The sequence below is a fragment of the Leptodactylus fuscus genome, chromosome 4, assembly GCF_031893055.1.
Source record: "Leptodactylus fuscus isolate aLepFus1 chromosome 4, aLepFus1.hap2, whole genome shotgun sequence".
NCBI lineage: Eukaryota > Metazoa > Chordata > Amphibia > Anura > Leptodactylidae > Leptodactylus > Leptodactylus fuscus.
This window is the reverse complement of record NC_134268.1, coordinates 63,663,737-63,779,426: the sequence shown is the minus strand read 5'-3', so window position 1 is coordinate 63,779,426 and position 115,690 is coordinate 63,663,737. Positions and strand designations below refer to the sequence as shown.

The following is a 115,690-nucleotide window of genomic DNA, read 5'->3' as shown; positions in this document are numbered from 1 at the left end:
GGGTCTAGCAGCTGCTCAATAGCGGAGTGACTGCCATAGCCACTGTATTTCCAATGTATTATACTATGGTCACTGCAGTGCTGCACCTCCCATGAGGCGACCTCTTCAGGCGGCACTATGCCAGGGCCCTGGGAGGGCGGCATTTTTGCTTACCTAAGCCAGTCCAGGACAAGCTGTCCTGGACTGGCTTAGCGTCACTGTCTTGGCAGCCCAGCACGGGAAGCGAGCGGTGGATTGGGGAGACCCTGTGGACGCAGCGCTGCTCCACCGGCCTCCCCAGATGCTCAGGCAGAGAGCAGGTTCTCTCCCTGCCTTCTAACGCCGCTCCGCCACTTTCTAGAAGTGTTATCCCACATTTTCTTTTCTCCTCTTCTGACATATCTGTTGTAGAAATACTTGTACTCCCCATGAAATAAGAATTGTGGAGCATCTTTTCTTACAACTTTATGTTGTACTGTTCCTCTGTTATTTCTACTAGACGTTAATAAATTGCTGGTGTTACCAATTTGGGGGTGGGGGGGGGTTGTTCATGTACCAAAACTGTTAGAGAGACATCCTTTCACCAAGTGGAATGGAATCATCCAGTTGTCAATGGAGTCATATTTTTCTAGTAGGAATAAGAGTGGAATGGTACAACAGTTATTAGAGAAGGGGCCCCAAAAATGTATTACTGTGAGAAATGCAAGTATTTAAAGAGGACCTTTCACCAACTCTACAAGTACACTCTTTGCATCATGTAACACCTGCTACTCCATCTCTAATCTTATGCCATCTCAACCATTACCATCGGCTACCACATCATCCACCTCATCATTCAGCCAGTCTGCAAAAACTACTAACCCTGTTTGCCTCAGTAGATTTGGAATAAGTCAGTTTTTTTTATTCATATGCTAATGAGCTTAGACCGTGCATCGGAAGTGTCTTTGTGCACTGTCTGCTCTATGTGTATGCACAGCAGAGACGAGTCATCAGCACAGCAACCTCTGCTATACATACACAGAGCAGACAGTGCACACAGATACTTCCGGTGCACGGTCAAATACATTAGCATATGAGTAAAGACGGACTTATTCAAAATCTACTGAGACAATTTACATACTAAAGGTAGGTGTGGAATAGCCTTTCTAAAGGCTATGCAAGGATGTGCTTATCTAAAAATGACATTTCCCAATGATAGAGCCCCTTTAAAGAGAACCTGTCATCAGGTCTAGAATGTCCAATGTCATACCTCATCTGATTGAATTTGAATCTGGTGTTTGGTTTATTTGAACCTGTTCAGCTATTTTAAAGATATAAGCCCTTTTAGGTTGTTGATGCAAAGTAAGGTTTACTAGTTAAGTGGACTGTACTACTGGTCTCTGTGTGCTGTATGCCATGCAGTGTTATCTCCAACATAGCTAGTGTACTCTAATGTGCATCAACACTAACAGGGCTTATGTCTTATGAGTATCATATTGGGCTTTTCAGACCAGGTGACATGTCCTCTTTAAGGTTAATTCTAATTTGAGAATGAATACACGTGAATAGTATATATAGTATTTTGTTTCTTTACAGGTGCCAAGAGGGATATACAGGTGACACATGTGAGATTAACAGCAATGGAAACCATGTACTTCCATCCTTCATTACACTTATGGCTATTGTTATACTTTTGAGCGCTCGGCTGTAATAATGGAACCACATTATTCTATAGTTTATCATTTTGTGTAGATATAACCTACTTTACATTGTTTTTTCATGGCTCTCGAGATTGATGGGTTTTTAGGAGAGAGAATACGTTTTTGCTGTCAAGATTAGTGGATTCACCATCAATTAGACTGTATCAATATGTTAGAAATCTCAATAAATAATATCTATATGGGAAAAACCATGCAAAGGAGTTTTTCCATCTGCCTCTCTCTCCAGTTTTATTGCTAGCTCTTCTTCTAACTTCTTGTATTCTTCAACAAGATTGTGCAGGCTCTGACTGTTTGATGGACCAAACGCTATGAAGTACCTCAGTAGATATAGACCTTGCCTTTGCTATTAGATTATTTATTATGATTGCTAGATATCTAATGTAAATACACATCAATTATTATGCACAGTAAATGTATATTACATTACACCAGTTGGAGAGAAAAACTTACACAACCTGCCAGGACTGACAACAGACACAGTAAATTCAGTGTTATCTTTGTGCTTATATAGAGAGATCTGAGCCTTTATCAGAAATCTGCAATTAGCTAACCTGATTTTCCAGACCACTGGAAATATTTTTGTCGTACAGTCATTTTGCACCAAAAAAGCATGTTATCAGTAAAAACAATCATCTGGTCCCACATAAAAAAACACACCATACCCAGTTCCATGGAAATATGAAAAAGTTAAGTGTCATAATATGGCGACACAATATTTTTATTTTTTTATTTTGCAAAGTTCTTCATTTTTTTTAAAGGTATCAAAACATTACAAATAATATATAAAGTTAGTATTGCCGTGTTAGTATTGACCTACAGAATACAGGTAACACGCCGTAAAAATTAAACCCATATGAAATAGGCGCAAATGCATTTTTTTTCCAATTGCACCTCATTCTGAATTTTTTCCAGCTTCTCAGCACCTTGCGCAGCATAATTAACAATGTAATTACAACGTACAATTTGTTTTGCAAATAAAGAGTCATCATATGAGTCTGTGAACTGAAAAAATAAAAAGTTATGGCTCTTGGAATGTGGGGAGAGAAAAACAACAATGCAAAAATAAAGAATGACCTGGTTCTTGTTAGGATCACAACCTCCATCTTGTATTCTGTCAGCCATCATGTCTGTTTAGAGTCTAAGAGACCCCTTTAGGGGATAAGGCGTGTGGAATGTTGATGGTTGGGTTATAACTCCTTATCTGTTTGTGGTAAGGGTCTCATAACAGGTTCTATAACCAGTTCCAGTTGATCCTTAGCCACAGACCGGACTGGTCAGACAGCATGTGATCATTATCTCTCTTGCTGTGATATATACATCTAGAATTAGTGTAAGATGTTGGTTTACACATAAATATTGTAGATTCTTCTTTATGTCATGAGAAAGGTCATCCCAGGTTGGAGTGTAATAATGAGATGCAGACCATATCCAATAGTCATGTGCCACAGCTTATGTTATAACCAATCATGTCAAGTCCAACCTGCTTTTGTCTGTATAAATACTTACTCTCTGTAACAATAAATCAGAATCCATTTTGATACACCACCATCTGTGTCTGTGTGATTCTCCAGGTCAAAGATGGCTGTAGCCGATCTTGGCCTGTTATTTAATTTGAAACTACAACAACATAAGCTCTGGGGCTATTATGACCCCAACATTCTTAAGGGGTTAAATAGTTTTTTCAGGCTACAGTAATTCATGTTTAATTGAATGCAATATAAAATAAACATTGTTTAATCGTTATACTGCTGTGTCTCTGTGCACTTCATCCTGACATGTAGAAATATTCACAAAAGCTTTTTCAGCTGCTCATTATTGTCAGGGACCTAACTTGCTAATACACATTAACTAGGTAAATGTTCGCTGAGCAGCCTGCCATCTAATGTGGATGACGGCTTCCTGACTCTTCCTCAAAACACTTGTCTAGGAAGATAAGTATTGGGCAATTGAATTCTCAGAGATAAGTGACTGTCAGTATGGCACATATCAGACTTCTTTTATGTATAATGCACTCACATCCCTGCAATATACATGCACATGCAGTATAATTATTATTCTCTGTATATACTTCTAAATGTATAGCTAGGGAGGTTGTATGAAGGAACTGCCTGCCCTTCAGTAGTTAGTGACAGCAGTTTCTGTCTCCCCCTTGTATAGAACCTGTGTGGTATAGACCAATTCTGCAAATATTCACAAACTGACTTTTTAACGCCTGTACATTTTATCAGGTCACAGTGAGAGTCACATGGCCTTACTAAAGAGAAGGACTCGGATAAGAATTCAATGAGTTAATACTGGCTGAATTATAGATATGGGGGATAGGTATATTATGAATGAAAAAATAAATCACTGAAGTGTTCTTTTTTTGCATAGACACATGGACAAAATTGTTGGTACCCCTCGGTTAATGAATGAAAAACCCTCAATGGTCACAGAAATAACTTCAATCTGACAAAAGTGATAATAACCAAACTACATGTTGACAAGCCACAAAACTTCTGGGAGAATGTCCTATGGACAGATGAGACAAAAATCGAACTTTTTAGCAAGGCACATCAGCTCTATGTTCACAGATGAAAAAAAATGAAGCATATCTTGAAAAGTACATTGTCCCTACTGTGAAACATGGAGGAGGCTCTGTTATGTTCTGGGGCTGCTTTGCTGCATCTGGCACAGGGTGTCTTGAATCTGTGCAGGGTACAATGAAATCTCAAGACTATCAAGGGATTCTAGAGAGAAATGTGCTGCCCAGTGTCAGAAAGCTTGGTCTCAGTTGCAGGTCGTGCATCTTGCAATGAGATAATGACCCAAAACACAGCTAAGAACACCCAAGAATGGCTAAGAGGAAAACATTGGACTATTCTGAAGTGGCCTTCTATGAGCCCTGACCTAAATCCTATTGAGCATCTTTGGAAGGAGCTGAAACCTGCCATCTGGAAAAGGTGCCCTTCAAACCCAAGAGAACTGGAGCAGTCTGCTCATGAGGAGTGGCCCAAAATACCTACTAAAAGGTGCAGAAGTCTCATTGACAGTTACAAGAATCGTTTGCAGTGATTGCCGCAAAAGGTTTTACAACAAAATATTAAGTTACGGGAACCATCATTTCTGTCCAGGCCTGTTTTATGAGATTTATTTTATTTATTTTTTTTTATGTCAGACTTTCATTTGTTCATTTTCATAGAATTTTCAGTCATTATTACTTTTGTCAGATTCAAGTTATTTCTGTGACCATTGTGGGTTTTTCTTTCATTAAATGAGGGGTACCAACAATTTTGTCCAGGTGTGTAGATAGCATGTATACTCTGTGTGAACTTACCCTCAACCAGGTCATGTGATAAGCCGGCCTAACCAGATGTGATTTTAGGGTATTTTGGACGCTGGCATTGTTGAGTATTAATCTGATTGCCCGGGGTAAACACACATTTTTGAAAACTCAGCTTTTCCACAGTTATTTTGTTTCGCAATGTGTGGATGAGAATAATGAAATCTTATTCACTTTGCTGGTAAAGTAAAATGCAGCTTTTTTTCTGCTTTTCTGCAGCAGCCAAAACCACTGCATTTCTACACCTAAACTAAGCCCCACGTTGCAGAAACACATTTTTTGATGCAGATTTTTTTTTTTTGAGCCAAAGTCAGAAGTGGATATAACGCAAGGGAATTGTCTAAATACTTTATTTATATTTTGCATTCCTTTCAAGCCACTCCAGATTTTGGGTCAGTTCACACGTGAAAACCGCCTAGCTTATTTGTGCGAGGTAAAAAACCTCGAGGAGTTTTTTTGACGCTGTTTTTTGCATTCCACGCGGTTTTTGACGAGGTTTTTGATGCGGTTTTCGCTAGCGGTTTTCGTTAGGGTTTTTTTTTCCTATATGTGCTATAGAAACTGCAGGCGAAAACCGCGCGGTTTTTTGCAAAAAAACGCGCGTTTTTGTGTGCAAAAAACCGCGCGTTTTTTTACCGCGCGGTTTTCGCCTCCCATTCACTTCTATGCAATTCTTCAGGCGTTTTCCGCCTGAAGAAAGGTCATGTCGCTTCTTCAGGCGGAAAACGCTAGGAGGAAAAAAAAAGCTAGTGGTCTACATAGACCACCATGTTAAAGGAGAGGTTTTTGAAGCGAATTCCGCTGTCAAAAACCTCCCCTTTGCCCACGTGTGAACTAGCCCTTTGGCTTAAAAACAACTCAGTAAATACTGCAACGTAGGGCCTTAGCCTAACTCAGGTTTTTCCCATTACTTTCAATGGCTTTTATTGTATGTTATCATGGTGCAGTTAGATATCAGATTCAAGTTGAAGATGGCTATATTTGTGGCTGTATGACACCTAAAACATCTTTCACATCATTTCACCACGTCTCTATAATAGGCCTATAATACCAAGTTTGTCATTCTTCTAGTTACAATATATTTTTATGGTTTTTATGCAAACAATGACGATCACAAAGGGCAAAGTCCAATAGAAAGCTATATAATGTAGGCTCCACTTTCTAATTCCCTTCCAAGTACAATGGCTTTCTATCTGATACTGCTTCTTGTCTTCTCAAACGTGTATTCTTTGGTAAGTGCTTCAGAAAACTTATAACATTCAGAATTGTATTTTCTCTTTCTTGCTGTTCTTTGCTTTTTTAAAGTACATTCTTCAGACAATTTATTACTTATATCAGACCATGAATAGCTGTCTATAGATACCAATGAGAATGAGATAACCTATATTGGAACAGAACAAGAGCACAAGTACTTAAGTGCACATAATGCATAGACAATACAAAGTGTGTAGGGTGGGGTGGGGGGATTATCCTCATTTACTTTCTTATTTTCTGTGAATACTTAAGAAGATTATAACTACCGTATATACTCGAGTATAAGCCGAATTTTTCAGCACAGTTTTTGTGCTGAAAAAGCCCCCCTCGGCTTATATTCGAGTCAAGCAAAAAAAAAACATTTTTATTTTTTTTTGCGAGGGGGTGTCTATGACCAGCCGCAATAGTAATGTATAGAATCTCCCATAAAATAGTGAAAAAAAAGAAGCTTTAAAAAAATATATAATAAAAAAATAAAGTAAATAAAAGTTCTAAATCCCTCCTTTCCCTAGAATACATCTAAAAGTAGAAAATGACTATGAAACGTATACACATTAGGTATCCCTGTGTCTGACAGTGCCTGGTCTACTGAATATAGGGTATCTGTTCCGTGGGGAAGGGGTTAATAGGAGCACTGCAGATACCCTATATTCAGCCAGGCTGAATTCCAAGTGGGGGAAGAAAAAACAATCCTCAAGCTCAGGGAAGGGGCAGACAGACAACCAAAACACCCCCTCCCCTTCCCCAGCACCCAGCAACTACTGCACCCAAAAACTCTGACCATTTTCATTTTTGAAATTTTCCAGTAGCTTCTGCATTTCCCCCCTAGGCTTATACTCGAGTCAATAAGTTTTCTCAGTTTTTTGTGGTAAAATTAGGGGTCTCGGCTTATATTCGGGTTGGCTTATACTCGAATATATACGGTATATACTCAACTTTCTTGAACAGCGAAATGTGAAATGTCAAATATATCATAAATTGTTAAAAGTCAATTCAACTGTGATTTTCATAAGATTTTAACATAGAAGAAGGTAAAGGAGGAATTTTTATCTGCATAGAAATGAAGTTACACGCAGCATTGTGCGGCACCTGTATCCAAGGTGTACACTGTTAGCAATACCTGCATATATTACTAGACTGCCAAATATACTGTAAAAAACATCTTCAGAGCGATTCTCCTATAATCAAACTACTTAAATTTTAATTTACCATATTAAGAAGTTTAATAAAACCTGAGCTATGTCAAACAGGTGACTAGTGTAGTCAATGATACCAGTAAATAGTATGTAATAGAATAAGATGAAAAGTCATGGAAATGACACGGGATTCCCGATGTATGCAATTGTTTTCCATGTAATTCTATGACTATTACATTGAGTCTAATTGTAAAGAAATTAAATATATCTTGGTTGTATATACTATTGAAACGTCTGGTGGAAAATACAGCAAGAAACATGTTATGCCAATGCACACTTAGAAATACGTCATAAGGGATCTCTATTGAGTTACAAGAAGCATATTATAGAATTTGGATGTATTGCCAAACTAGTAGTCTGAACAGTGCCATAGCAGTATGTGGGGACAAATTATGGAAATACAAAATCACTGAACACTGGATCACTGGACAAAATCACTGATCAGTGGATGAATTCATCACCCAACAAGAGTCTATAGAGCCTATACTGTAGAGCCTATAGGTCTATAAACTATAAAGTTTTGTGCCTGTGGGCATCTGCCCTTAGTTATAGTGAGGAGGTAATGGATTCCTTGGCAAGAGCATAAGGATACGCAGATAGAGGGTTCTTTTAGTATTTTCTCATACCATCAACTTTCATTGTCAAAAGAAGGAAAAATATCAGCTTTGTTTGACAGTTCCCATAAACCATGGCACTAACCCCACAAAGTCCCACCTCTCTCTTGAAACTGCCCAAAAGCAACAAAAAACACAAAGTCCATTGAGTCTGCGCACATTAACTGTTCAACAAAAATATCTTACATTGCAAATCTTTTGATGGACTAAAGTCTGCCATTGGCCATTGCAATGATTGCCGTCAAAATCGGCCCATTTCTGCTGACGAAAAGCTAATGTACTGTATATGGCTAGTTTAATAAACCCTTGACAGCATATAAGTGGTCAAAAGGAGAGTAGAGATGAGCGAACAGTGTTCTATCGAACTCATGTTCGATCGGATATTAGGCTGTTCGGCATGTTCGAATCGAATCGAACACCGCGTGGTAAAGTGCGCCATTACTCGATTCCCCTCCCACCTTCCCTGGCGCCTTTTTTGCTCCAATAACAGCGCAGGGTAGGTGGGACAGGAACTACGACACCGGTGACGTTGAGAAAAGTAGGCAAAACCCATTGGCTGCCGAAAACATGTGACCTCTAATTTAAAAGAACAGCGCCGCCCAGGTTCGCGTCATTCTGAGCTTGCAATTCACCGAGGACGGAGGTTTCCGTCCAGCTAGCTAGGGCTTAGATTCTGGGTAGGCAGGGACAGGCTAGGATAGGAAGGAGAAGACAACCACAACAGCTCTTGTAAGAGCTAAATTCCAGGGAGAAGCTTGTCAGTGTAACGTGGCACTGACGGGCTCAATCGCCGCAACCCAGCTTTCCCAGGATCCTGAATGGAATACACTGTCAGTGTATTCCCGTATACCCGATATATACCCCCGATACCCGTTCCAACGGTGTGCCCCCCCACCTTCACCCCAGAAATACCCTGCAAGTCCCCTAGCAATAGAATTGGTTTCTGACTGGTAATTCAAAGAATATATTGGGGTTACGTGCACCCACAATTTTTACTACTGGTATACAGTGCCATTGTCTGACTGGGAATTCAAAGAATATATTGGGGTTATAAATACCCTCATTTCTTGCTACTGCCATATAGTGCCAGTTTCTGACTGGGAATTCAAAGAATATATTGGGGTTACGTGCACCCACAATTTTTACTACTGGTATACAGTGCCATTGTCTGACTGGGAATTCAAAGAATATATTGGGGTTATAAATACCCTCATTTCTTGCTACTGGTATATAGTGCCATTGTCTGACTGGGAATTTAAAGAATATATTGGGGTTACGTGCACCCACAATTTTTACTACTGGTATACAGTGCCAGTTTCTGACTGGGAATTCAAAGAATATATTGGGGTTACAAATACCCTCATTTCTTGCTACTGCCATATAGTGCCAGTTTCTGACTGGTAATTCAAAGAATATATTGGGGTTACGTGCACCCACAATTTTTACTACTGGTATACAGTGCCAGTTTCTGACTGGGAATTCAAAGAATATATTGGGGTTACAAATACCCTCATTTCTTGCTACTGCCATATAGTGCCAGTTTCTGACTGGTAATTCAAAGAATATATTGGGGTTATAAATACCCTCATTTCTTGCTACTGGTATATAGTGCCATTGTCTGACTGGGAATTCAAAGAATATATTGGGGTTACGTGCACCCACAATTTTTACTACTGGTATACAGTGCCAGTTTCTGACTGGGAATTCAAAGAATATATTGGGGTTACAAATACCCTCATTTCTTGCTACTGCCATATAGTGCCAGTTTCTGACTGGTAATTCAAAGAATATATTGGGGTTACGTGCACCCACAATTTTTACTACTGGTATACAGTGCCATTGTCTGACTGGGAATTCAAAGAATATATTGGGGTTATAAACACCCTCATTTCTTGCTACTGCCATATAGTGCCAGTTTCTGACTGGGAATTCAAAGAATATATTGGGGTTATACATACCCTCATTTCTTGCTACTGGTATATAGTGCCATTGTCTGACTGGGAATTCAAAGAATATATTGGGGTTACGTGCACCCACAATTTTTACTACTGGTATACAGTGCCAGTTTCTGACTGGGAATTCAAAGAATATATTGGGGTTACAAATACCCTCATTTCTTGCTACTGCCATATAGTGCCAGTTTCTGACTGGTAATTCAAAGAATATATTGGGGTTACGTGCACCCACAATTTTTACTACTGGTATACAGTGCCATTGTCTGACTGGGAATTCAAAGAATATATTGGGGTTATAAATACCCTCATTTCTTGCTACTGCCATATAGTGCCAGTTTCTGACTGGGAATTCAAAGAATATATTGGGGTTATAAATACCCTTATTTCTTGCTACTGGTATATAGTGCCATTGTCTGACTGGGAATTCAAAGAATATATTGGGGTTACGTGCACCCACAATTTTTACTACTGGTATACAGTGCCAGTTTCTGACTGGGAATTCAAAGAATATATTGGGGTTACAAATACCCTCATTTCTTGCTACTGCCATATAGTGCCAGTTTCTGACTGGTAATTCAAAGAATATATTGGGGTTACGTGCACCCACAATTTTTACTACTGGTATACAGTGCCATTGTCTGACTGGGAATTCAAAGAATATATTGGGGTTATAAATACCCTCATTTCTTGCTACTGCCATATAGTGCCAGTTTCTGACTGGGAATTCAAAGAATATATTGGGGTTACGTGCACCCACAATTTTTACTACTGGTATACAGTGCCATTGTCTGACTGGGAATTCAAAGAATATATTGGGGTTATAAATACCCTCATTTCTTGCTACTGGTATATAGTGCCATTGTCTGACTGGGAATTCAAAGACTATATTGGGGTTACGTGCACCCACAATTTTTACTACTGGTATACAGTGCCAGTTTCTGATTGGGAATTCAAAGAATATATTGGGGTTACAAATACCCTCATTTCTTGCTACTGCCATATAGTGCCAGTTTCTGACTGGTAATTCAAAGAATATATTGGGGTTACGTGCACCCACAATTTTTACTACTGGTATACAGTGCCAGTTTCTGACTGGGAATTCAAAGAATATATTGGGGTTACAAATACCCTCATTTCTTGCTACTGCCATATAGTGCCAGTTTCTGACTGGTAATTCAAAGAATATATTGGGGTTATAAATACCCTCATTTCTTGCTACTGGTATATAGTGCCATTGTCTGACTGGGAATTCAAAGAATATATTGGGGTTATGTGCACCCACAATTTTTACTACTGGTATACAGTGCCAGTTTCTGACTGGGAATTCAAAGAATATATTGGGGTTACAAATACCCTCATTTCTTGCTACTGCCATATAGTGCCAGTTTCTGACTGGTAATTCAAAGAATATATTGGGGTTACAAATACCCTCATTTCTCGCTACTGCCATATAGTGCCAGTTTCTGACTGGTAATTCAAAGAATATATTGGGGTTACGTGCACCCACAATTTTTACTACTGGTATACAGTGCCATTGTCTGACTGGGAATTCAAAGAATATATTGGGGTTATAAATACCCTCATTTCTTGCTACTGCCATATAGTGCCAGTTTCTGACTGGGAATTCAAAGAATATATTGGGGTTATAAATACCCTCATTTCTTGCTACTGGTATATAGTGCCATTGTCTGACTGGGAATTCAAAGAATATATTGGGGTTACGTGCACCCACAATTTTTACTACTGGTATACAGTGCCAGTTTCCGACTGGGAATTCAAAGAATATATTGGGGTTACAAATACCCTCATTTCTTGCTACTGCCATATAGTGCCAGTTTCTGACTGGTAATTCAAAGAATATATTGGGGTTACGTGCACCCACAATTTTTACTACTGGTATACAGTGCCATTGTCTGACTGGGAATTCAAAGAATATATTGGGGTTATAAATACCCTCATTTCTTGCTACTGCCATATAGTGCCAGTTTCTGACTGGTAATTCAAAGAATATATTGGGGTTATAAATACCCTCATTTCTTGCTACTGGTATATAGTGCCATTGTCTGACTGGGAATTCAAAGAATATATTGGGGTTACGTGCACCCACAATTTTTGCTACTGGTATATAGTGCCAATTTCTAACTGGGAATTCAAAATGCGCAAGGCTCCCGGAAAGGGACGTGGACGAGGCCGTGGGCGAGGTCGGGGGAATGGTTCTGGGGAGCAAGGTAGCAGTGAAGCCACAGGGCGTCCCGTGCCTACTCCTGTGGGGCAGCAAGCATTGCGCCACTCCACAGTGCCAGGGTTGCTTGCCACATTAACTAAACTGCAGGGTACAAACCTTAGTAGGCCCGAGAACCAGGAACAGGTCTTGCAATGGCTGTCAGAGAACGCTTACAGCACATTGTCCAGCAGCCAGTCAGACTCTGCCTCCTCTCCTCCTATTACCCAACAGTCTTGTCCTCCTTCCTCCCAAAATTCCCAAGCTTCACAGAACAATAACCCCAACTGTCCCTGCTCCCCAGAGCTGTTCTCCGCTCCTTTCATTGTCCCTCAACCTGCCTCTCCACGTCACGATTCCACGAACCTAACAGAGGAGCATCTGTGTCCAGATGCTCAAACACTAGAGTCTCCTCCATCTCCGTTCGATTTGGTGGTGGATGACCAGCAACCCACCCTCATCGACGATGATGTGACGCAGTTGCCGTCAGGGCATCCAGTTGACCGGCGCATTGTGCGGGAGGAGGAGATGAGACAGGAGTTGGAAGAGGAAGTGGTGGATGATGAGGACACTGACCCGACCTGGACAGGGGGGATGTCAAGCGGGGAAAGTAGTGTGGATGTTGAGGCAAGTGCAGCACCAAAAAGGGTAGCTAGAGGCAGAGGCAGAGGTCAGCAGCTTAGGCGAAGCCAGGCCACACCCGGAATCTCCCAAGATGTTCCAGTTCGTACCCAGCCCCGAAAAACTCCCACCTCGAGGGCACGTTTCTCGAAGGTGTGGAGTTTTTTCAAGGAATGCGCCGAGGACAGATATAGTGTTGTCTGCACAATTTGCCTCTCGAAATTGATTAGGGGCTCTGAGAAGAGCAACCTGTCCACCACTTCAATGCGCCGTCATTTGGAATCCAAGCACTGGAATCAGTGGCAGGCAGCAACGGCAGGACAAAGGCCGCCTGCCGTTCACGCCACTGCCACTGCCTCTGCCACTGCCTCTGCCTCTGCCACTGCCACTGCTGACTGTGCTGGCGATGCACTCCAGAGGACGAGCCAGGACACCACTTCATCTGCCTCCGCCACTTTGTTGACTTCTCCCTCATCCTCCCCTGTTCCTGTCTTATCTCCTTCTCCTGCACCATCAAAGGCACCATCAGGCGCTTCTTTACAACAACCCACCATCTCTCAGACATTGGAGCGGCGGCAGAAATACACTGCTAACCACCCACACGCGCAAGCCTTGAACGCCAACATCGCTAAACTGCTGGCCCAGGAGATGTTGGCGTTCCGGCTTGTTGAAACTCCCGCCTTCCTGGACCTGATGGCAACTGCGGCACCTCGCTATGCCGTCCCTAGCCGTCACTACTTCTCCCGGTGTGCCGTCCCCGCCTTGCACCAGCACGTGTCACTCAACATCAGGCGGGCCCTTAGTTCCGCGCTTTGCACAAAGGTCCACTTGACCACCGACGCATGGACAAGTGCATGCGGACAGGGACGCTACATTTCACTGACGGCACACTGGGTGAATGTAGTTGAGGCTGGGACTGCTTCCCAAACTGGCCCGGTGTACCTCGTCTCCCCGCCTAACATTCCTGGCAGGGACACGAGAAGAACACCCCCCTCCTCCTCCTCCTCTACCGCCTCCTCCTCCGCCACCGCCTCCTCCTCCGCCACCGCCTCCTCCTCCGCTGTTAGATTGACCCCAGCTACGAGTTGGAAACGTTGCAGCACTGGCGTTGGTAGACGTCAGCAGGCTGTGCTGAAGCTGATCAGCTTGGGGGACAGACAGCACACTGCCTCCGAGGTGAGGGATGCCCTCCTCGATGAGACGGCAATATGGTTTGAGCCGCTGCACCTGGGCCCAGGCATGGTCGTTTGTGATAACGGCCGGAACCTGGTAGCAGCTCTGGAGCTTGCCGGACTCCAACATATTCCATGCCTGGCCCACGTCTTCAACCTAGTGGTGCAACGTTTCCTAAAGAGCTACCCCAATGTTCCAGAGCTACTGGTGAAAGTGCGGCGCATGTGCGCCCACTTTCGCAAGTCGACAGTAGCCGCTGCTAGCTTAAAATCTCTCCAGCAACGCCTGCATGTGCCACAACACCGGCTTTTGTGCGACGTCCCCACACGCTGGAACTCAACGTTTCAGATGTTGAATAGAGTGGTTGAGCAGCAGAGACCTTTGATGGAATACCAGCTACAAAACCCTAGGGTGCCACAAAGTCAGCTGCCTCAGTTTCTCATCCATGAGTGGCCATGGATGAGAGACCTTTGTGACATCCTACGGGTGTTTGAGGAGTCCACAAGGAGGGTGAGCTCTGAGGATGCGATGGTGAGCCTTACAATCCCGCTCTTGTGTGTTCTGAGAGAATCCCTGATTGACATCAGGGATAACTCAGATCACACAGAGGAGTCAGGGATAGCATCCGATCCGTCACAGCTGGAGAGTAGGTCCACACATCTGTCCGCTTCATCGCGTTTAATGGAGGAGGAGGAGGAGGAGGAGGAGGAGGAAGAAGAGTTGTCCGATGATGTGATGGTGATACAGGAGGCTTCCGGGCAACTTCGAATCGTCCCATTGTTGCAGCGCGGATGGGTAGACATGGAGGATGAGGAGGAAATGGAGATTGAACTTTCCGGTGGGGCCAGAGGAGTCATGCCAACTAACACTGTGGCAGACATGGCTGAGTTCATGTTGGGGTGCTTTACAACCGACAAGCGTATTGTCAAAATCATGGAGGACAACCAGTACTGGATCTTTGCTATCCTTGACCCCCGGTATAAAAACAACATCTCGTCTTTTATTCCGGTAGAGGGGAGGGCCAATCGCATCAATGCTTGCCACAGGCAATTGGTGCAGAATATGATGGAGATGTTTCCAGCATGTGACGTTGGCGGCAGGGAGGACAGTTCCTCCAGTAGGCGACCAAGTTCTCACCGGTCCACACAAACGAGGGGCACACTGTCTAAGGTCTGGGACACCTTGATGGCACCCCCTCGCCAAAGTGCCGCCACAGAGGGTCCTAGTGTCACCAGGCGTGAGAAGTATAGGCGCATGTTGCGGGAATACCTTTCCGACCACAGCCCTGTCCTCTCCGACCCCTCTGCGCCCTACACGTATTGGGTGTCGAAGTTGGACCTGTGGCTTGAACTTGCCCTATATGCCTTGGAGGTGCTGTCCTGTCCTGCCGCCAGCGTCCTATCTGAGAGGGTGTTCAGTGCAGCCGGTGGCATCATCACTGACAAGCGCACCCGTCTGTCAGCTGAGAGTGCCGACCGGCTCACTTTGATAAAAATGAACCACCACTGGATAGAGCCTTCATTTTTGTGCCCACCTGTGTAAAGCACCCCAACATGAAACTCCATGTCTGTACTCAACCTCTCCAATTCCTCCGCATCCTCATACTCATCCACCATAAGCGTTGCACAATTCTGCTAATACTAGGCTCCCTCCAACATGATTTCCCCCAACTCTGCTGGTTAGAGGCTCCCTCCACCCTGATTTCCACCAACTCTGCTGGTTAGAGGCTCCCTCCACCCTGCTTTCCCACAACTCTGCTGGTTAGAGGCTCCCTCCACCATGAATTTGCCCAAACTGGGCTGGTTAGAGGCTCCCTCCACCATGAATTGGTCCAAACTGGGGGTTTTAGAGGCTCCCTCCACCATGAATTTGCCAAAACTGGGCTGTTTAGAGGCTCCCTCCACCATGAATTGGTCCAAATTGGGGTTTTTAGAGGCTCCCTCCACCATGAATTTGCCCAAACTGGGCTGGTTAGAGGCTCCCTCCACCATGAATTGGTCCAAACTGGGCTGGTTAGAGGCTCCCTCCACCATGAATTGGTCCAAATTGGGGTTTTTAGAGGCTCCCTCCACCATGAATTGGTCCAAACTGGGCTGTTTAGAGGCTCCCTCCACCATGAATTGGTCCAAACTGGGGTTTTTAGAGGCTCCCTCCACCATGAATTGGTCCAAACTGGGCTGGTTAGAGGCTCCCTCCACCATGAATTGGTCCAAACTGGGTTTTTTAGAGGCTCCCTCCACCATGAATTGGTCCAAACTGGGGTTTTTAGAGGCTCCCTCCACCATGAATTGGTCCAAACTGGGGTTTTTAGAGGCTCCCTCCACCATGAATTGGTCCAAACTGGGGTTTTTAGAGGCTCCCTCCACCATGAATTTGCCCAAACTGGGCTGTTTAGAGGCTCCCTCCACCATGAATTGGTCCAAACTGGGTTTTTTAGAGGCTCCCTCCACCATGAATTGGTCCAAACTGGGGTTTTTAGAGGCTCCCTCCACCATGAATTGGTCCAAACTGGGGTTTTTAGAGGCTCCCTCCACCATGAATTTGCCCAAACTGGGCTGTTTAGAGGCTCCCTCCACCATGAATTGGTCCAAATTGGGGTTTTTAGAGGCTCCCTCCACCATGAATTGGTCCAAACTGGGGTTTTTAGAGGCTCCCTCCACCATGAATTTGCCCAAACTGGGCTGTTTAGAGGCTCCCTCCAGCATGAATTGGTCCAAACTGGGGTTTTTAGAGGCTCCCTCCACCATGAATTGGTCCAAACTGGGGTTTTTAGAGGCTCCCTCCACCATGAATTGGTCCAAACTGGGGTTTTTAGAGGCTCCCTCCACCATGAATTGGTCCAAACTGGGCTGGTTAGAGGCTCCCTCCACCATGAATTTGCCCAAACTGGGCTGTTTAGAGGCTCCCTCCACCATGAATTGGTCCAAACTGGGCTGGTTAGAGGCTCCCTCCACCATGAATTGGTCCAAACTGGGTTTTTTAGAGGCTCCCTCCACCATGAATTGGTCCAAACTGGGGTTTTTAGAGGCTCCCTCCACCATGAATTGGTCCAAACTGGGGTTTTTAGAGGCTCCCTCCACCATGAATTGGTCCAAACTGGGGTTTTTAGAGGCTCCCTCCACCATGAATTTGCCCAAACTGGGCTGTTTAGAGGCTCCCTCCACCATGAATTGGTCCAAACTGGGTTTTTTAGAGGCTCCCTCCACCATGAATTGGTCCAAACTGGGGTTTTTAGAGGCTCCCTCCACCATGAATTGGTCCAAACTGGGGTTTTTAGAGGCTCCCTCCACCATGAATTTGCCCAAACTGGGCTGTTTAGAGGCTCCCTCCACCATGAATTGGTCCAAATTGGGGTTTTTAGAGGCTCCCTTCACCATGAATTGGTCCAAACTGGGGTTTTTAGAGGCTCCCTCCACCATGAATTTGCCAAAACTGGGCTGTTTAGAGGCTCCCTCCACCATGAATTGGTCCAAATTGGGGTTTTTAGAGGCTCCCTCCACCATGAATTTGCCCAAACTGGGCTGGTTAGAGGCTCCCTCCACCATGAATTGGTCCAAACTGGGCTGGTTAGAGGCTCCCTCCACCATGAATTGGTCCAAATTGGGGTTTTTAGAGGCTCCCTCCACCATGAATTGGTCCAAACTGGGCTGTTTAGAGGCTCCCTCCACCATGAATTGGTCCAAACTGGGGTTTTTAGAGGCTCCCTCCACCATGAATTGGTCCAAACTGGGGTTTTTAGAGGCTCCCTCCACCATGAATTGGTCCAAACTGGGGTTTTTAGAGGCTCCCTCCACCATGAATTGGTCCAAACTGGGGTTTTTAGAGGCTCCCTCCACCATGAATTTGCCCAAACTGGGCTGTTTAGAGGCTCCCTCCACCATGAATTGGTCCAAACTGGGTTTTTTAGAGGCTCCCTCCACCATGAATTGGTCCAAACTGGGGTTTTTAGAGGCTCCCTCCACCATGAATTGGTCCAAACTGGGGTTTTTAGAGGCTCCCTCCACCATGAATTTGCCCAAACTGGGCTGTTTAGAGGCTCCCTCCACCATGAATTGGTCCAAATTGGGGTTTTTAGAGGCTCCCTTCACCATGAATTGGTCCAAACTGGGGTTTTTAGAGGCTCCCTCCACCATGAATTTGCCAAAACTGGGCTGTTTAGAGGCTCCCTCCACCATGAATTGGTCCAAATTGGGGTTTTTAGAGGCTCCCTCCACCATGAATTTGCCCAAACTGGGCTGGTTAGAGGCTCCCTCCACCATGAATTGGTCCAAACTGGGCTGGTTAGAGGCTCCCTCCACCATGAATTGGTCCAAATTGGGGTTTTTAGAGGCTCCCTCCACCATGAATTGGTCCAAACTGGGCTGTTTAGAGGCTCCCTCCACCATGAATTGGTCCAAACTGGGGTTTTTAGAGGCTCCCTCCACCATGAATTGGTCCAAACTGGGCTGGTTAGAGGCTCCCTCCACCATGAATTGGTCCAAACTGGGTTTTTTCGAGGCTCCCTCCACCATGAATTGGTCCAAACTGGGGTTTTTAGAGGCTCCCTCCACCATGAATTGGTCCAAACTGGGGTTTTTAGAGGCTCCCTCCACCATGAATTGGTCCAAACTGGGGTTTTTAGAGGCTCCCTCCACCATGAATTTGCCCAAACTGGGCTGTTTAGAGGCTCCCTCCACCATGAATTGGTCCAAACTGGGTTTTTTAGAGGCTCCCTCCACCATGAATTGGTCCAAACTGGGGTTTTTAGAGGCTCCCTCCACCATGAATTGGTCCAAACTGGGGTTTTTAGAGGCTCCCTCCACCATGAATTTGCCCAAACTGGGCTGTTTAGAGGCTCCCTCCACCATGAATTGGTCCAAATTGGGGTTTTTAGAGGCTCCCTCCACCATGAATTGGTCCAAACTGGGGTTTTTAGAGGCTCCCTCCACCATGAATTTGCCCAAACTGGGCTGTTTAGAGGCTCCCTCCAGCATGAATTGGTCCAAACTGGGGTTTTTAGAGGCTCCCTCCACCATGAATTGGTCCAAACTGGGGTTTTTAGAGGCTCCCTCCACCATGAATTGGTCCAAACTGGGGTTTTTAGAGGCTCCCTCCACCATGAATTGGTCCAAACTGGGCTGGTTAGAGGCTCCCTCCACCATGAATTTGCCCAAACTGGGCTGTTTAGAGGCTCCCTCCACCATGAATTGGTCCAAACTGGGCTGGTTAGAGGCTCCCTCCACCATGAATTGGTCCAAACTGGGTTTTTTAGAGGCTCCCTCCACCATGAATTGGTCCAAACTGGGGTTTTTAGAGGCTCCCTCCACCATGAATTGGTCCAAACTGGGGTTTTTAGAGGCTCCCTCCACCATGAATTGGTCCAAACTGGGGTTTTTAGAGGCTCCCTCCACCATGAATTTGCCCAAACTGGGCTGTTTAGAGGCTCCCTCCACCATGAATTGGTCCAAACTGGGTTTTTTAGAGGCTCCCTCCACCATGAATTGGTCCAAACTGGGGTTTTTAGAGGCTCCCTCCACCATGAATTGGTCCAAACTGGGGTTTTTAGAGGCTCCCTCCACCATGAATTTGCCCAAACTGGGCTGTTTAGAGGCTCCCTCCACCATGAATTGGTCCAAATTGGGGTTTTTAGAGGCTCCCTCCACCATGAATTGGTCCAAACTGGGGTTTTTAGAGGCTCCCTCCACCATGAATTGGTCCAAACTGGGGTTTTTAGAGGCTCCCTCCACCATGAATTTGCCCAAACTGGGCTGTTTAGAGGCTCCCTCCACCATGAATTGGTCCAAACTGGGTTTTTTAGAGGCTCCCTCCACCATGAATTGGTCCAAACTGGGGTTTTTAGAGGCTCCCTCCACCATGAATTGGTCCAAACTGGGGTTTTTAGAGGCTCCCTCCACCATGAATTTGCCCAAACTCTGCTGGTTAGAGGCTCAATCCACCCTGATTTTCAAAACAAATGTTGGTGCCAACCTCAACTTACTACAAGGGCCAAATTCACTGCTGGTGACAAGCTCTCCTCACTCCAAGTGCCAAATACACGTTTCAAGGTGTTTTCCTACTGTCAGAGAGGTGGTATTGAGTGTGTAAAGTGTGTAGTTGTTAGGCTGTGATGTTGGGGTAATAGAGGGTCTTTGGTGTGTTAGATGCCCCCAGACATGCTTCCCCTGCTGTCCCAGTGTCATTCCAGAGGTGTTGGCATCATTTCCTGTGGTGTCATAGTGGACTTGGTGACCCTCCAGACACGGATTTGGGTTTCCCCCTTAACGAGTATATGTTCCCCATAGACTATAATGGGGTTCGAAACCCGTTCGAACACACGAACAGTGAGCGGCTGTTCGATTCGAATTTCGAACCTCGAACATTTTAGTGTTCGCTCATCTCTAAAGGAGAGTAAAAAAAAACTTTAAAAAGTGATATTATTGAGAATTGTAAAAGTCTTTAGTGTGTTTGTATAGGATGTCTCTAGAATAATTATGTTTTCCTATTTTTCAGCCTGTTGAAAATGAAATAGGTAAGTCTATAGCTTTGGGGTAAGCGATAAGAACATTGCATGTCTTTTACTTGTGCTCAGCTCTTGATAATCTTGTAAATCAATTAGACTTCATCAATGTGCTGTATGGTATTCATATATGTTGAATTCAGTCCACTGTTGGTTTTCTTGGTATATGCCCTGATGAGATATCAGGTCCATTAATTATTATTATTTTTTTTTAATGTAGAGTGTGTGCCACACATAGAGCTAACAATGTACATTTTTTCCCTATCAGTATGTCTTTTTTGGAATATGGGATGGAAATCCATGCCAACACGGGGAGAACATACAAACTCCTTGCAGAAGTTTTTTTTGCCCATTGCAGCATTTGAACACCAGGACTCCAGCGCTGCAAGGCTGCAGTGCTAACCACAGAGCCATCATGTGGCCATGGTCCATTAGTTTTGGCACCGATAACTCCCCACTGTCAGAAGGGCTGGCCTTACAGCCTAGTTTCCATAGGTATACTTAACATGCTGTGATTTCCAAAAACACAACAGCATTAAAAATAGCAGCATTTTCAGTGCACAGATTTCTCTGCAATGTATGGATGGGATTGGCCATAATAGTATGGCGGTTGTCAGGTATTTACATATGGTAGCTGTTCAGTAGAGACCCAGCAGAAATGCCCGCTATCAGTGGCCAAAGTGCCATTTCCCTTGTGGTGTCCATTGGTGTATCGCCAACCCCTGGAACAAGATCCAGGAGCGGCGATCTAGTCACATGACTGCTGGGGACCTATTTAAGGCTCCCAGGCTTGTCTTCCTTTGACTTCTATTATAATTAACAATACATTAGTATTGTAATACATTGCATTAGTGATCAGACCCCCTGGGGTTCAAAACTCCCAGGTGGTGTAAAAATGACAGTTAAATTTTTTTTAATTTTTTTTAAAGTATTCAAATCACCTCCTTTTTCCTAGAACACATATAAAAGTACTTAAATAAAGCGAAACGCATGCACATTAGGTATTCCTGTGTCCAAAAATGCCCAATAAAAAAAAAACTAAAATAATTTTTCCATACAGTGAACGCTATAGCGGAAAAAAAGCAAAAGATCTGCACCGCTAATTTTTTGCTGTTTCTCCTCCCATTTGTTAAATTGTCCAGTAAACACTAAGTCCTCCTATGGCTTTGTAGATAGAAAAATAAAAAAAGTTATGGGATTGGGAAGGTGAGGATTTAATCAAAAAATGCCCCTTTAAACTAAAAAGAGTGAATTAACATCTCAGTATGTTTGGGGGTTATAAGAAATTGAAATATCTGGTGAAAACATACAATTTTATTACTGGTAAAAGAAGAAAAAGTAGAAAAAATTGATGACATATAACAGACATGCACACTCCTACATACAGCACGTATGACAGCTTATGTGGTTGGAATGGCAGTATAATTTTATGGAGGAAACCCTTCCGTTAAAATACTGTATGTAAGAAATGTGAAGATAAGGGAAGATGTGAAGGCTTGTGAGGTCATCTGATTTGTTGTGCAAGTCTTTGTCATTACAGTAAATGCCTTCTTGTTTCTCTTTATAATCTCAATAGGTCTGAAACTTAGTGCTTAATCATTTTATAATAGTGACCCCTTTACAATATAACGCCAGTAGTAAGCTGCTAATATTGGCCAGCAGAGTTTTATCATTTCGCTCTGTGGCTGCATGACTGAAGCAGGGAAGTCCAAAATCAGAAAGGCTAAGCTTCAACTCTGACTAAGGTTTATTATTAAAGAGATTCTATCACTCAGACACAAAACCCGGATTGTAGGCGAACGGCGGTGCGGAGAAGACGATGAAAGGTAGGAGAACAGTAGCCTTTCTTAAGGCTATTCTGATGTGGTACCTAGAAAAAATTGTGTGTGAGTGATAGGATCCCTTTAAATTTATAAAATTTACAGGTTTTCTTCTGATTTTAATTTTCATAGTCAACTGCGTATACAAACCCCAGAAAACTTAAAGCGGTTACAGACAAGGCAATTAAAAAAAGGCACAGGCAGGTGACACTGGACAGGTGCACATTGGCATTGAGGAGGGGGTGTCTACTAGGTAGGGGGGAAGCTGAGGAGCTCACTAGACATGGCTAGGTGTAAATGGATGAATTTCAATCAAATAAAAATCTGAAAAGTGTGACATGCAAAAGTCTTCACCCCCCTCTATTTCAATACTTTGTAGAGTCACCTTTTACTGCAATTACAGCTGCAAGTCTTTTGGGGTCTGTCTCTTCCAGCTTTATGCTTCTAGAGACTGAGATTTGTTCCCATTCTACTTTGCAAAATAGCTCAAGCTCAGCCAGATTGGATGGAGAGTGTCTGTGAACAGCAATTTTCATGTCTTGCCACAGATGGTTCAAAGGATTTAGGTCTGGACTTTGATGGGACTACATGAATATTCTTTGAACTAAACCATTCCTCTGTAGCTCTGGCTTTATGTTTAGGGTCATGATCTTGCTTAAAGTTGTATCTCCTTCCCAGTCTCAAGTCTTTTGCAGCCTCCAACAGGTTTTCTTCCAGGATTGCCCTGTATTTAGCTCCATCCGACTTCTCATCAACACTGACCAGCTTTCATGTCCCTGTTGAATAAAAGCATCCCCACAGCATGATACAGCCATCGCCATGTGTCACAGTGATGTGTTCTGGAGGATGAGCTGTGTTACTTTTCCCCCATACACAGCACTTTGCATTTAGGCCAAAAAGTTCAACTTTGGTCTCATCTGACCAGAACACCTTCTTCCAAATGTTTCCTGAGTCCCCTATATGGCTTGTGGAAAACTGCACCTCATATGTCTTTCTTTCAACAATGGATCTCTTATTGCCACTCTTCCATAAAGGCCAGATTTGTGGAGTGCACCACTTATATCTGTCCTTATAGTTGGAAACATTCTCCCACCTGAGCTGTGGGTTTCTGCACAGAGTCTCCAGAGTGACCATGGGCCTCTTGGATGCTTCTCTGACCAGAGCTTTCCTTACTCAATCTGTTAGTTTAGGTGGCTGGTCATGTCTTGGTAGGTTTGCAGTTGTACGATATTTTTTGCATGTCACACTTTTCTGTTTTTTTTTTATTTGATTAAAATTTGGAAAACCATGTATCATTTTCCTTCCACTTCAGAATGATCTGCTACTCTGTGTTGGTCTATCGCTGAAAATCTCAATAAAATACATTATGGGTGTGGTTGTAAGGTGACAAAATGTGAAAAAGTTCAAGGGGTATGAATACATTTGCAAACCACTGTAAACATTAAACATTAACTTTTTCATTACTCATAGTGATGTCAATGGACTTGTGAGGGTTGAACTGACTTGTAGGTGAAATTGCCTTTGCTTCCATGACAATCTTTCCACTTTCTGTGCCAAACTGCAAAACTTGTTACAGAATGGTTTGAGAAACATGACAAATTCCTTCTACAGGCAGAGTGAAATCCAACATGCCAAATCCTTTAATTTTGTGATATGTTTGACAGCAGTCTTGTGGCCATAGACAGCAATAGACTGGAGCTGACCAAGATCTATGAGAGAATCTACTAGATATTCTAGATAAGAAAAAATATCCTTGTACCGTGTTAGCCAGTGGATATGAAATGAAAAAGGAAAAAAAAAAATTAAGAGAAGTCCTCAGTAGTTGCTACCTTTTTTCAATGGCTAACTTAAAAAAAATTTTGATGACATATCGAGCTTTCAGGACTACTAGGTCCCTTCATCAGGATGGTATAACACAATTTCTGAAGGTAGGCATATATATACAGGAATGGAGTGTTAGATGCAAAATAGATGGAAAACAGAACATGTAAATAAACAGTTTAAAAAACATATATATCAGTTCACATTGATCAAAAGAAGCCATAAACTCGGAGAACTTTTCCTGTGAACTGATATACAGTCCTATGAAAAAGTTTGGGCACCCCTATTAATCTTAATCATTTTTACTTCTAAATATTTTGGTGTTTGCAACAGCCATTTCAGTTTGATATATCTAATAACTGATGGACACAGTAATATTTCAGGATTGAAATGAGGTTTATTGTACTAACAGAAAATGCGCAATATGCATTAAACCAAAATTTGACCGGTGCAAAAATATGGGCACCTCAACAGAAAAGTGACATTAATATTTAGTACATCCTCCTTTTGCAAAGATAACAGCCTCTAGTTGCTTCCTGTAGCTTTTAATCAGTTCCTGGATCCTGGATGAAGGTATTTTGGACCATTTCTTTCTACAAAACAATTCAAGTTCAGTTAAGTTAGATGGTCGCCGAACATGGACAGCCCGCTCTCAAATGATCTGAAAACAAAGATTGTTCAACATAGTTGTTCAGGGGAAGGATACAAAACGTTGTCTCAGAGATTTAACCTGTCAGTTTCCACTGTGAGGAACATAGTAAGGAAATGGAAGACCACAGGGACAGTTCTTGTTAAGCCCAGAAGTGGCAGGCCAAGAAAAATATCAGAAAGGCAGAGAAGAAGAATGGTGAGAACAGTCAAGGACAATCCACAGACCACCTCCAAAGAGCTGCAGCATCATCTTGCTGCAGATGGTGTCACTGTGCATCAGTCAACTATACAGCGCACTTTGCACAAATAGAAGCTGTATGGGAGAGTGATGAGAAAGAAGCCGTTTCTGCACGTACGCCACAAATAGAGTTGCCTGAGGTATGCAAAAGCACATTTGGAGAAGCCAACTTCATTTTGGAAACAAAGATTGAGTTGTTTGGTTATAAAAAAAGGCGTTATGCATGGCGTCCAAAAAGAAACAGCATTCCAAGAAAAACACTTGCTACCCACTGTAAAATTTGGTGGAGGTTCCATCATGCTTTGGGGCTGTGTGGCCAATGCCGGCACCGGGAATCTTGTTAAAGTTGAGGGTCGCATGGATTCCACTCAGTATCAGCAGATTCTTGAGAATAATGTTCAAGAATCAGTGACGAAGTTGAAGTTACGCCGGGGATGGATATTTCAGCAAGACAATGATCCAAAACACTGCTCCAAATCAACTCAGGCATTCATGCAGAGGAACAATTACAATGTTCTGGAATGGCCATCCCAGTCCCCAGACCTGAATATCATTGAACATCTGTGGGATGATTTGAAGCGGGCTGTCCATGCTCGGCGACCATCTAACTTAACTGAACTTGAATTGTTTGTCCAAAATACCTTCATCCAGGATCCAGGAACTGATTAAAAGCTACAGGAAGTGACTAGAGGCTGTTATCTTTGCAAAAGGAGGATCTACTAAATATTAATGTCACTTTTCTGTTGAGGTGCCCATACTTTTGCACCGGTCAAATTTTGGTTTAATGCATATTGCACATTTTCTGTTAGTACAATAAATATTACTGTGTCCATCAGTTATTAGATATATCAAACTGAAATGGCTGTTATAAACACCAAAATATTTAGAACTAAAAATGATTAAGATTAATAGGGGTGCCCAAACTTTTTCATAGGACTGTATATGTTTTTTAAACATATATATATATATATATATATATATATATATATATATATATAATTAAAATTATAGATAATTAAAAGTTAAACATTTTTGCAAATACAAGTAATTAAAAATTCTGCAGAGTTTTAAAGATTGTCTCTAACTGTCTTAATGATGACAGTCTGTTGTCTTGATAGGTTGCCATGGATAATAATTATGTAGATGGGAATACCCCTTTAAGTCCCCCACTTCACTAGAAGTCTTGCGTTCCCATTTAACTGATTATTTCCGTGACAACCTAGGCTCAGTGGACTCTCCCGGTGTGCTCTGGGAAGCCTATAAGGCTGTGATGAGGGGCCATTGCATTGCGCTAGCATCTAAACTTAAGAAAGATAGTCAGGCCCAGGAGCGCCTTCTCCGTGCTCGGATCTCTTCCTTGGAGGCTTCCCTAGCAACCTGTCCATCACTGGGGGTCCTTCGCCGGCTGGTTCTTGCCAGGGCAGACCTCCGCTCTCTGGAGAACCACTATGTGCAATACCTTCTTCTTTATTCGTGCCAGCGCTACTTCGAACGGGGTAATAAGCCCCATACACTTTTGTCCAAGACCCTCAGAGATCAGCGGTCCTCTTCCACCCCACACTCGGTGTGTGATTCCGCATCTGTCCTTCAACAACACCTGGACACCGTTGCTCTGGCTTTGCAGTCCTACTATTATAAGCTGTATAACCTGCCTCCTCCAAAGACCCTAGCTTTGGCGGACGGCCACTCTAGATTATCTGACTATCTTGCGGATTGCATCCTCCGTCGCCTCTCCTCCTCCGCTTTAGCTTCCCTGAATTCTTCTATTACAGAGAATTCCGTAATAGGAGGACTCTAAAGGACCTCCCCAAAGGTAAATTCCCAGGTCTGGAAGGATTTACTTACTACTACAGTACTATAAAGCCTTTCAAAACTAGCTCTCTAGTCATCTCCTGACTCTCTTCAATTCCTTTCTTTCGGGCTCTCCGATCCCTCCCTTAATGTCTGACTCCCTCCTCACGCTGATCCCTAAACCAGGTAAAGACCCCCAACATTGTGCTAACTATCGCCCAATATTATTATTAATAATATTAAATACTGACTTAAAGCTCTTCACCAAGTTTTTGGCGAACAGACTTAATGTTTGGCTTCCTCGCCTTGTCCACAAAGACTAGGTTGGCTTCGTACTCTGTCATCAAGGCTGCAACAATACTAGGAGAGCTGTGGACTTGGTGGCGGTAGCCAACCATCACTCTACCCCGGGACTCTTCTTGAGCTTGGACTCCGAAAAGGCCTTTGACCGCCTTAATTGGTCATTTATGCAGGAAAACCTGAAGGCCTTCGGGTTCTCAGGGCCTTTTTTAGCAGCCATCCGGGCCCTCTATTCCCATCCCTCCGCAGCAATCAGCCTTCCCCATGCCTCTTTCCTCTCTTTTTCTATCCAGAACGGCACTCGCCAGGGGTGTCCCCTTTCCCCTTTGATCTTCGCCCTATGCATAGAGCCCAAGATGGCCAAGATCCGCTGCGATCTTGATGTCAAAGGAATACAGGTTTGGGACAGAGAATTTAAAGTTTCTCTTTTCACCAACGATGTTCTCCTTACTCCCTCCTCACCTCACACTACTCTTCCCAATCTTTTGCGTCTTCTGACGACGTATGGCGACCTCTCGGGATGTAAGGTGAACCCTTTGAAAACCGAGGCGCTCACCCTCAACATCCTGCATGCTAACCTCATGCTTCTTCGTTCCAATTTTGACTTTCAGTGGCGAACGTCTTCCACCCGTTACCTTGGGATTCAGATTTCTCCCTCCTATCATACGCTTTACTCGGCAAATTTCCCATGGCTCTTTCGTGACTTATGGGCTCTCCTAGACAAATGGCAGCCCCTGCCGATCTCCCTACTGGGAAGGATCGCCGCGGTTAAAATGACCCTTCTCCCAAAACTATTATACTTCTTAAAGACGCTCCCCATTGCAATCCTGCGAAATGACCTTCGAGTTTTACAGAAAGCTATCTTTAGATTCATATGGCAGGCCAAACGTCACCGTATCCCTTGGTCGGTTATGTTGTCCAGGAGGGGGTCTGGGGGTTTGGCTGCTCCAAACCTTCTACACTATTACTGGGCAACCCATCTACGCTGTATCCCATTTTGGGCCTCTGCCCAGGCATACACTAGGTGGGGGGAGATAGAAAAGCTTTGGCTGGCTCCCATTCACCCTAACGCTTTTCTGTGGGTTGGATCTCCCCCACTCCTCCCTCCCCCTACTTACTTGGCCCCATCCGCTTTACCCGTTCTATATGGTCATGCTAAATTTTCTCTGGCGGTCGAGGTGAAGGTCCTAACAGACGCTCTTTTTGTGCAGGGGGTCCCTCTAGATCCTCTCTTGTACTTATTGAACCTCCCTCCCAGGCACCTAGGTAGCAAGACTTCCAGACTCTTCCTGTACCTCTGTACGGCTGCAAAAACCCTCATTGCCAAGCACTGGAGGAGTGGGAACCTCCCCCTCAGGCACTGAACTCCTGGCATGTATCAAAGATGTGCTGAGTCTCAACTTCCTCACTGCTAGCCTTAATAACACCCTGGACAATTTCCAATTTATCTGGTCTCCCTGGGATGCTCACTGAGCGTTGCGAGGCCTCTGATCTTGGACCTTCTTCCCCTATTCCCCCGCTCCTTTTGTTTCTGTCTGTCTGTGGTCCCCCCTTTTCTATTATTTTGATGCTGATTTATATGCCATTATTGGTTTTATTTTCCTTGGGGTTCTTGACCTTTATTTGCTTTGATCTTTGTTTGTATTGTTATACATGTTTAAAAACTTGTTTAAAAACTTAATAAAAATTGAGTTGATCTGCAACCACAATAGTAAATCTGCCTCCTTATGTCTGAGCTACATATAATGCATGGAATTCTAGTATTTCACATTTAACTACACATTTATTTTTTCTTCCAGGATTTGGCAAACATCTTCCCCTCGCTCGTGACATTACTGACATAAATGAAGGTATGAATTCTAAAATGTTCATTACAATAATAATATCTAAATATTACATTCTAGTATCTTAACTATTGGGGGCTACAGTTTGGCTCTACTAGTGAAAAAGTAACTATATATATATATATATATATATATATATATATATATATATATATATACACAGTTAGGGCCAGAAATATTTGGACAGTGACACAAGTTTTGTTATTTTAGCTGTTTACTAAAACATGTTCAGAAATACAATTATATATTTAATATGGGCTGAAAGTGCACACTCCCAGCTGCAATATGAGAGTTTCCACATCCAAATCGGAGAAAGGGTTTAGGAATCATAGCTCTGTAATGCATAGCCTCCTCTTTTTCAAGGGACCAAAAGTAATTGGACAATGGACTCTAAGGGCTGCAATTAACTCTGAAGGCGTCTCCCTCATAAACCTGTAATCAATGAAGTAGTTAAAAGGTCTGGGGTTGATTCTAGGTGTGTGGTTTTGCATTTGGAAGCTGTTGCTGTGACCAGACAACATGCGGTCAAAGGAACTGTCAATTGAGGTGAAGCAGAACATCCTGAGGCTGAAAAAAAAGAAAAAATCCATCAGAGAGATAGCAGACATGCTTGGAGTAGCAAAATCAACAGTCGGGTACATTCTAAGAAAAAAGGAATTGACTGGTGAGCTTGGGAACTCAAAAAGGCCTGGGCGTCCACGGATGACAACAGTGGTGGATGATCGCCGCATACTTTCTTTGGTCAAGAAGAACCCGTTCACAACATCAACTGAAGTCCAGAACACTCTCAGTGAAGTAGGTGTATCTGTCTCTAAGCCAACAGTAAAGAGAAGACTCCATGAAAGTAAATACAAAGGGTTCACATCTAGATGCAAACCATTCATCAATTCCAAAAATAGACAGGCCAAAGTTAAATTTGCTGAAAAACACCTCAAGAAGCCAGCTCAGTTCTGGAAAAGTATTCTATGGACAGATGAGACAAAGATCAACCTGTACCAGAATGATGGGAAGAAAAAAGTTTGGAGAAGAAAGGGAACGGCACATCATCCAAGGAACACCACATCCTCTGTAAAACATGGTGGAGGCAACGTGATGGCATGGGCATGCATGGCTTTCAATGGCACTGGGTCACTTGTGTTTATTGATGACATAACAGCAGACAAGAGTAGCCGGATTAATTCTGAAGTGTACCGGGATATACTTTCAGCCCAGATTCAGCCAAATGCTGCCAAGTTTATCGGACGGCGCTTCATAGTACAGATGGACAATGACCCCAAGCATACAGCCAAAGCTACCCAGGAGTTCATGAGTGCAAAAAAGTGGAACATTCTGCAATGGCCAAGTCAATCACCAGATCTTAACCCAATTGAGCATGCATTTCACTTGCTCAAATCCAGACTTAAGACGGAAAGACCCACAAACAAGCAAGACCTGAAGGCTGCGGCTGTAAAGGCCTGGCAAAGCATTAAGAAGGAGGAAACCCAGTGTTTGGTGATGTCCATGGGTTCCAGACTTAAGGCAGTGATTGGCTCCAAAGGATTCGCAACAAAATATTGAAAATAAAAATATTTTGTTTGGGTTATGTTTATTTGTCCAATTACTTTTGAGCTCCTAAAATGTGGAGTGTTTGTAAAGAAATGTGTACAATTCCTACATTTTCTATCAGATATTTTTGTTCAACCCTTCAAATTAAACGTTACAATCTGCACTTGAATTCTGTTGTAGAGGTTTCATTTCAAAACCAATGTGGTGGCATGCAGAGCCCAACTCGCAAAAATTGTGTCACTGTCCAAATATTTCTGGCCCTAACTGTATATATATATATATATATATATATATATATATATATATATATATATATATGATCTGTATTCAGCCAATGTGTAAGGATAAAAATATCACTGAAAACAATAAACATACTGCGGTAATGTATGTCATATTCCATGACTGCTAATAGCCTGTTACACCGGTAATTGCTATTGTTTCGAATGCAGGTGGTAGCTTCATATGGTAAGGCCTCACTATGTGCATCCTTATACCTGATACTGTACAACTCTGGATATAAGAACCGCTAATAGGTGTTTCTTATAATTTTTTAGCTCTCACATGTGCCAAACATACAATTCTCAGCTGTGCATGGCATCTACATGTGAAACAAGTGTTTTAATGCGTTTGACCTGTAAAAGATGCCGAGCCAAAAACCTTATAGGAAAACTGCAACAATTTATGATAAAACGCAAGCAGATTTGCTATAGAACAAAACCAAATCCATTCAGTACATGTTGGGGGAATTTATTAAAACTGGTGACCCTTATGCCAGTCTTCATTCATTCTGTGCCTAGTGCCGACTCACTAAAATTACTAAGAGGCTCTTATTGAGAAGAGAGCACCTTCACAGGCGTACGGAGTCTTTCTAAGCCATTTTTGCTCCACTGGGGGATTGTGGGAAAAATATGTAAATCTGTTTTCTAAGATGTAAAGAAAACAGTGCCTCTGTTTGCTGCCCTCCAGGGGTAGCCCTCTTAAACATCATGCATGGCTTTTTCAAGTCTATTGCTATGATGCGAGGATATGCCAAACCAATTTATTCTATTCCAAAAGGAACAGAATCACAGCTGTGGACAGGGCTTTTTCGATCTGGTTGGATCTCTTCAGCACAGCGATCCAATAGCAATAGACTTGAAAAAGCCATGCATGATGTTTAAGAGAGCTACCCCTAGAGGGCAGCAAACAGAGGCACTGTTTTCCTATTTACATCTTAGAAAACAGATTTACATATTTTTCCCTAAGAGACTCTTAGCAATTCTAGCGCCTGTTTGCAGATCTTCATCAGTGACGGGCATTGATTTGTTATAGCTCATGCCAGCTCTCTGAGCCCCAATCCACCCAGGTTCATGCCCTGCTACACCCACTGTCTAAAGTGGGGCGCAGATGCTGAGATGTGCCAGAATGTGCCAAAAATGTGAAAAATTGAGGCCATTTTGCCCACTTTTGAGCTGCGTCCACCTTTGTAAATGTAAACCTGTGACTGGGAGAATTATTCTCACTTTCCTAAGAAAAGCTTTTTCCTATGTTGTGATTACGGGGATTCTTCCACACATATTTAAAATCCCCCCCTCCCCCCCCAAAAAAAAGAACATCTCTCCATAGGATTTAGACCCAGGTTTTGAGTTTGTCATGGTGTAAGTGTCAATATTCTGATAGATGGTGTCACATTATCCTCAATAATTCCCTGGTGCTGAAGAATTCATCGTGGATTCCATATTGCTGAGCTTCCCATGCAGGATACAGTACATTAAATCTAAAAACTCTTCTACATGTTTCTTTATTGTATACATTTCAGTTTCTGGTTTGGATTTATTTGAAGGAGATATTAAAGTAGAAGAGGTAAGTGACTGTTTTTGTATATTTCTGACAGTGAGATCAGATTCACTATATTTCTTTAGGCTAAGCGTACACGTTGTGGAGCCGCAGCACTTTTAGCAGTTGTGGAAATGTAAAAGCCCAATGAATGTGAATGAGATTTAATTTAATCCCAACCACACATTGGAGAAAAAACAGTGGGTGCATTTATTAAGCTACATGCACCTTTTTTTGGTTTAAACTGCACTTTTTGTGGTCTTTTTCTGTTCTGCACTTTAGTTATGACACATTTGTCTCTTTTTTTTTTTTTTGCAAATGTTTACAATTTCCTATTGAATAACCTATAAGATCTCGGCACTGAATTTACAAATGTCAAAAAAAAACCTTAAGTGTAAAATCAAATGTATAGTAAAAACCAGACAGGATGGGAGAGGATTTCCATGACACTACCTCATTCTTGTCTTAACTGAAACCATCAGTGTTCTACAGAAATGTAGATACGGTCATTATGTGCACTAAATGTCTCATATTTACCATTATTATCAATAAATGTATAACAAATAGCTAGCTATGTTGTTTATTCCACAGGGCAGGGCAAGGAACACATTAATTGGCAGCCAATACAGGTGGCCTCTTACTGTCCCATATTACTTAGAAGATAGTCTTGGTATGTAATACATTGTTAATATTTCTTTACTCTCTATTTTCAGAATTCAATAAACATAAAAAAAATTCAAAAATATTCATCAATCTAATTTCCAGCTCTATCTATCTATCTCCTATCTATCTATCTATCTATCTATCTATCTATCTATCTATCTATCTATCATCTCCTATCTATCTCCTATCTATCTATCTGTCTGTCTGTCTGTCTGTCTGTCAATCAATCGTACTGTCTATCTATACAAAAAATTCAGACAGCGCCTCCCAATGTGAACAGGTGTAAGCTACTGTTGCAATATTATAAATACAAAAAATGCAGCAACAATCTGACATAACAATCGAAACTGCATTACTTCTAGTAATAGACGATATGGTTTATAGACTAAGTTATAAATTTGAGGTTCTTCATTATACATATTTGATCAAACAGTAGGAAGCCCACCTACCCCAACAAGGCCACCTTATTTAGGTGGGACCCTACGCTAAAAAAATCAAGCCTCTCTTGAACCCAAAAGAGAGCCTGCAGAGGGAAAACTTGCTAGAGAATGCAGGATCCAAGTCATACAATGGTCATCATTAGTGTATTCCTCCTGTGCACACATAGTGCTATAGATTTATGTATAGTTTGGTGAAAGGGTGGGGTTGAGTAAATGACGTGATATATTAGTTAGGCTCGGTATAACCAAGATCCACACACATATGTGAGGGGGGTCCCCAAGCGGACTTCCTGAACGGAAACCCAAACTCAGATGAGAACTGGGCCTTACACAGTAGAGTATACACATTTTTGTGATATATTTGGATATATATGTCCAAAGATTTACAAGGTAAAATTACACATTTAAAATAAAGTTACAAGATATAGGGTAATACCACATATGTGTGTGGATCTTGGTTATACCACATATTCATACAGGAAAAGATAAACATAGGACTAAAGATGAATTTGAGCCCTTGTGGTATTTTATTTTTGGTAATGCTCTCAAAGAGGTTGTACTAACCAGACTGTCCTTTCTATAAATTAAGTCATCCTAGGACTGAGCTAATATTATTGCGCCTGGCTACTCTTACCCCATCCGTAATCTATTTTACTTTGAGAAGCTGCCTGCGGCCATGCTCATTGCAGTAAGTCTCAACCCTGGTTCATAAGGGAGATTCCTGACTAAATGACTTTATATGTGAAGAGTATATTTTCAGTAGAACATATGGAAATGGCCAAAAAGGACACACTTTTAATACCCTTTTGCAATGTAGTAACTATGTCTGTATTTTTCTAGCATTGGTATTGTCATGAATGTGTCATGTTTTATTACTTTTTCTATCAAGATATAAATGCCAAAGGTGTTATTCTGAAAGCGTTCGAACGTTACCGACTCAAAACATGTATCAACTTTAAGCCGTGGAGTGGTGAAAAAAATTACATTTCAGTGTTTAAAGATAAGGGGTAAGTACAGATGGAACAGAGCTAAAGAACATCCTATAAAATACTGTGTGTAATAAGCAATGACTCACTATGCCACCGAACTGGCTTGACTTTGGGCCACTCTGAAGGGCGTTGTCTAAGCTATACCCTGGTTTTAATCTTTAAACCTTGTACAGGGATCTGCACTTTTCTGCAGGGCACCACCAGGTTGTTACCTCTAGGGATGGTTGTAGTATGGGTGACAGCGAACACAAGACACAGATGCAAAGCATCAAAGAGTAATGAAGGAAAGTGGTCAAGTGCAGGATTAAGTCTAGACTTGCACGGTTTGAGAAGCAGGCAACAGAACAGGTCATGCAGCAGACAGTACGACCTGAAACAATATGCAGAGACAAAGTCAGGTAACAAGCCAGGGTCAAGAACAATTAGTCAAACAGACAGCAAAGAAGCACACCCTTACAGGAACTAGCAAGCTAAGAACCTATACTGCTCAGTCAGGTGTGCTTGCTGCATTTGTCTAATATGCCTCATGATTGACAGAGGTTGACTGGGGAAGGTTTTAGGTGCATGGGCTGACTCTTTAAGATGCAGTAAGGGCATACACAAATAGAAAAAATGGACTGGTTGAGCTATTAACTTGTAAAAATGGAATACTTTTATATAGTCTTGTACTAGATTTCCTTGGGAAATATGCAAATCTGTTTTCTAAGATGCAATTAGGAAAAAAATGCCTCTGCTTGCTTCCCTCTAGGGGCAGCTCCCTTAAATGTAAAGCATGACTTTTTCAACAAGCCTAATGCTATGATGCAAGGTTTAGCCAAACCAGTAAATCTATTCCAAAAGGAACAGATTTACTGGTTTGGCTAAACCTCGCATCATAGCATTAGGCTTGTTGAAAAAGTCATGCATTATGTCCCCTAGAGGGCAGCAAGCAGAGGCATTGCTTTAATAATTACATCCATAGAAAACAGATTTGCATATTTCCCATAATCCTCCAGTGGAGCGAAAATGGCTTTGTAAGGGCTCGTTCACATCTGCCCATACTCTGTCCTGCAGGTTTCCGTTTCCTGCTTAAAACAGGGGCAGGAGACGGAAACCTGCTGGAATGTTTCAAGCCCATTCATTTGAATGGGATTGAAAAGTGTCCGGCTGTGTGCGCTGGAGAGCATTTTATGTGCTCCGCGGCGAAACCGTATTTTTAAAAGCGGACACAGAGTCGGACATGCAGTACTCTGTGTCCGGTTTTAAAAAAACCTGTTTCGCCGCGGAGAGCATAAAACGCTCACCGGCGCTCACAGCCAGACTTGGCATGACGGAAATCTGATAACGGACTGCCGAACGCTGGTGTGAACTCAGCGTAAGTCTCCACACGCCTGCAAAGGTGCTCTCTCTTCAAGGAGTAATATTATCCCCAGAACCTAGATTCCCTTGAACATTGAAAGTTCACGGTATAGACTATACAGCACTGCATAGATAATACAGTAGTAATACCCTTTACCAGTAACAGTATTGTGATGATACATTTGGTAGATATTCTTCAGATTCTCTATCTTCGCTTTAGGATTGAATGTACATTAAATATTATTGTTATGAACATTTTAGATGTTACTCATATGTTGGAAATCGACAGAGTGGAAAACAGCAACTTTCTATTGGCACTAGCTGTGACACAGTAGAAATTGTTCAACATGAATTCCTCCATGCTCTGGGATTTTATCACGAGCAGTCACGATCTGACCGAGATGACTATTTGACTATTATAAGGGAGAATATTGAGCCTGGTAAGTGTTTATTATATAGTATCCATCACATTGTAATATTATAGGCGATACTCAACAGATCTATGCATGTTTACTGTTTTAATCGTATTATTGCTATAACTAGCTTGTATTACTCATGCAGGGCCGCCGATAGGGCAGTACTACTGGTACTGGCGTCAGGGGCCCGGCCAAATTGAAAAATGGGGGGGGGCCCGGTTTTGGCCCGCCACCGTGTGCTGGCGCCCGTAGCAGTCATTGTGTATGTCCTATTTCAACTCAGATCTGCATCCAGAGGACGCAGATCTGAGTTGAAGACATACGCGGATGAAGCAAGGAGCTGACACAGGTCAGCTTCTCGCTTTGCCGCTGCGCGCCTCTCTCCCTGACACATATGCAGCTGAAGCGAGGAGCTGACATGATCACATCGCGTTTAAAAGCCAGTAGCCGGCGGCAGCAGCGAAGTGAGGAGCTGACACAGGTCAGCTCCTTGCTTCGCTGCTGCGCGCCTCTCTCGCTGTCACATATGCGGCTGAAGCGAGGAGCTGACCTGTGTCAGCTCCTCGCTTCGCCGCCTCCGCTACTGGCTTGTAGACGTGATGTGATGACGTCACATCGCGTCTATAACTGTGCGCCAGTGAGAGAGAGGCGCGCAGAGAGCTGCGAGGGAACGAAGGAGAAGGTAAGTCAGTCAGTGTAATGTGGAACGTGAAACTGGGGGCAGAGAGAGGACGGCATGACACTGGGGGCAGAGATGGAGAGGACGGCATGACAATGGGGGCAGAGATGGAGGGGACATGAATATGGGGGCAGAGATGGAGAGGACGACATGACAATGGGGGCAGAGATGGAGGGACATGAATATGGGGCAGAGATGGAGGGGACATGAATATGGGGCAGAGATGGAGAGGACGGCATGACAATGGGGGCAGAGATGGAGGGACATGAATATGGGGCAGAGATGGAGGGACATGAATATGGGGGCAGAGATGGAGGGGACATGAATATGGGGGCAGAGATGGAGGGGACATGAATATGGGGGCAGAGATGGAGAGGACGGCATGACAATGGGGGCAGAGATGGAGGGACATGAATATGGGGGCAGAGATGGAGGGACATGAATATGGGGGCAGAGATGGAGGGACATGAATATGGGGGCAGAGATGGAGGGGACATGAATATGGGGGCAGAGATGAAGGGGACATGAATATGGGGGCAGAGATGGAGGGGACATGAATATGGGGGCAGAGATGAAGGGGACATGAATATGGGGGCAGAGATGGAGGGGACATGAAACTGGGGGCAGAGATGGAGGGGGGGAACATGAAACTGGAGGCAGAAATGGATGGGCGGACATGAATCTGGGGGGCAGAGATTGGGTGGGAGACATGAAACTGGGTGCAGATGAAGGGTGTATATGAAGCTGGGGGAGAGATAGAGGGGGGACATATAATGTACGGGTAACTGTAGGAGGATTATATTGTGTGCGGGCGGGAATGGGTGGAGTCAACATAACGGTGGGTGGGGCTAAATTTGCAGCAGCACGCAAAGCGCGCCGCAAATTTTGTCCCTCTTTTGGTTCTTCAAAAGTTGGGAGGTATGGGTACAGGGGGCAGTGGAAAGATGTTAGAAGGTGGACGGGGGGGAAGGGAGATTGTTGGGGCACTGCGGAGAGGGAACTGGGGCAATAATATATAATATATAAGTTTTTAGCTGGAGAACTACAAAGCACACAAGACCTCCAAAGGTCTGTGTGCTTTGTATTAATAATGATGTAGGGGCTGCTACTAGCATAGCAGCCTGTTTGGGGGTGGGACTTTCACTTTAAAGGAGTATTCACATTGCGGTTTTGGCCTCCCTTGCCGGGATACGTTGGTAACCAGTCACAATCAGCTCCCCACTTATCCCTGCACGGAGAACTGCAGGCCCCCCTTTTTTTTTAATGGCCAGTTCTTCGTGCAGGGATAAGTTGACAGCTGATTCTGACTGGTTACCAACGTATCCCGGCAAGGGAGGCCAAAAACGCAATGTGAATAAGCCCTGAAGATTTATTAGGAGGGCTCTTATAAATGGTGTTCGCTCTCTATAGGCGCTGTCACACGGAGCAGATTGTACCTGCATATAGAATCTGATTAAGCCTTGTAATGCTGCTAAATAAAGGGAAATGTAATACAGAATTGGTATGTCGCAAAATAAAGTAGTTTTAAAATGGCGGCAGCGGGGGGGGGGGGGGGGCAGACACTTAGGCTGTATGGGGCCCCAAAATTCCTGATGGCGGCCCTGTACTCATGTATAGGGAGAACTACAGTCACAAACATTTAGCAAAACTGTAGGAAACGATAAGATTTTATTGAAATTAAAGAGATTATCAGATGTTTGGTTTACAATACATATTAGGTTGCTGACAGATTCAACTCTGGATCTGTATATAGACAGCTTTAGCATGTCACTTACTTTTTAGAAATAATATAAATAAATATATTCATGATATCATGTATTTTACATATAACATATAGGATATACAGGTCAGTGATAAAGTAATTATGTTTTTATATTTATAGGAAAAGAACACAATTTCAATTCTTATAGTGATACCGTGTCAAGTTTTCTCAATGTACCGTATGATTATACATCTATTATGCACTACAGCAAGACAGCATTCCAGCAAGGCTCAGAACCAACAATAATACCTAAGAATCCTTATTTCACTAATCTAATTGGGAAACAAATGGATTTTAGTGACAGCGATGTCTTAAAACTAAACCGACTCTACCAATGCAGTAAGTTTGTGGTTTAAATATGACTTTGTTATATTTTTGTACGTTGCAAATTACAACCTCTTGCAAATATTCCTACTGTCACACATTTGGCCCACCACGGCTGCACCTAGACATTCTGCTGCCTGAGGCAAAAAGGGAAATGGCCTCTTCCACATATATACGTATAGAATAGGAGTGGATACACATATATACAGCACATATACAGCTGATCACACACATACACACTTACAGCATACACATGTACAGCACACTTATACAGCTCACAAACTCACTTTGTACACAAAAACTTACCCTACTCTTCTCTTCCTGTCTGGAGTCTTCTTAGTTTCTTTGACTCAAGGATCTTTTGGTCATGTGATGTCACCATGTAATATGCTCTTCAAAGGTCCTGTAGTCAAAGGAGAGACCCCTTCAACCACAGTGAGGATTGCTATACATCACATACAGTTTTCCTAATATACACTGATGTGAGCAGGACAGCAGGTTGAATTGCTGCCCCCTACAGTCTTCTGCAGAAGTGCTGCCTTAGGCTCAAGAGTCACCTGCCTCTTGGATGGTGTGGCCCTGTTGTCTACCTTGACACCCTTTCTGTTACTTTCATTCAACTAGTGTAAATCCATTTTTTTGATAAGCAATCCACAATTGACTGATTTATCCTTCTTTAGTATAATAATTTGAAGATTGTGTTTCACTTTGTACAAATCAAAATGAAAAACTCATCATGTAGATCTGTCTATTAGCTAGTAAGACAGAGGACTTGGACAACTAAGAAGATGAATTTGCTAACCCGCGTTATCCCCTAAACCTTTGGACTGGGTAGCCTTGTAGTCATTTCATAGGGCCAAAGCATGCAAACAGTCTACCAGTTGAGGCTGTAGGTATTGCATGAGAAAGATTTATTCAATTTTGGAATTTAGTTCACTTAAAGAGGACCTTTCATCAGATTGGGCACAGGCAGTTCTATATACTGCTGGAAAGCCGACAGTGCGCTGAATTCAGTGCACTATCGGCTTTCTTGATCTGTGCCCCGGGTAAAGCGCTATCGTCCCAGTATTATAGCGCTTTACAGTCAGAAGGGCATTTCTGACAGTCTGTCAGGAACGTCCTTCTTCACTGCAGCGCCTATCGCACTGTAAAGTGTGAGCGGGGAGGAAAGCCCTCTCCCTCTGCTCACAATGCTCATCCATAGACATAGTATTATCAGGAGGGGAGGGGGCGTTCCTCCCCGCTCACACTTTACAGTGTAATAGGCGCTGCAGTGGAGAAGGACGTTCATGACAGACTGTCAGAAACGCCCTTCTGACTGTAAAGCGCTATGGTACCTGGACGATAGCGCTTTACCCAGGGCACAGATCGGGCACAGATCGGCCGTGCTACAGCCTTGTACATGAGCACGTATGAAAACTAAAGCAGAGAGGTGGAGAATTTGCTTATTATTTGTAGTTGCCATATCTGTCTATTTTGTTTTATTTTTGACATATAAACCATTTATATATTGCATTTAGAACCCCCCCCCACACACACACACACACACACACAAATAAGTGGTCTGTAATTTTTGCTTTAAACTTGGTTTACTCAGAAAGTAGATTTAGAAAACATACAGTACATAGAAAGCGGAAGTGATTCAAAGGATGTATATATTGTTGTGAGGACTATAATTTAGATTTACCATCCTGCTATTGGTATAACATGGTTCTTTATTACACAGCCTCTTCTTTGACATTTCTGGACTCATGCAGCTTTGAGACTGATGACAACTGTGGCATGTTACAGAGTTCAAGTGACGCTGCTGAGTGGCAGCGATTGACTCAGATTTCGGAGGGCCCAAGTTCAGACCATACACTCCTAGGAAAGGAAAAAGGTAACTTTTGGATATGACTCTTTATAATCATATGATTCCTGGAATATTTTTAGTCTTTGAAAAGAGGACATGTAAGCTCTTTGGATAGACTCCAAGCAGAGAAGGGAAAATCCATAAGATAAGCACCTCACCACTCCATGCTGTACTCTTTCTTATCAGGGACAGAGATGAGAATGATCATTCAGCACAGACAAGCATGAAGTAGTGAGGAGTCTGTCAGGATGATTACCTTTTACTATTACAAATGCTTCTGCCAATGCCAGGCTTTCTCTCTGAAAAGCAGAGGGATAGCCTAAGTCCAGCCTAAATAATGTTGGGGAAGAGTATGTTGCAGGGCTCCAAATTAAATAATTAATTAACAGGCCTAGATGGACTGCAGCCATCTTTGACCTGGAGAACTGATTAAGACACAAGATGGTAGTGTATCAAAAGAGTTCTGATTTATTGTTACAGGGAGTCAATATTTATACAGACAAAAGCAGGTTGGACTTGACATGATTGGTTATAACATAAGCTGTGGCACATGACTATTGGATAAGGTCTGCATCTCATTATTACACTTCAACCTGGGATGACCTTTAAAGAAGAATCTAAGATATTTATGTGTAAACCAACATTTTACACTAATTCTAGATGTATATCACAGCAAGAGAGATAATGATCACATACTGGTCCACTCTGGCCTTGGGGCTAACGATCAACAGGTTATTTGAACCGGTTTCTACACCCTCAAAGATGACCACAAATAGATAAGGAGTTATAACCCAACCATCAACATTCCACACGCCTTATCCCCTAAAGGGGTCTCTTAGACTCTATACAAACATCCTTATGAAGCTTATATATGAAAAAGGTTACAAAATGGCTGACAGAATACAAGATGGAAGATGTGATCCTAACAATAATATGCCTGCTTCTTCACTGAGCATCTGTCAGAAGCTGTACTGTATTCTACTGAGCATGCATGACTAACAGAGTCTCATTAGAATAATATGCATAAACCTATACATTTTGAAAATCGATAATTGCAATTGATTTGTAAAGTGATGCCGAATATGTTGGGGCCATATAAATAAAATTATTTTATTGTTATATTCATAGATTGTAAGCCCTCGTGGGCAGGGCCCTCTACCCCACTGTGCCAGTCAGCCATTGTTTCTACCATATCTGTTTGTACACTTTGTGTACTGTATATGAACCCTCAAATGTAAAGCACCATGGAATTAATGGTGCTATATAAATAAACAATAATAATAAAAATTTCTCCAAAGAACTTTTTAAAATAACAATATTCTACAAAGTTGCTATAAATGCAGTGTTCAGAGCTGACATTTTGTCATTTCCTTTCACCACTGGAACAGATTCTTGTCTCCCAGTTATGCAATGGCCCCAAAGGTGTTCATAGCCTTTAAAGGGGCTCTATCACTGGATTTTCGCTATTTTAGATAAACATATGCGTGAATAGTCTTTAAAAAGGCTATTCAGGTCCTGCTAATCATTTGTTAAAAGACCCCCGTTTTAATGAATTACCTTTTAAACGTATATGTAAATGAGCCCTCCGTGCACCTTGGGCGTTCCCGTGCACCCCTCACGTCATACTCTGTTCACGCCCTCCTCTCTTGGTTCTTCTGTGTAAGTCCCTCCTCCTGTATTCGATTCACAGCCTCTAACTGGTCTTTGATGGGACGTTTGTTCGTTATACAGATAGCTCATGTATATTTTTTTCTTTAGATGTTGGTTATTTCATGTACTTCAACACCAGCACAGGCGAGCCAGGAGATGAAGCAATCCTTGAAAGCAGACTCTTCTACCCAACGAGAGGATTTCAGTGCCTGGAATTCTTTTACTATCATAGTGGTCATGAGAATGACCAGCTTAACATTTGGATAAAGGAATACACCACTGTATCTCCCAATGGTACCTTGAAATTTATGGACTCAGTAAAGGGTAAGCAACCCAGTTATTACTAGAAAAAAATGTATGCTATTGTCTAGTGTTATGAGATATCCATTGCTATAGTGCTTCTTCATTGTTACACAGTTTACTATACAGAAAACATGTATATAGTGTCAAGTATAACATAGCCATAACCTTGTTAGCCAAATGTAACATCTGTAGTGTGGATTATCTGATCACAATTATTGAGGTCTTTCTTGTTTTGTATCTTACCAGGTAAACCAGCCGATTACTGGCAGCTCCATTATTCTCCATTAAACAGCACAAATAAATTTAGATTTGTATTTCAAGGTGTAAAAGGACTTGGCAACTCCTCTGGAGGTTTTTCAATTGATGACATTAATTTATCTGAAACTGTATGTCCTGACAATGTTTGGCATATCAGAAATTTTTCACTTGACGATGTTAAAAAATATATATTTAGTCCTCCCTACTACTCTAAAGATGGCTATGCATACCAGATTGAATTGTCTGAATTGCCTGAATTGTCTGCACTTCAGTCACCAGTGAAAATTGCAGCTTATCTGTATCTGATATCTGGAGCTAATGACTACGCCCTACAATGGCCATGTCCATGGAGACAAGTTACTGTGGAGTTCTTGGATCAAAACCCAAATATCCAACAGAGGACGTCAACTATGAAGAGTATTACAACTGATCCCAATATCCATTTCACAGGTTATGTGTCAAAAATTCATTGGTATTAGAACATTTTTTTTTTTTTTTAACAAGTTTACATAAAATTGCATAAGGTACATAGTGGTATACAAAAAAAAAAACCAAACAAAAATTCCATTGTTGGAAGACATTTATCCATCTAGTATATTATCTAAAATGTTTTTGGAAAATATGATATGTAATAATATTAACCATGCACCAAAAACACATTTCTCCATATTTGTTTAGTCCCATTAGCCTATTAGCCAATTCATCTAGAGACAGAAAGTGGTTTCCCACCACCGCCAAATTCTATATACATATATGGATATACATTGATTTTATGCAACTCCCATGCTGTGTCACCTGAAGTATTATAAGTCATTGCAGAGTTAGGGTCAATGCATACAGAGTTTTTGGGCACTTATTTTAACACTGAATCCGCGTCAGAATCAATGTGGAATAAACGCCTCCCCATAGAGTTCTATGGGTGCTGCTCGCTTTATTCTTCCACTTGCAGAATTTTTCCACTAGCGGAAAAAAAACTTCCTGCAGGCGGATTCCGCCTGCAAAGACCAACGCAGTCAATGGGAGGCAGAAAATCCACTAGCGTTTTTTTTCAATGTCCATACACTGTGCTGGAGGAAAAAAAAACAACTAAAAAAGTCTCAAAAACCGCTTCAAAATGCATTTCCTAATTCCTGAAGCAGATTTTTTCCTCACCAAAATCCTTTCCAAAAACTCTGTGTGCATTGACCCTTATAGTCCCATCAACTTCATTGGTTGCAGTGCAACACTAATTTTATTTCAGGTGTCACAGGACAACATGTCAATATTTGGTAGTGTGAGAATCATGTAGTTTCAACCTAAGGCTAAAGCGACAAAGTGACTTTGGTTGCAACGTACGTTGAGCAACCAATGATTGCCATGTTGCACTGTGACTCCTTCACTGATATAAGTGAGTGCAGTCACATTGTGACCCAAAGGATGCTGCAACTGCGACTTGTATTCTGAAAAACACAATCTCAGCATCCTGGGGGTTGCCAATGCAACTCCAGTCACTTACATTAGTGATAGTGTCACAGGGCAACCTTGTGACCTTTGTAAGTCAACAGCCAAAGTCATTGTATAGCCATACCCTAATCTTTTAGGTGAAACAAAAAGCAGCCATTGAAAATATTAATAATAATAATAATAATAATAATGCACCAAGAAGGAATTGTTGGAATCAAATAAAACCTTCTATGTGTGAAGGTAATGATGATATAGAATATGTATGTTTTTACAGTATTAGAGCGAAACGATAAGTGTATTTGAGGAAAGGAGGCTCTAGTACCCTGTTGGGTTACCTCTAAGTTGCGTATGGTATCTTGCAGTACATTTGCCCACAAATGCTGCAGCTGGGCCTGTAGATCCTACACACTCATAGGTTGCCAAACTGGCGTCCCCGCTAGTCCCATAAATGGTTGATTGGTGATAAACCTGGCAAATGGGCAGGCCAAGGAAGTATTGTAAACTAGTGGAAACCATTGCAGTACAAATCTAAAATGAATAATCAATAATCAATAAAATATAACTTTTAATGCATGCCAATAAAGTCACGTGAAGTAGGAAATTTGAATAGAGAACAATAAAATATGATATGACGCAACTCCCACGTAGAAAATAGGGCCAAAAAAGGAACCATTTACTATAAAGGCAATAATGCAAATAGTACAAATGAAACATGGCAGCCTCCAAGAAAATTAGACCAGGCAAGTCACTGTGTAGCAATGATGCATACTTGGAGATAGCACGTGTGCTGCATATATATAGCACATGTGCTGAATACCAGGCCCAATTTAAAGAACATAACTGCATGCTGAGATTTGCAGTGAACTGACATTTCTATCAGGGTGTGTTGTGTTTTTGTCTATGACTGTAATTCGTTCTTTATAATGGTGCAAAAAATTTACTGCTGGGTTGTCATACACATTACAGCTGATCATTGAGGATCCCTGCAGCGGTATACCTGGTGATCAAATGATTGTCCTAGAACCCTTTAAATCCTAGAACCCTTTAAGAACTGTGATATTATTGTCCAAGTCTCTTCCCTATAATGTCTGGAAACTAGTATGCACTGGTAGTATATATATATATATATATATATATATATATATATATATATATATATATATATATAGTATTAACAATAATATCCTATTACAGAAGACTTCCCGGTTTGGGGTAATCCTGCAGAGGTTGGCGAGACTCACACGTTCCCCAATGGTACATCTTACAGATTGGTAGGAGGCTATGGAAACAATCTATTTTCGTCTGAAGAATTGATTTATAGAAGAGATTTCCTGAAAGGAGGAGATGCTTTTATTCTCATATCTATGGAAGGTATTATATTAAGCATCATGTATCAAAACTTTTATTATTTTTTCAGTATTGGGAGAATGGATAAAACAAATGCACAATTTATTTTATTTATTTTTATTTTATTTTATTTTGGGGGGGGGGGGTGTTTTTACAATATGAATAGCACTAAACTTTACAGAGCTACGTGAGGGCTTGTTTGATTAGAAATTTTCATAGTGTAATATGTATATACAGTTTAAAAAACACAGGGAAAAAATAACAAAGTAAAATAACTCTACTAGGAGCAAATATACATGGCAAGTAAATATTCAAGTATCAGAGTATTACAGCATAATACTTGAGCCTGTGTGTCAAATCCTGGAAATATTTATAGAACTGGCTATGGGGTAGGTTATAGCTGAGCAAAGGCAAAGGCCATTCACTTGTATCTGACCCAGAAGGGACAATCCCCAGCACTCCCATAGCAAAAAGCCCTCCATATGGAAGAATTCGGGTAAATCAGGATTGCATGATAATGCAGAAAAATGAGTAAAATATTCAGAATTTAATTTTAATGTCTTAGGGCATTTCTAAAATTGTGTTTGTGACTATAGTGCATTTGCTCATAATTGACAATTCTAAAGAGTAAGAAATCCATTCAACTGTTTTTGCTTCTGTAGATATTTCCCACTTAACTCAGTCACAACCATTGCCGCCACCAACTAGTGAGCCCCCTAAATTACCTGTACTTTGTCAAGTGAATATTTGTGAAAATGATGGTGTTTGTGTTGTGGAAAACCTTAGACAAGTATGCAGGTCAGTATGAACATCCCATCTTAATCTCTGTATATATAATTATGAATTTCTGTTTCATGTCTGTTGTCTGTTCTGTTCTGCAAGCAGCACTTTTCTCTCCGCACGAACGGAAACCACACGGACCCATTATGGTCTATGGGGTCTGTGTGTTTTCCCAGGTAACCACTTTGTGTGTAGGTTTCTGTTTGGGGGGGCCCAAGTGGACTCCCCAAATGGAAACCTGAACACAGATTTATGTTCCTGGTTTTTTTTTTCTAAATAAACCAGTTTGCTGCACATTTTGTGTCCCTGTCTTGACTATTTGGGTCCCCACCATTGCTTCTACCGAGCTAACTTCCCCACTATATATAATTATTAGATATACCATTTAGAATCAAATTTTGTTCTGGTGATCCAAAATAACATCAATAAGAAAATGATTTGTCTGTATCCTACAGGTGCATCACTACTGGAGACTGGTGGTACGTGGGTGAGAGATGTGAGACAAAAATCCCCAACAAAGGCAATATATGGAAAGCGTCCTTCTTACCTGCACTACTTCTCGCCTTGTTTTCAATCACTTTAGTGAACGCTGCACAATGATGATCTATGAAGAATGTAATAAAAATGTGAACAGTGCGATACCTGATATTACTCATAGCTATTCACAAAAACACAGACACTACAATATCTATATACATTTTTCTGCAAGGTGACAGCAGCACACTCTTATCTGGGTAACTATGCGCGACCTTCTTTGGTTGCGTTTCCCACCACAAGCTGATGTTATACAAATACGTTCAATAAAAAATTATATTTAATTTTTTTGATGCTGTCAACTAATTATTATTTTTAGAATCCTACGATTCCCAAGAAAATACCCAGTTTTTTGTTTTTTTTTAACAAGGCACACCAACTACACCACAGAAAGACCCATAAATGTGCCACATAAAAATACACAATAAATACCATATATCATAGATAGACACAAAGATTTTTATTAGAAATAAATGTAGTGAACAATTAATCGAAGTAAAAACTATAAAACGATTGGAGGGCAAAAAGGTTGTGGCTAGCCTCAATATACAGAACTTAATGCATGTAATATATAGTCCACATGTATAAAATAGAGGTGTAACAAGCGGGGGGCAGGGGGCACCAGGGGTGAACCTACCCCTTTCGCCGCCCGAGGCGAACGACAGAAAGCCACATCCCCCCCTCCCCCCCCCCCCCGGAGGAGAGGGCGGAGTGGAGGGGGCGTGGCGGAGCAGATGGGGACGGGGCTTAGCGACATTCGCAGGCAGAGAGCAGGCAGGGAGAGGACCTGCTCTCTGCCTGAGCGTGAGGGGAGGCCGCTGGAGCAGCGCTGCTCCAGCGGCCTCCCCAATCCACCGCTCGGTGCTAAGCCAGTCCAGGACAGCTTGTCCTGGACTAGCTTAGGTAAGCGAAACTGCCGCCCTCCCTGGGGCCCTGGCATAGCGCCGCCTGAAGCGGTCGCTTCAGGTCGCCTCATGGGAGGTGCGGCGCTGGGGGGCACACACAGGTATTTCAACTAAATCGACATGGGAGGGGAGGAGGGAGGGCATACACGGATATTTTAACACTGAGGGACCATTCACATGGAGTAAACGCATGCTCATTTTGGCAAAATACACCGTGTAAAAATAAGACTTCCATTGACTTCAATGACATTCTTTTACATGTGTAAAAAACCACGAAAAAATACACGTCAGAATACACGTGACATGTCATTGAAGTCGATTGGAGTCTTATTTTTAGACGTGTATTCTTTACACATGTATTTTGCCAAAATGAGCGCGTGTTTACTCCGTGTGAATGGACGTGGTAGAGCAAGAAGGTGTTTTGCTTCCTGCTCTACCATTCTGTAATCTGGAGGCCGCAGGCCTGTAGTGGCTTGTTGCCTCCATGTACCCTGGCAACAAGTGCATTTGCTCATAATTGACAATTCTAAAGAGTAAGAAATCCATTCAGCTATTTTTGCTTCTGTAGATATTTCCCACTTAACATTGCCGCCACCAACTAGTGAACCCCCGAAATTACCCGTACTTTGTCAAGTGAATATTTGTGAAAATGATGGTGTTTGTGTTGTGGAAAATCTTAGTTGGCCATAATAAGAACAGATCTATATCAGTTCTTTGTCTAAAATGGTTGCACACCCTTTGATGGAGTGAAGTACCATGTCAGGATAACTTGGCTACTCTTTATCCTGTGCTTGATACAAAAAAAAATATTTTTACTCATCAACCTGAGGTTTATTCAGAGTTTTAATAACCCCAGATAGAGATTACAAGTGCTACAAGTATATTGCAGGTAGAAGTCCAAGGGTCTCCCACATTGGATAAACTGTAACTGAGAAGTCATATACTGGGACAAAGTGCAAAAATATCAAGAAAAATAGTTATATAAAAGGAAAAAGTGTTAGCAGTATTGCAGTCCTTGTAAGATGTTGTTAAGTAGGAGCTCTACAATGGACCTAGCTGGCTTCCCTCTGGTTCTGCTTCTACTTCTGTCTGTCATTGGACAGGTGAGTCCATTGGGTCTTTCTTTATGTCACTTGTCTGATCTGCTAAAGGTAGTATTCCTTTATAAAGTCTTTAAAAATGTGATGTATATTACATCCATTCAGTTATCACTTTCCTCTATCAGTATGCTCTAGCTCAGTCAGGTTAGGTTACAAGTATTAGTTCCTGTGTGTTTACAAAATGCTCCAAAAATTATTGATTTTAAAGGCACCTTTAGAAAAATCATTATAGGGACAAAAACCCATATTGCAAATCTTCTTTTTAAGGTAAAATGTCACGTATTTGTGTTTATTAATGACATATACAACCTACAAGAACTGACGTGTGCCCTTACCCTAAGAAAACAGAAAAGCAACTCATATACTTCTTAGGCTGAATTCAGATGCGGTCAATTTGTTGTATAAATTTCTGCAACTAAAAATCCATTCCATAGACCTGGATAGAGGATAACTTGTTATTATTGGAAAATCACTTACAAGATTAAAGACCTTTGGATTATTGATAAATGACTTCATGAATTATACACTGCATTCTATATGTATCTCCACACCACATAAATCTTTTCCATATTTCAACTATATTTGGCTGATTTGTTGCATAAATTTCTACAACTCTTCCATTTGAATAAGGCTGTAAGACATCCATGCATACAGAAAAACAACCCATATCCACTTGATGGTAGAGAACTACTTAAATAATATCATGGAGACCACAACCTATTATTAGAATGGAAAATCTCAGTTCCAGAGTGGAATGAAGTATTGGTTGAACATAAACACTACCACTCCATTCAAAGTCTATGGGACTGCTAAAGATAGTCCTGCATTGTACTTGGCTAGTTCCATCAATCCCATAGAATTTGCAAGACCACCGCTCATTTCAAAGATGAAAGTCCCAATGATAGGACCCAACTGATGTCTCCTCTATCCATTGGAATGTAGACAATGAGTTATTAAAGGCATGAACATAACTTCAGGGGGTGCAATCCTGGGCCCAGTGTTCACAGTGGTCTCGTCTTCTGCTGGGTCCATAAGCCTGGGAGTCCATAGGTCACCCTCACTATACAAAAGCTGATTACACTTCTTCGATAACCTTTCTGAATAGCTTTGATAAACTGGCAGCAGGTGCATTATACATTTATTACTAGAGATGAGCGAACAGTGTTCTATCGAACTCATGTTCGATCGGATATTAGGCTGTTCGGCATGTTCGAATCGAATCGAACACCGCGTGGTAAAGTGCGCCATTACTCGATTCCCCTCCCACATTCCCTGGCGCCTTTTTTGCTCCAATAACAGCGCAGGGTAGGTGGGACAGGAACTACGACACCGGTGACGTTGAAAAAAGTAGGCAAAACCCATTGGCTGCCGAAAACATGTGACCTCTAATTTAAAAGAACAGCGACGCCCAGCTTCGCGTCATTCTGAGCTTGCAATTCACCGAGGACGGAGGTTTCCGTCCAGCTAGCTAGGGCTTAGATTCTGGGTAGGCAGGGACAGGCTAGGATAGGAAGGAGAAGACAACCAACAGCTCTTGTAAGAGCTAAATTCCAGGGAGAAGCTTGTCAGTGTAACGTGGCACTGACGGGCTCAATCGCCGCAACCCAGCTTTCCCAGGATCCTGAATGGAATACACTGTCAGTGTATTCCCGTATACCCGATATATACCCCGATACCCGTTCCAACGATGTGCCCCCCCACCTTCACCCCAGAAATACCCTGCAAGTCCCCTAGCAATAGAATTGGGGCTATATACACCCACAATTTTTACTACTGGTATACAGTGCCATTGTCTGACTGGGAATTCAAAGAATATATTGGGAATACAAATACCCTCATTTCTTGCTACTGCCATATAGTGCCAGTTTCTGACTGGTAATTCAAAGAATATATTGGGGTTACGTGCACCCACAATTTTTACTACTGGTATACAGTGCCATTGTCTGACTGGGAATTCAAAGAATATATTGGGAATACAAATACCCTCATTTCTTGCTACTGCCATATAGTGCCAGTGTCTGACTGGGAATTCAAAGAATATATTGGGGTTACGTGCACCCACAATTTTTACTACTGGTATACAGTGCCATTGTCTGACTGGGAATTCAAAGAGTATATTGGGAATACAAATACCCTCATTTCTTGCTACTGCCATATAGTGCCAGTTTCTGACTGGGAATTCAAAGAATATATTGGGGTTACGTGCACCCACAATTTTTACTACTGGTATACAGTGCCATTGTCTGACTGGGAATTCAAAGAATATATTGGGGTTATAAATACCCTCATTTCTTGCTACTGCCATATAGTGCCAGTTTCTGACTGGTAATTCAAAGAATATATTGGGGTTACGTGCACCCACAATTTTTACTACTGGTATACAGTGCCATTGTCTGACTGGGAATTCAAAGAGTATATTGGGAATACAAATACCCTCATTTCTTGCTACTGCCATATAGTGCCAGTTTCTGACTGGGAATTCAAAGAATATATTGGGGTTACGTGCACCCACAATTTTTACTACTGGTATACAGTGCCATTGTCTGACTGGGAATTCAAAGAGTATATTGGGAATACAAATACCCTCATTTCTTGCTACTGCCATATAGTGCCAGTTTCTGACTGGTAATTCAAAGAATATATTGGGGTTACGTGCACCCACAATTTTTACTACTGGTATACAGTGCCATTGTCTGACTGGGAATTCAAAGAGTATATTGGGAATACAAATACCCTCATTTCTTGCTACTGCCATATAGTGCCAGTTTCTGACTGGGAATTCAAAGAATATATTGGGGTTACGTGCACCCACAATTTTTACTACTGGTATACAGTGCCATTGTCTGACTGGGAATTCAAAGAGTATATTGGGAATACAAATACCCTCATTTCTTGCTACTGCCATATAGTGCCAGTTTCTGACTGGGAATTCAAAGAATATATTGGGGTTACGTGCACCCACAATTTTTACTACTGGTATACAGTGCCATTGTCTGACTGGGAATTCAAAGAGTATATTGGGAATACAAATACCCTCATTTCTTGCTACTGCCATATAGTGCCAGTTTCTGACTGGGAATTCAAAGAATATATTGGGGTTACGTGCACCCACAATTTTTACTACTGGTATACAGTGCCATTGTCTGACTGGGAATTCAAAGAGTATATTGGGAATACAAATACCCTCATTTCTTGCTACTGCCATATAGTGCCAGTTTCTGACTGGGAATTCAAAGAATATATTGGGGTTACGTGCACCCACAATTTTTACTACTGGTATACAGTGCCATTGTCTGACTGGGAATTCAAAGAGTATATTGGGAATACAAATACCCTCATTTCTTGCTACTGCCATATAGTGCCAGTTTCTGACTGGGAATTCAAAGAATATATTGGGGTTACGTGCACCCACAATTTTTACTACTGGTATACAGTGCCATTGTCTGACTGGGAATTCAAAGAATATATTGGGGTTATAAATACCCTCATTTCTTGCTACTGCCATATAGTGCCAGTTTCTGACTGGTAATTCAAAGAATATATTGGGGTTACGTGCACCCACAATTTTTACTACTGGTATACAGTGCCATTGTCTGACTGGGAATTCAAAGAGTATATTGGGAATACAAATACCCTCATTTCTTGCTACTGCCATATAGTGCCAGTTTCTGACTGGGAATTCAAAGAATATATTGGGGTTACGTGCACCCACAATTTTTACTACTGGTATACAGTGCCATTGTCTGACTGGGAATTCAAAGAGTATATTGGGAATACAAATACCCTCATTTCTTGCTACTGCCATATAGTGCCAGTTTCTGACTGGGAATTCAAAGAATATATTGGGGTTACGTGCACCCACAATTTTTACTACTGGTATACAGTGCCATTGTCTGACTGGGAATTCAAAGAGTATATTGGGAATACAAATACCCTCATTTCTTGCTACTGCCATATAGTGCCAGTTTCTGACTGGGAATTCAAAGAATATATTGGGGTTACGTGCACCCACAATTTTTACTACTGGTATACAGTGCCATTGTCTGACTGGGAATTCAAAGAGTATATTGGGAATACAAATACCCTCATTTCTTGCTACTGCCATATAGTGCCAGTTTCTGACTGGGAATTCAAAGAATATATTGGGGTTACGTGCACCCACAATTTTTACTACTGGTATACAGTGCCATTGTCTGACTGGGAATTCAAAGAGTATATTGGGAATACAAATACCCTCATTTCTTGCTACTGCCATATAGTGCCAGTTTCTGACTGGGAATTCAAAGAATATATTGGGGTTACGTGCACCCACAATTTTTACTACTGGTATACAGTGCCATTGTCTGACTGGGAATTCAAAGAATATATTGGGGTTATAAATACCCTCATTTCTTGCTACTGCCATATAGTGCCAGTTTCTGACTGGTAATTCAAAGAATATATTGGGGTTACGTGCACCCACAATTTTTACTACTGGTATACAGTGCCATTGTCTGACTGGGAATTCAAAGAATATATTGGGGTTATAAATACCCTCATTTCTTGCTACTGCCATATAGTGCCAGTTTCTGACTGGTAATTCAAAGAATATATTGGGGTTACGTGCACCCACAATTTTTACTACTGGTATACAGTGCCATTGTCTGACTGGGAATTCAAAGAGTATATTGGGAATACAAATACCCTCATTTCTTGCTACTGCCATATAGTGCCAGTTTCTGACTGGGAATTCAAAGAATATATTGGGGTTACGTGCACCCACAATTTTTACTACTGGTATACAGTGCCATTGTCTGACTGGGAATTCAAAGAGTATATTGGGAATACAAATACCCTCATTTCTTGCTACTGCCATATAGTGCCAGTTTCTGACTGGGAATTCAAAGAATATATTGGGGTTACGTGCACCCACAATTTTTACTACTGGTATACAGTGCCATTGTCTGACTGGGAATTCAAAGAGTATATTGGGAATACAAATACCCTCATTTCTTGCTACTGCCATATAGTGCCAGTTTCTGACTGGGAATTCAAAGAATATATTGGGGTTACGTGCACCCACAATTTTTACTACTGGTATACAGTGCCATTGTCTGACTGGGAATTCAAAGAGTATATTGGGAATACAAATACCCTCATTTCTTGCTACTGCCATATAGTGCCAGTTTCTGACTGGGAATTCAAAGAATATATTGGGGTTACGTGCACCCACAATTTTTACTACTGGTATACAGTGCCATTGTCTGACTGGGAATTCAAAGAATATATTGGGGTTATAAATACCCTCATTTCTTGCTACTGCCATATAGTGCCAGTTTCTGACTGGTAATTCAAAGAATATATTGGGGTTACGTGCACCCACAATTTTTACTACTGGTATACAGTGCCATTGTCTGACTGGGAATTCAAAGAATATATTGGGGTTATAAATACCCTCATTTCTTGCTACTGCCATATAGTGCCAGTTTCTGACTGGGAATTCAAAGAATATATTGGGGTTACGTGCACCCACAATTTTTACTACTGGTATACAGTGCCATTGTCTGACTGGGAATTCAAAGAGTATATTGGGAATACAAATACCCTCATTTCTTGCTACTGCCATATAGTGCCAGTTTCTGACTGGGAATTCAAAGAATATATTGGGGTTACGTGCACCCACAATTTTTACTACTGGTATACAGTGCCATTGTCTGACTGGGAATTCAAAGAGTATATTGGGAATACAAATACCCTCATTTCTTGCTACTGCCATATAGTGCCAGTTTCTGACTGGGAATTCAAAGAATATATTGGGGTTACGTGCACCCACAATTTTTACTACTGGTATACAGTGCCATTGTCTGACTGGGAATTCAAAGAATATATTGGGGTTACGTGCACCCACAATTTTTACTACTGGTATACAGTGCCAATTTCTAACTAGGAATTCAAAATGCGCAAGGCTCCCGGAAAGGGACGTGGACGAGGCCGTGGGCGAGGTCGGGGGAATGGTTCTGGGGAGCAAGGTAGCAGTGAAGCCACAGGGCGTCCCGTGCCTACTCCTGTGGGGCAGCAAGCATTGCGCCACTCCACAATGCCAGGGTTGCTTGCCACATTAACTAAACTGCAGGGTACAAACCTTAGTAGGCCCGAGAACCAGGAACAGGTCTTGCAATGGCTGTCAGAGAACGCTTACAGCACATTGTCCAGCAGCCAGTCAGACTCTGCCTCCTCTCCTCCTATTACCCAACAGTCTTGTCTTCCTTCCTCCCAAAATTCCGAAGCTTTACAGAACAATAACCCAAACTGTCCCTGCTCCCCAGAGCTGTTCTCCGCTCCTTTCATTGTCCCTCAACCTGCCTCTCCACGTCACGATTCCACGAACCTAACAGAGGAGCATCTGTGTCCAGATGCTCAAACACTAGAGTCTCCTCCATCTCCGTTCGATTTGGTGGTGGATGACCAGCAACCCACCCTCATCGACGATGATGTGACGCAGTTGCCGTCAGGGCATCCAGTTGACCGGCGCATTGTGCGGGAGGAGGAGATGAGACAGGAGTTGGAAGAGGAAGTGGTGGATGATGAGGACACTGACCCGACCTGGACAGGGGGGATGTCAAGCGGGGAAAGTAGTGTGGATGTTGAGGCAGGTGCAGCACCAAAAAGGGTAGCTAGAGGCAGAGGCAGAGGTCAGCAGCTTAGGCGAAGCCAGGCCACACCCGGAATCTCCCAAGATGTTCCAGTTCGTACCCAGCCCCGAAAAACTCCCACCTCGAGGGCACGTTTCTCGAAGGTGTGGAGTTTTTTCAAGGAATGCGCCGAGGACAGATATAGTGTTGTCTGCACAATTTGCCTCTCGAAATTGATTAGGGGCTCTGAGAAGAGCAACCTGTCCACCACTTCAATGCGCCGTCATTTGGAATCCAAGCACTGGAATCAGTGGCAGGCAGCAACGGCAGGACAAAGGCCGCCTGCCGTTCACGCCACTGCCACTGCCTCTGCCTCTGCCTCTGCCTCTGCCACTGCCACTGCTGACTGTGCTGGCGATGCACTCCAGAGGACGAGCCAGGACACCACTTCATCTGCCTCCGCCACTTTGTTGACTTCTACCTCATCCTCCCCTGGTCCTGTCTTATCTCCTTCTCCTGCACCATCAAAGGCACCATCAGGCGTTTCTTTACAACAACCCACCATCTCTCAGACATTGGAGCGGCGGCAGAAATACACTGCTAACCACCCACACGCGCAAGCCTTGAACGCCAACATCGCTAAACTGCTGGCCCAGGAGATGTTGGCGTTCCGGCTTGTTGAAACTCCCGCCTTCCTGGACCTGATGGCAACTGCGGCACCTCGCTATGCCGTCCCTAGCCGTCACTACTTCTCCCGGTGTGCCGTCCCCGCCTTGCACCAGCACGTGTCACTCAACATCAGGCGGGCCCTTAGTTCCGCGCTTTGCACAAAGGTCCACTTGACCACCGACGCGTGGACAAGTGCATGCGGACAGGGACGCTACATTTCACTGACGGCACACTGGGTGAATGTAGTTGAGGCTGGGACTGCTTCCCAAACTGGCCCGGTGTACCTTGTCTCCCCGCCTAACATTCCTGGCAGGGACACGAGAAGAACACCCCCCTCCTCCTCCTCCTCTACCGCCTCCTCCTCCGCCACCGCCTCCTCCTCCGCCACCGCCTCCTCCTCCGCTGTTAGATTGACCCCAGCTACGAGTTGGAAACGTTGCAGCACTGGCGTTGGTAGACGTCAGCAGGCTGTGCTGAAGCTGATCAGCTTGGGGGACAGACAGCACACTGCCTCCGAGGTGAGGGATGCCCTCCTCGATGAGACGGCAATATGGTTTGAGCCGCTGCACCTGGGCCCAGGCATGGTCGTTTGTGATAACGGCCGGAACCTGGTAGCAGCTCTGGAGCTTGCCGGACTCCAACATGTTCCATGCCTGGCCCACGTCTTCAACCTAGTGGTGCAACGTTTCCTAAAGAGCTACCCCAATGTTCCAGAGCTACTGGTGAAAGTGCGGCGCATGTGCGCCCACTTTCGCAAGTCGACAGTAGCCGCTGCTAGCTTAAAATCTCTCCAGCAACGCCTGCATGTGCCACAACACCGGCTTTTGTGCGACGTCCCCACACGCTGGACCTCAACGTTTCAGATGTTGAATAGAGTGGTTGAGCAGCAGAGACCTTTGATGGAATACCAGCTACAAAACCCTAGGGTGCCACAAAGTCAGCTGCCTCAGTTTCACATCCATGAGTGGCCATGGATGAGAGACCTTTGTGACATCCTACGGGTCTTTGAGGAGTCCACAAGGAGGGTGAGCTCTGAGGATGCGATGGTGAGCCTTACAATCCCGCTCTTGTGTGTTCTGAGAGAATCCCTGATTGACATCAGGGATAACTCAGATCACACAGAGGAGTTAGGGATAGCATCCGATCCGTCACAGCTGGAGAGTAGGTCCACACATCTGTCCACTTCACTGCGTTTAATGGAGGAGGAGGAGGAGGAGGAGGAGGAAGAAGAGTTGTCCGATGATGTGATGGTGATACAGGAGGCTTCCGGGCAACTTCGAATCGTCCCATTGTTGCAGCGCGGATGGGTAGACATGGAGGATGAGGAGGAAATGGAGATTGAACTTTCCGGTGGGGCCAGAGGAGTCATGCCAACTAACACTGTGGCAGACATGGCTGAGTTCATGTTGGGGTGCTTTACAACCGACAAGCGTATTGTCAAAATCATGGAGGACAACCAGTACTGGATCTTTGCTATCCTTGACCCCCGGTATAAAAACAACATCTCGTCTTTTATTCCGGTAGAGGGGAGGGCCAATCGCATCAATGCTTGCCACAGGCAATTGGTGCAGAATATGATAGAGATGTTTCCAGCATGTGACGTTGGCGGCAGGGAGGGCAGTTCCTCCAGTAGGCAACCAAGTTCTCACCGGTCCACACAAACGAGGGGCACACTGTCTAAGGTCTGGGACACCATGATGGCACCCCCTCGCCAAAGTGCCGCCACGGAGGGTCCTAGTGTCACCAGGCGTGAGAAGTATAGGCGCATGTTGCGGGAATACCTTTCCGACCACAGCCCTGTCCTCTCCGACCCCTCTGCGCCCTACACGTATTGGGTGTCGAAGTTGGACCTGTGGCTTGAACTTGCCCTATATGCCTTGGAGGTGCTGTCCTGTCCTGCCGCCAGCGTCCTATCTGAGAGGGTGTTCAGTGCAGCCGGTGGCATCATCACTGACAAGCGCACCCGTCTGTCAGCTGAGAGTGCCGACCGGCTCACTTTGATAAAAATGAACCACCACTGGATAGAGCCTTCATTTTTGTGCCCACCTGTGTAAAGCACCCCAACATGAAACTCCATGTCTGTACTCAACCTCTCCAATTCCTCCGCATCCTCATACTCATCCACCATAAGCGTTGCACAATTCTGCTAATACTAGGCTCCCTCCAACATGATTTCCCCCAACTCTGCTGGTTAGAGGCTCCCTCCACCCTGATTTCCACCAACTCTGCTGGTTAGAGGCTCCCTCCACCCTGCTTTCCCACAACTCTGCTGGTTAGAGGCTCCTTCCACCATGAATTTGCCCAAACTGGGCTGTTTAGAGGCTCCCTCCACCATGAATTGGTCCAAACTGGGTTTTTTAGAGGCTCCCTCCACCATGAATTGGTCCAAACTGGGCTGGTTAGAGGCTCCCTCCACCATGAATTGGTCCAAACTGGGCTGGTTAGAGGCTCCCTCCACCATGAATTGGTCCAAACTGGGCTGGTTAGAGGCTCCCTCCACAATTAATTGGTCCAAACTGGGCTAATTAGAGGCTCCCTCCACCATGAATTGGTCCAAACTGGGTTTTTTAGAGGCTCCCTCCACCATGAATTTGCCCAAACTGGGCTGTTTAGAGGCTCCCTCCACCATGAATTGGTCCAAACTGGGCTGGTTAGAGGCTCCCTCCACCATGAATTTCCCAAAACTTGGCTGTTTAGAGGCTCCCTCCACCATTAATTGGTCCAAACTGGGCTGGTTAGAGGCTCCCTCCACCATGAATTTGCCCAAACTGGGGTGGTTAGAGGCTCCCTCCACCATTAATTGGTCCAAACTGGGCTGGTTAGAGGCTCCCTCCACAATTAATTGGTCCAAACTGGGCTAATTAGAGGCTCCCTCCACCATGAATTGGTCCAAACTGGGTTTTTTAGAGGCTCCCTCCACCATGAATTTGCCCAAACTGGGCTGTTTAGAGGCTCCCTCCACCATGAATTGGTCCAAACTGGGCTGGTTAGAGGCTCCCTCCACCATGAATTGGTCCAAACTGGGCTGGTTAGAGGCTCCCTCCACCATGAATTTCCCAAAACTTGGCTGTTTAGAGGCTCCCTCCACCATTAATTGGTCCAAACTGGGCTGGTTAGAGGCTCCCTCCACCATGAATTTGCCCAAACTGGGCTGTTTAGAGGCTCCCTCCACCATGAATTTGCCCAAACTGGGCTGGTTAGAGGCTCCCTCCACCATGAATTGGTCCAAACTGGGCTGGTTAGAGGCTCCCTCCACCATGAATTTGCCCAAACTGGGCTGTTTAGAGGCTCCCTCCACCATGAATTTGCCCAAACTGGGCTGGTTAGAGGCTCCCTCCACCATGAATTGGTCCAAACGGGTTTTTAGAGGCTCCCTTCACCATGAATTGGTCCAAACTTGGCTGTTTAGAGGCTCCCTCCACCATGAATTTGCCCAAACTGGGCTGTTTAGAGGCTCCCTCCACCATGAATTTGCCCAAACTGGGCTGGTTAGAGGCTCCCTCCACCATGAATTGGTCCAAACTGGGCTGGTTAGAGGCTCCCTCCACCATGAATTTGCCCAAACTGGGCTGTTTAGAGGCTCCCTCCACCATGAATTTGCCCAAACTGGGCTGGTTAGAGGCTCCCTCCACCATGAATTGGTCCAAACGGGTTTTTAGAGGCTCCCTTCACCATGAATTGGTCCAAACTTGGCTGTTTAGAGGCTCCCTCCACCATGAATTGGTCCAAACTGGGGTGGTTAGAGGCTCCCTCCACCATGAATTTGCCCAAACTGGGCTGTTTAGAGGCTCCCTCCACCATGAATTGGTCCAAACTGGGTTTTTTAGAGGCTCCCTCCACCATGAATTGGTCCAAACTGGGCTGGTTAGAGGCTCCCTCCACCATGAATTGGTCCAAACTGGGGTGGTTAGAGGCTCCCTCCACCATTAATTGGTCCAAACTGGGCTGGTTAGAGGCTCCCTCCACCATTAATTGGTCCAAACTGGGCTGGTTAGAGGCTCCCTCCACCATGAATTTGCCCAAACTGGGCTGGTTAGAGGCTCCCTCCACCATGAATTGGTCCAAACTGGGGTTTTTAGAGGCTCCCTCCACCATGAATTGGTCCAAACTGGGGTTTTTAGAGTCTCCCTCCACCATGAATTGGTCCAAACTGGGGTTTTTAGAGGCTCCCTCCACCATGAATTTGCCCAAACTCTGCTGGTTAGAGGCTCAATCCACCCTGATTTTCAAAACAAATGTTGGTGCCAACCTCAACTTACTACAAGGGCCAAATTCACTGCTGGTGACAAGCTCTCCTCACTGCAAGTGCCAAATACACATGTTTCAAGGTGTTTTCCTACTGTCAGAGAGGTGGTATTGAGTGTGTAAAGTGTGTAGTTGTTAGGCTGTGATGTTGGGGTAATAGAGGGTCTTTGGTGTGTTAGATGCCCCCAGACATGCTTCCCCTGCTGTCCCAGTGTCATTCCAGAGGTGTTGGCATCATTTCCTGGGGTGTCATAGTGGACTTGGTGACCCTCCAGACACGGATTTGGGTTTCCCCCTTAACGAGTATCTGTTCCCCATAGACTATAATGGGGTTCGAAACCCGTTCGAACACACGAACATTGAGCGGCTGTTCGAATCGAATTTCGAACCTCGAACATTTTAGTGTTCGCTCATCTCTATTTATTACCACTGTCCTCTGGTAAACTGGAGTTAGATTTATGATTTACTTAGCCTTCCACTGTCAAAAATGCAAAAAATGTATCTTTTCATGCTAAATGGAGCAAGTCATCAGAATATATTGTCTAGGATGGAATTCTATGGGGGAGGTTGTAGCGCAAATGGGAAGAACATTGCTGTGGGTGGGGGAGGCAAGCTGGACTTTTGCTCCAGAACCCTTAAGCCTTTCGTTATGCCACTCATTACTGGAATACCCATTCAATATCACTATTAGCATAGACTCAATAAAGCATCATTTACCAGAATTTACTTTTGCTAGAATTATAAAATAGATTCATTACACTTCATGGTGAAATGAAAGAGAAGCCCTCTATGTATGGTATATATGGTGCTGTTTTGGATGACAGAGGAAGTCATTTAAAGAATATTGTTATAGGATCGCACTGATTCATACCATATTTATAGATCTGTTGTCAAATACAAAATGCTAAATACCATACATCATGTAATTGACCCTTTTTATTTTTTTTTTAAAATCCATCTATCTTCAAAAGATGCACGACCCCCAGAAGGTTATATGTCAACTAGCTCTGATTCTGGGGAAAAGTCAGCTCCCTCATTATTAGTGGCATAATACAGGGACTTTGGTGTGTTAGATGCCCCCAGACATGCTTCCCCTGCTGTCCCGGTTGCATTCCCGAGGTGTTGTCATCATTTGCGAAGGTGTAATAGTGGACTTGGTGACTCTCCTGAGTCGAATATTGTTTTCCCCCTAAACGTGTATTTTTTCCCCATAGACTATAATGGGGTTCGATATTTGTTCAAACAGTCGAGTATTGAGCGGCTACTCGAATCGAATATCGAACTTCGAACGTTTCACTGTTCGCTCATCTCTAATTATGTTACAGAACATATACTGCAGTAAATATTACATCAGTGCATAAAACCTACTCTTTCCATCTGTAATACACACAGTACTACAACTCATTTTAGTGCAGCGGTAATAATGATAATTAGAAACAAAATTGGAAAATGATCTCTGATAAAATCACGCCTACTCCAGCCCAGATTTAGAATTCCCTTATATCTTAGGAATGGTGTCCAAGACCAATTTTCACTGCAAATGTGAGTGGTTGCCTGAAAGAGGTTTTAAATTCATGTGTATTCCCCCAACTACCCCTGAATTTCCCATTATTAGGTCGCCAACTGTCCAAAAAATGGAAAAAATAAACCTGCCAATGATTCCTTGATAAACGTAGATGGAGTCATCGCTGCCTTTTCTTATGACCCGCTCACAAGGCATCATGACCAAGCACAGGACACCTGCATCTAAACCTCAGGAGGTGCGATGCTGTGATGTCATCACGCCCGCCTCTGCCGGGAAGCTGACATCTTGTCTGTGGTAATGGTATCTTTCAAACCGCAGACCGGAGGTGGCTTGTGGTTTACATGTTACAGAGTTGCAGGATGCATTTTATCTGTATCAGTCGTCACTGTGTCACATTGACTTTATTATTGTGTGGCTGGAAAACACCTTTAACCTATTGAATATATGAAAAAAGTGCAAGCATGATTATAAATATTGCATTAATAAAATCCAAAAATGTCACCAGATGTCACATTACATTAACTATATACTGTGAGGACATGGTTAAAAAATTACATTCCTCTCTGCAAGAAAAAAATCACTTGTAAATAAATCATATAAGACGCCTCCTCACATTTTGCACTGAAGATTTAGTTATAAGCCACATTTTATGTTGACATGTTATATACAATTTTCTCAGTTGCATTAAATGAATCAAAGTGTTTTATTTTTCAGGCTTTTCAAGAAAACATTGGTAAGTGCCGTGCGACTGTATTGTTAATGTTTGCAAATATAAAGGAATGTGTTTTATGTAAGGCAATAAATGAGCAATAACACGGACAAGCTACAAATATTCTGCATTCTTCTCCTTGCAGTCGTCGATGTGGATGCTGGAAAAGACAACGACATATTTAACATCAATCAAGGTTTCAAAAATTTGCTAATATTTTTCTATTTAAAATATGTTGTTTTTTGTTTGTTTGTTTTTTTAGAAATAATTGTTAATAATTTCTTGCTTGTATGCTTATTTTTTGTTCCTTAAGAATTACACCTGAATCTGTTTGAAGGGGACATCAATCTTCCGGTGAGTTCGATTTTAGATGTTTACAATTGCAGAGTCTTGTTTCTGTTGTCGAGAGATTGTTACATGTGGCCCAGAAGTAGATGCAAAAATGTATACTATGACCTTTAGACATCACAGGAGGTCCCTCCATCGAGTGGCTCTGCTGGCAGATTCGGCCCTTTCAGGTATCACATTTTGTTGGCAATTCATTCATATAGGTGACATGTAATACTATATTTATCTGCAGGGGAAATGTATGGCTGGTTGCAGCTTTCCTTCAGCAATATTATCTGATTGCCATGGGTTTTTGAAGCAGAACCTAGTAGAACCCAACTATTTTCTGCAAAGACCCCCAAGTATATTGATAGTGTTTATGGGGCCCCCGGTGTCACTTACCGATCCCGGCTCAGCCAGGATTGGTAAGTAAATAGGGCCTGTAACGGCCTATTAAAAAAAACAAAAAAAAAAACGCAGCGGTAGCGGCTGTCACCAGGCCCCCTAATGTCCCGGGCCCTGTGGCAGCTGCTATCACTGCTACCACGGTAGTTACGCCACTGACTTACCCCCTTACTTGTGGATCCGGTGTAGTGGCACAACCCTTTTAAGTGCAGAAAATTAGAGCGCTACATTACACGCCATGCTGATTCCTTTTCCATAAGAAGTTTTATTAATCTGCTTAGCTCATCTTGTTCTATTACATATTGGCCAAATATAAGATCATGAGCTAGAACTGTAATAACTATATACAGAACAGAGATAGAATAAAGGGCCATAAACCACTGAGCAAAGATGCTACAGCCTTAGTGCTGGAAAATCCTGAAATTGGTCTAGCAGGTAGTTTACTGTGTATGTGTAGGTCTCCTTTAAAATTTTTACATAGCAATGCTCACAGCACATGAACCATAGTACCCCTATTAATAAATAACCTAATCACAGGTAATATACTTAAGACAATGCTAATTTACCAGTAATTGAGCAAGCTGTAATCATTCTCTAGCCATGATAATTCCAAGACTCCATAACTTCAAGAATTCATTGTCAACTACAACATAACTGGGTAATTCAATATTGATTTCTAGATGCAGTGCAGGATAAAAAAGCAGAGTTGTACTTTAATACATGTACAGATTGTAGCGTGTGGATCATATATACACTGCTCAAAAAAATAAAGGGAACACTTAAGCAACACAATGTAACTCCAAGCAACACTGATTGACAATCAATTTCATATGCTCTTGTGCAAATGGAATAGACAACAGATGGAAATTATTGGCAATTATCGAGAGACACTCAATAAAGCAGGGTTCTGCAGGTGGGGACCACAGACCACATCTCAATACCAGTGCTTTCTGGCTGATGTTTTGGTCACGCTTTTTTTTTTTTTATGTAGATTGTGAGCCCCACACAGAGCTCACAATGTACATTTTTCTATATCAGTATTTCTTTTTTGAAATATGCGATGGAAATCCATGCAAACATGGGGAGAACATACAAAATCCTTGCAAATGGTTTTTTGCCCTTGGCGGGATTTGAACACTAGGACTCCATCACTGCAATGCTAACCTCTGAGCCACTGTGTGGCCCTGTTTTGGCCACTTTTGAATGTTGGTTGTGCTTTCACACTCGTGGTAGCATGAGAAGGACTCTACAACCCACAAAAGTGGCTCAGGCAGTGCAGCTCATCCAGGATGGCACATCAGGCGCTATCAGGAGACAGGCCAGTACACCAGGAGTCGTGGAGGGGGCCATAGGAAGGCAACAACCCAGCAGCAGGACCACTACCTCCGCCTTTGTGCAAGGAGGAACAGGAGGAGCACTGCCAGAGCCCTGCAAAATGACCTCCAGCAGGTCATTGATTTCCATTTCCGTTGATGATTTTTGTGTGATTTTGTTGTTATCACATTCAACTTTGTACAGAACAAAGTAATCAATGAGAATATTTCATTCATTCAGATCTAGGATGTGTTATTTGAATGTTCCCTTTATTTTTTTGAGTAGTGTATAATCATATACAGAATCATATATCATATAAAATATATAATCATGTACAGAAAACAGAATTTTAAACAAAAGTACAATCTGAAGGAAAAAAATAGTGATACATTCACTTTAAAAAGGAATTTTCGCCAACTCCACCAATTTATGTTCTTAGCACCTGTAAATAATTGCCCCTCCACTGATTCCATCACTATTTGATTTTTTTTCTAGCTCCCACCATTCCTGAGCGACAAGAGTGGTTAGTTTTGGTGCCTGATATGCTGTTCGAGCTCTGTAATGTCAGGCGGTGTCAGGCAGGGGGGGTGTTTCAGAGCAGCAATCAGTGGCAGCCAATGTTAGAGCTCATAATCACACCCCTTGTCTGCTCCTGCCTCCCACCGCCCTCCTGACAGTACAGAGCCTAAAGTAGCATATTAAGTACCAAAATTAACAGCATTGATTGCTCAGAAATGAAGGGGGCTAGAGAAAAAAAAAATCAGTGGAGCAAAGGTATAGAAATGAACTTGTTGGAGGTAGTGCAAAAGATCTCTTTAAACAACCTCTTGATGAACCTACTTATAGCAATCTGGTTGGTGTTATGGGCCCTTTTTTTGTATGTCGCACCAACAATGTTCTCACCCCATTTCTGTTTTTATCTTTCTTCAGCCAAATGAAAGAAACTCAATTATTGGGGAGCAATATCGATGGCCAATACCAGTTCCATACTACCTGGAGGATAGTTTGGGTAGGTTTCCAAACACTGTGGCATCGACTGATAAGTCTCAGACAATATAAAGTTTGGTAATTACCGTATATACTTGAGTATAAGCCGACCTGAATATAAGCCGAGGCCCCTAATTTTACCACAAGAAACTGGGTAAACTTATTGGCTCGAGTATAACCCGGGGGGGGGGGGGGATGCAGCAGCTACTGGAAAATTTCAAAAATTAAAATGGTCTGAGTTTTTGGGTGCAGTAGTTGTTGGGTGCTGAGAAAGAGGAGTGGAGGTTTTGGTTGTCTGTCTGCTCCTTCCCTGAGCTTGAGGACTGTTTTTTTTCCCCCACTTGGAATTCAGTCTGGCTGAATATAGGGTATTTGCAGTGCTCCTATTAACCCCCTCCCGACGGAACAGGAGCACTGCAGATACCCTATTATTCAGTAGACCAGGCACTTTCATACACAGGTATACCTAATGTGTTTGTGTTTCACAGTCATTTTCTACTTTTGTATGTATTCTAGGTAGAGATGAGCGAACACTAAAATGTTCGAGGTTCGAAATTCGATTCGAACAGCCGCTCACTGTTCGAGTGTTCGAATGGGTTTCGAACCCCATTATAGTCTATGGGGAACATAAACTCGTTAAGGGGGAAACCCAAATTCGTGTCTGGAGGGTCACCAAGTCCACTATGACACCCCAGGAAATGATACCAACACCCTGGAATGACACTGGGACAGCAGGGGAAGCATGTCTGGGGGCATAAAAGTCACTTTATTTCATGGAAATCCCTGTCAGTTTGCGATTTTCGCAAGCTAACTTTTCCCCATAGAAATGCATTGGCCAGTGCTGATTGGCCAGAGTACGGAACTCGACCAATCAGCGCTGGCTCTGCTGGAGGAGGCGGAGTCTAAGATCGCTCCACACCAGTCTCAATTCAGGTCCGACCTTAGACTCCGCCTCCTCCGGCAGAGCCAGCGCTGATTGGCCGAAGGCTGGCCAATGCATTCCTATGCGAATGCAGAGACTTAGCAGTGCTGAGTCAGTTTTGCTCAACTACACATCTGATGCACACTCGGCACTGCTACATCAGATGTAGCAATCTGATGTAGCAGAGCCGAGGGTGCACTAGAACCCCTGTGCAAACTCAGTTCACGCTAATAGAATGCATTGGCCAGCGCTGATTGGCCAATGCATTCTATTAGCCCGATGAAGTAGAGCTGAATGTGTGTGCTAAGCACACACATTCAGCTCTACTTCATCGGGCTAATAGAATGCATTGGCCAGCGCTGATTGGCCAGAGTACGGAACTCGACCAATCAGCGCTGGCTCTGCTGGAGGAGGCGGAGTCTAAGATCGCTCCACACCAGTCTCCATTCAGGTCCGACCTTAGACTCCGCCTCCTCCAGCAGAGCCAGCGCTGATTGGCCGAATTCCGTACTCTGGCCAATCAGCGCTGGCCAATGCATTCTATTAGCTTGATGAAGCAGAGTGTGCACAAGGGTTCAAGCGCACCCTCGGCTCTGATGTAGCAGAGCCGAGGGTGCACAAGGGTTCAAGCGTACCCTCGGCTCTGATGTAGCAGAGCCGAGGCTGCACAAGGGTTCAAGCGCACCCTTGGCTCTGATGTAGCAGAGCCAAGGGTGCACAAGGGTTCAAGTGCACCCTCGGCTCTTCTACATCAGAGCCGAGGGTGCGCTTGAACCCTTATGCAGCCTCGGCTCTGCTACATCAGAGCCGAGGGTGCGCTTGAACCCTTGTGCACACTCTGCTTCATCAAGCTAATAGAATGCATTGGCCAGCGCTGATTGGCCAATGCATTCTATTAGCCCGATGAAGTAGAGCTGAATGTGTGTGCTAAGCACACACATTCAGCACTGCTTCATCACGCCAATACAATGCATTAGCCAGTGCTGATTGGCCAGAGTACGGAATTCGGCCAATCAGCGCTGGCTCTGCTGGAGGAGGTGGAGTCTAAGGTCGGACCTGAATGGAGACTGGTGTGGAGCGATCTTAGACTCCGCCTCCTCCAGCAGAGCCAGCGCTGATTGGTCGAGTTCCGTACTCTGGCCAATCAGCGCTGGCCAATGCATCCCTATGGGAAAAAGTTTATCTCACAAAAATCACAATTACACACCTGATAGAGCCCCAAAAAGTTATTTTTAATAACATTCCCCCCTAAATAAAGGTTATCCCTAGCTATCCCTGCCTGTACAGCTATCCCTGTCTCATAGTCACAAAGTTCACATTCTCATATGACCCGGATTTGAAATCCACTATTCGTCTAAAATGGAGTTCACCTGATTTCGGCAGCCAATGACTTTTTCCAATTTTTTTCAATGCCCCCGGTGTCGTAGTTCCTGTCCCACCTCCCCTGCGCTGTTATTGGTGCAAAAAAGGCGCCAGGGAAGGTGGGAGGGGAATAGAATTTTGGCGCACTTTACCACGCGGTGTTCGATTCGATTCGAACATGGCGAACACCCTGATATCCGATCGAACATGTGTTCGATAGAACACTGTTCGCTCATCTCTAATTCTAGGGAAAAGGAGTGATTTAGAACTTTTATTTATTTATTTATTTTTTAAATCTTCTTTTTTTTCCTTCTTTATGGGAAATTCTATACATTAATATTGTGACACCCCCCCCCCCTAAAAAAATAAATAAAAAAAAATTCACTGGGCTGAAAAATTCGGCTTACACTCGAGTATATACATTGTATGTAGATTTATTCAACATGTGACAATATTCATTGTAACCACCAGATGAAGTGATAGTTCTGCAAATGTTATTGTTCTATAGAGAGACAAATGGATAAATGGTAAGATGTATGATAAATGCATTATTATAGTGTAACTCCAGCTATAAACAACTATTCATAAATGAATAGTGTATGTGATGTAATACAGTATATCTTATCAAGGAGATCTGTTTCCTTCATCCCTTATTAAGCTATTCTGCTGCTCCTTATCTTCAGTGTGACTGCATGTTTACATTAGAGTTATCTCTGTATTCAGCCTCACACATAAAGCTCTATGAAGAAAGAAGGAGTGGAGAAGGACTTCCTGTTAATTGATTAGTTAATCAATTTAATGCCTCATTCTGTGCAATAGTAATCTCTTATCTACAACCAAGCTGTGTTAAAAGAGTTCAGATTAGCAGAGTGTAAAAGTACCAAATATTTGAGTGCCTTTTTTTATTCCTCTCCCCTCTTCATACACTAATATGAAGAAAGTAACTCCTCCTAAACAGTTGGGAAGAAAACATATTAGTCTAATAAGATATATTAATAAGATATACAAAGTTTCATGTATTAACCTATATAAATGGAGGTACAATTAAAGGCTAAACCCTCTCTTTGCAGAAATGCAACATTTTTGGTTGCAGATTTTACTGCAGTTTTTTGAGCCACAGTCAGGCGTGGCTTGAAAAGGCATGGAAAATATAAAAGAAGCACTTTGACAGTCCCCTTCTGTTAAACCCACTCCTGACTTTGGTTCAAAAAAAGCACAGGAAAATCTCCAACGAAAAACGCTGCATTTCTGCAACTTGGGACCTTAGCCTAAAGGTGGGTTTAAAGGTGCTTTGGTGCCTATGTAAGAGAAGGCAAAATGACATTGCTCCTCCCTCCTTTATTAATTAGATTCACTTTCCAAATGTTACATATATTACATATTACATTGTTATATTGCTACATATTTTATGGTGTATCACACATTTTTACATGGGGTGGTGTGGGGTTTAGTGATAGTGTTCCAGTAATGTCTCTGAGGTTCTAGCGTGGATTCAGGTTTAATATTTAGTATCCCTAGTGGTCTAGGGTGATCAAGGGGCAGTATTAATATCCGTTATTAAAACTAGTCTAGAATAAGTACAGGTATATACTATAGTTTAAACTATTTTGTTATTTATAGTAAGTCTTGACCATGATAGACCTAAATATTAGGTCTATGGTGGTCGACTTACTTTAAATAACAAAATAGTTTAATATTACGTTCAGGATAGTAAAGGGGTCATGTTGGTGGTCTCTTTTATATGTGCCTGCCTGTGGATTCATCTGAATATATCAGCTGACCATCAGGGGTTTTAGTATCTAGAACCACCACTGCTGGGTGACATTAGATTGGGTGACATTGATTTTGATGGTACAACCCATGTAAAGTCTTGCTTCATTGTCATTATAAAATACAATCAACCCTCTAAAAATGTTGCCATGTTCAGACACGGCCCCATGTACAGGTTCAATACTCTATGAATTCTTTTCAGACATTAACACGAAAGCTCTTGTCCTGGAAGCCTTTGAGCGTTACCGACTGAAATCTTGTATTGACTTCAAACCATGGGAGGGAGAGCGAAATTACATCTCTGTGTTCAAGGAAAGTGGGTATGGAAATCTTTTCTACCAGCCACCCATAAGGAAACATGGGTGTTAGTTTTGTTATATTATAAATTGTATTTTATTGATTATATTTATTGATTTCCATCTGTGTCCTTATACTCAATGATTTACTGAGAACAATTTATAGAATTGTCTGAGATGTATTGTCTGCTCCTGGCTTATCTCCCTCCTGCTACTCCATCTCTTTTCTAACCCTAGTAGAAGTAGGGCTGCATCTCCTTCTGTCTCCTCCTCTCTGTCTTCTACTTTCTGTCTTACCATAGTCAGACTTTTTAAGGAAGGGGAGTTATAGTAGTAATATCCCTGTGGATTTGGAGCATAATCTGTGGCAGAAAACAGCATATAAAATATGTATATATGCCAAAGATGTAAGGCAGGGAAAGGTGGCTACAGTCTGAAACCACATACCAGGAGATTGGGACCTGAGGATGGACCTTCATTATTCTTTATCACATATTTATAATTTTTGAGTACTTGAGCAAATGGCGAGGATGTGCACTGTCACTTAATTCTAAACCAGACCTGGGCAATGTACGACCATATCCAGCCCTCTGATTGATTCAGTCCGGCCTGCTTAGCTTCACTAGGGAGGTGTGTCTAGAGGTGCGTGTCTTAGTGCCGGCAGGACAGTGCAAGAAGATGGAGACATGTGTGGTGTGTGCCCTAAGGTACTGAGAGGGGAGGGAAATGTGAGATACAGGGTGGAGAGTGTGTGTGTGTCTGTGTGTGTCTCAGTAACCTAGGGGAAAAGATGGAAGGGGAATGTTATACTGGGGCAGAGATGGAGGAGGAACATGAAACTGGGGCAGATGGAGGGGGGACATGAAACTGGGGGTAGATGAAGGGGGCACTTAAACTGGGGGAACATTAAACTGGGGACAATTGGAGGTCACATTAAACCTTGGAGGTAGCTGGAGGGGGACCTGTCTGCCTCTAGTTGCCCCCAGTTTATTGTCACCCTCCAGCTACCCCTACAGTTTAATGTCCCCCTCTAGCTGCCCAAGTTTAATGTCCCACTTAATCTGCCATTAATTTATTGTTCCCATCCAACTACCCCCACTGCTAACATCCCCCTCCAGCTGCTCCAGTTTCATTTCCTCTCTAGTTTCCACCAGTTTAAATTGGGGCACAAGGAGGGGGACGTAATACTGTGGGGCAGTTGGAAGGGAACATTATAATGTGGGGACATATAATGTACGGGTGACTGTAGGAGGATTATACTTTGTGGGGGCACATGGAAAGATGATTGAGAATGGGCAGAGTTAACATAGAAGTGAGTGGAGCTAAATTTGCTGAACCCTCTAGAATAGTTTCAATTTCTTATGCGGCCCCATGGGAAAATTAATTGCCCACCCCTGTTCTACACCAATGGGAGTGGCAGACACAGTCAAGTGCAGCATCACATCATTGAACCCTCCTTGTTACAATTATGTGGCTATGGAAGAGCAGGGCACCAAGCTGGCACCACCACTGATCTAGTATTTACCACCGATTTAGTAAATAGGTCTAAACTTGATCTAAACTCTTTTCTTCTTCCTGTAGATGTTGGTCATACATCGGAAACTTACGAAGAGGAAAACAGCAACTTTCTCTTGGACAAAACTGTGATAGAATAGCCACAATTCAGCATGAGTTTCTCCATTCTTTGGGATTCTGGCACGAGCAGTCACGTAGTGACAGGGATGACTATGTCATTATAATGTGGGACAGGATTCAGAATGGTAAGACTGCATCTTGTTATTCCAACTTCAATGAATGGTCCCTTATTATATAGGTCTCTAATACAGTATATTGCATGTATATAAAGCAATGCTCCATGGCTGCCCTTCAAATGCAGTGAACAACATGCAAGGTTTAGGACACACCCCACCTCCAAGATGTCTGGGAAAAAATAGATGTTGGCTGTTTTATGCACGGCTCTCTCAATAGTGAATTTGTCAGTATAGCTAAGCATCACAAGTACTGCTCAAATAGTCCTTACAGAAGTCCTTATTACTAAAGTAAAATTGGCCTTAGGCTACGGTCACAAGTGGTGGAAAAGTTGCCTTTTTTGTTACAGATTTTGCTGTGCTTTATTGAGCAAAACCCAGGAATGACTACAAAAGGATTGGGAAATATATAGTAAGCACTTATAGGTCTCAATTCTGTTCTGGCTCAGAAAAACTGCTGCAAAATCTGCAACATAAAATGCAATGTGGGTCCTCAGCCTAATTTCATTGCACGGATATGTTACCTACATGTTCCCTGATCATGGAGGTCCAACCACAGGAACCTTCAATGATCATGAAAATGAAGAGGCAAATGTCCCTTTGCCACTTTGAACAGTGTAGCCCTTGTCCAACTGCTGGGCCATGGACAACTATGGGGAGTTAGGATAAAAATTTCAAAGATGGCTGCCATGTTCCAAATAGCGATGTAGTACCTTTATTCTACCAGTGATTCTCAGCATTCGGACCCCTACTGTTAGCAAGCAATGGCAAATCTTTCTTGTATGCTGTCACTTGCCCTGAATGGAATACTCCTTTAGGGGATCTGGAGGTATCTGTGTTATTAAGCCTAGCTTAGTTTTCATTGGAGTGTATTATCATTTGCTCGGAATTTATGAATCCTAACATTTATTGTAAACTAGTATAAAACATTTAACAAATGACCAGATGAATTTTATTTTCACAGGAACGCAGAACAATTTCAATACATATGATGACTCACGGTCCAATTCCTTAAATGTCCCATATGACTACACGTCAGTAATGCACTACAGTAAGACGGCCTTCCAGGTTGGCTCTGAACCAACCATTGTAACTCGCATTGCAGCCTTCAGTGATGTGATCGGACAAAGAATGGATTTTAGTGACTACGATCTGGACAAGCTTAATCGACTGTACAACTGCTGTAAGTTTCTAGCTATTCATAACTTGCAAGTATGGATCTAAAATATTGCTAGATATCCTAATTGTTACTTTACACCCAATGTGGTGCTCCAATGATGCAAAGATTTGGAGTTGGTGGAGGCAATGAAAAGTCCACTTTAAGTCCTATGCTATGCATATATACTGGAAAAAACTCCTTGCAGATATTGCCAAAGAACTCTAATCAATAATCATAAGCGTGTCCTATTGGCCTCTGGAATAGCATTTTTTTATGCTATTTTATACAGATGTTTTGGGGGTTCTTTTGTTTTTTTACAATGGTAGACTATTAGGGACACATCCAACTAAATGCCTTCCACTGCAGATATACATCCAGAGACACTTGCAATATACAAGTGTATATTTCAGACTGAAGAACCTTAAGATGATGTGAACAGAGCCCTAGATTTTATGGCTGATATAAAACAGCACTGACTGCTCCTTTCTTCCTCAGCTACATTCATTACTTTCTTGGACTCATGTGATTTTGAGTATAACAACATCTGTGGAATGATACAAGGTACGGAAGATAACGAGGATTGGCAGCATGTTTCTCAAGTGCCTTATGCACCAAGCAATGATCACACAAACCTGGGAAATTGCAAAGGTAAGCCTCTTCTTATCTCCTAATATAGATTACTGCTCCATACCTGACTTTATGGATCACTTGATTATATGAACTCATAACTCTTGTTATAAATCAGGGCTCAGATTACATATAATAGATACACACATGCCATAAGTTTAGTCAGTGGTCCAAAGGGTGGGGACACAGTTTATCTGCAGATCATCTAGGCTTTAGAGAAGCAATTGCCAAATTAGTTGTGTAACCTAGAAACTTCACCAACAGGTTTGTTCAGTACTAAGATCAAGTTAGATCACCGTATTGTACCTAATATATGAACTTAGGCAAATATATCCAGGAGCAGAAAACAGTCTGGAGTCATCTGGACCATTTAGTACAGGCTGAAGGCAACCCCAAAGGTGGCATTTAACTTTAGGTCCATGCAAGGGATGTTGTGGTAGAATTTGGTTATGATTCACAAACTAGTAATCTCACCTTATTGTCTGTCAGCACCCAATACTTACATAACCTTCGGGTAAAGAAAAAGGGCTCTGGCTGGACAAGACAACTAACACAGGACTTGTATCATGTGTGAGGTACTCCGAATGACCTCAAAGCAATCCATTTATTTTATAGAAACAGACCTTACAATTAAAACTAGGTTCTGTATAATGGAAATTGTGTCATTAAGACATTGCTTCCAATCAGAATTGCCATAACATATGATACATGCATATGTTAAATGTATAGTGCCATATATAGAGCACTCTGACCAGGCAAAGAACCTTGTTTCAGATTATTTCACACATTGTGCAATGGGGCGAAGGAAGACATACAAAAATGAACCAAAGTACCAACGAAGTGAAATGATTTTTAATCCTATATGTTCCACAGATTATTTTTATAATGGAGTTCTGTGTAAGAAAATGGAGCTCAACTAAAGGCGTATTTTTGTTTATTTATCTAATGTGCAATACGGCACATTTAAGCCACACCCCTGGCGTGAAGTCGAGCCCATTACCTATAAGCTACAATCATAACAATCATAATAATCATATGCAAGGTATATGGGACAATTTCTTGTTGTAAATAGGACCAAAATTCTGCTGCATTTAGCTTAACAAATCTGCCTAGTAAGCTAAGGGTTAAGGATTTACAAGGTCATTTTGTATCCCAACGTTTTCTACTATTTTCATTGAGTCTTTTAAAAAATTTTGCTCAAAAGAAAAATCTATCATGTTTTATAAATTAATGTTTTCAATCTTTTTCCGGCAGATAGTGGTTATTTTATGCACTTTGACAGAAGTAAACTGAACAATGGGCAGAGAGCAATGCTGGAAAGTCGTCTCTTTTACCCAAAGAGAGATTTTCAGTGCCTGGAATTCTTTTATTACCACAATGGGCATGAAAGTGACCAACTTAACATCTGGATACGAGAATACACAGAAGCCGCACCAAATGGCACACTGAAATTCATCACCGCTGTCAATGGTTAGTGATTTTAATATAGCAACAAATTTGATTTCAGTATTTTAGTACCCATTTTACACAGTCAAGTGCACCTTATATACATAATATATGACTGCCTGATAATCTGGGATATTTTGCAATTCACAAATTCTGAATGAAATGGATCAAATCTAAACATCATTATAATTACTTTCTTCATATGCTGTGATGTCATAGTGTACACAATAATGTTTTGTGTGTGCATGATGTATGTACTATGATGTTTCCTTGTGTACCGTTTGCTTGGCTTTGTGTTACTTGTATCACTGTTATCACTGTAGTGAATATGTGAACAAACTACATTTCCCATGTTTCACTCTCTGTGATTGATGCTCACAGGAGGAATGAGCTTGCAAAGGAAACATCACAGCAACATGTGACCTCAGATATGGGAGTAATTTATTACCTGTGAATTCATCGCTGGGGAAAGTGGAGGAGGGAGGGGTACACAGAGAGTGAGAGCAGGCAGATGACTCATGGGAAATGTAGTTTGTTCATAGACTCACTGCATGTAAATAAAGGTAATACAAGGGGTCTCAAGTAAAATAAAGCCAAGAGAAGGATGCACAACCGAACAGTGAGTATTTAGCACTACTGTGGATGTATTTGCAGATAATTTTTGGAAGCTGGAGAACCCCTTTAATTATGATTATAAATTAATATATTAAAACACATGTACAACAGCTTTGCAATGTGAAGTTACTTTTCCATTAAAAGCTGTAATAATACTAAATAAATATAATAATGATGATAATAATAATAATAATAATAGATATATTAAATACATTGTAATACAGATATGTGCTTGAATTCTAACTGGCTGCAGACTGAGAATTGTTGCGGCAGCTCTCTGATGAGTATTTCGTCTTTACAGGTCAGCCACAAGATTACTGGCAGCTATATCACGTCCCTTTATCCACCAGTAACAAGTTCCGTGTAGTCTTTGAAGGAGTCAAAGGAGGTGGAAACGCCAATGGAGGGATTTCAATTGATGACATCAATTTTTCAGAAGCAAAGTGCCCACATCATATCTGGCATATCAGAAACTTCACTAACCAGCTGAACGCTGAAAATCCGGAACTTTTCAGCCCACCATTCTATTCCAAGGATGGCTATGCTTTCCAAGTACAACTTGCAGCCAGCACTTCAGGACCTCTGCTCTACGACCTAGGGGTATATTTCCATCTCATCTCTGGGGAGAATGACGACACACTGCAATGGCCATGTTCTCTAAGACAGGCAACCATGACTCTTATGGATCAAAATCCAGATATTCGAAAGCGAATGTCAAATCTGAGGAGCATCACAACAGATCCTTATCGCTTGACAGGTAAGTTCTAGATATAAAAATATTACTGGATCTGAATGTTTTGTCCAAATTTTGATTTCAAATCTCAGACTTATGATTTTTTAATAAACTAGTCAGAAAGATTTCACACTTATATAAAACAAAGTAAACTTGGATTCATTCTAATGGATTGCTGCATGCCAATTAAACCTGCGGAAATGTCAGTGGTTTCCCTATTGGTATAATTGAAGCAGAAAGTCTGCAGAGGAAAACTCTGTTGGCTTTATGTGAAAAGTGTTGTGGGAAAAACTGAGATGCGTTTCTGCTGCGTTTTTTTTTTTTACTTCGCCCACTATATGGGGCCTTAGCTTGAAAAACAACAACAAAGAATACTTATAAATAATAACTAATAATAATACTACAATAATGCAGAATAATGATTCACAATAATTAATACATATAAATAATAACTAACAATAATGACTCTGTGCATATATATATATATATATATATATATATATATATATATATATACACACACACACTAGAGTGCAAAAGTTTTACGCAGTAGAAGAATAATGCTGTAAAGTAAGAATGGTGTCAAAAACAGATTAGTTTATTTTTGTCAAAATGAATGAAAGTGAATGACCAAAAGAGAAATCTATGTCACATCAATATTTGGTGTGACCACCCTTTGGAGCAAGAGTCCTGGCAGTGATGATTTTGCCTCTAGAAGGCAGCATACAGAGTGCACTGTTCTCCTAATTACATCTTGGAGAATAGATTTGCATATTTTTTACCCAGAATCCCTAGCGGAGCAGGAATGACTTGTAAGTCTCTGTACGCCTATGTAGGCACACACTCTCCCTAATGTGTATGATTATCCCCTGACCCTTGTATTTTTAAGATATTCACATTTTTTAAGACACTTTTACAACTTGGTGTGGCTTTACATGAAGTGGGCATGGCCTAAATTGTGACACTGCACATTTTTCTGCAGGACACTAAACCAACTAACAGGAGGTGTAAAGTTACACCAAATAGTCAAAAAAACGCAACAGATTTCTCAAACAGCATCACATAATTTGACCATTCTTGTGCAGTCTAAGGCTGTCTAAGTTTGCATTGTCCAGCTTTTAGACCGGGACACCACGGGACGGAAACGCTGTGATTTGCCCGTGGCTTAAACGTTGCAGGAAAAATCTCCTGTGTTTTCCAGTAATGGCAAACTGAATGGGATACTAGTGAAAATGGCGCGGTTTTGGAAATCTCAGCATGCCAATTATACCTACAGAATCGCAGGCGGTTTCCCCATAGGAGGAAAACGCTGCAGTTTTTCCCGCAGCGCTTTATTGCTGTGGGACGTCCCGTGGGGCCTTAGCCTTAGACAGTATTAATAAACCTGCTGCAATATTTTTTCTGCATTACATCTATTATACTAATGTATTGTACCTCTGCAGCTACCTAAGGAAGGATTGTTATCCTAGGTTCACACTATCGTCATCTCTACGTTGTACTGGTATGTCAGCGGACCAAAACAATGGAGAGGTGGATGGTTAAAATAGCGTTTCAGGGCAGGGTCCCACACTGAAAAAACGCAGCATTTTGTTCACAGTGGAAATATCTAAGCAAAAAATGCAGGGTTTTACAGTACCTTCAAAATGGATGAAATTCCTGCTAATCCCATCCACACATTGCAGAAAAAAAAAATCTGCAGTGAAAAACTGCAATTTCAAGAACATTTGCTTTTTAAAAGATCACAGCATGTCAATTGCACCTATGAATTTTTTCTGTATGAGTATAATTAACGCAGAAAGTTCACAGAGGACAACTCTTCGGACTTTCTGTGAAAAACACTGAAAAAAAACGTAGTGAGATACCGCCATGGTCTTTCCTGCAGCGTCTTTTTGCTACAGCTCACTATGTGGGGTCTTAGCCTCAAAACTGGAACTGGCGGAGGAAAAAGTAATCCGTGCAGGACTTTTTCCTTCACCAATTTTCAGGTGCACATTGCATCAGTCTCCTATAGAGTCTCAGTGCAATGTGAACGTAGCCTTTTGTGGTAATGATAGGAGCTCTAGTAATGTAGCTATATCACAGTTCAACTTTGCACATGTAAATATTACTATAACACAGGAAAAGAAGAAATTCACAAAATGTATTTTCTATTTCCAGGTACTGGTTCAGGACAATATTTCTGGGATAAACCTTCAAAAGTTGGTAACCCTTTCCTCTATCCTAATGGAACCCAGTACTTCCGTGGACCAGGATTAGGAACGTCAGCATATATCACACACGGCAGAGTTACCAGCAGAGATTTTCTTAAAGGGGGAGATGCATTTATGTTGTTATCAGTCGATGGTAAGTAGAACGTCTAAATGCTTCGAATGTCTAATGGTCTAAAAACAAAAATTTTCCTGGCAGCCACAACACATTACATAGAATTGTTTTATAGTTAACATTTAATTGTATGTTGGGCATACATAAGAGGAGGATGCTATTACATGCGCTGTTTTCACCTTTGTCCGTGTGGCTAGACTAGATCAAAAAATGTAAGACTCTTCTACCAGACCACTTTCCCATTGGGAGTGAAGGATTGAACATATTGAGACCCTCATGCACATTATATAGCAGGTTGATACAGCCAAAATCATCAACATTTTTATGTCTTAGGCCAGTTTTTAGCCAACATTTAGAGTATAGTACAATGAATGCGCTTATTCTATGGCTTAGATTACTGTACATTGGTTATCTTGTAGAATAATACTAATATAGGAATTTTCTAGCCATACAGAAATTGGTGGCAGTGGGTATATATTACATACATTATTGGAAGTAAGCAGATATCTTGAGGCCAGGATCCCATGTGGTGGAAACACCGTGAGAAAAATCGCAGTGTTTTACAGTCAGGGCAAAGTGGATGGGATTTTAGCAAATCCCATGCCCACTTTGCAGTATAAACAGCGCTGTGGACACACTGCGATTTCCGAAAATGGCACCGTTTTGGAAATCGCAGCATGTTAATTATACCAACGGAAACGTCAGCGGTTTCCCCATAGGTATAATTGAAACAGAAAGTCTGTAGAGGAAACCTCTGAAAACTTTCTGTCTAAAGCGCTGCGGGAAGAACCATGATACGTTGCCGCCATGATTTTTCCCGTTTTTCTCTTTTTTTGCTGTGGGATGGCACGTGGGGCCTTAGTCTTACGAGGTTTTCTGGGTTAAACATATTATTGATCTATCCATAACATAAGTCATCAATATCAGATTGGTCCCACACCAGGGACCCTCACTGATCAGCTCTTTGCAGAGATCTCCAGCATGCAGCAATAACACAACTGTATAGCTGACTCTGTTCTCTGCATGGTTGTCATGATGGTTTTTTGCAGTTTCTGTTCACATGAATGGTAGTTAAGCAGCAGTGATATAGTATAACCATTATACAGAAAATGAAGCTGTACTTCTGGCTCCATTCTCTGTACTCATTCTGGTTCTTGCAACTGCTATGGCAGCAGATGGGGTGATGGGATACTGGTTGTCTAACCCCCAACAATCTGATAATGATAAGCCATAACAGGTTGACTTTCTGCCAAACCATCAATAAACTCTTCACAGCAGATTTCTCCTAAAAATCTGCTCCATTTACCTGAATTGGGTTTGTTTTGTCTGCAGACACCAAGATTTATGGAGATTTCTTAGACAGTAGCATAAATTTCTGTACAAAGTTGTCTACATATGAATATTCCCTAATGTTGCTGAATTTCTAGGGTGGTTTACAATAATTTATGGTTACCAGGACATGTAGCCAGGAAATAAACATATTTTCATAAAATCTAATTAAAAAAGCTGAAGTTGAAGGGGTTGTCCCATCACAAGGATCCTAGCTATACTGCTTGTTAATGTGGATGTAAGACTTTTCCTAAATACATTGCTTCAGCAAAACTGCTTTGTTTGTCCACTATATCACTTTATTCATGTCATTGTTGACACAGCCCTTGACTTATCTGCTCAAAAGTCAAGTGATGTATCTGCCTGCTCTCAGGGGGGAGGGAGGAGGGGCTAAGTGCAGGGGAGCAAGCCTGTGTTTCTAGCTGTTCCTGTGTCTACACCACACATGTGACCTAGCTCCCTGCTCTCAGATAGAGGAGGGGAGCTGCTTGCATTTCTGAACTCGTCTTCTGTTCTCCCATTTATTAGGTTAGCTAATTCAATTGTGTTCATTATGGCAGAGACAGGCAGTATTGTGCATATAGTGTTTGAGGACCTTTGATGATATCACAGGCCTTTCAGCCGCCCCATAGGATCAGGCTGTGCGGTGGGCGGAGCTACACACTAATTTGGGGTGGAGCAAAATGGCAAGTTGCATGAAACCCCGCCCACCAAATGACACAAGAAACCAGGAAGAAAGAAGATTCTACAGCAGTGAAGACTGGTGAGTATGCGACGTGGGAATACCCCTTTAAGTAAAGGTTAAAAAGTTTTTAACATGATGACTGTTTTTCAGACCGATTTGTGGTTTTGTGTTGTACACGGACCGACCAAAATAATTTAGTTTCACAAACTGTATTAAGCAGAAAAAAATGTAGTGTTTACAGTCACTGTGTAATGAATGGGATTCTAGCAAATCCCATCCCCACAGTGCGGCAAAACACGCGCAGTGGCCATGCCGAGTCAGTTATACCTATAGAAACACCAGCGGCTTCCCCATAGGTATAATGGAAGCAGAAAGTTCAAGGAGGAAACCTCTGCAAACTTTCTGTAAAAGCTGTTGCGGGAAAAACCGTGATGTGTTGCCGCCGCCGCAGTTTTTCTTGCATCGCTTTTTTGCTGCGGGGTGGTACGTGGGGACTTAATCTTATTTAGTCTTTTAAAATTTAGCCGATATGTCAAACTGGAGGACTGGTGCAAGTGCGATATTATTATTGTGAGACATCTGAGCCCTGTGACTTTTAATTTCCTGCTGATAGGCCCCATCTTCAGCTAGCATAGATATCACAGACCACCCAAGAGGCGATATAATTGTTACTAGACATAGCCCTCTTATAAGTGTTAGCAGTGGCGTAACTAGGAATGGCGGGGCCCCGTGGCGAACTTTTGACATGAGCCCCCCTGCCAACCGACACCGAAGACCTCGACTGACCCCCTCCTCCGCACTCTATTACGTCCCTTAGTAAGCCCTGCACACAGTATTATGTCCATTAGTGGCCCCTTCACACAGTATTATGCCCCATAGTGGCCCCTGCACACAGTATTATCCCCCATAGTGGCCACTGCACATAGTATTATAGCCCATAGTGGACACCCATAAACAATTATTATACTGTATATAATAATCAGAGAGTATAATAATCAGAGACACGGGGGGAATAAAAACATAAAAAATTACTGTTTCTTACCTGTCCCCCGGCTCCTACGCTGTCTTCTCCGCTGCCGTCCTTCTTCTATGACGTCGGACGTCACATGACCCGGGAAGCAGGCCGGGTTCATGTGACGTCAGACAAGTAGGAAGGAGGCCTTTGTAGGATCGTGGAGAGGTAAGTAACAGTGTTTGTTACGTTCTGTTACCTCTCCCGGTCCGCTGATCATTATACTCGGGGGTCTGCAAAGACCCCCGAGTATAATGATAGCAGCGGTAGCGGCTGTCACCGGGCCCCTAATGTCCCAGGCCTTGTGGCAGCTGCCTCCGCTGCTATGGCGGTAGTTACACCCCTGAGTGTTAGTACATCTCACTCCAGCAGTCCTGATGATTAAGACTGACGTACTATGCAGCAGTCTAAATAAAACATCCCCGTGTCCTTTATAATTAACATATCATTATTAATAGAATTGTATCAGGGATGTAATAAATACATATATTTTTACATACTGAATTTTTAGATTTTCATCATCTTTAAAAAAACATAGGTTGTTTTTTCACATAGTGAACCAAATAGTAGGGCAGCATTCTCTCAAGATATGACGGTATGTAAGTCAACTAACTTGTATAGCTCCTATTATCTTCTTTAGTGTTAAGGAGAGCATTCCTTTCCTTATCATACTGTTCAGCTTCTACGTCTATTATATGATAGCTTTGCTTTGTTGTACCTTGCCCTGACAGTCAGCATTTTTCTGCATGAAACATTATATATTATATATATAAAATGACAAAAACAGAAAGGACAGCACTGAGCAGATCCTCGTGTATTACCACTGGATGAGGCAGATAATAGATGAGCAGATAGCTTCTCACCTGGTAGGGTTGTGAATACGTCACAACAACCCTAAATGCATGTAACACCTATATGGTGAGAGGTCAGGGCAGCTGCTGGAAAAACGGCACGAAGACGTCGGGACAATGGGATAGTAAAGACCAGCCTACTCACAAGATTAGGCAAAGAAATAAGAAATAACTGGAAACTCTTTATTGGACAATATACACAACGCATTTCGGGCCAAATAACGTCCCTTTCTCAAGTGTGGATATTACGCTGGATACAGACTGGTGCACATATCACATCATGTTGTGGCTTTTCAGACCTGCAGCAGATTTCTAGCAGAGTCCAATGGAAACTAAAATTTACAGTAAAATCTTGGGACAGCTTTCCTTAAGTGTTTCTCCGTCATTCGTCTGCAAGAGAAAGAAAAATGGTCCGCAAAATGGTGAAGAATCACACACAGGTATTATCTTTCACCAGCTCTGTGTGTGACAACAGCCAGAAAGGTCAGAAAGGTGTCAAATCCTGGGTAGAGTAAGTGCACAGAGTAAGAGACAAAAGACCTCCGCCAACTCTGCGCTCCCCTGCCTGACTGCACCACAGCCCGCCGGTACTATTTAATGAAGCTGCCAGGTGAGGATCGGTGAGGCGTCGATTTCTCAAACTAGAGACTCTAATGTACTTGTCTTGTTGCTCAGTTGTGCAGCGGGGCCTCCCACTTCTCTTTCTACTCTGGTTAGAGCCTGTTTGTGCTGTACTGTGAAGGGAGCAATTTCTCGCATGGAATAGCCTTCATTTCTAAGTACAAGAATAGACTGTCGAGTTTCACATGAAAGTTCTCTTTTTATGGCCATTTTGAGAGTTCAATCGAACCAACAAATGTAATGCTCCAGCTTCTCAACTAGCTCAAAGGAAGGTCAGTTTTATAGCTTCTCTAACCAGCAAAACTGTTTTAATCTGTGCCAACATACTTACACAAGGGTTTTCAAGGGTTTTCTAAATATCCATTAGCCTTCTTACACAGATAGCAAACACAATTGTACCATTAGAACACTGGAGTGATGGTTGCTGGAAATGGGCCTCTATACATCTATGTAGATATTGCATTAAAAACTAGATGTTTGCAGCTAGAATAGCCATTTACCACAACAACAATGTATAGAGTGTAATTTTGATTCATTTAATGTTATCGTCATTGAAAAAACTGTGCTTTTCTTTCAAAAATAAGGAAATTTTTAAGTGACTCTAAACTTTTGAATGGTAATGTATCAACATTGATATCCAAAACTGATATTCAACCATCAAAGGGTTAGATACACAGCTCAGCACACAGTATCACACATCGGAGGATTAGATACCCAGCACAGCACACAGTATCACACGTCGAAGGATTAGATACCCAGCTCAGCACACAGTATCACACGTCGGAGGATTAGATACACAGATTAGCTTACAGCATCACATGTTGCAGGATTAGATACACAGCTCAACACACAGTAAATATATGTAGAGTGTTATTGTGACTGATGTAGTTATGTCCTTCATGTTTCACTAGATGTCACACATCTTAATACCACCCAGCCTATACCTCCGTCAACTCAATCTCCATCAACTACAACTAGAACTCCAAATACAGCTACAACTACAACAACAACTCCAAATACAGCTACAACTACAACAACAACTCCAAATACAGCTACATCTACAACAACTGCGTCAGGACCACAACCAACGGGACCTCCAGGGACTAACTTCTGTCCTATCCAGGATTGCAAAAATGATGGAGTCTGCATCTTAATAAATAATGAGCCAGTTTGCAGGTACAAATACTATTTCTAGTATTTCTTTTACAAGTACTAGGTCTTGATAGGAATAGTTGTACTGTACTTTTTATGTATACTAAAGCTTTACCATATAAGATAAGTAATGAACATCAGGGCTGTCTATAGGGACAAGCAAGGGGTGGGAATGGTCCACATGCAAAATCTTCAAATTACTATTACTGACTGGCTGAAGCATTTACAAAAAGGCCATCACTGGAGGTTTGGATAGTTTGTAAACCACTGGACAATGGGTATTAACTCATCACTACCCCTGACAACCAGTTAAGTGGGTGTCTTTTGGGCTAAACATGTGGATGACCTATCTTAAGTAAAGTTCATCAATACCAAATCAGTAAGGGTCCGTCTGGCATTCCCACAAATCAGTTGTTCATGGTAGGTAATGTAAAGAGAATGGAACAGGAAACAGACGACTGTTCAAAAGACCCCCAGACCCCTAACAGACCCCCAGAACATGATAGAACTATGATTACTCAGCCACTGTATGACAGGATCATTCAGTCATGTTTGGTCAATTGAAAAAGCAATACATTGGACCACACCAATACCAGGAGACTTGGGGGGGGGGGAGGGGGGTGTATAAGTGTACACCAAGAAAGCTCACTCTTATTCGGAGGTTCACAGGCAGACACTGTGATGGAGTCTCCAAGTGAAACTCCGCCACAAATGTGAATTTAGCCTGTTTATAAATACAAGTATTCAGGCTACATAGTATTTGTCTTGCCAGTTTGAGCATAACATGAAACTAAATTGTTATTTGTATGTAGGTGCAAAGTGACTTCAGACTGGTGGTATGTTGGAGACAAATGCGAAACCAAAGTTTCCAGCAAGGACACAGTCGTGATTGCCGTGTCATCATCCGTGACCATATTCGTAGTAATGTTAATAATCACACTTGTTACGGTGTACTGCCTTAAAAAGAAGAACAAACAAAAAATGAAGGATGTTGAGAACATCGTAAGTATATTGACCTCATTAATACAGAGAGTCGACTACAAAGTTATGATGGAAAAGAATAGTGGGCATGTTATTTTTGTGTATTTTCTAGATTTAATGATTCTCTAAGAATTGTCCTCACTGATAACATATGTGAAACCATTTTTCCGAAGGATGGGTTGTGTATCAGGTTATTGGCCTGAGATGACAAAAATTAGCACATGGCCTCCTCCCCTCTACATACACTGATATAGTATACAAGTGTAATATCTTAGTTGTATTTTATTGAGTGTACAAAAAAACTGGCTTAAAAAAAACAAACAAAAAAACTACCCTGACCAAATGTCATTGCGTTTTACAAAACTGCTGTGTGTGAAACTAGTCTCAAGATCAAATTATTCTGCGCATCCAAAATAACATAGGTTTAAGACTCTGGTCTAAGAACCATTAATAGCACATAACTAGTAAAGAGCATCAAGTCTATACATTATATATACTGACCACTGGAATTCTTTTCTTACAGAAAACCGCAATGTGAACCAGATAAAGGATCCCGAATATAAAAGTGGGACATCTGCTGCAGTCTTGGATCATGACTTAATAAACCTGAGAATCATTGTCTCCATTGCTTCTTCATATACTGTATATACCTGTGATGGGTCACATACTGCCAGTCACTGCACACAACATTCAGCCAAGACCTGAACCTACATATAGGGCTTGTTCCTTAAGGTTATGTTCACATCTGCCCATTGCAGATTATGTAATTTTTCAAGGGGAAAACTGCATTACTTTGTCCATGAAAAAGACACCACATCCGAATGGTGCTATCGTACTTCAGTGGGGTTTATAACAAAAACCATGACAGGTGGGAACTATGTCTAGAGCAGGGGGTAGGCAACCTTATGTACGGTGTGCTGATGTAAATTAAAGAAAAAAAAAAATCAAGGACTGTGCCACACAATTTGTCATCAAAATATGTCACCTAAATACTATACAGTGTTGGCCAAAAGTATTGGCACCCCTTTCAGATAATACTCCTTTCTTCCAGAAAATGATTGCAAGCACAAACTCTTTGGTATTAATATCTTCATTTATTTTGCTTGCAATGAAAAAACACAAAAGAGAATGAAAAAAAAGTCAAATCATTGATCATTTTACACAAAACTCCAAAAATGGGCCGGACAAAAGTATTGGCACCCTCAGCCTAATACTTGGTAGCACAACCTAACAAAATAACTGTGAACAACCGCTTCCGGTAACCATCAATGAGTTTCTTACAATGCTCTGCTGGAATTTTAGACCATTCTTCTTTGGCAAACTGCTCCAGGTCCCTGAGATGTGAAGGGGGCCTTCTCCAAACTGCCATCAAGAGATCTCTCCACAGGTGTTTTATGAGATTCAGGTCTGGACTCATTGCTGGCCACTTTAGAAGTCTCCAGTGCTTTCTCTCAAACCATTTTCTAGTGTTTTTTGAAGGGTGTTTTGGGTCATTGTCCTGCTGGAAGACCCATGACCTCTGAGGGAGACCCAGCTTTCTCACACTGGGCCCTACATTATGCTGCACAATGTGTTGGTAGTCTTCAGACTTCATAATGCCATGCACACGGTCAAGCAGTCCATGTTTGACTGTAGGGACCGTGTTCTTTTCTTTGTAGGCCTCTTTTTTTTTTTTTTTTTTTTTCCCTGTAAACTCTATGTTGAGGCCTTTTCCTACTTTTGTCTCATCTGACCAGAGAACATTCTTCCAAAACGTTTTTGGCTTTCTCAGGTAAGTTTTGGCAAACTCCAGCCTGGCTTTTTTATGTCTCTGGGTAAGAAGTGGGGTCTTCCTGGGTCTCCTACCATACAATCCCTTTTCAGTCAGACGCTGACAGATGGTACGGGTTGACACTGTTGTACCCTCGGACTGCAGGGCAGCTTGAACTTGTTTGGATGTTAGTCGAGGTTCTTTATCCACCATCCGCACAATCTTGCGTTGAAATCTCTCGTCAATTTTTCTTTTCCATCCACATCTAGGGAGGTTAGCCACAGTTCCATGGGCTTTAAACTTCTTGATGACACTGTGCACGGTAGACACAGGAACATTCAGGTCTTTGGAGATGGACTTGTAGCCAGTGGCGTAACTAGGAATGGCGGGGCCCCGTGGCGAACTTTTGACATGCCCCCCCCCCCCCTTCCTGACCGACACCGAAGACCTTGACCGACCGACCCCCCCCCACCACGCCGCATTCCTGCATGCTCTATTATGTCCCATAGTGGCCCCTGCACACAGTATTATACCCCATTGTGGCCCCTGCACACGGGATTATGCCCCATAATGAACACCCACGAACAATTATTATACTCTGGGGTGTTTTCAGACCCCAGAGTATAATAATCGGAGACCGAGGGGAGATAGACATATATATATAAAAAAAAAAGTTACTTACCTGTCTCCGGCTCCGCTGCAGTCTTTGCTTTGGTGGCGTTGGCCATTTTTAATAACGCATGGATGTCACGTGACATTTCATGCCCTCCCTCCATCTGCCCCCAGTTTCATGCACCCCTCATCTCTACCTCCATTTTCATGTCCTCCCATCCATCTCTGCCCCTAGGTTACTGTTGCTCCTCACCACACATACATACACACTCACACACTCTCCATTATGCATCTCACATCCCCCTCCCCTTCAGTACAATACAATACACAGAGCACCCCCTGACTACTATTAGACAGTCATTAGTAACAGCAATTGCAGGCAAGTCTGAATACAAACAATGTGTAGAGTACTGATCCAGCTACTGACACTGACCTCCCCCTTCTCCTAATACACAGATCTCAGTACACTATCTTCTCCTCCTAATACACAGATATCAGCACACAGACCTCTCCTCCTAATACACAGATATCAGGACACAGACCTCTCCTCCTAATACACAGATAGCACACACACACACAGACAGACACTCTCCATCTCCCTCCCCCTCATTACCTAGCAGCACATCTCTCCTTCTCTTCCAGGACTGGACGGGCTATAGACACGCCCACCTAGTCATGTGACGGATTATGTCACACAAGGTCCTACAAGCTATCCCCGCTCTTATCGCAGTTACAACAGTTTGTCTGTGATAAGATCGGGAGTAGCAGAGGTAGCTGTCGCCGGGCCCCTAATGTCCCGGGCCCTGTGGCAGCTGCCTCTGCTGCTATGGCGGTAGTTACGCCACTGCTTGTAGCCTTGAGATTGCTCATGCTTCCTCACAATTTTGCTTCTCAAGTCCTCAGACAGTTCTTTGGTCTTCTTTCTTTTCTCCATGCTCAATGTGGTACACACAGGGACACAGGACAGAGGTGGAGTCAACTTTAATCCATTTCAACTGGCTGCAAGTGTGATTTAGTTATTGCCACCACCTGTTAGGTGCCTCAGGTAAGTAACAGGTGCTGTTAATTACACAAATTATAGAAGCATCACATGATTTTTCAAACAGTGCCAATACATTTTTCCACCCCCTTTTTTATGTTTGCTGTGGAATTATATCCAATTTGGCTTTTTGACAATTCTTTTTGTGGTTTTCCATTGAAGACAAATTAAATGAAGATAATACCAAAGACTTTGTGATTGCAATAATTTTCTGGAAGAAAATGAGTATTATCTGACAGAATTGCAGTGGTGCCAATACATTTGGCCAACACTATATTATAAATGGATTTGCAGCTGTAATACAGACAGTAGATTACCTCAGTATTACAACTCCATGAACCCGAAAAAAAAAAAAAAAAAGCACAGCTGAATGCCAGGACCTCTATACACAGTATAATGCTCCATATTTGCCCCCTTTACACAGTATAATGCTCCTTATTACTACTGGGACCGCATGTGCCATCCCATTGTAGCTAGCAGGGTCTACGGATGGCCCATTACAGCCATGTGCACGAAACCTGAGCGCAGAGAGAACCTTCTGTAAATCATGAAACCCCTGCACCAATCTTAGGCCATCGCCCATATTTATATTACTGAAAGTCAAAAAAAAAAACCCTCTTGCTGTATAAAATCTGTATTATGCAAGCAGAATTGCATGGGAGACCTATATATCAGAACGCAGTGTGCGCCCCTCTAGTGGCAAGTGTAAATTTTACCATGAGGGCCTTTCACATCCTCAGGGCACGTGTGGTATAATACACTGCTAGAAAGCCAACAGTGCGCTGAATTCAGCACACTATGGGCTTTCCCGTTCTGTGCCCCCGGTGAAGAGCTATCAGTGCCAATACCGTAGCTCTTCACTGTCAGAAGGACGTTTGACAGTCAGTCAGGAACGCCCCTCGTACTGCGAGATGGGGCATTGCTTACCACCCAGCGATGACGCTGAGCGTTGAGGAACTCATCCATAGACGAGTACTGGGAGGGCGTTCCTCACCGCTCAGCGTAATGGCTGGGCAGTAAGGAACCCCCCTCCCCTCCTCACAGTACAGTGCAATAGGTGATATTGTGAGGAAGGGCCTTTCTGACACTGAAGAGCTACGTTAACGGCACCAATAGCTCTTCAGTGGGGGCACAGAACGGGAAAGCCGATGACATTGTGCTGAATTCAGCGTACTGTTGGCTTTCTAGCGGTGTATTACACTGCATGTACCCCGAGGACATGAAAGGTCCTCTTTAGTGTAGAGAAGGTCAGACAAAAACATTGGGTGACGAAAATACAAAGCAGCAGCACACATTTTATTTTTGCTATATATTAACTTACAAATCAATAAGTTACAAGAGATGTTTAGAACATTCACACGTTTTAGAGATCCATGTTTAAATCAAGAACACCACATCCTCTGCCAGCATGACTTGGTTGTCATTTTGCATATTGTCCAGCGCTTCCTTTACTTCAGAAAGCTCAAACGGGTCATGATTTCCTTTATTGATCAATTCAAGCAACTGACTAACAGCAACCGATTGGGAGCGAGTCGCCTTAAAGGCCTTCAGAAGAGCCGCTTTGAATTCTTTAATCCTATGAGGGAAGAAAAAAAAATATATATGATTTTAGGGTGAAGACTGACTCACGTTACAAGCCCCAAAAGATAAAAAGTCAACCCATAGCAATTATACAAAATGTCACATTAACCACTTCAGTACTGGGCCAATTTCCGGTCCAGGACCAGACACATTTTAGGTTTTTGGTTTTTTTTTGTATGTGCAGTTTTGAGGTCTGTAACGTTTTTCTCATATGTCTCATTCAACTAATTTTTGCATCTTTTTTTAAGGACATATAGGGCTTTATTTTTATGTTATTTTTAAATGTGTTAGTCATAAAAGACCTTTGGGGACATCTGATGACTTTTTTTGTATTAGAGACTGATTTTCCCTGCAACTGGGGCTGGTATATTTAGCCTCCTGCCACAGCCTCCTGTACGTTACTAAACAGTTTATAGAGCTGATCTGTATCCTGTAGGACCCAGAAGCTCTTAGAAGATGCTGACACCAGCGGATCACATGACCACCGGGTCAGAGGGCGGCACCATCATGGCAGCGCCCATAGCTGTGTATACAGCGCTCAATGAGTGCTGTATACACAGCGAGCGAGAAGGCAGGGAAGGTAATAAATCTTCCCCTGCCTTCTCTCTGGGAGCTCCAGCTGAAGTTACAGCCGGCTCCCAGTTTCAGCAGCTGCACGACATCGTGCAGCTGCTGTGTTCTGATTGGATGTACCAGTATGTCCTGTCAGAACAAGGCAACCACCTTCCGGACATTTATAGTCTATGGGCGGCCCGGAAGTGGTTAATGGATAGGGGTGATTTAAAGGGGTTGGCCACTATATACGTAAAACTCTGCAATGTGTAGCACAAACATAAATAATAAACTTACTCAGACATTCATTTGCATTTTTGCTTCTGTCTCTTTATTTTTAAAGCCACGCCCCCCACTAACATGGCTCTGCCGGCTCCCTGACATGCCTGCCTTGACCACCGTGCGCGTGACATGGAGGGACATGTGACACAGTCTGACCAGGTCACGTGACTTTGTGCGCACCTGCGCTGCTCTTATGATTTGTGTTAACCCCTGAGATGCCGGCATCTCAGGGGTTTCCTTATATTCTGGGCATCTCAGGGGGTTTCTCTATGTACTGGGGTCCCGATCGGCACCCCCCCCCCCCCCCGCGACAGTTTCGGACAGCCTGAGGTCTGTTCAGTGACCCCGGGTCTGCCCTCCATGTGTCCCTACACGTACCTGGTCGATCCTGCCAGGAATGGAGGCTGCCAGCCCATGTGTGTACACGGGCTGACAGCCTCCTATACACTGCAATACATGTGTATTGCAGCGTATACTGCTGTGTCCTGTCCCTGTCCGGTCTCTGCGAAGCAAAAGGAGAGCAGCGCTGTCTGGCCTGGCCTCCTTCCCTCCTGTGTTGCTTTATTGCCGGAGTGAGATATGAGAGGCAGGGAAGGAGGGGCGGGCCAGATGGGGGAAGGAGGCGTGGTTTCAAGCATGCCGTGAAAACCACGCCTCCTTCCCCCGTCTGTCCCGCCCCTCCTTCACTGCCTCTCAGATCTAGCTCCTGCAATGAAGCCACACAGACAGGGAAAGAGGGGCGGGCCAGATGGGTGAAGGAGGTGTGTTTTCAAGTTTGCTTACAAAACCACGCCTCCTTCACCCGTCTGGCCCGCCCCTTTTTCTCTTCTTGCATAGCTTCACTATGTGAGATCTCACTCAGTGAGATCTGAAATTAGAGTTGACCACATTTGAGTCTACAGTATTTCTTCTGGGATCCACCACATTAGCTTAGACCCTGAATGCTACATATACATATATATACATATATATATATATATATATACACACACACACACACACACACGCACACACACGCACGCACGCACGCACGCACGCACGCACGCATGTTCAAATAACCCCTATATCTAGAATACATATAAAACAAAAACCATTACTGTTGAAACACATACACATTTGGTATCCCTGTGTCCAAGCCCCCCCCCGGTTCTATTTACATTGGTGAAATATTATATTATGTGATTTTTTTTTTTTTTTTAAATACATATTTGGTATCACCACGTCCGTAAAAACCCGAACAATAAAAATAAAACATTATTTAACCTGCACGCTAAACGACATTAAAAAAACGTAGAAAAAAAACACACAAAATAATGATTATTCACCACCTAATCAGGTTATAATTGTCAGATGAAAACCAAAATGCCCTTCAACAGCTCTTTTTTTAAAAAGAAAAATAAAAAGGTTATGCCTTTCAGAAGATGGCGATGCAAAAATAGATTTTTTCCCTGAATTGAATTTTATTCTGTACAATTAGCAGCGAATGGAAAAAAGAATATAAATGAGGTATCGCCGTAATCGTACCAACCCGCAGAATAAAGATCACGTTACTTATGTTGTATGCAGCACGGGGAAAAAATTAAATGCTAAAACGCAATGTCAGAAGTTAAAAATTTATAAAATAAGTTACAGGCACCCCAGAATGGTGGCAATGAAAAGTACACCTCATATCGCAAACATATATGGCGACATCACCAGAAAACAAACAAAAATTTAGCTTATACAATGTGAAGACATAAAATCCAAAAATCGCCTAATCATTAGAACACAACTGGCTGCGTCAGGAAGGGAACGTATAAGCTGTGCGAGCGAATATCAAGGGACACCCCAGATTTACAGCTTATGAGAGAGAATATGCAAGTGCTCCCCCCATCAGTGTTATAGTAGCTAGTGGGAAATTGGGTTCAATGTCTTGTCACAGTAATGACACATGCATTTTTATGGGCCCATACACACAATCACATTTTTTGCAGCTGTGTGTCCTTGCAATCTACATGCATGTGCTATAATTGTCTGCATTTAGAGCACTGACGCTCCTATTCATTCGGGCCTAATCAGGATGCTGCGACGGAATGCCAGTGCTGCACCTTTTCCGCCATGTGAACATACCCTTAGGGTTCTCCGTGGGCCTCTGTGGGGTTTTTTTGTTTGTTTGTTTTTGTAATAGGCCATCACCTGCTGGAGTAACCCACATCACCTGCTGCAGGTAACTGGCCCTATTTACTTTCCGATCCCCGTTCCTCTTCACAGCCACCTCTACTTCCTCTTGTTCCCTCCATGGGGCCCTGTGAGCTTCATATAATGTGCTGACAGCAACATGATATGGGACACACAGGGCCCCGAAGGGAACAAGAGGAATCAGAGGCGGGCAGAAGTAGGAGTGGGGATCAGTGAGTAAGGTCATGAGCCCACAGCATGAGAATATGTTTAGCAAACCCCATGAGATGTATTTTATAACATTTGCCTGGTGGTTCTGTTTGGACCAAAGACGTTCAAACTGAAACTTCTATTATTATACTCATAAATATAATGATCCCTCTGGAATCCTGTATGTCTTCAGGCCTCTTTAATAATTTTACGTGGGTCAGGCCAACGTCAAAATGCATAATTATACTGGCATAACCATCGTCTGCTGGAATCCAGGAGAGGTAAGTAGCACTGTTTTATATTTTTGTCACATTCCCTGGGCCTCCAATTATTATACTCTGGGGTCTGAAAAGTTCATGGGTGGTGTACTCCAAATATCTGCCATTATACTGTGTGGAAGCGCCACTATGGCCATTATATTGTGTGCAGAGGCCACTATGGAACATTATGCTGTATGGGGAGGCCATAACGGAACATTTTACTGTCTACAGTGTTCACTATGGAACATCATACTGTGTGGAGGGACTGTTATGGAACATTATACCATGTTGAGGGGCCGCTATGGGACATTAAACTGTGTGGAAGGGCCACTTTATGACGGTATACTGTGTGGAGGGGCCGCTATGACATTATACTATCTGGAGTTTGGCCACGGGAGAGGGGGGGTTGGGTTGGACATGGGAGAGGGGGGGTTGGGTGGGCTGCGGGGGGGCAAGGGGCGCTGGTTGCGGAAGCGAACGCAAGGAGACTTAGTGGAGGGGGGGTGGGGAGTGCCACACAGAGTGGATGGGGCGGGGGGCCCCGGGAGGAAGAGGGACTGGTGGGTGCCTTCAGAGGGGGGGGCAGGGGCCCGCGGGAGGAAGGTGCGGGGGCCGCGGGAGGGGAGGTTGGGACGCGGGCAGGGAGCCCAGGGGTCCGTGAGATAGGGGTGGGGGGCCGCTGAGGGAAATGGCGCCTGTGAAGGGGGTGCCCCGCGATGAGAGGTTGGGGGCCAGAGGCACGCGACACAGTAGGAAGCAGGGCCATAGGTGCGGGGACGGGAAGGGGCAGATGCGCGGGTGACAGGGGGGAAGGCAGGAGCAGGTGGTAGATAGGCCGCGCGGCCAGACGAGGGCCAAGGGAGGTGAGGGTGCACGGCGGATTGTAACCAACACAACTTGGCTAAATAGAAGCGGCTCAGCGCCAACGCCAACCCGCAGACGAAGTTGCGGGCAGATGCTAGTACAGCTATATATATCTTATTCTGTATACATTACACAGTATATGTTTGAATGTAAACATATAGCTTCAGATGGGTAATAAACATTATCTAGTGTTTAGATTGGAGGAATCTCACCATTTTCAGTGTTTCTGTCACTGTCTGTGGAGGAGCTGAAGTGAATAAAGCTGTGTGATAACGTCCTATGTGTGGAAAGATGCAGAGCTGTCATGTGACCTCAGCTCCACCAATGGAATGCAGGCAGGAGCTTTACTTTCAGTTTGTTGATTGTCCCGCCCACACAAGCTGGCTGAGCTTACACCGCAAAATCTAATTTTAATGAGGAACAGGTAAGATAAAAATCATTTTTATAGCACATTTGTCCTATAACCATCTTTCTGAGTTGTCTGGGGCACTTTGATTTTTTCAGCTTAAGGGTGGCCAACCCCTTTAAAGCTAGGTTCAATTTGGAGATTCCGTTCCCCATTTTGATTGAAAAATGCAAAGAAAAAAAGACCTGCAAGCATTTTAAAAGAAGACCTTTCATCAGATTAGGCACGGGCAGTTCCATATACTGCTGGAAAGCCGACAGTGGGCTGAATACAGCACACTATTGGCTTTCCCGATCTGTTCCCCGGGTAAAGCGCTATCGGTCCCGGTACCGTAGCGCTTTACAGTCAGAAGGGCATTACTGACAGTCAGTCAGGAACGTCCTTCTCCACAGCAGCGCCTATCACGCTGTACATTGTGAGCGGGGAGGAACGCCCCCTCCCTCTGCTCACAATGCTCATCCATAGACGAGTATTATCAGGAGGGGAGGGGGGCGTTCCTCCCCACTCACACTGTATAGCACGATAGGTGCTGCTGTGGAGAAGGACGTTCCTGACTGACTGTCAGAAACACCCTTCTGACTGTAAAGCGCTACGGTACCAGGACTGATAGCGCTTTACCTGGGACACAGATCGGGAAAGCCAATAGTGTGCTGAATTCAGCCCACTGCCGGCTTTCCAGCAGTATATGGAACTGCCCGTGCCCAATCTGATGAAAGGTCCTCTTTAAAGGCGGAAACCAGGACTATGGAGTCCACAAGTAACCGCTTTTTAAGCAGATTGGGTTTCCGGTTTTTGGGTCTCGAAGCGGGGTTGTGTTTTCAGATGTGTTTTCTTGCGTTAACATTGCCATCCGTGGCTGGTCTTATTGTGCAGTTTTCACATCACAACGCATATCTTAGTACTTTGCACGCCAAGCTTAGGCACTTATCAAGTATATATGGTTCACTGTTGTATACCATTCCAAATGCCAAAAAGGAAACACTCAGCCTTCAATGTGTGAATAGAGCCCTGGATACATTAAAGGGTCTTTTTGTGGGCTTTATCAAAAAAAACCAAAACGCTGAGGCCAAAATAGCGGCCTAAGGAAAGGACATGGGACTACACAGATACGGTATGCGACAGCCCGATTACTTTACTTAGATCACTGTACTGTCCTCATATGACCTCTGAGGTCAGCAGCAGGGGACAGGAGAGCATGTTTTTTTTTTTGTTTTTTTTTAACCTTCTTTGGCCTCCTTGTGGAAAAATGTATGTCCTGGATAACCCCATTAATGTATAACTAGAGAACTGAATCTATGCAAATAGTTTCACAGTAACTGCAATTTACTGTTTATATTGGCCATGAGGGACTATAAAACTAGTTTAGCCAAATAAGCAGAATTCCTACCTCTTTTGACTCAATGAACTCTTGGCATCAGTCTCACCCTGACTTTCAGAAACCTTCCTTGGAGTTTTGGTACGCAGAGGAAGTGCTATAAGTAAAAGGAAAGATATTTAATAAATTGAGTCAAAGCAGAAGAATTTGTGGAGATAAATCCTTGATGATCCAAAATACATATTTGGTACATAATGAGAACTGGCTGCTAGTTCACAAATGGGACGGTCCTAAAACCTGACACATAAAAGCCCCAAGTCATATGTATTCTACACAAAAGCTACGAGAATGGAGGCCTAATTCTAAACTATAAAGCAGTCAAATGCACACTATTATTATATGGCTATAGATACAGCACATTGATGAGTCCATTGATTTGGTCTATTAGAATATTTATAGGGAGTCTGAGCAAGAAATTTGGTATCAGACTAATGAAAGTACCTTGTAGGGCGACTTCGCCAACTCTCCAAACATCTCTCATTCTGCATATATTATGCAAATTAGCTGAAAGGGGATTAAGGGGAGTGTCATCTGCTGTAGATAATTGCCCCTAAATGCTGCCCCTTCCCCCATTACTTGAATGACATTTCCCACTGTCTGCAGTTAAAGAGGACCTTTCACCACTTTTGGGCACATGCAGTGTTATATACTGCTGTAAAGCTGACAGTGCGCTGAATTCAGCGCACTGTCGGCTTTCCCGATCTGTGCCCGGTGTAAAGAGCTTACGGTGCCGGTACCGTAGTGCTCTATGGTCAGAAGGGCGTTTCTGACCATTAGCCAGGAATGTCCTTCTGCCTCGCGGCGCCAATCGCGCTGTGCTGTGGAGCGGGGAGGAACTCCCCCCCTCCCGCTCCTGATAATGCTCGTCTATGGACGAGCTGTGTGAGCAGAGGGAGGGGGCGTTCCTCCCCGCTCCACAGCACAGCGCGATAGGCGCCGCGAGGCAGAAGGACGTCTCTGGCTAATGGTCAGAAACGCCCTTCTGACCATAGAGCACTACGGTACCGGCACCGTAAGCTCTTTACACCGGGCACAGATCGGGAAAGCCGACAGTGCGCTGAATTCAGCGCACTGTCAGCTTTCCAGCAGTATATAACATTGCATGTGCCCAAAAGTGGTGAAAGGTCCTCTTTAAGGGCAGTTATTTGGAGTGGAGATCTGGCAGAAGAAGAAACCCTTTTCAATTATTTTACATAAGAAAAAAACTCAGATTTTTCTGAAAAGGGTGCTGCAATACAGAATAAAAGGAACCTTTGGAAAACATAGAAGCTGCCATATAAGATACTGTTATTAGCCTGAAATATTTTCCTGCTGACAGACCCCATTTAAGACACTTTTATAAGAACCTTAGCATGGACCCGGAGCATTGTATGGTTCTGAAAACCATACTGATTAGTAGTTACCATTTTATCCAGATAAGTGCTGATGGAAGCATGTACTTACTTTCATTTTGACTGGCCTCCTCATTAAAAGCATAAGGATCCCCTGAATCTTGAGTGTCAGGCATTTTTCCTGCACGTCTTGAGCTTTTTCTGCATTAAAAAAATAAAATAAATTCTATATATTACATGTAAAGCTAGGTTCACACCTGCGCTCAGGTTTCCGTTCGGGGGTCCGCTTAGAGAACCCCGAATGGAAACCTAATTCCCTTAAAAAGCGGTAACCTTTGGAAACCCGACTCAGGTTCTGCCTGGAAAGGATGAAAAATGCTGCTCTGTTTGCCTGCTTTGTGAATTTATTCCTCCCATTGTTTACACAGCGTTGCTATAACCATGGACCTGTGACATAGGACAAGTGATGTCACTCACTCACTGCTCTTGCCGGCAAGGCATTCACTTCAGCTAATTGTAGGTTGCTGATAAAACCTGTAGAGTCTCTTATCTCTCTATGTAAACACACAAATAACACTGAGTCCTTCTCTACAAGCTTGTGCATATTATCTGATCAGCATAAGTATTGTGATACTTTTCAGGCCTGTTCAGCAAGGGGGGGGGGAATACTGGAAGTGAGAAGAAGAGACTGCTGAAACACTGAGATGGGAAAACCCCTTTAAGAATCATCCATATTTCACAAATGTACCTTATTCCCTCTTGGCTTGCTACCTCTTGACTTAAGTCTGGATCTTTTTCCACTTTCTTCTCCTTTGGTAAAATCTATTAAGTAGTTGATGAAGAAATAAGTACTATATAAATGCTAAACATATTTATACAGTATAAAAGAACACCAAAGAGGTGTACATGTGTGAATATAAAGTGCATATACACACGGTATATATGGCATGCCCTATGAAGAGAGCTAATAGCTTAGAACTAGCATGTTACACAATCTAATATAAGAGCCCATTTGAACCCTGTGCCAAATGCATTTGACTTCTCAAACCAACTTTGACAAACCTTTTTAAAATATGCAAACTGAACAAGCTCAAGGGCCATCTCTGCATCCTGGCGGTCAATGGTTTTGCTCATTCTGACTTTAGCATGAGCAGTAGCTAACCGGATCATAGTTTCAAGGGCTCTAGCTGTAACTGGCATAGTCTAGAGGAAGACACAATGGTCAGTGAAAATCAAATAATCAAAATGGACCATTTGAAGGTATTTCCCCAAATACACAATAGAAGTCCTTTTCAGTAGCCTTACCTGTCCTTCCTGCCTTAAAGTCCAACAACAACTTTTGATTTTCTAGCAGCATGTCAAAAGACATTCAAAAGACTTACAGTATCTACAGTAGAAGGATGTTATTACTCACGTACATACCCTAGCCCGATCATTGTTCATGTCATCATGGCTCCGAATTTTGGCATATTCCTGAGAGATGTAATCTGCTGCCTCAGGAGTCAGAACAGGCTTTATCAGTTTGGCGACGTGGATGTATTTCCGTATAAACTGCATGCTTACAATTTTAGATTTACTTTGAACAAGAAAAAAAAAAAAAAACAGCATGTAACAGTAATGATCAAACCACCATTAATATCATGTACAATATTTAATTTTATAAAATTACACAAAACTTTATGCATCATTGGGTAGAGATTGTTACCCCCTGAAAATTGTGAGATTGTAATGAGAAAATACTAAACTTTTTCCGTGGTCCGTGCAGCAGATTGTCATGCTTCTCATAAATCTGCAACTCTTGATCTGTGACCTCAATAGCATTTGGATCATCAGTCGCAAAAATCTCAACACTGCATCCAAGAGGCATTGCTGTGAAAGAGGGAAAATAGTGCAATTGTGTATTATAGTCATTAAAGGCAATGACCACAGACCTCCACTCATTTCAACAGGAAAAATAACCATTTACTAAGCAGTTATTCATTGTACTAACCAATTTCTGATGTTACCTGCCCAATAACCCTCTTTAAGAGGTCTAAGTGACACGTTTGCATTGTCAGATAAATGACAGGTAAACTGACCACGTGTTGTTGATCTTACCATCAACTGCAGTCTAATATGGCCAACTTTAGCTTACATTTATAGACAATGATTCTGTACGGGAACATCCACACTACATGGTCAAAAGTATTGAGGTACCACCATGAGTATTTATGATATTCCATTCTAGATTTTTCAGTATTAATATGTTGTTGCTTCTCTACTTGAATCTACAGCTTCCGCTCTTCTAGGACGGCTTTCTACTCCCCTATTCTGAAAGAGTCCATTCAATAAAACTCTGGTTACTTACAGGCTTCAAATGGTTTTAGATCTAGTATGAGTGTCCATCTCTGTTATTAAAAGGCCATTTAGAACTTAAGGGGCATTTTTTTTAGAATTTAGCTTAAGGAGCACTTTTCACCACCTCCACCAATTTAAGCTCTTAGCTGCTTAACTGTTCTTTGCCTCCATTACACCAAAGCAACAAGCACAGTTACTTTTGGTGTCTGATGTGCTATTTAAAGGGGTATCCCCATCTCAGAGATGCTATCTACTGTATAATGGTAGCTAAAGTAAACTGAAGAGTTTTCCTAAATACTTTGCTTTAGCAATGCTGCTTTGTTTGCCTGCCACATTATAGTATTCCTCCCTTGTTTATACAGTGTTTTTATCGTGCACAGCCTGTATCTTAGACCTGTTAGAAGACTTGAGTCTCTTCTCTTTGGGGGGGGGGGGGGGGGGGGTATAGTGCTCTCACTTTATGTACCTCTCTGCGGTCAGGAGAATCAGTTCAACTAATCATGGTTTGCTGATAAATGCTTAGACAGTGTTTGTTATCCATGTAGATAAACAAGGATAACACGGAATCTAGTTCTCTGTAGAAGCATGGTAAGTGTTCTATACAAACCTGTTTAATGTATTATAATTTACTGTACATATTATTTGATCAGTATTTATATTAGATTTTTTAGTAGTCATAATAAATCTCTCATGGTAAAGGCAATGTCTAACTAGTGAGGTACTCCATAGTGTCCATCAAACAGTCAAATCCACCCTCCAGCGTGCTGAAGTATACAAGTGAGAAAAGGTCAGCAGGCAAAGCTAGCGAGTGAGAGAGATGGTAAAATCCCTTTAAGTTCTGTAAGGTCAGGCAGTGGGACGTGATTCAGAGATCCAATCGGAGGCAGCTATTTCAAAGCTGTGAATCCCACCCTTTGTCTGTTCCTGCCTGACACCGCCCTCCTGACGATGCAGAGTCTAAATAGCATTTCTGGCACCAGAATGAACAGTATTGATTGCTTAGGAAATGGTGGGGCTAGAGAAAAAAAAATTCCATTTGTGCTGGAATCAGTGGAGAAGTGCCTATTAAATATTGTCAAGAGCTGGACTTGTTGGACATGGTGAAAGGTCCTCTTTAAAAGAAGGTGGTGACTATACGCACAGATGTAGCAGAGTTAACCTGAACATCTGCAGCATGATAGCTTACCAAAAACGACAAAAGAATGTTTTTCCAATGAAATTGTTTTTTGTTGCCTTCGATGATAATATATCGCACTGAAGCAGTTTAACCATCTGCAGAAGTTTGGGTTGACATCTGTATATCATAAAATGGTATTCATCCATTTATGTGCAGTCAAATAAATAAATAGGACAACGTACTAGACAAGAAACACTAAAAGGAAAATGTTTGTTTTGGTACCGTGTTAGCCAGTGGTTATAAAATATAAAAAAAAAACAAAAAAAAAAACTTTGCAAGTCTTCAGTAGGTGATACCTTTTTTAATGGCTAACTCATAATGATGACAGAATATGACGTTTCGAAGCTTTCCTCTGAGCTTCTTCTTCAGATATAACTAAAAGACACTTTCTAGAGGCTGCATATTTATGTACAACAGGACACAGGGCTAGAATTACAGGAGGGAGGGGGGAAGAGGCTTATTACTATATACTTATCACAACAAACAATCAATTGCCAGATCCCTCAGTTCTTATCTTAATGGCTGTCTTAATGATGTGTATAAAAAGACATAAACCCACGTGAGATGTTCATCCCATTGTCCAACGTCTGGAATAGGGTCATGGCCTTGTACTCATAAATCAGTCGCTGTTTCCTTGATTTAAAGTTCCCTTTTAAGATCAAGATTTTCATGTCATTGGTGATATTATGATCTTCCTGGCAAAAATGACTTGGCACGGGAAGATCAGTTCTCTGTTGTTTGATTGTATGGCGATGTGAATTAATTCTCATTCGGAGTTTCTGACCAGTCTCTCCAACATACAGATTTTCAGTGGAACATTTGGTGCAAATGATCAAATACACCACATTAGGTGTGTTACAGGTGAACACACCTGGGATTTTATATTCCCTGTTAGAGTTTGGTATCTCTATCTTGTCAGTGGTCAGTATGTGCGGGCAGGTTTTGCACCTCTTCTGTCCACATGGAAATGTTCCTTTGTTAGTTGGAGGTGACAGTGAGCTGCTAATAATCATATTCCTGAGGTTTGGTGGCTGTCTGTAGCATAGGAGAGGGGGGTCAGAAAATATGGATTTTAGACGATTGTCTTTTTGCAGTAGTGGATGTAATTTGCGTGTGATTCCTCTCAGCGTCTCCAGGTGGGGGTTGTATGTGACAACCAGGGGTACCCGAGTGTTCTCCTGTTTGGTATTGTATTTTAATAACTCCGATCTTGGTATCCTGGTGGCTCTGGTGATTTGGTTATCAACTGTTCTTGGATGGTAACCCTGCCTCAAGAATGTGTTTTTGAGGCCCCCAAGGTGTTCGTCCCTATCTGCAGGGTTTGAACATATGCGATGGTATCTGATGGCCTGGCTGTATACAATGGAGTTCTTTATGTGTTTAGGATGAAAACTATCCCATCTTAGGTACGTAGGGCGGTCAATTGGTTTCCGATACAGTGATGTCTCAATTTTGTTGTCCTGTATCTTGATGACTGCATCCAGGAAGTTTATTTCGGAGAAGGAGTGATTGAGCGTCAGGTTGATGGTGGGATGGAACTGGTTGAACTGTTCATGGAAGGTTTTCAGCTGTTCCTCAGACCCGGTCCAAATGATTAGGATATCATCAAATCGGTGGTGAAACTGACAAAATTCATCCTCACTCACAATTACTTCTCCTTTGGTGACTGCATCTATTTACAACGGACCGGCACCGCAATGGGGAGCAAAATGGCGCCACAGTACGCTAATCTCTTCATGGCCAAGCTTGAGAGTGACTTCCTATCCACCTGCACCATTAGGCCTCGGGCCTACTATCGCTTCATTGATGATATCCTAATCATTTGGACCGGGTCTGAGGAACAGCTGAAAACCTTCCATGAACAGTTCAACCAGTTCCATCCCACCATCAACCTGACGCTCAATCACTCCTTCTCCGAAATAAACTTCCTGGATGCAGTCATCAAGATACAGGACAACAAAATTGAGACATCACTGTATCGGAAACCAATTGACCGCCCTACGTACCTAAGATGGGATAGTTTTCATCCTAAACACATAAAGAACTCCATTGTATACAGCCAGGCCATCAGATACCATCGCATATGTTCAAACCCTGCAGATAGGGACGAACACCTTGGGGGCCTCAAAAACACATTCTTGAGGCAGGGTTACCATCCAAGAACAGTTGATAACCAAATCACCAGAGCCACCAGGATACCAAGATCGGAGTTATTAAAATACAATACCAAACAGGAGAACACTCGGGTACCCCTGGTTGTCACATACAACCCCCACCTGGAGACGCTGAGAGGAATCACACGCAAATTACATCCACTACTGCAAAAAGACAATCGTCTAAAATCCATATTTTCTGACCCCCCTCTCCTATGCTACAGACAGCCACCAAACCTCAGGAATATGATTATTAGCAGCTCACTGTCACCTCCAACTAACAAAGGAACATTTCCATGTGGACAGAAGAGGTGCAAAACCTGCCCGCACATACTGACCACTGACAAGATAGAGATACCAAACTCTAACAGGGAATATCAAATCCCAGGTACGTTCACCTGTAACACACCTAATGTGGTGTATTTGATCATTTGCACCAAATGTTCCACTGAAAATCTGTATGTTGGAGAGACTGGTCAGAAACTCCGAATGAGAATTAATTCACATCGCCATACAATCAAACAACAGAGAACTGATCTTCCCGTGCCAAGTCATTTTTGCCAGGAAGATCATAATATCACCAATGACATGAAAATCTTGATCTTAAAAGGGAACTTTAAATCAAGGAAACAGCGACTGATTTATGAGTACAAGGCCATGACCCTATTCCAGACGTTGGACAATGGGATGAACATCTCACGTGGGTTTATGTCTTTTTATACACATCATTAAGACAGCCATTAAGATAAGAACTGAGGGATCTGGCAATTGATTGTTTGTTGTGATAAGTATATAGTAATAAGCCTCTTCCCCCTCCCTCCTGTAATTCTAGCCCTGTGTCCTGTTGTACATAAATATGCAGCCTCTAGAAAGTGTCTTTTAGTTATATCTGAAGAAGAAGCTCAGAGGAAAGCTTCGAAACGTCATATTCTGTCATCATTATGAGTTAGCCATTAAAAAAGGTATCACCTACTGAAGACTTGCAAAGTTTTTTTTTGTTTTTTATAATTTAAGAAACACTAAGGGATCGTTCACATCTGTGCCCGGCACTCCGTTCTGCAGGTTTCCGTTTCCTGCTCAAAACTGGACAGGAGACAGAAACCTGCCGGCATCCTTCAAACCCATTCATTTGAATGGGTTTGAAAAGTGTCCGGCTGTGAGCGCCGATGAGCGTTTTGTGCTCTCCAAGGCGGACATTCAGTACTCTGTGTCCGGTTTAAAAAAAACGGTTTTGCCATGGAGAGGTCAAAACGCTCACGTCTGGACTCGGCATGACAGGTTTCCGTCTTCTGCATGCAGAAGACGGAAACCTGATAACGGAGTCCAGACGCTGGTGTGAACCCAGCGTTAGGATGCAACTATCACAGCATACCATATCCATCCTGCTCCCCAGGAGTTCTATATCGGTGTATTCTCAGAACATGGTCTGCAATTTCACGATCATTGTCTGCATCCGTTTGATCCAATACAATAAACAGCAAGTCAAATCTTGATAGCAGGGAGTCTTGTAAGCCAATGTTTTCCATTGGTGTCCTATACTGATCATACTGCGGAGTGCAAAGTGGTTAAAATGGGAAAAATCTGTTACGCACATTGTACATAGTATTAATAAAACCAGAACTGACTGGAACGTAATGGCCATAAAAGGATACTAAAATAAGGTGGTGTTTATATTACAATTGTGAACTACAGTATGTTAGGCATATGCACTAGGAAAGCTCCTGGCACATACGGTATGTTAAATGTATTAGCAACATATGCTATTGTCTGCCTGCTAGTGACATACGCTGAGCCTTCTGTTGGGAAAAACATTTTATATAGCCATAAATTATTTTTGCAAACTTAAGGCATACATTTCAGGACATAATACACGTTTAAAAAGACAACATGGCCTGTTTTTACGTCCTACCCAAGTAGATCAGTGTAACCCCAATCAATCAGGGAATAGGAATTCGCTAATGCCCCGTTATGGTCACATGTGTACTATTGATAGACCATAGATCACATTCCTAACCACATACCCGTCCATAAACTGGATTTGCCGCAGCCAGAACACTGCACCGGGCGTTTAATCTTGCTTGAATTCCAGCTTTCGCTATTGTCACACGACCTTGTTCCATGACTTCGTGTATAGCAGTTCTGTCCATGTCAGACATTTTATCAAATTCATCAATACAGACAACGCCTCTATCAGCAAGTACCATTGCACCAGCTTCGAGACGCCTCTCCCCTGACCAGAAACAAATGCAGCATAAACCAAGGTTATAAACTAAGAGCTGAGGATCAGTTGTAATACTTTATTTCTATCAAGACTAGACGTCAAAATTGTGTGCAGATGAGACCAACTTGCCTGTTTCTTGGTCAGTTGTCACAGCAGCTGTTAACCCAACTCCAGAGGATCCCCTACCAGTGGTGGGAATGGCTCTTGGTGCTGTATGCAACACATATCGCAACAGCTGGGACTTAGCAACAGAAGGGTCACCTGAAAAATGTAATAGAGATAAATATACCTCATTGGAAAAAACCTATGTATAATGTGTATCAAACGTTTAAATAATCCTTACCTATAAGGAGGACATTAATATCTCCTCTTAGACGAGTTCCATTTTCAAGGACCTTCTCATTACCTCCAAGCAGCATGCATAAGATGGCTTTTTTAATATAATCATGGCCATGAATGCTTGGTGCCAATGACTTGCTTAACTGGTCAAAAATATCCTAACACAAAAAAAGGAATGAGCAGATGGAGAAGATAAAAGTTTCTAATTTTAAGAGTCAATATAAACCTTACCTGTACAAGTCGGGCATGTCAGCCTTGAATGTCTAGGTTGGAGGCATTACCTTACCTTCGAATGAACTTTAGAAAATTTCTTGATCTTGGCAACATCATCAGCAGAAAACGTTGGGGCAATTTCTTTGCTCATCAGTTTGATGTTATTTGCCAACAATATTGTCCTAAATTTAAGTCAAGTATATTTTTTGCCATGTTCTTTATAAAACATTACAAGAATGAATCTTACTAAGGATATGGAAACCATTAAATTTGTGTTCCTTTGTGTTTTATACTCACAACTGATCTAGTATTGCTAGTATCTAGGATGAGGATTGCTTTTTGCCATTTTATCACAGTCCCTGCCTTTGGCCATATTTTTGAAAATTTCTAAAAACCCCATAAGGAAAAGAAAATGTATCCTTATACCTGAATGTTCCAGATGTATATCCACCCTGCTTTGATGGCAAGCAGCGGTATATCCCCACTATCTGGACCCTGTCTCCAGGTTTACATTTGTCCACCAAGTCATCATCTGCAATGACATCAACAGAGCGAGGCAGCTGTCCGGCAGGAGCCCTCTCCGGCATCTCTTGTATGCTCAGAGTTTGATGATCTTTGTATGTGCTCAGCCCATATTCTGTCTCAAGTGGATTGTTTTCTTCATCCTGAATGTGTAGAAAAGTAATTGCCATTTGCACTGGACAAGTGATGGTTGAGATTATAAATGTAAAACTAAACATGAGAAAAAAAAATCCAACACTGCTTACTTTGGTGGGATAAATTGCACTGGATGGAAATGCCTCTAGAGTTGTCAGATCAGTATATTTCCTTTCCAGTGTCTTCTTTGTAGCTGGACAATAATGAACACTTCGCATCACCTTAGGTCGGACCAAGGAACCTAATAGGAAACCAAAGGTAAATCTTAAATATAAATGAATACTACGCTCTCCTGATCTATAGCCTTGTCTTGTTAGGTTTTCTTAACATTATTTCACTATCAACTACTGATGCTAGTACTGATAATACAGGGATATATGTAAATCTTCCCAAAATGAATAAAATAAGCAACATTTACATTTTGTAACAATTCCTTCAGCACAGACCAGATTTCCCAAGAAACTTGCTGTCAAAGTGCGAGGTGAAACATGCTTTGCTCCAAAACTGCCCTCAAATCCAACACTGAATTCTTCAAATTGCTTAGCATAGGTGGCATCAATGGAAGCAACCAAATCTTTTAAGGCTCTTTGGAATGCAATAACCTCCATAAAGGCGTCATTCAGCAATCTGCAATGATATGATCAACAGAAACTGATACCACCGATATACAGGGCTACATTCACACATACAGTCATTCCCATTTGGCTGACGCACTATTTTGCCACAGCAGGCACGCGTTACCCTCCAAGGAACAAGAATTTAAAGATGCAATGTATGCAGTAAAAGCTGGGTGTTTACTTTGTAGGCATCCCCCACCCTTGGTATTTTGAATGGAAGAATTGATGCAGTGCACAGTCCAAATGATGAAGGCTTACATACATGGGTGTTCCATTTTTTTAAAATATTTTTCGAAGAAGTCCCCTGTTGCTCTGTTTACAAATGGCTGCATCAATGAAGTCATCGCTAGAAGTTGAGGAACAAAAAAAAAAAAAAAAAAAAGCAGGAGATACATGAAAAACTCTTTTTCGCTAAGTTATTTTTTACCGGTTGGGGACTTAGCCGAAAATAGTATGCATACAGGTACCCTAATTAGAAGGGGAAAGAAGAATGGGGCCTGTTGAAAGTCAACCTACACCTACATGGAAACTTTGTAAAATGGTAGAAATGTTGCATACTTTCATACTTACAGATTAGCCCTGCGCTCATTTTTACGTCTCAGTTCATTCAGGTTGACAATTAATCGATGCTCGTTTGTACCAATCATATCCCTCACTTTTCCATGGTAAAATCCTTGATCTTGCTGCAACAAAAAGGACACATCACTATTGTATAGTATATTTAAGCATTTACATACCTGGGAAAAAAAACTATTGAGCACTACATATATAGAATACACTACCAAGGGCATAGATAAACATCACAGAAGCCTACAGTCAGCCTTGGCATTCACAACTCCATCATCCTGAAGATTAAGATGAAGTGCAGTTATACGTACTGTAGATTGAGGTTAGGCAATGACAAACTGGTTGAAGCAGTGTTCACCAATGACGTCAGAGACAAAAATGGCTCTTCAGCCGGTAGAAGCTCTAGAATCATTCGGACATAGAATTATCTAAGCTTGGTATTAGAGATAACCCCATATCACTAGCATACCTTCTAACCATTCAAGAGGAAAAGTCACTAGGCTGAGCTGTGTAGATAGTACAGCCCTTGGCCAAGGACCGTGATGGTGAACATATGGCACAAGTGCCAGAAAGGGCATGCAGCATGCGCCGTCCTCCGGATCGCTCACTAACGGGGAATCCGGTACAGGATTCCAGTTAGCGAGTGCTGCTTTCACCTGTATGTGCAAATGAGTGCAACTGCAGCCTACACTGACTGCAGAGTGTGACCTCTGCCGCGATGCAAGTGTGATGACACAAGTCATCAGTGCCTGCAGTCAGAAGAAGGAGAACACCATGGCGGCTATTCATGGGTAAGTATGATACTGTGTGTGGGGGGCATACTGAGAAGCATATAATACTGTGTGTGCACGTGTGTGCTGAGGACCGTATAATACTGTGGGGGGCCTGCTGTGGAGCGTATAATACTGTGGAGGGGCGGGGGGCTACTGTGGAGCGTATAATACTGTGGGGGAGGGCTACTGTGGAGCGTATAATACTGTGGGGGAGGGCTACTGTGAAGCATAAATGTGTGGGGGCTCAAAGTGTTGCATATAGTACTGTGTGGGGGGCTACTGTGGAGCATATAATACTGTCCGGGGGACACTGGAGCATATAGTACTGTCCGGGGGCCGCTCTGGAGCATATAGTACTGTCTGGGGGCCGCTCTGGAACGAATCGTAGTGTCTGGAGGCCACTGTGGGGCAGATTGTACCGAGTGGGGACCCTTCACTATTTATATCACAGTATCTGTTTTTATAGCAGACATGTGATATTAGTACAGACTGTAATAACATTGCACGCTCACTATAAAACAGATCCCGTGCAATGTAAATAGTGAACATTAATTCTTCAAAAGCACCAAATGCAGAGATTTTTACCTTTCAGTATAAAGTTATTTGTATTATTGAAATCTCAGTAAAGCTCCATTCAGACAACTGTAATTTTTGGGTCCGTAACTATCTGCAATTGTGGATCCGCACCGTATTAAGGTTAAATTGCAGTGTTGGCACTTTGTGATAATTTAGCAGGTTTTGGGTTGCAGTTTGGGCACCCTGTCTCTAAAAGGTTCGCCATCACTGCCATAGACTATAATGGGGTCCGTGTGGTGTTCACACAAAAAATGCAGAGAGAAAAGTGCTGCTTCCAATGCTTTTCTCTCCACATTTTTTATGCAGAGGGGAACAGGATCCCTAAATGCAAGGGCGCCATCTCTGTCCATTACATAGCTTCTGATAATGTCCATTGCTCCCACTATGACAGGATGAGAACAATGGACACCGCAGTAGACCCCAGTCCCACAAATTGGTTTTGAACCCACATCCTAAACAAGGCTCTCCCCTCTTACAAGTGAAGTAACTGAAACACTCGGACAATGAATGGAGAGATGGCTGCCGATCCCTCGCACACAGGGACCTTAGCTGAGTGCATCAGTGTGTCTGGCTGGCAGTACATGTCTATCCAGGCTAATGGCCATAAATGAACTCTACTGAATGGTTCACCCCCAACTACACGAGACTCCCTGTACTATGCACGCCCGGAGTCACACTCGCAGCTGTAGTTCACACTACTGGATCAGCGGCGTGTGACTCGTGATGAGGCGCAGTCACCGGCAGGTGGCGCTAAGAGATTCACTCACATCATCGTCCAGGAAGTCGAGATACTCCCTCTGCGCCTCCCGCAGCGCCTGGTCCTCCAGCCCACCCTGGAAATCCATCCTCTCTGTAGCCCGCCCACTTATCCGCCTCCTCCATATAAACCTCCGCTACCACGTGACTGCACCGGAGCTCCGCCCCCAGGGCTGTGAGAGTCTGAGGGAGAGTAAATAGAGCGGGACATGAGAGAGCAGAGACGGCGTGTCCTGGCGGGAGAGTTGTGTGCGCTGCTTGTGCCAGTGATGGCGGAAAGTCACACACACCAAATATCAGGGAACTGCGGCTTTAATAAACTTGTCAGTTATGTTTTAGATTTTTATCATATGAAAATGAGGGAATAAGTGCTTTGTGTAGAAACCTGCACTTCACACAACATTGGGGGCTCCAACACTGGATAACTGAGGTATAATAGGAAGCTATACAGTCCCCTCTATAAGGTATTGTCATTAGGTCATTGGATAACAGGTATAATAGGAAGCTATACAGAACAAGGTATTGTCATTAGGGCCATCGCCAAGTTACTGCTGACAGACTCCCTTTAAGTGAATATTATATAATAGGGAGCCCCCTTAGCCAGGACTGACACTTCTTCCCGTTGCCAATATCCCTCATAATAGGTATCCAAACATGGCAACCACTCATTAGCTGGCTCCATGCTATGTTATACGGCGGAGATGCTGCAGTAGTGTTGCCAGCACTGCCCGCACTGATTGTGGGTATTAACCCCATTAATACCTCATTCAATGTACCATTTTCCCAGTGGTTCATAGGTGCCAAGATTTTGGGATGGATCACCAACCCCCAGAATGAGATACAGGGGACCGAGATCCATTGCTATTATAGCTGGAAGCCAATTTTTTTTGCAAAGTTTTTGATTTTATTTAAAGGGTTAAAATGCAAAAAAAAATTGTCACAATCAGTCTGACCCACAGAATACGGGTGATGTGGCTTTCACACTTACGCCATGTCTGGCGTGATTCTGTCTAAATCCCGGAAAAACAGTCTTGCCAGCGGTCAGTTTAAAAATCCATTCATTTCAATGGGTTTTTAAAGCAAACCGCTGGTGTCCGTATGTAGCCTGTACGCCATCAAACCGTTTTTTTGTTTTGTTTTTTTTTTGCACGGATACAAAGTCCTGCGCTATGAGCCCATTGCCTTTTTAAAGTTTGTTTTTATCTGAATGTTAGGGGGACGGATATATATGTGAGTAAGATTTCTGCTGAGCCCGGCAAGTCAGTGGTGGTGGAAGAGAGTACTTGGGGTGCGTGGACTGTGTTGGGGTGCTTTACACTCAGTTTGTAGTTTGAGGGGGTGCATGCAAAATGGAGTCAGTTGACCCCTGGGATGGCCACATTAGGTGTTGGGACGGCTTGTACGTGACAATACACATAACTGACAATGACCCAAACTATTAAATTGATCATTAAATTGTTGGGGGAGCAGTATATCAACCAGGGACAGAAATAGACTTGACAGGCTGGACCCAGTACAGGTGGTGGGTGACAGAAGGATACTGCCCGTGGTGAGATCCATGCGGAAGAACAAATCCCACCCCATGTATGGGACCTTGATGGGACTTGGCAGCACTGTAAGTGACCGTCTGCTTCACCCCAAGTGTGAGAAGGAGCGCTAGACCAGGCTGTATAATCTACATCAGACCAAGTGAAGATCACTCCACACAGAGAACTAATGATTATGACTGTGAAGTCTTCCTTCTTTCTTTCTTCTCTTCCTTAGCTGCTATGGACTCCTAGTATATCTTCTCTTCTCAGCTTATGTGTGTCTCCTCCTGTAATATATTACTGTGTATTACCCTGTATCTGTATTACTATGCTGCTGTAACATACTGAAATTTCCCCACTGTGGGACTATTAAAGGATTATCTTATCTTATTTAACCCGTACAGTGAATGCCAAAATGGCTAATTACTGCTTTACCTCATCTCCCACAAAATGGAATAAAATATTATGGCTTTCACTATATGGCAACACCAAAAAGTAGTAAAATAGAAAGAAGTCTATACATGATCATACTGACCCACATATTGCAACGTAGCGGAAATACATTGCAGCTTTACCCACAGCGAGGCAAACTCTGCAAGACTTTCTGCTTCATTTCTAGCTGTACGGAAACCACCAGCATTTCTGTAGGTATACAGTAATTCATACGCAGCAGTTTACAAAAATGTGGCGGTTTTGGAAATCACAGCTTTTCTGCTGCAGGTATTTTTCCGTGTTTATGCTATGTGGGCTAATCCCATCCACGCATTGCAGAAAAATATCCGCAATGGAAAATGTGTGATTTCAAAAACGTTTGCGTCACAGTATATATATGTTTTCCATATAGGTATAATAGAAGTAGAAAGTACACAAAGGAAACCTCTGGGGACTCTCTGTGAAAAAAAAACACGGTGCATTTCTGCCACGGTCTTTGTTGCATTTCTTGGCTGCGGCTCGCTACGTGGGGCCTTAGTGTTAGAGAGGCATTCTCAGTCCAGAGGTTAGTGGTCTAAAATGTGCGCTCGCTATACAGGGGCACCAGCTCTTCTTCACCGTGTACGTTACAGGATCTTTTTTCTTGAAATAAAAAAAAAAAAACAAATAAAAATTTATTTCCATTCATACAGTGTGAAAGAGTGCTGAGATTACCAACCAGTGTGTCGCGGGTTATGAGAGAACCTAAAAGTTTTATCTATATAGTTTGTGTTTCCTCATCACAGCCTTGGTTGCTGTCAGTGACCGGAAACATCTTCTTTACATTCTGGTTACGCCAGGTTGGCACTAGCGTTGTGGTCTACTTCGGTGTATCTGCTGGGGGATCCGAACAACGGAGAGCCATACCACTAAAACAGCGGTTACACAAGGACACCATTGACTGTAATGGAAACCACCGGGTATCCACAGATTCCAAACTGAAAACAACGAAGAGAAAAGTCTCTCTGCTGATTATCTGCATTTTTTGCGACGGAGACATAAAGCAAGCCTTACTTGTATTTGTGAAAAGGTTTTGTATATAACATTTTGCATACCTCCCAACCGTCCCGATTTCCGCGGGACATTCACGATTTGGGTGACGTGTCCCGCGGTCCTGGTTGGAGGGAGGTATGTCCCGATTTCAACTCAGATCTGCGTCCAGAGGATGCAGATCTGAGTTGAACACATACACGGCTGTCACAGTTCAGCTCCTTGCTTTGCCGCTGCACGCCGCCTACTGGCTGTGTAGATGCGATGTGACGGCGTCACATCGCATCTACAACTGTGTTAGCGAGAGAGAGAGGCGCAGTGGGGGAGCAAGGAAAAGGTAAGTGTAATGTTTACACTGAGGTGGAACGTGAAACTGGGGGCAGATGAAGGAAAGGACGGCATGACACTGGGGGCAGAGATGTGGGGACATGAATCTGGGGGCAGAGATGGGGGGACATGAATCTGGGGGCAGAGATGGGGGGACATGAATCGGGGCAGAGATGTGGGGACATGAATCGGGGGCAGAGATGGAGGGGACATGAATCTGGGGGTAGAGATGGGGGACATGAAACTGGGCAGAAATGGAGGGGACATGAATCTGGGGGTAGAGATGGGGGACATGAAACTGTGGGCAGAAATGGGGGGACATGAAACTGGGGGCAGAGATGGAGGGGACATGAAACTGGGGGCAGAGATGTGGGGACATGAAACTGAGGGTAGATGAAGGGTGTATATGAAACTGGGGGAGAGATAGAGGGGGGACATAATTTACGGGTGACTGTAGGAGGATTATACTGTGTGCGGGCACATGAAAAATTTATGAGAATGGGCAGAGTCAACACAAAAGTGGGCGAGGCTAAATTTGCCACGGCGCGCTATGCGTGGCGGACATTTTATCCCTCTTTCGGTTCTTCAAAAGTTGGGAGGTATGCATTTTGTACTGTATTTTATGTACAATATGATATGATATGATATACAGAGGCCTGGATTTATCGTCTTTACCACAAGGTGGTGCTATGTAACACCACATTTTCTACACATTATCATAGGAGGACTACTTATTTTCTATATCTTGTCATGTCACATATTTTACCACCAGATGGCAGGATCTTGTACGACCTTGCCTACATAATCCTGATGCACTGCCTCACATTTACTGACATTGCCTTATCTTATGCTGGTTTCATATATAGAACTGATTTGAGCTAAATTTATGAAGGTAATATCTGTTATTGTATTTTTGTTTCATGAAGCACAACCCATTTCTATATGACATATGGACATACTAGAGAGGGGTCTTGCCTCTATGATCCAGAAGGGAAAGATGCTTTGTATAGGTAGCTTCCATTCTGGCGTATTCACATTGTCCTTGCATTACACGGACAGAAACTCTTTGTGACTTTCTCTGGCAGAATCCTTTGTTTGCAGGGGTGCTGGGAGTAGGATTTGGAGCGTTCTGCTGGGTGACTACCAAACGCGTTTTGAATGTGACTTCTGTACATTTATCAAGCCTCTTGTGCCTAGTTTGTCCTGAATCTTTTTATTTGCTGACATTTGTGACAAAGTATAGTACATGTTGCTTTCTACACATGGACCATTGTATACAAATAATTCTGCCCCTTACAGGACCATTATGCAGAATGGTTCATTGGACCAAGCAAGCCTATTTTAGTTCATATGGTCTCAGATTTATGCTGATGTCTGTCCTGGAGTCATCCTCATGTGTTTGTTATTTGAGGCCTCCAGTTAGTCCTGTCCTGCTATAGATGATTATTGCTGAAGACCCATGCCACACATACACGCTCCACCACGCCATGGAGGCTCGTTGTACTTCACACATTGATCTGGCATCATGAAGGTCATTAGACTGAAACATCCCTGCTTAACATTGGATCAATTTTTCATTTATACCTAAATACCGTTTTTTTTCATGGCGCATCAACCTATGTTAACTTCACAACAAATGTATTTGTTTATTCATCACTGAATCGAGAGTGTGCAGCAGATAATTTTTTCTTTTTTGGACACATGCACACTCAACTGGATTCAGCTGTTTATAGGAGAATGGGACATTGTCTGGCCTGAACATTTCCTGACAATCTCCTGTGGTCCTCGCCCTCTACTTCATTTACTTCATGAAGCACATTTACAGCTTCTTGTGTCACATCTGTTGTCAACACTAAAGTGCTTAGACAATGTCCATATATCATCTTATCAGGCTACTAAATTTATTGTGCGCCGATCTCAATATGTGGCCCACTGATGCACCACAATTATAAGGGTTAGTTCACACGCAAATCCGTGTGTGCATATTTTTACTTTTAATCTACTTT

At 42.7% G+C, this 115,690-nt stretch overlaps 3 protein-coding genes across 4 annotated transcripts; 2 read left to right on the top strand and 1 right to left on the bottom strand.

Moving 5' to 3' along the window:
- The first annotated feature begins 27,986 nt into the window (after positions 1–27,986).
- Positions 27,987–47,200, top strand: LOC142201140 (meprin A subunit beta-like). The gene is made up of 13 exons (XM_075271964.1): positions 27,987–28,056; positions 28,952–29,002; positions 32,340–32,383; positions 32,948–33,026; positions 34,349–34,466; positions 36,048–36,226; positions 38,764–38,982; positions 40,694–40,846; positions 42,578–42,793; positions 43,019–43,480; positions 45,671–45,844; positions 46,483–46,618; positions 47,056–47,200. The coding sequence occupies exons 1-13, from the start codon at positions 27,987–27,989 to the stop codon at positions 47,198–47,200; spliced, it is 2,046 nt and encodes a 681-aa protein (XP_075128065.1).
- A 1,863-nt stretch (positions 47,201–49,063) lies between these two features.
- Positions 49,064–86,183, top strand: LOC142201314 (meprin A subunit beta-like). The gene is made up of 15 exons (XM_075272151.1): positions 49,064–49,142; positions 62,904–62,922; positions 63,044–63,094; positions 63,212–63,252; positions 65,875–65,953; positions 70,188–70,305; positions 71,863–72,041; positions 72,994–73,212; positions 73,684–73,836; positions 75,070–75,285; positions 76,178–76,633; positions 78,767–78,952; positions 84,341–84,605; positions 85,394–85,583; positions 86,086–86,183. Exons 1-15 carry the CDS (start codon positions 49,086–49,088, stop codon positions 86,098–86,100), a joined length of 2,244 nt encoding a protein of 747 aa, XP_075128252.1. The 5' UTR covers positions 49,064–49,085; the 3' UTR covers positions 86,101–86,183.
- Positions 86,184–90,240: 4,057 nt separating this feature from the next.
- On the bottom strand, positions 90,241–110,456 carry LOC142200286 (maternal DNA replication licensing factor mcm3). Of its 2 annotated transcripts, none has more exons than XM_075270533.1 (17): positions 110,379–110,456; positions 108,266–108,378; positions 107,497–107,705; positions 107,189–107,319; positions 106,848–107,086; positions 106,495–106,603; positions 106,213–106,366; positions 105,999–106,130; positions 105,670–105,878; positions 105,021–105,195; positions 99,727–99,850; positions 99,404–99,557; positions 99,044–99,184; positions 98,730–98,803; positions 98,094–98,182; positions 96,663–96,747; positions 90,241–90,539 (listed from the first exon to the last, which is right to left on the bottom strand). In XM_075270533.1, the coding sequence occupies exons 1-17, from the start codon at positions 110,454–110,456 to the stop codon at positions 90,341–90,343; spliced, it is 2,415 nt and encodes an 804-aa protein (XP_075126634.1). In that variant the 3' UTR covers positions 90,241–90,340. The 2 variants fall into 2 exon arrangements, with proteins under 2 accessions (XP_075126634.1, XP_075126635.1); XM_075270534.1 differs by having other exon boundaries at positions 98,094–98,176.
- Between the last annotated feature and the right edge of the window lie 5,234 nt (positions 110,457–115,690).

Excerpts from the sequence above, each read along its gene's own strand:
- LOC142201140 (XM_075271964.1), top strand. The coding sequence starts at position 27,987 with ATGACCTTCGAGTTTTACAGAAAGCTATCTTTAGATTCATATGGCAGG. Across the intron at positions 43,481-45,670 it reads TCCCAATATCCATTTCACAG|ACTTCCCGGTTTGGGGTAAT; the intron begins GTTATGTGTCAA and ends CTATTACAGAAG. Across the intron at positions 45,845-46,482 it reads TATTCTCATATCTATGGAAG|ATATTTCCCACTTAACTCAG; the intron begins GTATTATATTAA and ends TTGCTTCTGTAG.
- LOC142200286 (XM_075270533.1), bottom strand. The coding sequence starts at position 110,456 with ATGGATTTCCAGGGTGGGCTGGAGGACCAGGCGCTGCGGGAGGCGCAG. Across the intron at positions 99,558-99,726 it reads CTGCACGGACCACGGAAAAA|TAAATCTAAAATTGTAAGCA; the intron begins GTTTAGTATTTT and ends TCTTGTTCAAAG. Across the intron at positions 90,540-96,662 it reads AGTTCATTGAGTCAAAAGAG|GATTAAAGAATTCAAAGCGG; the intron begins GTAGGAATTCTG and ends CTTCCCTCATAG.
- LOC142201314 (XM_075272151.1), top strand. The coding sequence starts at position 49,086 with ATGGACCTAGCTGGCTTCCCTCTGGTTCTGCTTCTACTTCTGTCTGTC. Across the intron at positions 63,253-65,874 it reads AAGGGGACATCAATCTTCCG|CCAAATGAAAGAAACTCAAT; the intron begins GTGAGTTCGATT and ends ATCTTTCTTCAG. Across the intron at positions 73,837-75,069 it reads AAACCTGGGAAATTGCAAAG|ATAGTGGTTATTTTATGCAC; the intron begins GTAAGCCTCTTC and ends TTTTTCCGGCAG.